At 39.1% G+C, this 127398-nt stretch overlaps 6 protein-coding genes and 4 non-coding genes across 10 annotated transcripts; 8 read left to right on the top strand and 2 right to left on the bottom strand.

The window, feature by feature from the left end:
* Window positions 1-14826: 14826 nt before the first annotated feature.
* Window positions 14827-27178, top strand: dhx33 (DEAH (Asp-Glu-Ala-His) box polypeptide 33). The gene is made up of 12 exons (XM_007255814.4): window positions 14827-15210; window positions 16471-16631; window positions 16807-17034; window positions 17124-17294; window positions 18118-18303; window positions 18684-18795; window positions 18902-19061; window positions 19738-19826; window positions 20139-20266; window positions 21126-21329; window positions 22362-22448; window positions 22571-27178. Exons 1-12 carry the CDS (start codon window positions 15003-15005, stop codon window positions 22877-22879), a joined length of 2043 nt encoding a protein of 680 aa, XP_007255876.2. The 5' UTR covers window positions 14827-15002; the 3' UTR covers window positions 22880-27178.
* A 2010-nt stretch (window positions 27179-29188) lies between these two features.
* On the bottom strand, window positions 29189-31144 carry LOC103037428 (nuclear protein 1-like). Its single transcript, XM_049466469.1, has 2 exons — window positions 30793-31144; window positions 29189-29483 (listed from the first exon to the last, which is right to left on the bottom strand). Exon 1 carries the CDS (start codon window positions 31034-31036, stop codon window positions 30806-30808), a length of 231 nt encoding a protein of 76 aa, XP_049322426.1. The 5' UTR covers window positions 31037-31144; the 3' UTR covers window positions 29189-29483; window positions 30793-30805.
* Window positions 31145-40194: 9050 nt separating this feature from the next.
* Window positions 40195-62744, top strand: vkorc1l1 (vitamin K epoxide reductase complex, subunit 1-like 1). Its single transcript, XM_007255812.4, has 3 exons — window positions 40195-40590; window positions 51492-51601; window positions 59818-62744. Exons 1-3 carry the CDS (start codon window positions 40205-40207, stop codon window positions 60042-60044), a joined length of 723 nt encoding a protein of 240 aa, XP_007255874.2. The 5' UTR covers window positions 40195-40204; the 3' UTR covers window positions 60045-62744.
* A 3120-nt stretch (window positions 62745-65864) lies between these two features.
* On the bottom strand, window positions 65865-96786 carry gusb (glucuronidase, beta). Its single transcript, XM_007255810.4, has 12 exons — window positions 96358-96786; window positions 94423-94608; window positions 93531-93712; window positions 85544-85686; window positions 85229-85416; window positions 84512-84655; window positions 83295-83473; window positions 82358-82504; window positions 78391-78475; window positions 75837-76013; window positions 74998-75133; window positions 65865-72176 (listed from the first exon to the last, which is right to left on the bottom strand). The coding sequence occupies exons 1-12, from the start codon at window positions 96568-96570 to the stop codon at window positions 72028-72030; spliced, it is 1929 nt and encodes a 642-aa protein (XP_007255872.2). The 5' UTR covers window positions 96571-96786; the 3' UTR covers window positions 65865-72027.
* Window positions 96787-99093: 2307 nt separating this feature from the next.
* On the top strand, window positions 99094-105836 carry rplp0 (ribosomal protein, large, P0). Its single transcript, XM_022665830.2, has 8 exons — window positions 99094-99214; window positions 100434-100542; window positions 101354-101529; window positions 101807-101894; window positions 101978-102124; window positions 104127-104312; window positions 104803-104943; window positions 105617-105836. The coding sequence occupies exons 2-8, from the start codon at window positions 100489-100491 to the stop codon at window positions 105773-105775; spliced, it is 951 nt and encodes a 316-aa protein (XP_022521551.2). The 5' UTR covers window positions 99094-99214; window positions 100434-100488; the 3' UTR covers window positions 105776-105836.
* Window positions 99980-100109, top strand: LOC125785810 (small nucleolar RNA SNORA63). Its single transcript, XR_007428156.1, has one exon. It is a non-coding gene; the product is annotated as a small nucleolar RNA SNORA63 (small nucleolar RNA).
* On the top strand, window positions 101131-101260 carry LOC125785809 (small nucleolar RNA SNORA63). Its single transcript, XR_007428155.1, has one exon. It is a non-coding gene; the product is annotated as a small nucleolar RNA SNORA63 (small nucleolar RNA).
* On the top strand, window positions 101597-101725 carry LOC125785814 (small nucleolar RNA SNORA63). The gene has a single exon (XR_007428158.1). It is a non-coding gene; the product is annotated as a small nucleolar RNA SNORA63 (small nucleolar RNA).
* LOC125785811 (small nucleolar RNA SNORA63) lies at window positions 102358-102487 on the top strand. Its single transcript, XR_007428157.1, has one exon. It is a non-coding gene; the product is annotated as a small nucleolar RNA SNORA63 (small nucleolar RNA).
* Window positions 105837-107139: 1303 nt separating the features above from the next.
* Window positions 107140-121111, top strand: rab35a (RAB35, member RAS oncogene family a). Its single transcript, XM_007255809.4, has 6 exons — window positions 107140-107439; window positions 109471-109521; window positions 109816-109939; window positions 113952-114076; window positions 114177-114301; window positions 116480-121111. The coding sequence occupies exons 1-6, from the start codon at window positions 107388-107390 to the stop codon at window positions 116606-116608; spliced, it is 606 nt and encodes a 201-aa protein (XP_007255871.1). The 5' UTR covers window positions 107140-107387; the 3' UTR covers window positions 116609-121111.
* Window positions 121112-127398: the final 6287 nt, after the last annotated feature.

Raw genomic sequence — 127398 nt, forward strand, 5'->3', positions numbered from 1 at the left:
CATGATTTTTAATCACAGCTTTCATGCATCTTGGCATGCACTCCACAAGTCTTTCACACTGCTTTTGGGTGAGCTTATTCCACTCCTGGCACAAAACGTCAAGCAGTTCAGCTTTGTTTAGTGACTTGTTTTCAATGGGGTTCAGGTCTGGAAATTGCCCGTCAACTTATTTTAATGTCAGTCAGCAACCAATGATAGAAGGTAATGCATATTAACTAGAGTAAACTGATGCCAGACATGCACTGGTCAGCACTAATCAGAACTGATTAAAACCTCATCAGACCCAGACAGGACTGCAGAGCTAGAATAAAGGGATGCCAGGATGGCAGCTCAAGCTGGCATACCATCCTGGAAGAGCCGCTGTGCACTGGCACTATGGCCTGGCATGCTGGTACAACACACCTCCGCAATCTCGCTTCCCACTCGGTCACGTCTGCACCCACACAAACAATCTGGTACCAGCTGGAGTCTCAGCAGGCAGCCTGGCACGAGCTCGCTCGGACAGTTTCGGCCCCTGGCTGCAGATGCGGCTGAATGTTAGTTTTTTAAGAGCTGTTGACTTGACAGCACTGTGGTGGTTTGTCTTTTTGTGCTAAAAAAACACTTACAGGTGCATCTCAAACCTTTAGCAGAGGGAAGCATGAAGTGCTGTAAGACTTTCCGGGAAAACAAACTGCACTGACTTTAGACTTGATAATAAAACACAGTGGATCAACACCAGCAGATGACATGTCTCTCCAAACCATCACTAATCATCAGTAAATTTTACATTTCATTTGTAAATCAAGGGAGCAGAGTCTGGAGGAAGAGTGGAGAGACACACAGTCCAAGCTGCTTGAGGTCTAGTGTGAAGTTTCCACCAATCGGTGATGGTTTGGAGAGACATGTCATCTGCTGGTGTTGATCCACTGTGTTTTATTATCAAGTCTAAAGTCAGTGCAGTTTTGTTTTCCCATAATATCTTACAGAACTTCATGCTTCCCTCTGCTGACAACTTTTATGGAGATGCGGATTTCATTTACCAGCAGGATTTGGCACACTGCCCACACCGCCAAAAGTACCAATTGGATTTATTTAATATTAAAATTTTCTGAGACACTGACTTTTGGGTTTTCATATGGCTGTAAGCCATAATCATCAACAATAAAAAAAAAAACAGCTCTGGAAAAAAATGAAAGACTATTTAAAAATCATGAGTTGCTGAACTGCTCGAATTTTTGCACCTGGAGTGGTATAAAATTATCCAAAAGCAGTGTGTAAGACTGGTGGAGGAGAACATGCCAAGATGCATGAAAACTGTGATTAAAATGATTGATTTTTTGAACTCCTAAAACGTTATGAATATGAACTTGTTTTCTTTGCATTATTTGAGGTCCAAAAAGCTCTGTATCTTTTTTGTTATTTCAGCCATTTCTCATTTTTTGCAAATAAATTCTCTAAGTGACAATATTTTTATCTGGAATTTGGGGGAAATGTTGTCTGTAGTTTATAGAATAAAACAGCAATGTTGGTTTTTCTCAAACATATATCTATAAATAGCAAAATCAGAGAAACTGACTCAGAAATTGAAGTGGTCTCTTAATTTTTTTTCCAGAGCTATAAACACTTAAATAGATCACTCTGTGTGTAATAAATCTATAGAATATATGAGTTCTCACATTTTGAACTGAGTTACTGAAATAAATTATCACAATGATATTGCAATTTTTTGTAAGATGCACCTGTAAAGCTCTATATATAAGTGGTTTTGCCTCTATGTCTTAAACTCATTATTGTTTCTCTCTCTCTCTCTTCCTCTCTCACACACTCACACACACTTATGATGACCAATCGAGTGGACACTCATGCCAGCATGCGAGGCTCTGGCTGGATAAATGGCATAGATGGCATGGGGGAGTTGTTGAATGCCCTCTCTGCCCCTGCAGCACATGTTCATTGGCCACACTTCTAAAAGAAGAGTAAAGAACTGATATTTAGATGCATAAGTTGCGCAAAAACATTGTAGTTAGAATAGTATATATCTATTGCCTATGATTTGTCCTAGGGTTAGGACAATAAAAGCTATATACAAACTTTGCCAGCTATAATCTAGATATCACTGTTGTTCCGGTAACTTTTCAGCTTCTATTTACACTTAAGCCTCACACTAATTTCCTGGTCACTGTATCGGATCTCGAGCAGATAAAATTCCACATCAAATCAACCAGAATATCCCCTTCAGCTCACAATTACACTTAACCCCTTCCTGTTTAATTACTATTAAAAGCCCTGATAAAAGTACAGGAGTGAAACAGGCTTTTTGATTCAACTAGTGAGCCTAAAACGTAACTTAAACACTGACATCACAAAAGTTATGGGACAGGAGCTACACTGCCTGGCCAAGATTTATTTATTTCAATCCAGTGTTACATTAATTTTTCACCAAGATCTTGCAGCAGCATTGATGAAGGTAGAGTCTGACCACTGCACAAAGTCTTCTCCCAAAGCACATCCCAAAGATCCTCAATGAGGTTAAGATCTGGACTCTTTCAATCCATGTGTGAAAATGATGATCTCGTGCTCCCTGAATCACTCTTTCACAATTCCAGCCCCATGAATCCTGACATTATCATCTTGGATTATGCCCGTGATCATTAGGGAAGAAAAAATCCATTGATGGAATAACCTGGTCTATATTCAGTATATTCAGGTAGTCAGCTGACCTCATTCTTTCAGCACATACTGTTGCTGAAACCTAAACCTGCAGACCAACTGCAGCATCAACCCCACATCATTTACTTAGTTAAATCAAGGTGGAGACTTTTTTTGGCAGGACAGTGTCGTACTGTTTCCCTTGACTTTTGCTATTGCCATGTGTCATGGAAGCTACAGAATACTGCACTGACCTGTGGGATAGGTGTATGTGGTTTCTGTGTGGTCTTTCGAGTTTCTTGTCTGTTTGTACAGACATTTTCTGCCAGATGCCACCGATCACAATCATTACCACTCACTGCATTGTGTCCACTGTCGGTGGTAATGTTAGCCTTCTATGATGTCTATCCGGCACATGCTATTAGAACTTATTCAAACTCCAAAAATGCACATCGGCTTGCCATGGGCACTCTGGCCAGCATTCAACCTCAGTCACAAGATAAAACCTCACAGCATAAACAGGTCTGTCCAAGCCATTCCCTGAAGTAACAATCTATGATCAATGTACACACTGTTTTAAGTTGAGTTAAGTTTCTTGGACAAAGAAAGATACATGGCTTTATAGCTCAAAGCCCATTAACTCAGACCAATCAGTATTTTTGAGGTCGACACCAATCGTTGGTCTTCTTTTAGTACCATGAGTCGATTGCAGATACTGAGTATGAGACTGAAAGCCATATTTATCTTTCCAGGTAAACTTTGTAATGCACCATCGTGCAGGGCTTTTGTAATGCATTCTCTCCGAGATGAAATGTACTTTACTCTCTGAGCGATGGACTCTCGAGAGGGAAATCCTGTTAATAGTGTTAACAGTTGGCGCCAGTGGTCCAGCAGTCTAAAGTGCTGCCACTATAAGCGGGAGGTCGCAGGTTCGAACTCTGCTCATGCAGCTTTGCCATCAAGCTGCCGGCACTCAGAGGGAGCACAATTGGCCTCGCCCCCTCCAGGTGGGTAGATGGCGCTCTCTCCCCACATCACTCCTTGGGTGATGTCCGCAGCACAGGGCGTCTGTGAGCTGATGTAACGGAACCTAGTCGCTGCGCTTTCCTCCGAGTGCGCTGTGATTCTACCCAGCAATGTTGCATCAGCAGCAGCTTGAAAACAAGTAGTGGCTGACTTCACATGTATCGGAGGAAGCATGTGTTAGTCTTCACCATTACTAGTGAAAGGGAGAGTCCTAATGAGTGGGTTGGGTAATTGGCTGTGCAGAATTGGGGAGAAAATGGAAAAAATTATAAATACAATTATTTAAAAAAAGTGTTAACAGTATTTACACTGCCTCCTCTATGAAATGTGTTAGTCTTACACATTCTACAAATATGCAAGTTTGTGTCAGATCTGGTAACAACATCCTGATTGTCAACATTCAGCACTCAGAGTTGATTTCTACACTGGCTTTATTGCTTTTCTGCAGTCATTATTGAGGTGCATATTGCCATCTAACTGTGAAATGAGGAACTGTAGTGTCCACCAGCTTTTAAGATCGACTAAAATATAGTTTGAGTGCTGTTTGCATATTTGGGCTGAAAATCGGCCAATACCAATACATAGATGACTGATCCTTCGCATCTAATTAACACTACAGCCCTCTATTATCAGAGCCGAAATATAAAAAAATATTGTGATATCACAATATATCAATATTTTCTTACACCCTAATGTACAGAAGAAAGTCTTTTGACATACAGAGCATCCTGTTTGGTCTCTCCTTATGTTCATTAGACCAGTACTCCGAATTTGCTTGTACTGTGGATGAATTAAAAGCATAGGTGAGTTTAAAGGTGGGATTATTATACTAGCTGTTATGTAGTTGTATTTAACACAACATAACACAAATAACACAATACAAGTCAAGCAGTGTAATTACATCTCTAATACTAGATGAAATGCCAGGCAAGGGTCACTACATGGACCTTGACCAGTGAATGAGGAATGCTGTTTTTTATTTCTAAGATTTAGTTCAAAATGTTCCTTATTTTCCCTCCCCAATTTAGCTAGACCATTGTTTTCACCCATTCAGCTGCTACTCAGCTGTATATCCCTCCATCACTAGTGATGCTACAACACAAGGAGGGTGAAGACTAGTAAATGCTTCCTCCAACTAAGTAGAATCACAGCGCGCTCGGAGGAAAGCACAGCGACTCGGTTCTGATACATTAGGTCACAGATGCCTTATGCTGATTGACATCACCCTCTGGAATGATGAGAAAAAAGAGTGCCATCTACCCACACAGAGAAAGCAAGGCAAATCTTTCTCCAGCAGCTGATGGCAAGCTGCATGACCAGGATTCAAACCAGTGATCTCCGAATCATTGTGTCAGCTCTAGGGATGCTGTTTTACATACAATAATGCCCCCACTCTCACACAGAATCCTGAAAAAGGAAGTGAAACCTACCATCAGAGATACATAATACATAATAAAAAAAAAAAACATTTTTATTTACACACAACCTGCTTTAACAATGAGGAGAAACAGGACACAAGAGAGTAAACATCAGAAGTTCTTGTCCCTTATTGACAGCCCGCACTGATTGAGTTTGTAGTTTTCGCCACTGGACTAAAAGCTGAGAATTTTTTTCCAGTGGGTAAGGTCAGAGGTCAGCACCATTTCAATAAGGGCCAAAACAAATACAAGAAAAAAAGATCAGGACAGGATGAGTAGGATGAAAAGATTAACCTTTAGTATTAATAAAACTACATATCCCTGCAGCACACTCTCTACATTTAATAATAACCATCAATCAAATCCAAAAATAGCTGCATCCAGAAGGAAGTGTCAGATTGCAGGGTTATTTAATAGGAACAATAAAAGTTACCAGGAACAGTAAATGATTAAACATTTAGACTGATAAGGGCAATGTTTATTAAAAATACACGTACAGAAGTAGTGTGTTAGGACGTTTTCACACCAGCACCATTTGGTCTGGGTAAAACGGACTCTGGTTCGTTTGCACTCTCTGAGCGGTTCATTTGAGCAGGTGTGAAATATCAGCTAAATAAATATTTAATTAACCCTTTAACAGACCAGCATTGTTGTCCTTATTCTTATATCCTTATATCCTTATTGATATTACACACCTATATCTTTAATATTTCTATTAAGGCATTACATAAAAAGGTTTCATTTTTGATTAGAAAGTTACTGAAAATCCTGAGAATACCTGTTTCCTGTATTGTAATTGTAACAGAAAATATTTGAAATTATTAAAGTAAATCCACAACTATCAAAATATAATTAATAAAAATCATACACTTGGTGCTTTCCTAATCCTTCACCATTTTTATATCAATATTTTACTGAACACAATCAAACAGTTTATGTTTTTCAAACCTTTGATTTGGTTTTGGTTCGCTAGTTTTTGTGTTTGTTTTCAAACATGAAACATAGAATTTGAGTTGATTCCAGTTGAAATTATTAAGTGTATTAGGAGTAGAGTAGAGAACAGCTTCTCTCAGTGTCCTGTAGGAGAATCTCTTAAACTCTCAGAGTTTTCAGAATGTAAATAACTTGTTTTACTGCAGAGAAAAAGAGTTTTGTATCTCCTTCACCGGAAGCACATGTATAGATTAAAGTCTGTTAACGGGTTAATTAAAAAAGTAATACTCAAGCCATTTAAAGCTCCACTAGGTAGGATTGAGATTTTGTGCTCGTGGGCTCCCCCTACAGTTGTAGAGTGTAATAAATGTTTCAGGCGGATTACTTTCTCTTTCTGGTTTTCTGGCTTTCACAGACATATTCGTTCTCTTTCCAGCTTCTGCCAGAGTGTCTGTATGTTAGTTTGTAAAGAATGAAACCAGTAGTCTTTGTAGAACTGTTGGAACAAAAGGTCGGAAAGCAGGTCGCAGTTCTCGCGAGCGTTGGTCGCGGCCGCCTCGGAAAACTTACAGAGTCTGGTTTGAGCTCAGAGGAACACTGCCATTCCTCTTATTACACCTCAATGCAGCGCTACAGTGAGTTTCAAGCTGTTATTTTACTTCTTTAAAAAGATAAAACATCAAGGAAATCCTACATAGTGCTGCTTTCAGGTTCTAATAGACTGGTGAGCAGGGCTCTGTATTAGTGTGCACCGGTAACTCTAATAATGCATTGTCCATATCATTTACTCTTTCTCCTGGTCTGTTGACGACAACAACACACTTATTGGCCAGAGTTCAAGGGCAGTGAGGCAGGCGGTGCTGATGATCACTCGGATGTGGAAAGACTCAGTGCGTCTATAAATCCACGCTGGAGAATCAGGACACCTTGGCGTTCTGAGGACGTGCTGAGGCTGGAGAAGTGAAGCTCGGATTGGTCAGGTCATGTTTTGATGGTGAAGAAATCTGACATTTGTGACTTCATTCTCTGAGTTGTCGCATGCTGTGCACATCTGTCGAGGGGAAGATATCTGGCCAAAGACGCTCCTTCTCCTTTTCTCTTTAATAATGCAGGACGAGAGATTTACGCAAGGATCTCCCAGGCCTACTGCTCTTTAACTTTTTTACTTCATGTAACTTTTCCACTGAAACATGCTGCCAATAAAGTTTTCAGAACAGGTCAGCAAGCAGGGGAAGATCAGTTAACTTTAAATATTCAGAACCTCCCCTTTAACCCTTTAAATATATCTGATTACCTAATGCATGCTAATCAAAGGGGACATATTGTACCTCCTTTTTACACAAGCCTGGTGCTAAAAGGCAAGACATGAACAAGCTAGTTCATGCTTAATTGCAAAAAATAAACACCAAACCTCATCATTTGAAAGTATTTACATCTTCCAATGGGAAGTAGGTACAGATCCCCCGTCAAACAAAGTCTGCTAGCTAAACCAATTGCGTAATGTCACAAACGGATCATAGAATCATATGATTCCTGACACTAAACTCTTTCAGCTGACTAAAAGAAAATGGATAGATTTTGGAGTGATAGAGTTTGGATTGTTTATAGGTGGAGTCGAGACCCAAGTGGAAATACACATGGAAAGCACACAAAAAGTGAGTTTTGCATAATATGTCCCTTTTTTAATTTTTGCACTGGAGCTTCAAAGCTAGTTTGTCTAACAAGTAAGCAAGCAAAAAAAATGAATTTCTAAGTGCTAAAACAAAAGATAATATCATCCTGCATTGAATATAGGTATAATTTCTGCCATTCATTTGTCTGAATACATTAACAATTCTAGCCAGACACCAACACTGAGGGTGGTAATGCCTTCTATTACATATAAAAAAAATAATTTATCCCAATACTTTTGTTTATTAAAGTGTATACTAAGCCCTTTTTTGACCATTAGAGAAAGGCATTACCACCCACAGTGGACAGCGCAATGGGTCGATCATGACTGTCAGACAAGCAACTCCAACATCCTCATTAAAGGCACTTCGTCCTGGGTAAAAAGCTGTAGTGCCCGATGTAGTCCTCCAGGTGGACTGTTTTTGTCGGTTGAGAGTATGCTGTGTGCTATTGGCTGCTGTTGATAAGTGCTGAGTATAAATAGCTGTGCATAAAAATGTGATTGTAAAGCATCCTTGGGTTTCATTTATCGATTGTTTCCCATAATAACACATCCAAATGGCTTTGTCTATATCCCAGCTTAACTGAATTATTCAGAAATGTGGAGAATTGGTGAAATTTCCCTTTTAAAAGAAGGCGATTTGAAAATGCAAGTTGCAAAGCACGGGTAAAGCCAGGTCATAACTGAACTGAACAACAAAAACACTCAATTTTCCCCCACACAGAAACTCAAACTGGGTCAGAAAGTGAGTTTGTGTTTGGAAGTGTTGCACTTTAGCCGCTTTTTTGTATTTTTTAATAAAAAATGGGGATGGGGGAGGGGTGGAAGTGGAGGAATATGATGGCAACCTTTTTTTTCTTGCCATACTTTCTAGCCCAGTCATCACATACGGGTTCCCCTCTGTGTTCCCCCACCCCCCATACATATTTAATTGCATGCCCTTAGTTTTTTTGTGTTTTTTATACAGTAAAAACAGAAATACACACAGCGACTGCTGCTAGAAAACCAGTCAACAAAAAGTAGGAAAACAAAATGCCTCTAATCCCTTACTTTTCCCCAAAGATATATAATCCCTACTAAAAAAGCTAGCAAGCAAACAGAGCAAGTATTGAATGGGTCAAGTAGGCCTGAACAGGATGTTTTTTCCAGGTCGTCAAAGGGGAGGAGCCCAAAACATCTCTCTAGATCAGTTTTTCCTTAGTCCTTTTATAGAGCTCCCCTAGTGACTACTTGTGGGACTGCACACTGCAAAACAAAAACACAGACAAGACAGCAGATGCTATCTAGTTTAGGGAGTCTTAGGGAGTGTTAGGGAGAATGTATGTTATATTATAGAGTAAGCACATATTACAAAAATATTTTTTTCTACTTTAGCCGAAAAAAACAGTCAAAAATTGAATATATATATTGATTATATATATTTATATTTATATGTTAATAAAGCTTTAAAATTAGTTTTTGAAAGTGGGATGTGTGCCAATAACGTAAAAAATACTGAGTTCTTCATATGTCTAAAATGTTGTATTTGGGTGTGTCCAGAGCCTACCCAGAATCCTTAGCAGGAATGCCCCCTTCACAAGGTGACAGTCCATCCCCGGCCGATTCACATACCAAATAACTTTGTCGGAAGCTGGGAGAGACCTGCTCATATACAGGAAGAACAAAAAACTCCTATATATAAAATATATATAAACTATGTTATATAAACTAAATATGTTTGCTGATAAGCTGACAAATGTTTAAAAAAACAATAATGTACATTGATGAACACAATATTTGAATAAATAAAACACAGCAGCATTTAAAATGAGAGTTTAAAATGAATTCTCAGGTTGTCAGATATGCAAAACAGATTATTAGAATGAGTTTGTGGGATTTCAGTCAGAATTATACTGTCCTTTTCACTACATTCCAAAATTAAATAAAAATCTATGTATACTGTTTTAAAAACAGGTCTCGTTGGGTGTTAAGAATCCCACAAAATATCTGATCCTATTATCGCCCCTACCTATACTGACAAAGCAGGCTTCATACTGTATCTCTATATATTGTATATCTATATACTGTATATCTATATACTGTATATCTATATACTATACATCTATATACTGTATATCTATATACTGTATCTCTATATACTGTATATCTATATACTATACATCTATATACTGTATATCTATATACTGTATATCTATATACTGTATATCTATATACTATACATCTATATACTGTATATCTATATACTGTATCTCTATATACTGTATATCTATATACTATACATCTATATACTGTATATCTATATACTGTATATCTATATACTGTACATCTATATACTGTATATCTAGGCTATCATACTGAGTATCCTGATCTTTGCTATATGATGGGCCATTCAGAAGAGCAGCCCCTCAGAGACGTGGGAAACTGGGAATCTGAACCAGAACTAGAGACCAGAACCAGAAACAAGATCTCCGCTGAAGGTGAACGTCATGTGTAGCCTATATACATTTAATTAACCTTTACTCCTACGTAACCATGTAACCCAAACCTTGTCTTCCCAACCTTTCTGCCACCCTGACCCTCACTGAGGTTTAATGTTTAGACTTGAATGTTGTTCTTGGACAGGAAAGTGAAACTGAAGGGTTTCACCGTGAGGCCCACTTCAGTTTATTGTTTTATAATAGTTTATTGAATGTAGTCGAGCTCATCAAGGACAACAATGAACACACACAAAAACACATTCCCTCATTTTTTTTGCAAACATTGCTCAAAACATTCCATTCCTTTCCACATTTAATATGGCCCACATATTAAAACCAGGTTTTGTTGGGACCGTGTAGAAAATGCTACATACTGTATCACTGTATCACTCTGTGTGTTCTGTGTGAGTGTGCTCACTAGTGTGTGTGTGTGTGTTTACTGCACGGATGGGTTACAGGCGGAGGCCAAATTCCACCTGGGCCCAGCACATGTATGATGTCTATGGTTATCTTGTCTTGTCTTGTCTTGTCTTTTCGTTTATTTTCTTGTCTTGCTTTGACTTTTCATTTTGAACCCATGATATTTTGTGTTTTGTCTGCTCAACTTGACAGCAGACATCCCAAGTTGCAAAAGTTGATTCCTCCCCTCCAAAAAAACTTGCACACACACCAAATGATAACAAAATTTTGCTTTTATATTAACTAATTTTATTCAGAGGTGAAATTAGTTTTATCTTTTTTCTTTTTGCTTTCCTTTTTTTGGAAAAAAAAGCCTTCATTTGACAAAAATTGACAGTTACAATATCACAAAAAATTGCACAACATCAAAAACATTTCATATCATATTACAATAATTATTAATATTGCCTCCGCCATGATCTGCTTTCTCTCACTCACTGAACAAATCCCGTCCGGGAGGGGCGAAAAACACTGCCCGCCCACACTAAAAACTGATTGGCTGTCTCACAGACTCTTTGCAGAGAACAGGCCAGTCAGAACCCTCTCTGTTTTCTCTCTCTCCTTCCCACACGCGATTAGAGAAAAAAAAAGTATGTTGCCTGTGTGCACGTTTGTGTGCAGTGCACTCTTGGGGCACTCATTCTGAATTTCGGGAGATTATATGTGACTCGCGGGCATCAGGGAGCCACTACCGAAATGCGTGAGACTCCCGCACCTTCAGGGAGACTTGGTTTGTCTGTGACAGCATGAACTTTACCTGAAAACTGTAACATGTGAATAGTTTTAATGCAAATTAAAGACATTATAAAGTTTGGTCCCACCCTCCATCTGTACTTCTCTGTTTCTCTAATTCTGCTGACTTAATAGCTGGTTTATTAATCAACATTAACACAGTGACCCTACTGTGGAGTAGGTCATTATTGATTTTAATTTATTCTGATGTTAAAGAGCCACTAAACCCTAAACCATATTTTTTCCATTAATAACTGAAATGTGTTTCTTTGAAGTAATGAAACATACTAGTAATGCTTAAATTGTTATAAACATTTCCTAACCTTTAATAAACACTTTTATTGTGGTCATTTCTGCCTCTGCAGCGTCCTCTCAGGCTCAACTGTGCTACAGGCGAGGATGATGTGTCCGTGTGCTTTGATACGCAGAAACATCACAATACGCAAATCATGCAATCGATAATACCGCCTCCCCCCCCCACCGCTGATGTCCAACCATCTGCGTCTCACTGCTATCAGAGCTCCACTGCTGCAGCTGCAGCTCAGCCAATCAGCTCTCTCTGCTGCCCCACCTCTAAACCCATACATCACTCAGTGCCCATCCCAAACTACCCCTCTCATATTTTTTTGGCCTTTTTAAAATTGAGTTGGAGTGGAGTCACCAAAAATCAAGTTTAGTGCCTCCTTTAAATCTCTCTTTTTTTCTCTCTCTCTTTCTTTCTTACACACATGTACACACACACACACACACACCCCTGCTGATGCTGACACATCCCCACTTTCCAAGTTATTAAAGGTGGAACATACAGTTTCACTAATGTTTATTTCCTCCATTAAAGCATCCTCTTGTTTGATGGCAAAGCTCCTTTTCTAAGCATATTAAAAGATCCTCATTTAATCGAAACTACACTGAGATATTATAAATAAAGGGCATCTATAGTCTGCCAGACACACAACACTATACAATATTGTTTTGCTCTCCCTAAAATACAAGTAATGCATATCCATTAAAACAATTCAAAATATATAGGTTTGTGATTAATATAGTTATTTTTTATCTACTGAAACTACAAATCTAAATAGTATTCTATTTCGCAAAAGATTTTTTCTGTCGCATTACTCATGTATTTGTGTTTAAATACCCATTATTAAAAGCTTATTCTGAAAAGAAATATATGATTAAGTTCTGTTGTAAATATACCCCCATTCCCTCATCATATCAGGTCAGGCAACACATTTCAAGTGGGAATGCTGTAAATCTGTTACCTATAGGGATAATAACACAGTGTATGTCTCCGCCTTGTGGTCAAATTGTTTCTTTACACTCACACACACCCAAACACATCTCACCTGGATCTCATCTCATGTTATCTACTGGAAAAGACACCCTTTGGCCTTTGGGACACTGTCTAGTATGGCTGGCCCAGAAGACAATTCATTATGGCACTAGTTACCTCTTGAAGAGCAAAAGGGCAACAATAGATTGCACTAATTAGGGTACATTATCAATGTTTATTGATCTAGAGGAAACATTTTCATCATTTACTGGGAAAAGGGGCACACTAGCAGGCACTCAGACCATTTTCCCCACAATAAGGGCAGAAAATAGGGGACTTGGTCTCTTTTTGTCATTCTGGAGGACGAGGACATCAGGGCAACTCCATACCCCAAACAAACAATACTTTGGGGTGTTTGATACACGTATATACAGTTTAATGTATAATGATATATCTATATCTGGCTGGAAAAATCTTGTAAGGCAAATTCAAAGACCATGACATTCCTTTACACGTCTGTTCTGCCTGTCTCCTCAATATACTGGTAATGTTGCTTGCTTCATTAAGGTAGCACGCACACAAGCCTACGATGTGTAAGGAGCTGCTATCTGACTTTCTTACAGAGCCACTAATCCCTAAACCTTATTTTTTAATATACTGTGCTAATATCTACCTCTGCATTGTAGGCCAGATGGATGGATGGATGGATGGATGGATGGATGGGTGTATGGACAGATGGATGGATGGATGGATGGATGGATAGATGCAGATAGACAGTGCAAACACACAGTTATATAATAATTTAAATTTAGCAGCGCAAACTTGTAGAGCTATAAACCAACTCCTGGTACAAGCTGTGGTCATCTCACGCCTCGACTACTGCAATGCCCTGTTAACTGGCCTACCGGCCTGTATAGTAAAACCACTCCAGATGATCCAGAACGCAGCAGCACGTCTGGTATTCAACCAGCCAAAACGGGCACATATCACCCCACTGCTCATTGAGCTCCATTGGCTACCAGTTGCTGCTCGCATCAAAATTTAAAACTCCTACAATCACCTACAAGGTGATGATAGAACAGCTCCTTCCTACCTGCACTGATCACTCCTGAAGGCGTACGCTACCTCCCGGCCGCTGCGCTCCTCCAGTGAACATCTCCTCTCTTTACCAAACACATTCACAAAAAGCACAAATCCAGACTGTTCTCATACAGAGTTCCCCAATGGTGGAACAAACTACCTTCCACTACCAGATCAGGAGAATCTCTCACTATCTTTAATAAACTCCTGAAGACAGAGCTCTTCAAAGAGCACTTACTCTCCTAACACCTCTAACTAACTACCTTCTACTACCAGATCAGGAGAATCTCTCACTATCTTTAATAAACTCCTGAAGACAGAGCTCTTCAAAGAGCACTTACTCTCCTAACACCTCTAACACACTAACTACTTCTAACCCCATTTCTTCTTCACCTCCTTCACTCCTCTATCCTATTATTCCCCTTCAACCTCCTTTAGGCCCTATCTAAAGATGTTTTACCTTTAAACTTCTATTACTTTTGTACTTGACTATTGTAAGTCGCTTTGGACAAAAGCGTCTGCCAAATGTAATGTAATGTAATGTCTGTAGAGATGGGGGTGTGTCCATGGAGTGACCAGAGTGGCCGGAATGAAAAAGTTTCTATTGTAAAATAGATAAATATATAGATTAAATAAAATAAAATAGAATAAAAATAAAATGATATTAAAATAGATATCAAGATAAATACACACAATATAAAGTAGAGTAGGAGAACAGCAGCAGCAACATGAACTCAAGAGTGCAAGTTTTGCAATAGCAGCATGTATGATGAGTATGAATGAACAATGCAGTAAAATGATAAAATATCTCAGTGAGTGTCAAAATATGTAATTGTTGGTTAGAGTTTCTGTAATTCTTGCAGTTTCTGTATTTCGCACCCTGTCTACAATGCAGTAAATAATACAAATAAAATAAAATTATAAAAAAAAGAATATTAATGATAATGTGTGTTCAAACTTTTGACTGGTACTGTACATTATGTAAAAACAAAAAAAAGTGTAGATAAATGATTTTTTTTCTAACAGTGACGGTCTGTAACGCGAAATGCATGCTTTCTTTCTTTCATTCATTCATTAAACTGGACACGCGCACGCACGCACACGCACGCAGCTCTTACGTCAATTCCGCGCGACGTCAAAGCGTGAGCCACGTGGGAGGCGCCTCCTGCTCGGCGGAGGTAAACATCTGCAGTCAGTTTTCTACCTCAATTACCGCCCCGTTCCTCACCCCACAAGCCCCGGACCGAGCCCCGCCGCACCGAGGACCCGTTCCCCTGCCCCGGCGTTTCCTCCAGATCATGCCCCACGACCCCGACCCTCCTCCGGCCAAGAAGTTTAAGCCGGGCTCGCCGTTCTCCCGCCTCGAGAAGAAGCCTGGCATGCTGCTGCCCAGGAAAGGAGCCGCTCCGCTCCTCCTGGACTCCCAGAGGAAACAGCTGCCCATCTACCAGGCCCGCTCCCAGCTCCTCAGCCAGCTGAGACAGCTCCACAACGCCGTGCTCATCGGTAACCCCGCACTACACACTGCTCCAGCTCTCTGGAGCTCAGCAACTTCTGTAGGGTTTATAGCTAGAGAAGAACTCAGGGGCAGGACAGGCTCAGTCTTCTTAAACCTTAAAACACTAATTTTCAGGGTAATTAGCTCTTCAGACACGTGTGCTAGTGTGTTTATGTATATTCAGCAGTGTTTTTATAAACACAAGGATGAAATTAATGCTCCTCGTTTAAGGTTTTATATTGGATCTGTCCGTTCCACCTTAAAAAAAACCTACTGCAGGGACGATGTTCCGCCTGTAGGTGGCGCTGCATGATTGCTTTTATTATTAATGTGAATGAAAGCCGTGGACATACAAGTACTATTACTACTGCTGCTACTACTTCTAAAGGCGATTATAATAAGAAGGAAAAAATAAGAATTTCTATAATTTAACTTTCTTTTAATTACAAAGTACTTGTACTTAGATTATTGAGATTATATAATATAGTACTTAATAGGATAAACCATATGACTTTTATATCCATATATACAGCAGGATCTTTATTATCTGTGTTTATTAGTACAAAGGTATAAAAAGTCACAAAGTGACATTTATTACCCTGCAGGTAGAAGTATAGATACTTTTTTTTAACTCAAGTAAAAGTGTAAAAATATTGGTTTTAAATCTGCTTAAAGTATAAAAGTAAAAGTAATGTAAGGGCGGAAGAAATGCCATTAGGGACAAAAGCTTAGCACCCACCTTTCCCCCAAATATAAATTTTTCTAAAAGCTATATTGACTAATGTTATATTAAAATGTTCCTGTTGATACATTTGGGATGTACTCGACTCCCTGTTTCTGATGCATATATACCCATTGAAAATGAATGCATTTTAGTACATAGTGTAAATATATTTTAAAAAAGCTTCGTATGGACATTTCATAGTTTGGAGTTCTCTTGACAGGGTTTGTATATTCAGTGAAAACCTGGAAATTAAAAACAGCAAGTTCCAGGCCTGGATAAGTTTTGAAAAAATAAAAGAAGTACTGATAGTAGAAATACTAATTCTATACTCACTTAAAGCTGGTTTAAATAATAGGCTGACCTAAGCATAGTACATTCAAATCAGGTGTCTTAAGAGTAAGACGTTCTTTGAGTTTATTTTTATTACTATTATTAATGATTGTTATTGTATTATTATTATTATTAATATTATTATTATTATTATTATTATTATTATTATTATTATACGTGTTAATTAATTAATTAATTACTGCTCTACTCCTAGGAGAGACTGGTTCAGGTAAAACCACACAGATTCCTCAGTACCTGTATGAAGCTGGAATTGGGCGGCAGGGCCTTATCGGGGTCACTCAGCCCCGGCGTGTGGCCGCCATCTCTCTGGCAGGAAGAGTGGCTCAGGAGAAGAACTGTTCTTTGGGAAAGCTGGTAAGTTTTACCTATTTTCACGTTTTTAAGAGTATATATGAATTTTCACTACTAAAAATGCGATTAGCCACATGGAGATTAATAGATCAGATTATTTAATTATTTAATTCACTAGAAGGTAGACATTGCTGCTGTTAACTTTGATTACTGTTAATAAGATCTCTCTGTTTTCCAGGTGGGCTACACTGTACGATTTGAGGACGTGACGTCGTCTGAGACCAAGATAAAGTTTATGACTGACGGTATGTTGCTCAGAGAAGCGATAGGAGACCCTCTGCTCCTGCGCTATACTGTGGTGATCCTGGACGAGGCTCACGAACGTACCATCCACACCGACGTCCTCTTCGGCGTGGTGAAGAGTGCCCAGCGCAAACGCAAAGAGCACAATAAGATACCTCTAAAGGTAAAGAACTAACACAGGGTGACTAATAACCTTGTTCTCATCCACTACTGTTTCGGTTTATCAGATAAACTCAACTGTTTGATCTTTAGGTCCTTGTGATGTCAGCCACCATGGATGTGGACCTGTTCTCTCAGTACTTTAATAAGTCCCCTGTACTGTACCTGGAGGGCAGGCAGCACCCCATACAGATATACTACACCAAGCAGCCCCAGTCTGATTACCTGCAGGCAGCTCTGGTCTCCATTTTTCAGATCCATCAGGTTTGTACCAGATTTTAAAAAGGTCTCTTAGGGCATTTTTTTACACCAGCACTATTTGGTGCATACTCTGGTTTGTTTGGCCAGGTGTGTACTAAACAACTTTTGTTGTATGAACGTGATCTGACCTCTACCTGAACCGACTATCAAATGTACTTCTTTTATTTGAGCTAAACTTTTGTCGTTCAGGTGCAGTTTAACCTGATTTACTACCCAGATATTTACCATGGCTATGATCCAGTGCTGTCTCTGCTGCTGCATCAGATTTGTGTGCTTGTCTCTCGTACCCACACATATCTTGGTGCAGCTGTGCAGCTATAGCTGCAAAAACAGCAAAAGCAAACCGCCTGTCCTATATTTTTACCTCCTCGACTAGAGCATGTACTTCAGACCAGCTGTTTGCTCTCCACTTGAGCAAAAGATGCTCCACATATGAGCTGCTAACACATCAATGTGGCGTGTGAGGCGTTTCAACAGGGACAGATTCATTCACATTACACACAGATACAGCTCACTTATATTTGTGAATGTGAACCGTCAAGATCTGATTAGAGCAATGTGGCTTGTAATATGAACGTAGGGCCATTTTTCAGGGGAAAACATGCTTGTGTGGTTTGTTAGGACGCATTTTGGTGTGTTTGGGTTTGTGGCTGTGGGAAACCAAACAGAGGGAGAAAACGCTTCAACTAAAAGAACTCATCAACTGATTAAGACCAGAGAAACAAAATACAGGTGTGAAAACACCCAAATTAAAAAGGGACCAGAGGTGAAAAGTACAGGAGACCCATGACATGCTGGTGGTTAAATTTTCTTTTTGGCCCCTTAGGAAGCCCCATCATCTCATGACATCCTGGTGTTCATGACTGGTCAGGAGGAGATCGAGGCGCTGGCTCGTACCTGTCGGGACATCGCCAAGCACCTGCCGGACACCTGTGGGCCAATGACTGTCATCCCCCTGTACGCCTCACTACCCCCCACCCAACAACTCAGGGTTTTCCAGCCTGCACCAAAGGTAACCACAGATACACAATCCTGCTGATGGACCATAATGACTTATAGAAAAAGACAATACAATTTTATAAGCTGTGCTGTTCTACATATTCTATTGGTGTAAATATACAAAAACTTAAATTATGCTCACAGTGTCCATACAGCTCAAATAATTGTCTCAATAACGTTGTACAAAATAAAATAACAATGGTAGTACAATTTAACAGTCTAATTTCTTACTTCCCCAGGATGTACGCTTTCTTTTTCATACCTGCTTTACTGAGACCTGTTAAGTTTGAAAGGGAAACGTTAAATTAATTACATTTTTTTGGATGGCATTGCACAGTCAGTTGAAATAGCTTATTACATCATGTTTATTTATGTTCTTTATCTCTCCGTCAGGGTTGTAGGAAAGTCATTCTATCAACCAACATCGCAGAGACGTCTATAACCATCTCTGGTATCAAATACGTCATCGACACAGGAATGGTGAAAGCAAAGCGCTATAATCCAGGTAAGTGTACGGTGTGTAAACTTATTATTTAAATTCAAGCAAGCAATCATATAAGAACCATAATTTTCTGTTGTAATATTTTGTTTTTGCTGTGTGTGTCTGTCAGACAGTGGTTTGGAGGTGTTGGCAGTGCAGCGGGTATCTAAAGCGCAGGCGTGGCAGCGAGCCGGCAGGGCGGGCAGAGAGGACTCGGGCTCCTGCTACCGCCTTTACACTGAGGAGGAGTTCGACAACCTGATCAGCATGACTGTACCTGAAATACAGAGGTGATGTATACAGACATTACGTATATTATAAAGAAATGTATTTATTGTAAACTTTATTATTCATTGTGCAAAATGTATACAGCTCTGAAAAATTAAGAGACCACATCAGTTTCTCTGATTTTGCTATTTATAAGTTGAGTTGAGTATTTTAGAAAATACATCATTTCTCCCAAATTCCAAATAAATATATTGTCATATAGAGCATTTATTTTCAAAAAATGAGAAATGGCTGAAATAACAAAAAAGATGCAGAGCTTTCAGACCTCAAATAATGCAAAGAAACAAGTTCAAGATTTTTAAGATTTCAGAAATCAGTATTTGCTGAAATAACCCTGGTTTTTAATCACAGTTTTCATGCATCTTGGCATCATGTTCTCCTCCACCAGTCTTACACACTGCTTTTGGATCATTTTATGCCACTCCTATTGCAAAAATGCAAGCAGTTCAGTTTGGTTTGATGGCTTGGGATCATCCATCTTCCTCTTGATTATATTCCAGAACTTTTCAATTTGGTAAAATCAAAGAAACTCATAATTGTTAAGTGGTCTCTTATTTGTTTCCAGAGCTTTATTTTGCTAAATTGTATGAAAACATTTATAGGGACTTAGAAGGCAGAAGATCTTTTTCCTTGTGGTGGTTTCTCATTTGGCTCATTTGTTTTTTTAATGGTTTTTAGGTGTAACTTAGCAGGAGTTGTTCTGCAGCTGCTGGCTCTGGGAGTTCCAGATGTGCTAAACTTTGACTTCATGTCCAAGCCTTCACCTGGTAAGAGCCTGATATTTTAATAATACTCATGTTAGGATGTCTTCTGCTGTTCTCATGATGATGTTGACTGTTGGAATGGTTGTCCTGGCACCCAGCACAGTTTGTTTTACCATACTAATTAACCAGATAGTTAATTAGTGATTTAAATCTGATGCATACACGCAAGCTGTGCTGGAGCAGCGTTGGACATTTGTATTATGGCTTCGACACAGTTTAGATGTTCGCCGTTTCTGGAACTGCATGTAATACAGAAATGTATAGGAGTGAAATGTATAAGCTGAAATACTGAGGCTTCTACCTGTGATTGGACAGAGTCGATGCGTATGGCAGTGGAGCAGCTGGATCTGCTTGGTGCAGTGGAGAGGAAGGATGATCAGGTGATTCTTACTCCTCTGGGTAAGAAAATGGCCTACTTCCCGCTGGAGCCCCGCTATGCCAAAGTAAGTTGGGATCATGTTCTGTATTTATGATTGAAACACATTACGACCTACAAGTTTCCACTTTTAGAAGCCAGTTTGAGTTCCAACTTGTGGCACCAGGTGGCGAACCTCACCAGGTGGTGAAGAGTGTGTTTGAAAGTCCAGTGCTTAAAATATTGCACACAGATTAGGAAGAACTTGGATGGTGGGAACATAGATCTTACTGCAGATGTAGGGGAAAACTTTTTAGAATGTAATAGATACATATTGGAGCAGAGGACTGCCAATTTCTTGCAGTTTGGGCATTTTTTTAAAAACCCGATACACATAAATCAACCCAAGAACATGTAAGAGATTGGTATGCTCCCTCATCTGCTGACTTTCTACAGAGAGTAGGAACAGATTCCTCTCTCAGACGAAGTCTGCTTGCAAATTGCTGTGTACTGTCCTCAACCAAAATGACAGAAATGGTGGATCATCATCTAATCTAGTGGGTGGGGCTTTGGTTCGGGTTGCACATTTTCTTACTGTGATGTCACAATAAGGGGTTTGTCCAAATGGTGGGAGTACGAAAGTATGCCAAAAGTGAGTTTTGCATATTGCGTCCCCTTTAACTACTGTATAAGCATATAAGCAAAACCAAAGTATACATACTTGTTAACGGGTTTGTCTCACTAACTAAACACAATGATTAATATTTAGATGAAATAATGATTAATGTTATTCCTATATGTAGTACGGTATGTTAAATATAATTATGGTGAGAGGTCTTGCAGTGTTTCAGACTGTTTTTTATGTCAACGCTTTAATGGATGTAATACGGATTGGCATTTTTGTTTAAATTTTTTTTAAATGACAGTAAAAACCTTTTGTCTTGTAGACCATCCTGATCTCTCCAGAGTTCTCCTGCACAGAGGAGGTTCTGACTATCCTTTCTCTGCTCTCTGTGGACTCTGTGCTCTATAACCCCCCTGCCCGCCGGGACGAGGTGCTTGCCGTGCGCAAAAAGTTCATCTCTAGTGAGGGAGACCACATGACGCTGCTCAACATCTACAGAGCCTTCAAGAAAGTCAGCGGCAATAAGGTAGGTGGTTTGCAGCAGTACATGAACTTTGTATTACTTGCCATAGCACATCAGTAAATGCAAATCTATGCAAACGCAGTATTACGACTAGTGTTCTGTAATTGAGTCATTGAGCACAGTAAGCTTTTACTGCAGTGAGCAAGAACATGACCATTTATAGCTTATAGTGTCTTCTATTAAGGATATAGTGTTTTACTTAGATTTTAACATTGTTTTTTCGCACTATAAGGCGCACTGTATTATAAGGCGCACTGTTAATAAACGTCAATTTGCAGGTCTATTTTCATGCATAAGGTGAACCGGGTTATAAGGTGCTTTATGCGACACTAGTAAGGAACAGGGGTGTCGCCATGTTTTCCTTCTAATTCAGCAGATCTTGCCGCTGGGTGGCGAGACCTGTAAAGTTAAACTTAGTTAAGTAAACCAAACTGTAATTATTAAAAAAAAAAACATTTTCTTAGTTAGACGAGTGCTGGATGTTAATGTACACATTTTTCTCTAACATTAACGGCTAGCTGCTAGCACTATTGCTACACTAAGGATCCCTGAGTGTTCTGGTAAGCCAGGGCAATATTAGCGAGAGGTTCGTCCCATGTAGTTTGTTTTAACATGATAAACGCGCAGACTACAGTCAGACATACTCACCTCTGAACGGTGAAAGAGCTAGCGCAGTTAGCGGGTAATGCTAATGCTGCTCCAGCAGTGCTAGCCAGGCTTATTCAAAGGCTACAGGCTGATACTCACCTCTGAACGGCAGTTAGCGGCTAATGCTAATACTGTTCCAGTCTCAGTGCTGGAGAACTAAACTGAAACTCCTGTATAACTCTGTACTTCTGCAGAGTGGCTTTACTGCTCCTTAATACCTGACTGGTAAAATTCATATATAAAGTGCACCGAGTTATAAGGCCCACTGACAATTTTTGAAAAAATGAAAGTATTTTGAGTGCTTCTAATAGTGTGAAAAATATGGTAAGTTAAATAATGTATCCTTATGTTTAACAGTGATGTGTATGGGTTTAATCTTTTCTACAGGAGTGGTGTAGAGAGAACTTTGTGAACAGCAGGAACATGGGCCTAGTGGCTGAGGTCCGATCTCAGCTGAGAGACATCTGCATTAAGGTTTGTGGGTTATGGGTTTACAGCTTTTTGTAATGTAATGAAGGACATTTGGTTTCTGTTTAGCACCCAGCTTGATGGGGCATTCTAATCTTAATCTTCATCACCTGTCTATTGTTCTGCAGCTGGGGCTGAAGCTGGAGTCTTCACAATCAGAGCTGGTGAACGTGCGACGCTGCCTGGCCCGCGGAATGTTCACCAACGCAGCCGAGCTACAGCCAGACGGCAGCTACGTGGCCCTGGACACCCACCAGCCCGTGTCCATCCACCCGTCCTCCGTCCTGTTCCAGGCCAAACCAGCCTACGTGGTCTTCAATGAGCTCCTGCACACGTCTCGCTGCTACATGAGGGACCTGTGCCTGGTGGATTCCGACTGGCTGCAGGAAGCCGCGCCCGAGTACTTCCGGCGGAAGCTCCGCACGACCAGGAGCTAGTGCTTTCAGGGGCCACCAAGGGGACCAGGGGCCAGAACACAATAATGCTGCTTTGATCAGCCTTCAAAGGAATGTTCTTCACAGGAATGTTCTTCACAGGGATGTTCTTCACAGGAATGTTCTTCAGTTATTAGATGTCACGATAACTGCATACCTTTGCTCCACCTTTTTCTTTTCTTCACAAGCTTGTGGACACTGAAGGCCAATGATTTAGGAGCGTTTAAGGACACTTGTTGAGTGGAGCATCAAAACAGTTCGACAGTTGGCCGATTCACACATTTGGAGTGAATTGGAGTTTTTGTACAAACTTCTTTGCAGGTCCACTAAAGGGTGCGTTTGACTATTTGTGGAGTTAAGCTGTTTTTGAACCAGGAGCCCTTTCTACTTGATGATGATGATGATGATGATGATGAGGACCTTGAGATGCCATACCTGTTCCAAATATTACTCTACTGAACGTAGTGTAGGGTTAGTTGGATGCACATTAGGTAAGTCTTTGCCAGAGAGTACGTTTAAATGCATGTTCATAATCTGATTACTGCAGATAATCTGATTTATAATATTTATTTCACAACTACTTGAATAAAGAGAGCTGAATTTTAGCTCAGTAACTGTAATTCTTGGTCCATGTTAGGGCTGGGCAATATGATAAAAGAAAAGTCACATCTCAATATAGCATAGAGAAATGGTAATAGTACAGTAAGATATGATAAACTTAATTTAACAAAGGTAACAGATATAATGTTATATTTATTTGTAACATAAAAGCTAGCGTTTTGTGTGGTTAGCGGCTAATGCTAATAGTGCTGGAAAATTAACCTGAAACCCCGGTTTAACACTGTACTTCAGCGGAGTGGCTTTACTGCTGCTTACAACCGGACTGGTAAAATTCATACAACACAAGGCACACCGGATTGTGAGATGCACTGATGATTTTTACAAAAAATTAAGGATTTTAATTGCACCTTATAGAAAATTGTGTAAAAAGTACGGTACCCAATTTCATATAAATGCATTGATTGGATTTAATTACTGACAAACTCAGATTATTGATATGTTCTGCAGTAATCGGATTATGAAGTGCATGTAGACACTCTCAGTTTTCATCCACAGCTCAGTTGGATCCACAAAACTGATCTGTCTTCTTTATCTTTTTGGATACAATTCGCCTGTAAGCCAATACAGTACCTGGACCAGCTTTGGCGGGATAGAGTCTGATCTTAATCAGTTTTCAACAGCCCATGTGAAAACTGACTTCGGGTTTTTTTGGCTCATAACTTGAAAGACTGAGTTTATGCTTTGGTTGTAGCAGATGCCTTACTGCTAGAACTCTAACTCTTAACAGCCTATTGCCATACATCAACACCGATGGAAAGACACACAGTTATTGTACATTGTGTTTCAGGCCATGCTGTTTTTATACCAAGACTGTAACATACTGACATTGAAATATTTTCTGCCACAGCTGTCCAACAGCTGTTAATTATACAGCTCTATAATTATAGAATAAATCGGTTTTAAACACAGTGCTTAAATGCCAACAAGAGACGTGCATATAGTTTAGTAATATATATATATGGAGTATTTATTTCATAGAGGGAAGAGGATATTGCAAGTGCTTTCTATTCCTAACAATAGAGTCCTATTGTGTAGGGTGTGGTGGTAGTGTTATGCAATTTCTGGTTTGATAGGTTGATATAATTGTCTAAAGCTGAAGCCAAGCCTGAAGCTCCACAACAATTACATACAGTTATAAAGAAGGTAAAGTAGTGATAGATTAAAAAAACAAAAAAAAAATTAAATGCTATTAGCCAGGATTCACCCTGCATGTACCCTCCCACCCATGTGCATGTTTAAAAAAAAAAGCAATACTTTAGTCTATTTTGTTAAAATATTTGATATGATAAAACCATGTCTCAGGCTTCAGGCAGCATATTTATAACTAGGGCTGCACAATATGTTGTTTGTTTTAGAACCATTTTAGCAATGTGAGCATGACATGCCTTCTGACATGCTCTGTTACCACAGATCACATTTGAACCCAGTGATTTCCTTGGTGTTTGAGTTATAAACACTGACCTTAGCTTGGGTTTAGTGTCTCTCTAGGGCTTGACACTGTCTTAATGAATTCTTACACCCCCCAAACAAAGCATTCCGAAACCATAATGCTACCGCCACCAAGCTTCACGGTTGGTTCGTATTTTTAAGGAGCAGTGTTTGGGTTTTGCCTATGCATGAATTGGTCCAGGTCAACCAAAAAGCTTTACACTAAATACTTTTTCCAGACTTTTAGACCCATTCGGACCATTTGGCTCTGATTGTAGTTTGGTGAAGCCGTAAAGCCTTAGGCTACGTTTTAATGGTGCGCAATAGACACATTGCAGTACATGCAGTGTTACATGAAATTAAATCTGACAAGAATTGAAGCTTGAATACACAGTGTGTATTACTAATATCATCACATTGAATTATGTTGAATTGTTAGTAGTAAAATTCTAGATTGTATTTTTTTTTACTCTCAATATGTCAAATTCAACTTGCTACATTCTGCTTTATAGAAAAAGAACATTTCTACTGTTCTTATTTTCAGTGGGTGATATAGCCCTAAAATAATATCACGATATTTCAGTGTATTTTTGTGATATTTTTGTATACACTGCTGCATTAGTATGAATATTACATTTTATTTGGTGATATTATTGCATACGATATGATATGGCACACCCCTAACTGAGATTTTCACCGGATTCTAACAGACGTCAATGATCCAGAATGTCATGATACTAATAATGCCCTCCAAATATCTCCATATATCCAGAATTAATGTATAATAAATGATACTGGACAGATATAATCTATCTGTAGTAGATAACTATTGGGGAAAAAGAACAGTGTGAATTTTTCTTTTGTTCCAAACAGCAAAACATTTATGATATATGGCACACCCATATTACCACAGGCAAATATCTGGCCATTATCATTTATTTTACTCTAATTTTTAATATACAGCATGTCTCATTTAAGATCACTACATGTTGGACAATTGACTTTTTACTGAAAATTTGTATGTTTTTTAACATTTCAACATCCACCACAGACAAAAGTTTAAATTGGTCCAATATTGTTAACATCTAACCATCGAACCATGAGAAAAAAAATATTTTTAATTATCACAATACATATATTGCAATAGCAAATTTCACAAATTCATTTTTACCCAATATTGTGCAGCCCTACTTTCTATAATGCAGTGCTTCCCATTCTGAGAATGGGTTTCTCTACAACAGAGCATATAACATTTAAACCATGCTGATCATCTCTTAACCATTTAATTTAAATACATTTGAATAAACTTCTGTGTCATTCCGCTTTGATAAATCTCCAGAACTCTAGTCTTAGTCTTATACTGGGGGCTGCATTACCTGCTAAATTCTTAAAGAATCTAGTGCTGCTTTTGGCTTAGATAATAAGAATGTGGCAGATTCAGCAGCAGTGGTTTTAGACGTCGGCCTCGATTAGCTATGCATGCCTTTCTTTAGTACTGTAGTATTTGTATACTACTGATGTCCAGACACACGTTCTGCTTGTTCTGATACCTTTTACGTTCCCACAGCTTGTGACAGATCATTGCACATCACATTGAAGTATTTCTGTATCGATATGCTATGCATGATGAACAAAATATGACCACTCAGGTTTCTAAAGGTACACTGAATGTACCTCAGATATATTTAATATAGATGTAGGGATTCTTTTTTTCTTTTAAAACAACAGAGTTTTGGTTATGAATTATTGCATGTGGGTTAGTGATGCACATTCTTACCTTAAGAGTAGGTTCTGAATACTCACAGTATCCACAGTATGATTAACCTTTTTACATTTCAAATATGCTTGGATTTTTTTGAGGTATTGTTTTTTTTCTGTGTTCTTTCTTTTAAATGGATCAAATGATTCCTCTCACAATTTGGTTCTGCTTTTATTTTATTTATTTTTTTATTTACTTATTTGAGTGTTTTAGGTTAAAATCAGCTACCAAAAAAACATGTATTCAGGCAAAACTAACCAGCTACATTATTGCTGCAGTTTGAAGGAGGGAACAGTTCCTTTTTTTCTTTCCTGTTAAAAAAAAAAAAGATATTCCACATGCTTTTTTTTTCTATGAGGAAGGGTTTATTTTTTTTTCTTTTTTTTTTCTTTTGGAGAAGTGAGAAGAGTCATTTTGGTGAGGCAAGAACACTGAAGAGTTGCTTTGCTACAAGATGCTTGAACTTTTCTTAATTAAAAATTATTTCAAGCGAATTCTTTGACTGATTCTGTATTTTTGCACATTAAACATTAAACAACATTACAATTTCAATTACAATTACATCTCAATTAAAACAAGGATGAGGAAAAGTGGCCAAAAGAGCACAAATAACAGTGCGAGACATTGTGTGTTCGAATCCCCATTAAAGCTGCCTCTCTATCAGCAGCCAGAGTCTGAGAGAGCACAATTGGCCTAGCTTTCTCTGGGTCGGTGGACAGACTTTTCTCCTCACATCACCCTAGTTGCACTAGCAGCAACTGCAAAAAAGGCAGTAGCTGCAAATTTGTGGGGGATTTGAGAGACAGAAACAAAACAAAGAAACAGAGACTAAGAACAAGCAGACGAACCATACAGCACAATAGCAGCTAGACTCATTCACAAAACGATAGGCTTTTGTTGGAAGCTAGCCAAAATGGTGGGTTGCTTTGGTTGCTTAGCAACCATGCTAGCTAACTTAGTAGGGCTAAAGGATGACGTGTAGCTGCTTATGTGTTAAAATGTGCTAAAATGATGATTGAATTAAGTCACGTTTGTAGGTAAAATTCAACATTTAAAGTATTATTTGTATCACCTATACACAACATGGGCTGATACTATTATATGTAGAGAACCGAAAATGTAGGAATCAAACTTTAAGGCTAAGTAACTACTGATGCCTATGTTAATGTCAGAACAAGATACTCGAAAACTGATCTGATAACCTTGACTGATCCTGGATCAGCATTTCTACTCTGAGACGTTTGATAAATATGGGCCCTTTTGCATCAACAACTCTGTCCTCAGAAATGCTATATAGATCTACTGGTGCTCAGAAATGCTATATCGATCTAAATATATATAAAAGTTGGCATTGGCTGAACAACACCTGTTGTGGCTGTGCACGTATCACTATTACAGCTTATGACTGTTCAGCAATACGGGATCGTGCACTTCCCTGAATACTGTACTCAGCATTTCCTGTGCCAAGTGACACAGTTGCCGTAGTACGAGGATGTTTGAGACAGCGATATTTTTATTTGTCGGTCATGTCAGCTTCTTGCTTCTTACGTAGCCCAGTTCTTTACAGTGGAAAAAAACTGCGTCCAGATTATGTGGATTTATAATATGAAGGTAAACAAGAGAATAACTACTTATTTAATGACAAATCAGTAAACTGGAGTGCTGTTGTTTTGTTTAATCTTTAAGCCACCATAATTAACCCAACAGTTCATTAGGAGCTACATTATATGTATAAAAAAGTATTGGGACACCTACATTCTAAACTCATAGTCATTAGTGTGGAGTTAGTACCCCTTTTCAGTTCCAACAGCAGGTATGGAGCTCTGCAGTTATAATATCAGCAGAAAATTGAATATTAGACCATTTAGACTATTTCTATTGATGAAAGAAAACACAGTCCTTACTGACACTGTATCTTCTATAATAAGGTACCAACTTTGTGTGTGGATACAGTACGAGATCACTGGCACACAGGTCCATTACAGAAAACCAGCCAATTTATTTCCTATAGATAATGAGAGGTTTGAAAATGGTAAAAAAGGTAGTCTTTTTTAATGTCTTTTATGATTATGTGATGTGGTGTGGTGTGCTAGCATACATAGGAAATTAAACCTAGTCCACCACAGATAAAGTGGTGTTACTTATTGCAATATACCCATTATTGATTGATTTACAAATCCAAACCAATGTCCTAAGTGCAACAAAGCATCTGATACAAAATAGTTAATAGTAATACTGCAATATAGGGAGAAAACAGTGTGCATATCAAATTTCATCCACTTTTATGTTAAGAGCAGAAAAAAAGAAATACAAGCATGAAATTGGCTTTTTATTCTCCAGTTCCACCTTAAAAATAGGGAACTACAGACTCAACTGAGGCCAGAAGATCACAGAGCATAACATGCAGAGCAGGTTAAACAATAGACTGTGAGCTTGTGAGTCATTAATATATAATATGTAATGTAACACTCTTTACTGAGGTACAACAAGACACCACACAACTGTTAAACTCTTTCAAACCTTTATTTCTTTAAAGTGACTCAGAACTTGTAAAATCCACAAACACCACTTACAGTACACATTTATGGGGCCTAAGCCCCGAACATAATGCGATATTCATGTGCGCAGCTGCAACCCGACACTGTGCAGAATCCAGTTCCAGTGACCGCTTAAGGAAAAAGGGGTTTGCAAGGGTCACTGGCACCACTGGTATCCCGTGTTTGGTAGGTCAGCAAAGGCGAACAAACATTTGGACCACAATCCGTTTCTCGTTTCAACTCCAGTCTGTGCAGGTCGGCTCTGTAGGGGGGAGGGAGGACAGAAAAAAAAAATCAATATTTAAATGTCTTGGACATGGAAATGAGAGTATGTGGGCCCGAGACAGTAACTCTTTTTAAATGAACGACATATTGTCCAAGAAACTAGTGCCATAAACAATATATCAGTCATTTTAAAACATGGAGAGTGGAATCAGAATCTAAAAGCGTATATATGCCAAATAACAAAACAACCTTCTATTTCTAAACCTAAAAAAAAAAAAAAACTTAACAATGCTCTTCTAATCAAGAGGAGAATCAGGAGAATATGGGATATATTTTGTACCAGTTAAAGAAAGAGGTTAGGCCTAGGCATAGGTGGCAAGCATAATAATAATAATAATAATAATAATAATAATAATAATAATAATAATAATAATAATAAAACGTATTAAGTATTATTATTGCAGTTGATTTGTTTCCTTTTATTGTAGGTGAATCTACAGTAAAAAAAAAATAAAAAAAATAATTATTAATATGTGTGTATGTTGTTTCATGTTGACACACACACACACACACACACACACAAACACACACACACACAAACACACACACACACACACACACCTACCTACCTTAGTTGACCTTTCCTGTTAACCAGCTCGTCTAAGCAGTGTTATTAAACTAACAGTAGGGTAGGAATACATGCATTTAAATTCATGCTGGATACAGTTGTAGCTAGATGTTTTCATACTGTATTCTAAAACCAAATAAACAAGGTTTTTCCCCCAATGGTGGAAAAAAAAAAGTCATGTTAACAGGGCTCTTTATGCTTCAACTAAAACAATTGGAAACACTGAGGTCAGGCCTACCTTTTAGTGTACTGTGAGTAATTTAGCTATAAAACACGAACATGAATACTGAATATTGTGAATAAGCATAAATAATTGCAAAAATCTTATTAAACCAGATTTCAAGTGCTATAAAACCAGCAAATCAAACTGTTATCAAATGACACCGTTAAATTCTTAAAGCTGAAATATCCATTTTGTTTTGCAAAACCATAATTTGACATGCTCATTTATGTCATCCATGTATCTGTGTATCTATATTTTAGTGTTTAAATTAATAAATCAAGTAAAAAGCAGGAATAAGGTCTAATAATGGGGATTAAAGGGACGTAAAAACATTTTCCTGGTGTTTTTGTTAAGATGGCTGCTGTTACACAACAGGGTGTGAGGAAGAAGAGGCGGAGAGGAAGATGAACATGCCCTGACATGTTTCTGCAGCCTGGAAAACAGAGAAAATGAGACAAAACACGATAAAAACCCGGTTTAAAGAGTGAATCTCACCGTAACGCGGCTCTCAGGAGGAGCAGCTCTTGGTCCTCCTGCGCTTCAGCTCGCTGTTGTGGAATTTCTCCAGGATTTTGCGCTCGTGTCCGGCGGGGCAGTGGCGGTTAGTGTGGAGCCCGATCTCCCGCTTGGTGCGGCCTTTCCCCCCGGCGTGGCAGGAGTACTCCTGCAGGTTATAATAGTCATACTGGTCGTAGTGCGCCTCCTCAAACAGAGCCAGTCTCTCGATATCTGTGGCCATTTCTACTGCAGAGCGCTGCTTATCCCTCTATATAATCCCTATATCTCTCCCTCAGACTCCCTAACTCTCTTCCTGCTGCTCTTTCTGTGAGTAAACAACGGCTGATGTCACGCAGTTTTCAATAACACCAAAGTCACGTGGGCTCGACGTGCTCGGGCGCTGATTGGACACGGCCTGACATAGCTAGTATAAACACGCCCACTTCCAGAAGTCACGTGCTTTCCCAACAGAAAAATAATAACACTGCATTCTGGCAGATAATATTAATAATAATAATAATTAGCTTTATTTATATAGCACCTTTCATACAGTTAACAGCTGCTCAAAGTACTGACAGGTAAACAGAACAGTACAATTAAGAAAAAAAAGTAAATTAAAACAATTAGGATTATTATAACTAAAATGAACTAACTGTCAATCAAGATAAGAAACAATAATAATTATTATTAATATTGTTATTACAATACATATTATAATATTAATAATAATGTAAACAATACTACTACTACTACTACTACTACTACTAATAATAATAATAATAATAATAATAATAATAATAATAATAATAATGCAGCTCAAAGTGTTGCACATACGGACAGAGGAACAGAAAAGTAAAATTTAAATAAAAGAAACAAGTCAATTTAAACAATTTAGATTATTAAAGGTAAAATGATGTAATTGCCATATCAAGATAAGAGACAATAATAATTATTATTAATACTGTTATTACAATCATATTATAATAATACATATTATAATATTAATAATAATGACAAAAATACTACTACTACCACTAATAATAATAATAATAATAATAATAATAATAATAAAGCTCATTAATAATAATAATAATAATAATAATAATAATAATAATAATAATAATAATAATAAAGTGTTGCACATACGGACCGAGGAACAGAAAAGTAAAATTTAAATAAAAGAAACAAGTAAATTAAAACAATTAAGATTATTAAAAGTAAAATGAAGTAATTGCCATGACAAAACAAGACACAATACTACTACTACTATACCCCTAGTATTTAAATTCAATTCAATCTTTATTGTCATTCAGCACTACATCAAGATGCATTGCAGAACGAAATTACGTTGCATCAAGTCACGGACAAAAAACACAATACAAGGATACTGATATAAGGATACACTCGAGAAAAAAAAACACACACATCATATTGCACCATCTTATATTGCACTAATATATTGCACCTTAGGTAGTGCTTAAAATTGTGTGGTGTTCAGCAGCCTAATGGCCTACTACTACTACTACTACTACTAATAATAATAATAATAATAATAAGAAGAAGAAGAAGAAGAAGAAGAAGAAGAAGAAAAAGAAAAAATATATTTCATTTATATACTATTCATTTACTAAAATGCAGCTCAAAGTGCTGCACATGCGCACAGTGAACAGAACAGAAAAATTTTGAAACTAATGTTATGCTATATGTTGGATCATTGACTTTGTCTGTAATCTGGTTAAAAAAACACTTATATATGTATGTTTTACCATATACAGCCCTGGAAAAAAAATAAGAGATCACTTCAGTTTCTGAATCAGTTTTTCTGAATTTGCTATTTTTAGGTATATGTTTGAGTAAAATTAACATTGTTGTTTTATACTATAAACTACGAATACAATTTCTCCCAAATGGAATATTCTCCACACAGAAATATTGTCATTTATAGCATGTATTTGCAGAAAATGAGAAATGGCTGAAATAACAAAAAAAGATTTCAGACCTCAAATAATGCAACGAAAACAAGTTCATATTCATAAAGTTCATAAATTAATATTTGATAGGATAACTTTGGTTTTTAATCACAGTTTTCATGCATCTTGGCATGTTCATTACATTACGTTACATTACATTTGGCAGACGCTTTTGTCCAAAGCGACTTACAATAGTCAAGTACAATGTAAAATAAGTTTAAAGGTAAAACATCTTTGGATAGGGATAAAAGGAGGACAAAGGGGAATAATAGGATAGAGGAGTGAAGGAGAGGAAGAAGGAAATGAGGTTAGAAGTAGTTAGTGTGTTAGAGGTGTTAAGAGAGTAAGTGCTCTTTGAAGAGCTCTGTCTTCAGGAGTTTCTTAAAGATAGCGAGAGATTCTCCTGATCTGGTAGTGGAGGGTAGTTTGTTCCACCATTGGGGAACTCTGTATGAGAACAGTCTGGATTGCTTTGTGTGAATGTTTGGCAAAGCGAGGCGACGTTCACTGGAGGAGCGCAGCGGCCGGGAGGTAGCGTAAGCCTTCAGGAGCGAGTGCAGGTAGGAAGGAGCCTGTTCTGACATCACCTTGTAGGCGATTGTAAGAGTTTTGAATTTGATGCGAGCATCAACTGGTAGCCAATGGAGCTCAATGAGCAGCGGGGTGACATGTGCCCATTTTGGCTGGTTGAAGACCAGACGTGCTGCTGCGTTCTGGATCATCTGGAGTGGTTTTACTACACAGGCCGGGAGGCCAGTTAGCAGGGCATTGCAGTAGTCGAGGCGTGAGATGACGACCGCTTGCACCAGGAGTTGGGTGGCCTGTTGCGTCAGGAACGGTCTAATTTTTCGGATGTTATAGAGCGCAAAGCGGCAGGACCGAGCAACTGAGGCCACATGGTGCGTGAAGGAGAGTTGGTCATCAACCATGACACCCAGGTTCCTAGCAACCTTTGTCGGTGAGAGAGAGAGAGAGTCGATACTTATAGAGAATTTGTGTTGAAAAGATGGTTTTGCTGGTATAACCAGAAGTTCAGTCTTTGAGAGATTTAATTGAAGGTGATGCTCCCTCATCCATGAGGATATGTCAGAGAGACACTGCGAAATCCGTGCAGAGATTGAGTGATCTTCAGGTGAGAACGACAGGTATAGCTGGGTGTCATCAGCAAAGCAATGGTAGGTAAATCCGTGTGAGCGGATAACCTGACCAAGAGAGGTGGTGTATATGGAGAAGAGAAGGGGTCCCAGTACCGAACCTTGGGGAACCCCAGTGGATAAGGAGCGGGCTGAGGACAGCTGTCCTTGCCACGACACCTTGAACGAGCGCCCAGTGAGGTATGATCTGAACCATGACAGCACATTATCTGCGATCCCCATGTTTGAGAGTATAGTTAGGAGGAAGTCATGGTTGACTGTGTCAAATGCGGCTGAGAGGTCCAGCAGAATGAGCACTGAGGGCTGACCTGCAGCTCTGGCAGTTTTCAACGCTTCAGTCACAGACAACAGAGCCGTCTCGGTAGAATGTCCTTTTTTGAACCCAGATTGGTTCTGGTCCAGAAGGTCATTCTGGGAGAGGAAGCCAGAGACCTGATTTAAAACTGCTCTTTCTAGTGTTTTAGAGAGAAAGGGTAGCAGTGAGACCGGTCTGTAGTTGTCAACCTGGGCGGGGTTGAGAGAAGGCTTTTTAAGCAGTGGTGTCACATGTGCTTGTTTGAAAGCAGTGGGGAATACACCAGAAGTTAAAGAGGCATTGATCGTGTGAGTGATAGCCGGAATGATTGCAGGTGCGATAGTTTGCAGTAGGTTTGAAGGAATTGGGTCAAGCGGACACGTAGTAGGACGGCTACGTGTTAGGAGAGCCAGTGTCTCGTTCTCAGTGAGAGGAGTGAACGAGGAGAAAGCAACGCCTTCGGTGGAGGGACACCGGGCAGTAGAGGATGCAGTAGGACTGCTACATTGTGCATCAGTAAACTGGTTGCTGATGGCCGCCACTTTGCCAGTAAAGAATGAGGCAAGTGTTTCAGCCGTAAGGCATGTAGCCGGAGGAGGAGGCGGAGGGTTGAGTAGTGATTTAAATGTAGCAAATAGTTTCCGGGAGTCTTTGAGAGAGCAGAATTTATTGTGATAAAATTCAGCTTTAGCAGTAGTGAGGTTGGCTGAGAAAGAAGCCAGGAGCAGTTGGTAATTTTTTAGGTCTGCTTGTTTTTGGGTTTTTTGCCATTTTCTTTCGGCAGCTCGGAGTTTGGAGCGTAGTTCCCTGAGTGTGTCATTTTTAAGCCATGGCTGCGGTTTGTTTGAGCTAATGGCTCGAGATGTAAGAGGACAGAAGTTGTCCAAACAGGAGCTTAGTGTGGAGCAGAGAGTGTCAGTGGCATCATTTACATTGAGTGATGAAAATGAGCCTGGTGGAGGCATATTGTCAGTCACCAGCGAGGAGTACTGGTCTGCTGAGAGATCTCGAAGATTTCGGCGGAACGAGACCATAGTAGGAGTAGCTGTGGGTTTATTTGAAATATGAACATTGAGTTTCATAAAGTAGTGATCTGAGACGTGCAAAGGAGTGACAGTTAGAGAGTCGGTGTCACAGTTACGAGTGAAGATCAGGTCTAGTTGTTTGCCAGCTTTATGTGTTGGAGGGCTGGGGACCTGCTCCAGTTCGAAAGACTGCATGAGGGATAGGAAGTCTGTGAAGCTGGTACTGTCATGGTGGATGTTCATATCCCCTAGAATGAGCATGGGACAATCTTGCTCCTCCACCATTCTTACACGCTGCTTTTGGATAAGTCTTGGTGCAAAGGAATTTAGTAGTCCAGCTTGGTTTGATGGCTTGTGATCATCCATCTTCCATCATTGTAATACAATGGTGTAATACACTTGTAGCTCTAAACAATAAGAACAATTCGAAAACATTTACAAATACCCTTGTATTATCTTTGAATAAATATGTTATCTCAAAACAGTAGTGCATTTTTACACAATGCACTTGAAGGCTGTTTATAATTATGACCACTGATTTGTCTCCTAGGTCTATTTATGCACTTACTAATTAAGATTTATTTTCAGTGTAATCTAAGCCTATTACTGCATCTGACAGGCTGAAACATTGTACCACTGGAAATATTACACAAATCCATTAAAGAGTTCTGTGGGTGTGCTGTGGTGTTGTAATAGTGCAGCTAGATGTATTTAATGGGAACGTAAGGTTTTTACAGTTGTGGTCAGATGTTTACATACTGTACATTCTGCATGGTGCTTAATGTCAGTGCAATATTGGGCACTAAGTGGGTTAAACTATTGGTGCCACCAGAGTGCAGCCTTTCATGGTTATCTGAGCTAAATAATAAGATGTTTTGTAATTAGACCCTGCTAATGTAGTCATACTGATAAATGCTATAATACTCTCTTCAAGTGTTGATATACACTTAATTGGGACCCATACAGCATCTCCTCAGTATAGAGGATAATGCAGAAGTTTGGTTGGTGGACCTCAGGTTGGCTTTTAGCACCACTGTGCCAGACTTCCTGCAGGTCAGAATCTCCCGGCTGGTTGTGCCAGATTCCATCTGTCAGGTGATATGTTATGTTATGTTTCTGGCTATTTTTTAGGCTACCTTTCCTGGAATGTTTCTAGACATTTCTAAACATTTGTATAACATTTTTGTACAATAAATGTAAAATACTGTAATATGTTTGTCGTTTTTCATATGACAAGGTAAACAATAGACAATTATTTGATACCCAAATCACCTTCTTTTTTGTAGACCTAACCTTACACTTTATAACGTATCAAGGTTAACACTACATTTTATTCGGAAATTCGGAGTCTAGACGAAGAGCGGAGAGACACACAGTCCAAGCTGCTTGAGGTCTAGTGTGAAGTTTCCACAATCAGTGAAGGTTTGGAGAGTAATGTCATCTGCTGGTGTTGATCCACTGTGTTTTATCAAGTTGAAAGTCAGTGCAGTGTTTCCCAGAAAATCTTACAGCACTTCATGTTTCCCTCTGCTGACAACTTTTATGGAGATGTGAGACACTGATTTCTGGGTTTTCATTGGCTGTAAACCAAAATCATCAACAATAAAATAAATAAACACTTAAAGTAGATCACTCTGTGTAATACATCTATATGATATACGTGTTTTATATTATTGAATTACTGCACTAAACTGATGCACTACTATATTTTATTATACATTTAGGAGACTGGGACTTGAACAGAATGTGGTTCATAGGTTGGTGATTTCCACCAGGTGGCAGTGTGGTATACTGATGAATTTCTACTGGAGCTTTGTGATACAAGAAGTGGGTACCAAGGCCTAGACCCACAAGCCAAAGGTATTAGTTAAATAATGATTACTGTAAACATACAAATACCCAACCAAAAGTACAGAGACTGATAAAAAGCACTGGATCCCTAACCCATTCCAACATACTGCACATCAGTGCTTTCACTAATAAGAGTGTCCACAAACATTTGGACATAATGTATCAGTCTTAAAGACAAATATATTTTTAATTTCTTATTATTATTTATCTCATTGTTATTTTTTTTTTGCAATTGTTCAGCTTTCAATACTGTTCCAATTTCATATTGTCCAGTCTGATTGTGTTATATGGAGTTGTATTCATCTCTTGGACACATGCATTTATTCACCCATTACACTTTTTTACATCTCATGCCCCTCTATATGATCCCATTATTTTTTATAAGTGCCCATCTACTGTACTTGTGTTCGACTGATGAAAACAGTTTTAAAAAGAACAAATCAATGCACTTTTCCGACCTGCACTCTTTTATTTATTTTTTAATTTTCATCCCCATTTACTCCCTTTCATTCCCAGAGGATCAGTGTCCAACAGCCACGGAACTTTATGTACATCCTCAGGACAGGCCACCAATTAATATCTAGAGTTTTGTTTGCTCTGCGGGTCTTCAAGTTCTAATTCATAGCCATACAGACAGCACTCATCTATTTGTAATTCTTTCATCCCTCATTACTACAATTTACTTTCATTCATTTTTGCACATGCTCAAGCTATAGAGTTTCTGTGTCCTGACAGCCACCAAAGTTCAAATCATTGCTGCCCAAAGACAATGACGTATCTCCCTCCAAAACAGCAACTTTGCAGGAGAGAGATGAAACCTTTTTAACTTTCAATGGAAGTCAATGTAAAAAGTGTCTATCTGTCATTTTGGTCATTTCTACAAGTCCACTCATCAAGCCATTTTGAAAAAGTTTAGGTGACAGTGCAAAAATCAACAAAAAGTATTGAGATGCCTGTTTATTATTGGACAGCGATAAGTCCCCCAGGGCTGGTAACTAAATTCTAGTTCACAGTCTTACTGATCTACACTCATCAATTAGTTGTTTTTTCATCCCTTGTTCCTCCCACTTATTTTTGCACATGCCCAAAGCCAAAGAGTTTCTTTCTGTGTTTCAACAGCCATCAAAGTTCATGTTCTTCCCCAGGGAACATAACTGAACTATAATACACATATATACTGACCTGCACTCATCTGCTCGTTACTCATCCCTTGTAACTCTCCCCTTTGTCCGACAGCCACCAAATTGCACAATTTTACTGACCTGCACTCATCTATATGTTGTTTTTTTATCCCTTGTTCTTCCCAATCATTTTTCAAACTATTCAACCATAGAGCTTATGTGTTGTAATGGGTGAAAGTGTGTGGTGGAGAAGCTAGGAGGAAAAATACACAGGTTCCTGGCCTCTCTGGAGGCACGCACTCAGGAAACACTCTGTGAGGAATAGGAGATGTGTTTAATGAGGCAAAGTCACCCATGTATCTCACCATTACTGTCTGGATAACTAGGATAGGCACATCAGACCAGAAGCCATGCTACAGCTAGCTCCAGCATGCATGCGCAGTAGTACAATACATGTAAAACCACCGTTACAGTGTCCTGATCCTAATATTATGTGTTCTTAAGCCAAATTAATCCATAAAGACGGGTCACAGGCCCTTTAAAGAAGAAATCTGATGTGAAATGGACTTGGGGTGTAGTGAAACATGATAACGAGCATTCTGAATAAGAGGGCTTTTAGCCGTTGCTCTCAACAAGCTTACAATGCAAGCAATCATGACTTATGTTCAATAAAATAGCTATTTGTACACTGTCACTCACCGTAATTACACTTTGGGCGTACATTTCCATGGAGATCCATGTAAACACAACATTGATTGGAAATGGAGGAGCTACTGAATGTGATGTCATGTGACAGGGAAAGCCAAAAAACTCACTGGTCCTCCTGTTTTTTTAAAATTGCAGTCGAAATGCAGGATTTTTATCACTGAGTTGGAGTGTTAAATATTTTTTACAGACTTTTGACTTTTGAGGGCTTTTGAGACATATTTCACCATTGTTTCTTTTGGGTTTAGAATGCAGAAGAGAATACCTGGGGTAATTTTCTCTTTTATAGGGGGGTCCTCTGTGATTTTATTCCCGTCTGGAACGACCATGTAAGTATTTTTCGCATGCGTCCTGAATTACCTACTGTTTTTCACTGAAATCTGTGGTCCTCCGGTAATTTTAGTCTCGTCCATACTGACATCTGAGTTTCGTCACCTCGTGTTAAATAAAATAACTATTTGTCCACTGTCACGCACCGTAATTACACTTTGTGGCGTACATTTCCACGGAGATCCATGTAAACACAACATTGATTGGAAATGGAGGAGCTACTGAATGCGATGTCATGTGACAGGGAAAGCCAAAAAACTCACTGGTCCTCCTGTTTTTTTTTAAATTGCAGTCGAAATGCAGGATTTTTATCACTGAGTTGGAGTGTTAAATATTTTTTACAGACTTTTGACTTTTGAGGGCTTTTTACACATATTTCACCATTGTTTCTTTTGGGTTTAGAATGCAGAAGAGAATACCTGGGGTAATTCTCTCTTTTATAGGGGGGTCCTCTGTGATTTTATTCCCGTCTGGAACGACCATGTAAGTATTTTTCGCATGCGTCCTGAATTACCTACTGTTTTTCACTGAAATCTGTGGTCCTCCGGTAATTTTAGTCTCGTCCATACTGACATCTGAGTTTCGTCACCTCGTGTTAAATAAAATAGCTATTTGTCCACTGTCACGCACCGTAATTACATTATGTGGCGTACACAATATTGATTGGAAATGGAGGAGCTACTGAATGCGATGTCATGTGACAGACAAAGCCAAAAACTCACTGATCCTCCTGTTTTTTTTTTTATTGCAGTCGGAATGCAGGATTTTTATCACTGAGTTGGAGTGTTAAATATTTTTTACAGACTTTTGACTTTTGAGGGCTTTTGACACATATTTCACCATTGTTTCTTTTGGGTTAAGAATGCAGAAGAGAATATCGACCTAGGGTGTGTTCCCTTTAAAACAGCACCTATAATCCCATATATCTGACTCATTCATACTTTTGCAGAAAGTGCACATGAACTCTTGTGAACCTCTTGTGAGTCTGAACTGCTCCACAGCCCCCACCGGGCGGCAGGGTGGTCAGACGCGGGGGGGACACGCCCCAGCACGGCGTGGCGCGGCTCTTCCACGTCGCAGCTCGCCGCGGCCCCCGTACGGGTGGAGGAGGGAGGCAGGCAGCGTGCGTGTGCGAGCAAAGGCCGGGGAAAACATGGCGGCGCCCGTCTTGAGAGTGTCCACCCCGCGGTGGGAGAGAATAGCCCGGCTTCTCGTCTGCCTCTTAGGGATCCTGCTGTCCTTGTACGCGTTTCACGTGGAGAGCGAGAAGTCCAGGGATGCGAATTACCGGGCCATGTGCGACCTGAGCAACTCCATAAGCTGCTCCAAAGTGTTCACCTCCAGGTATGGAGACCGAGACCGCGGCGGTGGCGGGGCAGCGGCAGCGGCTGCAGTAGTGGCAGTGGCGGGGCTGCAGCTGCGGCTGACAGCGCTGTGTTTATTTCATATTTAGGGCGGCACAGGTTGGGTTGCAGTTAGAGTGATGTGTTGGGTGGGCTTGTTTTGTGAATAATCAGCATTATGAAGACTAATGAACAAAAGCCTAAAGAGAGAGAGAATAGAGAGAGCTCAAGAAAATACAACAGTAATACAACAGTTGGTTAGATAGATAGCTGGTTAAAACTGGATGGAGGGAGCTAAACTGACTCACACTGAGTTTTATAGCTAGGTTAGATAGTTATAGTTAAGCAGCATGTAAAACAAATGAATTAAATGCTTATGTTTCTAGGAATTTAGAAATCAGAAACACAACTGCATAGCTAGCTAACCTAGCTAGCTTTCATACAAACCAACCTACCCATACAGCCAACTTGTATGACTGTAGCTAGAGCTATAATAGCTAACTACAATGGCTAACTCAGCTACATTTTGAACATTTTAAAGCAGATAGCTCAGTTATTGTATTGTTTTGATAGTGCTTGATCGCTGTAAATCATATTATATTATGTATTATTACTGCTTAAACAATGAAACAATGAATTTATAATTACATTATTATTGGTAGCTACATAACGTTAGCAAGCTAACCTAGCTTAGCTAGTCAGCTAAAGCTGGGTGGAGGGAGCTAAGCTGACTCACGAGGAGTTATATAGTTAGCTAGATTAATAGTTAATATTTAACTTGTATTGATAATTTAGCTAACTAGCCTCATGTAACGTTATAACAAACTGAATATGTGTTTAAGCATTTAGAAACCCATACAACTGCATAGCTAGCTTGCTATTTAGCCAACCTAGCTAGCTAGTTAGCTTAGCTAAACATTTAGCATTTAATGCAGATTGCTTAGTTATTTTGCTTTTTATAATGATTAATCGCTTTTAGCGCTGTGTTACTTTGTATTATTACTGTCGGTTATATTAATATATATATAAAAAATCTATTATTAGTAGTACATAACGTTAGCCGGCTAAACTATGTAGCCAGCTAAAGCTGAATGAAGGGAGCTAAACTGACTCACAAGGAGTTCTATAACTTAGGTTAGTTAGTTAACCTATCTGACCTAGGTTCGATAGATATATAGCTAATATAATTTAGATATAAATGTTATCTCAGTTTCAAACCATTTAAAATCCACACAACTGCCTTACCAGCTTGCTAACTAACCTAGCTAACATACACATACCTGTGTGACTGTACCTAGCTTGCTGTATTATGACTAGCTAGAGCTAACTAGCTTAGCTAAAAATATTCAGCATTTACGTTTTAAAGCAACTGGCTGTCTTCGTTATGTTGTTTCGCTTGTTTTAATAGTAGTTTTTGCTGGTAATGTTAATTATTGCTAGTGATTTAACTGTGTTTTCATAAAGAGAGAAAAGCCCTTTGATTTAAAAATGTAATACCGTTATTATTGGTACAGTACGCTAGCTTGCTAGTTAGCTTAGCTATTTTAGCTAGCTAGCCGTTAGCTAGGCTGTCAACACCGGCGGGCAAATGTAAAACAGGCGCCCTTTTCGTTTAAAGTTATTTTTTAAGAGTTAATGTTATTTGGTCGGTGTTATTTTCTTTAGACTTTTTGTTACATTAAGTTTAATACACTAATACAGTTTTAGTTAGCTACAAAACGTTAGCGAACCTAGCTAGCTAACTAGGTTAAAGCTCAGAAGAAATATAAGAGACTAAGTTACTTTCCAGTTTCTCTGGTTTTGCTATTTACAGGTATATGTTTGAGTAAAATCAACATTGTTTTTTATTCTATAAAGTATGGACAAAATTTCTCCCAAATCCCAAATAAAAATATTTAGAGCATTTGTTTGCAGAAAATGAAAAACAGCTGAAATTACAAATATGATGCTAAGCTTTCAGACCTCAATAATGCAAAGAAAAGAAGTTCATATTCATAAAGGTTTAAGAGTTCAGAAATCAATATTTGGTGGAATAACCCTGTTTTTTTAAACCCTGGTCTTTAGTTTTCATGCATCTTGGCATGTTCTCCTCCAACAGTCTTACACACTGCTTTTGGATAACTTTATGGCACTTTTGGTGCAACAATTTAAGCAGTTCGGCTTGGTTTGATGGCTTGGGATCATCCATCTTCCTCTTAATTATATTGTAAAGGTTTTCAATTTGGTAAAATCAAAGAAACTAATAATTTTTAAGTGGTCTCTTTTTTTTTCCAAAGCTCTAGGTGAGTTTGCTATTGCTGAATAGATGTACTGTTTTGAGGTTGCTTTATTTAAACCCAAGGAAAATATTAGCTAAATTATCTAACTCTATCTAAATCTACCCACACATTCATTCATCTCAGAAAAACCCTTAAATAGTTCCAACCTTTGAAACGGATGGGTTCAGATATGAGTAACTCACTGATGTGGAACTATGAGGGAGGGTTGTTGGTGGTTAGCCATAAGTGAGGTTAATCGGGGGGATCTATCTGATCTGTCCATTTTTAGGTCATGTTTACACACTCAGTTTGAGGTTTTAACCCCAATCTTTTGGTTGAGGTTAATGCAAACACACAAAGCAAATATATAGTTGCCTAAAAACTGATTGAAATCAAACTATCATATTTAGATTGATTCAAGCTTTCAGCTGTAGTGCAATTGCTAAATATTCATACACTGTATTGCTGTTGAATACAGGTTCCAATCTCTTCCATTGTCACAGGTGTATAAACCCAAACAAATCTTTTACAAACGTAAGTGAAAGAATTGGTCACACTCAGGAGTTCAGTGAATTCCAGCATGGTACCGTGATAGGATGCAGCACCTGTGCAACAAGTCCAGTCGTGAAATTTCCTAACTGTTTAATATTACACAGTTAACTGTCACAGTGGAAGCCATTTGTCTTACATTGACTGGAGATGCTTGATGACATTGGAATTATTTGGCCAGCATTTAAATCTGTACTTGCAGACATATTTATTGAATGCTAGAAAAGGACAACTCAACACTGACCATGCTACCATGCTACCAAGACTGTCCATGCTACATTAAAATGAAAAAAATCTACAGCTCATTTATTTATTTATCATTAGTTATAAAGTTAAGCTGGGGTGTTTAATCTATCTTTAAATTATATATGTGTATATCTGCATCATATACATGCATGTCTAATGTTGGATTTGGGCATTGGCCCAGAATTCCCACATCGGTAGGACGTTTATCATCAATGTCACTAATAATTACATCAGTGTGGTTAATCGGGGGATCTGTCCGTCTTTAGGTCATGTTTACACTCCCAGTTTGAGGATTTAGGCTAAATGTGTGGTTGATTAATCTCGGCCTGAAATCAAAACTAATCATATTAAGCATGATCTGAGCAGATTTTCTTTTCCCTCTAATCTTCCAGCTAGTGCGTAAAATGCTAAACTTTCTTTTGCATATGTATACGATGATGTGAGTATCCCTGACACTGAATTTTAAATATTTCAGGGTGTTCTAATAGTAGATAAAAGCCCAAATAGTCCTGAAAATGGGTGCAACAGATTTTCCGCTGACTACACAAAGAATGTATTCAAGATTAAAGCATTCAAATGATTTTCAGACTTTGGAGAACGGTTGTCTTTACTAAATAAGAAACGTTGTACACCACTTTACAGTAGTTCAAATGTGGATTTAGTCAAGGTGCAATACACTTGAGTGACATTTAAGTCACACATGCATACCCCAGGCAGTGCTCAGTTCTGAATAGCTGTTTTTGTTTTATGCTCCAGCCTAACTTGTTTTCAGTTATTTTAAAAGCCCTTGGGAAATCAAAGAAAGAAGTTCAGACGAGAGGAGAGTCATGAGAATAGACCTGCTTTAGCAGACTGTTTTATAGATCACACATGCAAAGATCCTGCTTATACCCTGTTCAAAAGGACACATCATGTTTAATGAAATATTACATGTGCTACTATATTGAAAAGCAAATTCATTATTAATCAATTTTTCTGTTAATATTAGATGCCAGTTTCTAGACTTGGAGCTATCAAGCCTATGCTTTTGGCCTTGGTCAGAACCTGCTTAAGTCAAGGCCAAAAGTACTTGTACGTGGCAACATGATGTGTGGTGGTAGGTGATGACCTGCATTGGCAAGTGCCCCATGTGACTCTCTGACTTGGTATTAATAGTGTTTCTTTTACTGGCACACATTGTATGGAGGGTCTGTCCTTCATAGCAGTAGATGTGTTCGAATTAATTGTCCCAGTCTGCTTTTAGAGGGCATGTTTACAGCGCTGTCATGTAACTAAGGCCTGGGCAAAGTGGCTTAAGTTCATGGTAATATTTTCCAATATAGCCCTGTATTACCTAGGACTGAATATTCGTTTATGTTGGCAATCATTTTTCTAGTTTAGTATGTCAATACTTGTTTAATATATTTAAGCCACATAAATTATGGACAAAACTAGAAAGTTTGTTCATTCATGGGAAATGTTCAGTTATTACTGGTCTAATTCACATAGTAAGTAGTGAATGGTCACATGCGGGCAGTGTGTGTGAAACTGGCATCAACTGCAAAGTACTTACACTTGTTGTTTGTTTTTTTGCTTATAAACTTCTAACTTGTAATGCACTCCACCTTTCTCCATCACTCTACACACAGTGTTTTCTCTCTGCTCTTCCACTTGTTTACAGCATTTGCTTAGCCATTAGCCCTAGCTCATCCATAGCTTAGGTAAGCTTTGCTTGGCTTTGCTGTAGTTAAGTCATATTAGTGTCCTTTTTAGTTTCTTTTTGGGTTAGCTGCTTAAAGCTTTGAGGATGCATGCATTTGGTTTTAGCTAAAGATGTAGCCTTTAGCATTTTGTGTTCTTCTATTAGTCTTGCTTAAATCTGTGGTGGTGTTTTTTAGTATTGCCAGTAAACCAGGCAGTAATGTAACACAAATATTGCAGTTGATAAAAATAGGAAAGTGTGTACTCTGGAATGGTGGTGCTTTATCCCATACTTGTTGATTGAGTTGGAGAGGAGGTGGGGTGGTGATCATTCAACGTCCTTACACCCTCACAACACTGTATTTCACAAGAAACACTTAAACGTGCACGTGTCTCAATACTTTCCTCAATATAGTTTAGCTATTTGCGTTTTATTGGTTTTATTTTATACAGTTGTGAATAGTGTTTTGAATTTGTTACTGTCTATGCAAAGGAGAGGTAAAGTTCATGGATTACTTTATATTATACAGCTTTATCAGATTTTATGTCTGCACGAGAAAACTGTGGGCTATAGAGTCTGGTTCTGTTGGAGTTTGGAGCTTAAAAGTTTGGAGCTTAAATCTTGTCAAAACTTACTAAGTCTACAGTGAAAACTTCATGCCATTGAGCATAAATGCATCCCCACATATCTTAATTTAATTGGCATTGTGTTTTTTGTCTCAGGCTCATGAAGAGCGAAGGTGTGATTCAGGAAGAAACAGCATCTGCGTTGTGTTTGCTACAGCTAACCAGGCCTCTGTCATGCTTTTAGATCCTTGTGGCTAACACTGACAAAAAAACTGTGAGGGTTGTGGTAGGAAACAACCACACAAACAGCAAGACCAGCAACCGTTATGTGAGAATTTGCTTGACCAGCAATAAATTTGCATGCTAGACATCATGGGATAGCAGAATGTAAACTGATAGTAAAGGCCAAATCCCATTTCTCTTTTTACTCCTACCCCTTGTTTCTGAGTGTAATCTCTCCTCTTTGAACAGAGTTACGAAGGGAAGGGGTAAAATCTATCCCCTAAGAATGGGGACAACCCTTTAAGAACCTGATATAGCTATAGCAATGGAGCACTAAAGTTTAGAAAACTATCTGCTGGTTAAATAGTTAGCTTTTTGGCATTGTATGTCTTCAGAAAGGGGCTGGTGGAGCAGCAATGAATTATTTGGTCAATTCCTTGATTTATCTGTGATAGGGAGCTAAAATGAACCTTTATTAGCATTTAGTTTATTTTTCTGCTCCAACTTAAATTCTGTAGCCCATAGCCTTTGCAGTCTGTTGTACTATTTAAGGTGCAATGGGAAAGTTATCTAGATAGCTAGCAACTGAGATGAAATACTAGTGATTTTTTATGCTTGTTATAAAGAAATGTAAATAAAACATTGAAACTGCTCATATGTAGTTTAAAGTAGTGTAATTTACTGATTACTGTACTTTATAACTGGGCAAAAATACGAAAATGTGTGCCAGTAACATTGATAGCCCTCTGTTTTGTATGTGGGGGGGTTAAGGGGTGAAATGGAATTAGGCCGAAGTGTTACCTCAGGGTACGGCTTGGGAATGGTCACATCTGTATAAGTTGTGAGGTATTACCTTGTGAGTGTAGTTGGACCAGAGACTGTAAAAAAAAAAAGATGGACGCCGTGTCGCCGTTCCCATTCATTCAATGAAAATGAAGCCAAAATCTTCCGCCATGTTGCCGATCCTGAAACCCGAGTCTGCGCAGTAGAGACCAGAGGAGGGAGAAAGACTGTGGAGAGATGTCCTACTCATTTAAATAACCCCGCCCCTGAGGGGTACCTCGCGGTCACAGGCTGCAGAGCTGAGCGGAGCTGGCGGTCTGTTATTGGTCCCGCCCATAACCAGCCCTTTTTACAATAACCACACCTTTTTTGAATAGAGCTGAATAACGTTTTTAAAAATGAATTCTGTGTGGATATAAAAATTTGACAATATAAGCAGAGGTTACACTAGCTGCTGCATTTAAATAATGGAGGTAGAATTACAGTATATTAGAAAAAAACTTGATTGACAGTTGTCTGTTTTGCCACTGAAACTTATGGGGATGGGTTGGCTTACACAGCTTTCTGCAACCGAACAGCAGGGGGCGCCCGACCTGTGGTAGCTTCACTTTTGAGAGACGATTGTCCAGCTATACACAGTCTATGAGTTGGACCAAGGCCTGATGGTGGGTGCGAGATGGATGGAAGGTGCAGTTTCTGAAGTTGGTTAGGCAATTAACATTCCTCATTTCATAGTGTCGTGTGTACTGTGAATACATCATAGAAGGCATTACCAACCACAATAGACAGTGCAGTTGGTGGCAATAATTATGATGGTGCATGCCCTACAGGTCAGTGCATGTTTCTTTAGCTTTCATCGGTTGTTGCAAAAGTCCTGGGACACAATACTAGTTCCTGTCTCTTGACGTGGTCTTGTACCCAACCATTTCTTACCTGTTTATGCTGCAGATATGATTCATATGTCGGATGAGTGGATCTGAATGGAAGTGGAAAGCTGGAACAGCTTCTGTTAGGTGTGATATGGGTTGTTGAACATCATTTTAGTGCTGACCAGAAACCAGCTTGTGTTTTCTCTTGCTGCTGAGTTTAAGCTGGTACTTAGTCATCACAAAAGGCCACCCTCTGTCTGGAGTGGGCCACGTAGGGTTAAAAGGGCAAATGTGTCGCAAGTGTTTGCCTTATTTACTAGCTTCCTTCCTTTGGAACCATTGAGCAAACCTTGTGTAAACTGTGTTTAGCGGCAGCCCCCTGGAAACTTTGGACAGCATGGCTCATTTTCTGCAGCGTGGGTCATTTTCCACTGTAAAACAGTGGACAATTTCTTCTGGGTTTTATGATGGAATGACCCAAGAGTTCTGGAAACCTACTCTGCAGATGTATGTCATGTAGGTTGTGGAGTAATTATTGCGGTAAATGATATTATTGTCATTCTCGGGCTATTTTATAACACAATTTAATGATATAGGACTGGCTGGTCATTGGAAATCATATTTAATATGTCAGTGTCACTCAAAACCCACCCAAGGACCACACTAAAATAAGAGTAACATATAGATAGACATAGCTAATATACAGTTCATATCAAACAGCAGAACTTAACCAACATAATGACAAAGTTGCTTAAAATTATTAACAACAAGCTATTAATTTAGCTAAGAAAAACAGTTAATCTCACAGCTAACCTCTTTCAAGCCTGCTAACGCTATTCTATACTTCATAAGACAGGTTTAGAACCAACTACAGACCTATTATCCAGCTCAGAAAAACAGTTAGAATAGAGGTAAATCTGCACCAAGTCTGCTGAGCCAGGCTGTTAGCATTGTGGCCAACCACTCCAACACCATAGAGCAGGGGTGTCCAAACTATGGCCCGCAGGCCATTTGCGGCCCGTTTCCTTTTTTTGGAGCGACCCGCGAGGTATTTAAGAAATAGAATGAAAGTTGGCCCGCTTTTAAGCAGGTTTTTATAATGTGAGATTCAAAGTTTGAATGCTAGGTGTCAGAAACGGGTCAAGGAGTGTAAAAGCGGCGAGAGTGTTCAGTTGTAGCGCAGAAAAACGGGCCAAAGAGTCTAAAAGCGGAGAGTGTGTGCAGTTGTAGAGCAGAAAAACGGGCACACTCTGATTACTTGTTATTGTGCCAAGTAACCTGATGTGTCCCTTTTTATTACTCTTTATTAATCTGTGATCAGTAGCTGATGTGAAAGGAAATGCTGAACAGTTATCAGACAACACAATGAAAAAGACAGACGATTGGCAGGAATACAGTCAGGCAAGATGGGCGGCCATTGGCACTTGAAATATTGGCGGTGATTGAAATGGGAATTCATTTTCCCCTTCAAATAGGGAGGGACATGTGGGAGTTGTGAAATCCGTAGCTGTCATTAATGTGACAAGCTTCTTCATGTGGACCATATCAGTTCTTCGCTTGCTTGATTGCTCGTGAAGGCAGAGGGACCAGTGGGACTTAACAACCTGCTGATGCTGAAAATGTAGGTGGCATAAATTTGCCTGCTTCTCACTGCGAGCTGTCAGTATTCATGTTTTGTTTGTGTCATGAATGTAATGAGATGATTTATTAGTTCCCACTCTCTGTTCCCGGAAACTCCCACTCAGGTGATCCTGAAGCTGAAATGCAGGAGACTGATTCGGCCTGTTGTAATCTGCTCTCTGACAGAGATAGCGATGCATTACAGTGGCATCATGTGCCATATAGATTCAATTCAGTATCTTAAGAGTGTAAAGTCCACCTTAACATGGCAGTGGTGTGATCGTCTTGCACCAGGGAACCCTGCAGTACTGGTTTACGTTCAGATCCAAATAGAGATTAGACTACTCTCAGGCTACAGGCTTTGGCAGTGCTGGTTGAATTTAGTTATATTTACTGTAGCTAAAGAGTTGGGCAGCAGATTTATCTTTAGTGTGCATGTAAAGTCTATAGAAATCTATAGATTTTTTTTTTATAGGTATAGCACCACTCAAAATTTGGACACACCCACTTCTTCCAATGTTTTTTACTTTTTACCTACATGTAAATGAATACTGAAGTCATCCATACTATAAAGAAACACATACGGAATCATGTACTAACTACTAAAGGGGTTAAACAAACCAAAATACTCTGGAGTGCTGTTAACTAGTGTTTTCTAAGGCTGTAAACTCTGATGAACTTATCCTTTGCAACAGAGGAAACTCTTCGTCTTCCTTTCCTAGGGGGTCCTGATTAATGCCAATTTCATCATAATGTTTTTGATGGTCTTTGCGACTGAACTTGAGCATACTTTCAGAACAAGTTTTTGAAATGTTTGACTGAGAATACTGACAAGATGTGCTGAACTATCATCTAAGCAAGAGGTGATACTTTAAGATATCTAAAATATAAAACATATTCTGGTTAAACACTTTTCCATACAATGTTTTTCATAGTTTGGTTGAGTTTAGTTTTAATCTATAATGCAGAACACATAAAAATAAAGAAAAAAACACTAAATTCAAGGTGTGTCCAGGCTTTTACTGGTACTGAATCCCAAATTACTCACCCTCCCTAAGTAGTGACTTATGCCTTTTTGCATTTATTCATATGTGGAAATCTGAAATTTGGTGCTATCTGCGTTTTGACATTGTAGTTTTGTGCTTTTTGTAGTTCACCATATAACATGCGTGCATTGGGATGTCCGCATTTTTATTAAAGCAGCAGTCCCTGAGATTTCATATTTTAAATTGTAAGTAGTACTGTTCCTGAGTGGCAGAGGGTGAAATATTATAATAAATGGCATCAGTAAGCTTAGTCTATTCATTCTAAAACATGCTGTCTGGTAGGTCCTGGGACCTTTCTCTGGCCGTAACAGCTTTTCTTGGTTACTTGAGCAACCGTGATGCTTCTAATGGTGCTGATACAAGAATTACTGTGAACATGGCGATACCAGAACAGTAAACTCCATCTTCATCTGCTTGTTTATGCATTGTTTAACCAAAGAAATGCAGAATTAGAGCTGAAGGGAGCTGTCAAGCTAAATGATTCATAGCTAAATTCACCAGATTCATTCATTCTGAAAAGAGACTGCACAACATTGCATGTATTAAAAGTCATTTTTGATTTTTAGCATACTCTGTGCAATTAAGTGTTCTTACCAAAAGCTTACTTACAGACTGTCACTTGATGCTCTGCTTTCCCAAAAAGGTATTTTTATAAAGCTTATTTTTCTCTGACTAAATGCAGATAAAAATATCCTGATATGTGTGGACTTGGCTGAAATGCTTATGCAATTAAATGAGCGCTATTTGTATGAGAGGCTCTATTGTCTTTTCATTATAAATGTAATCTCATCCAGATATTGGGGTTAAAGGTAGCCTCTGAATTGCTAGAGGGAAGACACTGTTCTATTTCCATGATTAAACTCAACTGTTTTCATCATTATTTCTACCTCACAGTCTCTCTTTATTTAGGGCAAAGCCTCTTTACTTCCTGTTCCCCAGAGACGTGCTTCTGCAGACAGTTGTTGATAAACTTTTACATTACGGTATTTCACTTGTGGTGTTCAGGTCATTACTCGTCACTAAATCCAATTTTCTGTCTCTTTTTTTCTCCTCTTTCTGTAGATGGGGTCGAGGATTTGGAGTGTTGGGATCCATCTTTGGTAACAACAGTGCAATAAACCAGCCAAACAGTGTCTACGGACTTTTCTTTTATGTCTTTCAACTGTTATTGGGTAAGAACCTGACCTCACGGACAGTCACTGATAAACGTTGCCAAATAACTGACTTTTCAGGGATGCGCTGTGGCCCAGTAGGAATGGCCAACAGTTCTGGCTTCATCCAGGATCAGCTGTTTCTGCGCCAACCCAGACATAGACCCTTATAATAACTGGCCTCAGGCTGACATATGAAATGGAACCAGTTCAAAGGGGAACACTACTGATCTTTCTAAATGTCTGTGTGACTCAGTTGCTGAGATAGTGGAAATATTCCATTGTGTTCAGGTTGTTCTAATATGAAAAATGTATGCTGTAGAGGCAGAGGAAACAGAAATTCCTATGTTTGCAATGTTTAAAAAAAAAATTCTTTGCAAAACATAATATTTGAAGCTGAGCATGCTAAAAAGCTGGTCTCTGAACCTGGTAAAATAGGTTTTCTTTGAAGGCTGTTATTACTCACTGCATGAATTATACCTCCGTCATTGTATTTCAAATTATATTTAGGCAGTAGCCCAAAAACAGATGGCAAGGTATATTCATAACCATTAGCTTTAGGTGATGAAGCTTTTAAAGCCATTAAACAAGTCTCTGAACATATCTGGTTACAACAACCATTGTGGAGAATTCTGTGTTGTTTTCTAGAACAGAGCGTTTCATTCCTGTCCGCTTGTTCACATACAAAATAAATAATTAATAAATTTTAAAGGATTCTTTTAACAATGTTTAAAAGCCTAGATGCATTGTTTTAATTATTAATTGTTAATAGCAATTGCACAACAATAAATCAATGCAGTGGGATTATATGGCTACCTGATGATTTTATGATACGGTGCCCACAATAATAAGATTCTGCTGTACTCGATATATGGCAAAACAATTCTCTACGATACTTCACAGCATCTGTGTTACTGTATAGGGTACAAAATACTCCTAAATAAGCAAATATCAGGAATTATGTATTTATTGGTGTCAGTTTCACAGAATTTAATAACCAACCACAGACGCCACCACGTGAAGTAATGAAGCATTGACTTTAGTAAGTTAATTTGAGGGTGAGTCTTAGGGAGATTAAAGTGCCAATGTTTTAATAAAATATCGATGTTTGACCCAGCTTATCGTTAATGCAGGGGTGTCCAAACTTTTTTTGTTGGGGGCCAGAAAGAGAAATATATTTGAAGTCACAGGCCACAGACTCTGTAATAAAACAAATAATGAAATATACTAATTTAAATAATACTTTTTTTCCTCATTATTTCATGTACACACCATTTTACTTGACTTACTATCTTTATCTTTGACATTGTGTTGTGTAAACTAAGATTTTTCAAATTGATGTTTAATTTCATGATGTCTCTTAATATAAAACTCCTTAATTACGGCAACTTTTAGACTCTGTTTTTCTGCGCTAGAAATGTGCACCCTCTTCGCTTTTAGACGCTTCGGCCCGTTTTTCTGCGCTAGAAATGTGCACCCTCTCCGCTTTTAGACTCTTTGGCCCGATTTTCTGCGCTAAAAATGTGCACCTTCTCTGCTTTTAGACTCTTTTGCCCCGTTTATCTGCGCTAAAATTGCGCACCCTCTCCGCTTTTAGACTCTTTGGCTCATTTCTGACACCTCGCGTTCAAACTTTGAATCTGCTTAACAGCGGGCCAACATTCATTTTATTTCTAAAATACCTCGCGGGCCGCTCCAAAAAAGGAAACGGGCTGCAAATGGCCCGCAGGCCATAGTTTGGACACCCCTGCGTTAATGTATTACAAACGTGAATCATACAATTTATCGCAATATTGATCTTTTGTCTCACCTCTAGTCAGAGGTGAAGAGGACTGCAGAACACAATAACAGCCCAAGTGATGGTTAAAACTTTAGCTGCATATGGTAGTTTGTCTTTATGAGCCTTTATGATGAGGATTTCACAGTTTTAAAAAACACAACTTTAAGTATCATAAACAGTCATATTTCAGCTTTCATGCAGTAATGATAGATAAGCAGCTAAAGCTTGAGATGCCTTCTCAAAAAATTCTTGGCCTTGTTTAAACTATAATCATAACTTTTATTGAACTGTATGTTTATTTATTTGACAGATTAAACTTTAAATCTGTTTCCTTTATCAAAAGAAATAATTTTCCTGTTGCTGTTAGTAATAGTGTTTGAGATAATCATCATAAAACATTCTTCTCTGGTAATTTTTAAACGGTCCCTTACTCTAAAGCTATGAATCCTTATTGCTGGTCAGATGTCTTCTACACAGAGCAAAACATGCCTCTTTTAACAAGAGCTGCTCCTAAGAGTCTTTAAAAAGGATAATATATAATAAAGCAGGAGTAATAAAAACGTTAAAAAGATTTATTTAATTTGCTTTGAGGAATTTTTTTAGATTGTCTAACTTCTAGTCATAATTTTTCCATGTCTGTAAGTATGGATTACTCATCCCAGCATTTTTCACCAGACTTGATTTCCTGCTATGCAGAATGTGAGTCCTGTGACACATAAAGGGTTCATGTTTTATTAGGACTGCAGTGAACCCTCAGTTTCCTCAAGGCCTAGTGATATTGGCCTGAGGGGAAAATACATGGCAGCGGCGTCTTTAATATCCTGGCACAGGAAAGATGACCACAGATTGTGTGTGTGGTGTGTTGGGGGGCAGCCAGGGGATAGGTGGGGTGTCATCCAAAGCCTTTGTTCTTGAAATTATTAGGATATACTTAAAATCTGTCCATGTTACCACATTTTACCCTTTAACCTGCGAGGAGCAGCATGTGGCCCACATTTCAGTTTCACTGTTGTAGCTAACCTTTTACCTCAGAGTAGGGTCAGATTTGTTACTGAATAATAGGCATGCAGTTTTAGGGGTATTCAAAAAAAACAATTGTGTAATTATTTTAGAAGCAAAAGAGCTTCTAAAAATCAGTCGTTAGACTGTCCTCTAAATAATGTAAAGATGGAGTAATTGCTAACATTGCCAGGCCAGTAATAATTAATAATTTAGTTTAAGACATTGAATAGTTTATGGATGTTATGGATATTACAATAATTATTGCTGACCTTAGTATTTTATTGACCATTGTGTTTACTTAGCTAAGAGAGTCATTTAATGTGAAATTAGCTGGTATTTCACTGTTTTAAAAAAATGATTTAATTTATTTGGGTTTTATTATGGGTTTTATGCGTATTTTTGTATGTGTAATTTTCTCTATATATAATTTCTATCTATATTATTTTTTATATTTATAATCGTACTAATTAAAAGTTCATTGCTCTTCAAAAGAGTGTAATTGACTTGCAAAAGAGTGTAATTGACCTGTATTATTTTATAATTATAATTATTAAATATTTCAATTATGTGGCATAAAATGTTCTTTAATATATTGCCCAAAAATACTTATGGTGACAGGCCTACAGTTAATAACTGTGAAATGTAAGGGTTAATCCTGAAACTACTTTTAACCGTTTTGTACGTTGTTTGCTGTTTATGGGAGGGTCTGTGAGGTTCACAATTATCTAACTGTCATTTTAATTGTGCAGCTTTGTTCCTCTGCAGTAATGGTGTCAACCCCCCTTCTGTGCTCCCATTCCTGCTGTATGCATCATCTTCTGTTACACACTTTCTCTCGCGCTCTCTCTCTCTCCATCTCACACACACAAACACTCTCTCTGTGACACTCTCTCTCTCACACACAAACTCAGTGACACTCTCTTTCTCTCTCACATACTCTCTCTCTCTCTCTCTCTCTGGTGTTTGCTGACTCAGCCTCTCCCTGCTTGCAGCCTTGGCTGGTTGATCAGCCTCCAAGTTGCCAAGACCTTGTGTCTCTAATACACCACACAACCGTCTCTTTCTCTCCGCTGTCCTACACGGCCTGATGCAACCAACACAACAGCAGCTACATTCAGCAGTAAAACTAGACCGGTCATGATAACAGATCCAGTTACTCCCTTTTTACCCAGCCATCTACTTTACCCAGCCCGCTGCTTTACCCAATCCCCTGCTTTACCCATCCCATCGCTTTACCCAATCCGCTGCTTTACCCAGCCCTCTACTTTACCCAGCCCTCTACTTTAACCAATCCCCTGCTTTACCCATCCCATCGCTTTACCCAGCCATCTACTTTACCCAGCCCGCTGCTTTACCCAATCCCCTGCTTTACCCAATCCCCTGCTTTACCCAATCCCCTGCTTTACCCAATCCCCTGCTTTACCCAATCCCCTGCTTTACCCAGCCCTCTGCTTTACCCAGCCCTCTGCTTTACCCAGCCCTCTGCTTTACCCAGCCCTCTGCTTTACCCAGCCCTCTGCTTTACCCAACCCTCTGCTTTACCCAACCTGCTACTTTACCCATCCCATCGTTTTACCCATCCCATCGTTTTACCCAATCTCCTGCTTTACCTAGCCCTCTACTTTACCCAACCTGTTACTTTTCCCAGCCTGTCACTTTACCCAGCATGTCGCTTTACCCAGCATGTCGCTTTACCCAGCCCTCTGCTTTACCCAGCCCTCTGCTTTACCCAGCCCTCTGCTTTACCCAGCCCTCTGCTTTACCCAGCCCTCTGCTTTACCCAGCCTGCTTCTTTACCCAGCCCTCTGCTTTACCCAGCCCTCTGCTTTACCCAGCCCTCTGCTTTACCCAGCCCTCTGCTTTACCCAGCCCTCTGCTTTACCCAGCCCTCTGCTTTACCCAGCCTGCTTCTTTACCCAGCCCTCTGCTTTACCCAGCCCTCTGCTTTACCCAGCCTGCTTCTTTACCCAGCCTGCTTCTTTACCCAGCCTGCTTCTTTACCCAGCCCTCTGCTTTACCCAGCCCTCTGCTTTACCCAGCCCTCTGCTTTACCCAGCCCTCTGCTTTACCCAGCCCTCTGCTTTACCTAGCCCTCTGCTGCTTTACCCAGCCCTCTGCTGCTTTACCCAGCCCTCTGGTGCTTTACCCAGCCCTCTGGTGCTTTACCCAGCCCTCTGGTGCTTTACCCAGCCCTCTGGTGCTTTACCCAGCCCTCTGGTGCTTTACCCAGCCCTCTGGTGCTTTACCCAGCCCTCTGGTGCTTTACCCAGCCTGTCACTTTACCCAGCCCGTCACTTTACCCAGCCCTCTGCTTTACCCAGCCCTCTGCTTTACCCAGCCCTCTGCTTTACCCAGCCCTCTGCTTTACCCAGCCTGTTAATTTACCCAGCCATGTAGTGTGTATTTATTGGTTCAGATTCTACAAAAATCTGCAAAAATGTAGTTATCATGACAGTTTAAGTATAACCGTACATTGTTTCATAGTTATTGCCCCATATATCCACAGCATACAGGCGTTCCATAAGGCTAGGGGATGTACTGGGATGTGTTATCGTGTAAATGGGTCGTAATGTTAACACACTGTGGCTGTAAAGTCAGGGTGTGGAGTGGGTTGTCTGAGCTGTCCTCCTCTCCCCACTCCGCCTCATCACGGTCGACACACTGTAGTGGATTGCTCATTTCCGTTGTCAAACACAAGAGGCCTATTTGCGCACTCGCTGAACTGATTGGCTCTTATCTCGTCACACAGAAGAAGGCCATTCAAGGTCTGTTATCATAAATTATGCAAACCATTTCAAGGACCTAACTGCAGCATGTACCATAAAAAAACCTGCATTAGAGAAATACCATTAGAAATGTTTGGATAATTCAGGTGTTAAGGTGACATGCCAAAAGGCATGGGATAGCAGTACAGGGGTTGATCTTGAAGAGTTACCACTGGAGTGAGTTTTGACAGTGGGATGGGGCATCCCTTGATCCACTGTGTCACTTGTACCAAGAACGCTTCCGAAAAACAAGAAAATGGGTAGAAGATAAGTGCAAGTGGACTCATACTGTTATAGTACTAGTGTGAAGTACACAGTTGCAGGTTCTTGGATCTTTTGGTCGGCTGTATGTTTTATATCTGTCTCTTGTCACCCTTGTTTTGTCCTTTGTCTGTCCTTGATTGTGTGTGTGTGTGTGTGTGTGTCCCTCTTGCCCATAATGAAATTTCACAACTATGAATAGCACGGCTCTGCCAGAACATGTGGCAAATGTCCTCCATCCTAAAGCACATTGCTCCTTAAAGGAGGACAGAGTTGTTAGGGGGCTGTGTGGGCCTAACTCAGGGCACCAGCAAGTAGGTTAAAGGTCAAGGCGCAGCCCCTTTATCCTCCACAGGTGCATTATTTTTGTTATTCAGAAACATAAAGTTGCTACAAATAGTTATTGAGCCATGCCATGGAATAACAACTTTACAACCATTTCCTTAGAACTTTTACACACCATACATACACACCCACCCACAGGTGCATCTCAAAAAATAGAATATCATTGAAAAGTAACTTTATTTCAGTAATTCAGTTCAAAATGTGAAACTCATATATTATATAGATGTATTAAACAAAGAGTGATCTATTTTAGATGTTTATTTTTTTATTGTTGATGATCATGGCTTACAGACAATGAAAACCCAAAAATCAGTATCTCAAAAAATTAGAATATTAAAAAAAAGACCTCTCCACTTTTTTCTTTCAGACACCTTATGTATGAATTGTACCAGTTAGGTTGTAAGGAGTAGTAAAGCCACTCCGCTGAATTGCAGCTACCACCACCACCACCACCACCCAGCAGCAAGACCTGCTTAATTAGAAGAAAATATGGCAGTGGATGGAAAATCTGGTCCGTCTTATGTACAAAAATAGTGCAGAAAATAGATTTTCATTGATATTGGGCCTTATAGTGCGGGAAATATGTAGTTTATGTTTATCAAAAGCAGCATAAACTATTTTATATTCCCTTAATTTAGGAAGAAATTGGATCTGCTTTTCAACACTTTCATCTAATCACTGCAGCTCAACAGCAGAGAGTCGTCTGAATCCACAGGCTGCTTGTTGGGGGCGTCTTGCTCTTGAAAGGCTCCTTTGCTGCAGAAGTGTTTAATTAGGTACTAGACGTGAGTCTGGGCAGTGTAAGCCATCATGTTTGACATTTAGTACAAGCAGGTGGCTATAAATATTTCTGCCCCTGGAACAGGGTGGTATCACCTTGCGTCTGCCTTAAAGCAGCATCATGTAGCAATTATACATTAAAACAACAGCTTCAGAATGTGCAGTGCTGCTTAATATAAATCCTGCTAGTAACTAGAATCATAACTATTAAAAAAAAGCTAATGTAAAGATGTAGCGCCAGGAGCTACATTTATATCCAATTCAAGTGGACTGCTGTGACTTAAAGGACCAGTGGTGGGTTTCCTAAAACGTTCTTAGCACTAAGATGATTTTTAGATAGCTGAGTGAGCATCACACTGAGCACCCTCTCTCCATGTTAGATGCTTTTGGGAAACTGGGCTCGTGTTTTTTTCCCTTACTGCAAATTCCTGCACCTTTTAATGCTTCAGTTAGGCCTGTCACAATAACAGTTCTTGATTGGACAATATACTGTCCCAGAAATGAATGCCATAAATCTTATGATGATGATATAATGACATAATAATGCAGTTACACCTTTTTAAAATTTAATTCATTTTTTTTTTATTAATATTACTTAGACTTTGAAATTAGAATACAAACATGTTCAAATTTTCTTAACAAATAAAACAGGGATTGAAAACATTTAATAAGAAATTAGAAATAATAAGGAACAGATTAGTAAAAAAAATATTAAATAACAGAAATACTCATTTTAAATCAACACTTAATATATATGAATGAAATATATATGTAAAATAGAAATTTCTAAAAGACCATAAAAATGAATTAACACATAAAAAGTAAAGAAAATATAAAATAAATAAATAAAGATAATAGTGAAAGTAAATAAAATGATAAGAAATTATACAATTAATAAGAATGAACTTAGAACATGAGAATGAAATATACAACATAAGAATAATAAAAACAATTAAAACAATAAGAAAAAATTAATAAATATAATAAAAATATAATACATTATAATAATAAATATAGAGGTCACTAAAATATATTGTATGAAACTTAAAAAGCTACTAAAATTCAGACATCCCACTTCTGCTGGAGATTGCAGGAGTCTCCCACACATTGGTGGCAGTAGAGCCCTAATGCTACAAATAATGTACAGTATGCCATAAATCCTATTATAATATGTTTTTTTTGGCCATATATTAAGCACAGGGAAGGTATTTCAAAGTTTCTTTCATGTATTATTTATATATATTATTTGTAATGTTTGCGGTGTCTGTTGTTTCTGCTATAACAGCTCTGTTTGTGTGTGGCAGGTTTGACTGTGAGCGCAATGGCTGCCCTCATCCTCATGACCACGTCCATCGTGTCGGTGATGGGCTCGCTGTACCTGGCCTACATCCTGTACTTCGTCCTGAAAGACTTCTGCATCATCTGCATCACAACATATGCACTGAACTTCATTCTGCTCGTCCTCAACTACAAGCGACTGGTGTACTTGAACGAGGCCTGGAAGCAGCAGCTCACGGCCAAGCAGGACTAAAAAAAAAAGAAAAGGATTTAAAAAAAGAAAAAGAAACGAGAAAAGAAATGTGACCTCTGAACGTTTTTGACTTGCCACCAGGAGACCTTGTTTCCAAACAAATGTTTATTCTGCCGTTTATGTCTCAATCAATTACAGAGATAGGAAAAAAAAAAACAAGAAAACACACAAACCGACGAGAGTTTAAAGTCCTAGGGGCCACCGATCACAAGTTCACGTGTTCATGCTGACGAAGGAAGGATTTGAAAGGGGGAGAGAATAAAGTTTTGTCCTTTTTTTTCCTTTTTTTTTTTTTAATTTCTCGTTCTGTGGTTTCTTCCCCTCACCCTGCAAAACAAATACAATCGAGGGATGGGGCCTGACGGAAAAAGCGGAAGAAAGAAGAACACTTGCAGGAAAAATCGACTAAGAAAACGGGCAGAGGAGGAGGAGGATATCCTGAGAAGAAAAGAAGAAACAAGGGGGGGAAGGAGGAGGAGGAAGCGTTAGAAAAGGAGTAGGACTTTTCAAATGGTGCTTACTTGAATCCAGCGGGACCGTTCCTGTAGACCTGAGCTGTACACTGAACTGAATTATGGGCTTTCTAAGAATAAAGTGCATGATCATGAGGTTTATGTACGGTTAACAGAAATAATCCCATTGTGAAAGTAAAAAAAAACAACAAAAAAAGGCATAAAAAGGGGTAAACGACGTAAAAACACAAGACAATAAATTGTATGTTTTTTTATGTTTACAGTACTTTTTTTTTCTTTTCTTTTTCGAAAGAGGACCACTAATTTTAAAACGTATGGGAGAAAGTGAGACGTTTGTACACACGTGGATCAGATTCACTATTTTCATGTTTTTATGTTTTGCAGTTCTGTAGCTAGCGGCGTATTCACGTTTCAAGTCCAGTCTAGTTTGAGCGATTAAAAAAATGAAAGAAAAGAAAGAGTACAAAGTGCAGCAGCGTGATGATTGGCGAGGACGAACAAAAGCTAACTTTTTTTAAGGTTTACTTAACTAAGTTGAGTCGCGGCTTCTTCATCTCGATTTGTGTTGTAAATCTACGAATTTACACCGAACACTTTACGTTCCAGTTTTTTTTTCTTGTTTATTGCTGTTAGATTTCATAGTCACCAACCAAGACCTATTCCAACACTGTCATTATTATTATTTAATTTTTTTATTTTTAGGATTTACCTTTTTGCCTATTAGGAGTTTTTCTTAGTCCTAGGTCAGGAGGCTCAGTGTTTTCTTTGGCGGCGGGGGTGAAGAAACTGTCCACCCCACACAGTAAGGACAAGGCAAAACGAACACTTCTCTGTCTGTGATGCCGAGCGTCCGCTCTCTCTCTCTCCACCCTGCTCCGGACGGCACGTTAGGACGAGCGTTCTCTTCTGTACTCTTTTGTAAATAACTCTCTCTGTATGTAAGCATTCCTGATCACACGGTAACATTAATTATGTGCCTAAAAATATGAATTACCTTCTTTTCTCTTTGTTTTTTTGTCTTTTACTTTTACTGTTGAACTGTTGTACTTCACTCTGTCCCTCCTTTCTTGAGCGATGTTTTTCTATTCTCGATTTGTTTTTTCTTTCCACTTTTAGCCTCGAAACATTGTCAACTGTCTGTCTTTTTCAAGCCCTATCAGTCCCATTCAAGGCTCTTGTATAAAAGAACCCACATGCTTACAACTAGACCCTGAGCAGTGCGTTTGTGAAGCGGACGAGAATGAAAGAATTGTTTGTTATTTATTGTCTCTAAAACGATTGATTTTCCCACATTTTCTTTTTTTTTTTAAATGATGGCTGCTGTATTACTCCTACAGTATGTTGGGGGAGGGGGCGGGGCCAGCACAGTCCATTGTAACCCCTACACACTACCTGCTGTATGTACACAGTCTTGTCTTCTTGGATGTGGAAACTGCATTCCCCGTAATCTACTCTCTAATCTACACTCAGCCACTACCTCTCAGTATTTCCCCACACCGGGTCTCCTGTACACAGACCCTGAAGTACAGCAAGTGCAGTGCGATCAGGCAGGTCACATGAGCCAGTTAAACCACCCTGTTCCACTGACCCCTTCTCCCTGACTGGTGAATACAGTGTGTCCCTGAATGTCGGCGGTGTGGGCGCATTCTGTTTGGGAGCAAAGTGCAGCGTGTGGTGTTTTTTTTGTGTCTGTGCGTATGGTACTGTTTAAAGAATGCTTGTTGTTAAAAGTCTGTGTTGTTCTGATTTCTTACAAGATGTGAGTTTTTCTGATTATTTTTTTCCCCTCAGCCAAGTCTTCTCTGTATACAAGCAGGAGGTATAGCATACAGAAAAATCTATACAGCTGTTTCTCATCCTAATTGATGACTAGAGATGTGTATATTCAGAACAGTGACTGTTGAAACATGGACGCTGTGTTTCCGTTCCGTTCACTTCTAAAAAATTTAAAGCCAAAAATGACTGCTATGTTGTAAAATTTGCAACCAGAGTCTGAGCCAGACTTGCCTAAATTAATGTTTAAATAGAACCGCGCCATTTCTCCAGACCAAGCGTCTCAAATTGCCTTCACTGAGTTTACAGGGCAGCCTAAAGGACCAGAAGGAAAGCAGGGGCAAACCCAGTTTGTCCAGAGAGTGTCTAGTAATGTCTCAACAGTAAAAGTGCAGTTCATGTATTTTATTATCACTCACTGGTGACGATTAAAAGAAGGAAAATAATGTTTTAATATGTATCTGGACTGATTTCTAAAGGGAGAAGAAAAATGTGACAATATAATTGCTAACTATTGGAATTAGACAATTGGATGAAAACGGCTAGTTCAAATTTTGCGCCGGAGCTAAACATCTTATTGTAACCAGCAATGAGATTAGCTAGACCTGTGGTGGCTTCACTTTTAAGAGACTTTGTGTTGTCCATGTTTTATACTGTCTTTGAACAAATACAGAACAAAACACTTAAATATGTTGGGTTTATTTTTTACATTTCGTTGAACATAGGTCTTTAAGCCCTTCTCCTAGAGAGCTATCCACTGGCAAGTTTAAATTTCAGCCATATTTTAACACATTTTATCTGTATGATCAAGCATTTATAAATTCAGTAATTAGAAAAAATCCTTTTTTTTATCCACCCTAAGTTCCAGGTCGTGAGAAAATTCAGAAGTGTGCATGTACACTTATAATTTCTGGGGTTCCTAATACATACGTACATTTACACCAGTGGTTCTCCAATCGGTCCTTAGGGATCCTCAATGATAAACCAGATAAACCAGTAATAATTATTAGCAGAGACCAACGTAAATACATGTAGCTAAAATCTTATCTGCCTACAATCTACATATAAAACACATTATAGGACCAGGTGTAAACTTGGTCTTCATTAGTAATCTCAGGAGCCATCGGAGTGACCTGTATTTGTGCTTAAGATCAAGTGTTCTTTCTAATACAGTACCAGTCACAAGTTTGGACACACCTCTTCTCATTCAATGCGTTTTCTTTTTTTGAGGATTTTCTCAATTGTAAATTTAATACTGAAATATATATTAAAGCTATACAGGAATACATGCAGAATTATTCAGGGTACCACTTTAAAATAAGACTACCGTAATAATGGGTTTATAAATGGTTTACAATTAGTTTATTAATGGTTAATAATCAGTTATAACATACATAGAAAGGGCAGCAATATAGATGGCTGTGGGTTCACTATTTGGCAAACAACAGGTCATTGTTGCCCTTTCTACGTATGTGTTATAACTGATTATTAATGATTTATAAGGCATTTACAACCTAATTAGTTACCATTAATAAACGAATTGTAAACCATTTATAAACCCTTAATAAAGGTAGTCTTATTTAAAGTGGTACCTTATTCAGTAAACAAAACATGTTAAACAAACCAGAATATGTTGAGGACAGATCTGCACACTCTTGGTATTTTAATCTCAGTGTCTTCATGAGGGAGAGTCACCTGGAATAGTTTTCTCAGCGTCTTGAAGGAAGGAGTTCCTGGAGGTGCTGAACAATAGTTGCTGCTTTTCCTTCACGCTGTGAAGCTCCAGCTCATCCCAATTAAATCACCTCAAATCACCATCTCAGATCATCAGGTTTAGATCAGGTGATTGTGGAGGATAAATAGTTTCATCTGTGTCCCTTAATTGTTTCATGTCTTTAATATTAATCTACAATGTAGAAAATTAATACAATAAAGAAAAACATTGAATGAGAAGGTGTCCAAACCTTTGACTGGTAATGTATGAAGAACAATAATGTTTTGATAACTTAATAGGAAAAAATGTCAAAGAAGGTTGCATTATCTGATTCACATTCCACTTACACTGTTGGTCCGCTTGGCCTCCAGCCGTTTAGGCTCACCAATATGACCTCTGCTTATGCAATGAGGGGCTGCATTCTTGAGAACCAGTTAAGAAAGAGCTTGGTGGTCTCTTGACTTCTGCAATGTTATTCTCTATGGATCCTGTGGGTCACAGGGGTCACCTGATCATTTAAAACTCTGGACAATGCACCCATGCTCTCAGTTCACCTACCCAACCCTACTTTAATAACCCTATGTAACCCTTGTGCATAGCTGTGTTCAGTATTGCTTCTTATCCAGCACTACATGTGGTGTCAGCCAATGTGTAGTGTTGTTTAAAATCTCAACATTTTATTCCCAATATAGTTTAATATTAAACACCCATAATGCATAGGAAAATGTATTGTACATACGATATACACTATCATTTCCAATGTTTACCATGATCAAAGCAGCACAAATAAAGAGGGTTTGTTGTTTGGTTGTTCTCTAGTCGGTGTAAAAAGAAAAATTGTGGGGGGAGCAAAGAGTGGTCCAGCAGTCTAAAGCACTGCCACTGTGATCGTGAGATTGCTGGTTCGAATCCTGGGCATGCAGCTTGCCATCAGCTGCCAGAGCCCCGAGTTGGCCTTGCTCTCTCTGGGTGGGTAGATGGTGCTCTTTCCCCTCATCACTCCAAAAGGTGATGTCAATAAGCACAAGACTGCGTCTGTGAGCTGATGTATTAGAACCGAGTTGCTGCGCTTTCCTCCGAGTGCGCTGTGATGCTACTCAGCAATGCTGCATCAACAGCCGTTTAAAAAGAGGTGGTGGCTGACTTCACATGTATTGGAGGAGGCATGCGCTAGTCTTCACCCTCCTGGTGTTATGGCATCACTAGTGATAGGGGATATGCAGCTGAATTGGTAGGACAAATTCCTCTACTTTAAGTTGGACCCACTGCAACTAAACAGCTCAAGTGGTTCCGGTAGAGTTGAAAAAATAGCTAATCGAACAGGACTCTCTGGAGCTTATTAACGTAGAATTAATGTATCTATTGGCACCATGCCCTATGCCAGCCCCCAGCATTTTGCTATAGAGCAGTGAAACTGTGTTCTCTAGAATAATGGAGCTCCATCTAGTACGTTTGGGATTAGTTGAGTAATTTTGAGTTTTCAAACGCTCTAGCAGCCGAATGCAATCAAATTCTCTTACTATTGCTTCATGCAAAGTCTTGCCCTGAGAATGTGTGTTTTAGTTTACTTGATTCCAGAAGAAGAAGTGAATGACAATCGAATTTACAACATTCTATAAAACTTCTTACACAATTAGTGTCCCAATTTATACGTTCAGCCTCTTCCTGTGCTGAACTTAATAACTGCCTCAAAATGTGCAATTGTACATGCCCTTGTGTATTTCTTTAAACTCGACGCAAGTGAAAAGCTTCAGCAGTCCTTCATTTCTGTCCAAGGCTGAATGCTGCATCCAGGAGAGATAGATTTGGAACCGTCTGCAAAGCATTTCCAATAACAACAAATAAAAAGACAATACTATATTTATTTTACATATGAATCTAATATTTATTAAAAGCAAACAAGAGATGCAATCATAAAAAAAATAAAAAACAGATTGTGTTTCAGACAATAACATACAAAAACAAGCATTCTACACTCATTCTACACTGTCCATTTAATCAGCTAAAGCTTCAGACAGTGTATTACAACCTGTATTAAACAGGTAAAAACTACAACATATTATCTACTGGCAGTGGAAAGAGTTCAAATTGAAAGTTTCTGTTTCTACAAAGATTTTAAAAAGTTGGAAAATCTACTGTCAGTCTAATATGAAGACTGAAAAGCTCCCAGTAGGTCCTCTTCCATCTTTAAATACATTATATGGACACAAGTATTGGGACTCACCTCTTAAATTCAGGTATTTCAGGTATTAAATTCAGGGGCTGACTCCCCTTCAGCTCAAATATAAAAAGGCAAAAAAAGTGTGATGTATGGGTTTAGGGGTGGGGAAGGAGGGATAGCTGATTGGCTGAGCTGCAGCAGCAGCAGTGTGCCTCTATTAGCAGTGAGAGCAGATGATTGGACATCATAAGGGGGCAGTATTATTGATTATACTGTAATACTATAGTACAGTTGAACCAGAGAGGGTGCAGCAGAGGTGGAAATTTCCACAATAAAAGCGATTTTTAAAGGTTAGGAAATGTTTATACACATTTTAAGCAGGACTGTTATGTTTCATTAATTCAAAAGGAACACGTTTCAGCTATTAATGGGAAAAAAATATGGTTTAGTGGCTCTTTAAGTTCCATTGCCACAGGAGTAGAGTGCTATGTTCAGACTGCAAGCCTAAACCAGTTTTTTGGCATACCTACACCGCATCCAGATAGATTTATGATATGGCCTGTCTTTACAGCCAGACACCATATTAGATGTGGTTTGAAATGAGATAACAATCAGTTTTGTAAAGACGCGCCTCTGGCTAGATGCTCTAATCAGATTTCAATGTGTCTTTTGCATCACTTTTAACACAACAGTGACCTCATCAGATCTAGAGTGACGGAAGTTTGGGAATCCGAGAATAGCAGCAAAGGTTACCACAGCAACACATGCAGATACACACCTGGATTTAAGTAAGTAAATGATGTGGGGTTGATGCTGCAGTTGGTCTGCAGGTTAAGGTTCAGCAGCAGTATGTGCTGAAAGAATGAGGTCAGCTGACTACCTGAATATACTGAATATAGACCAGGTTATTCCATCAATGGATTTTTTCTTCCCCGTTGACACGGCCATATACCCATAAGATGACAATACCAGGATTAATCATGGGTCTGGAATTGTGAAAGAGTGATTCAGGGAGAATGAGATCCTCATTTTCACACATGGATTGAGAGAGAGTTCACCACAGAGTCCAGATCTTAACCTCATTGAGAATCTTTGGGATGTGCTGGAGAAGACTTTGAGCAGTGGTCAGACTCTACCATCATCAATGCTGCTGCAAGATCTTGGTAAAAAATTAATTAATTAATGCAACACTGGATTGAAGTAAATCTTGTGACATTGCAGAAGCTTGTTAAAACAATGCCACAGTGAATGTGAGCTGCAATCAAAGCTGAAGGCGGCCCAACAAAATATTAGAGTGTGTGTCCTTTCTTTAGGCCAGGAAGTGTATGTTTGTGATGTCAAGACAGGCAAATCCGATCTTTTGTTAGATCTGATTTGGGGAAACAAATCATATTTGGCGGCAGTCTGAACATAGCCTGTGAAATCAAGACCACTAGCCATGCAGTCTGGCTTTTTAAACATTAGAGAAAGAATGGATAGTTGTAAAGAGCTCACAGAACTCCAGTGTGGTACTGTAAGAAGATGGCACCACTCCAAAAAGTCATCAACTGATAAAATTTCCTCCCTCCTAGATATTCCATCATCAGGTAAAGTTACAAAGTGTTCAACCCTCACGCTGATCAATAACTGCAGAGCTCTACACCTGCTGTTAGAACTGCAAAGGGGGACCGACTCCACACTAACGACTGCAGGTTTAGAATGGGAGGTCTTTAAAAATCTGGTGCAGGTGTAATACATAGATTTCCCAATACTTTTGTTCGCATAGAGTATCTGACATTAATCTGTAACACCTCTTACATCAATCCAGCTCTTTTTTCAATTATGTCCTGGAATGAAAAAGGAACTAACAGAGATCAACACAATCAATAATCTATAAACAATCTATGAACAGACCCAGGTCTAGATACAAAAGGCAGTGGTGAAATAGGAGGAAGCTCCAATCCAAGAAAAACGCCATTGTGATATGATCTTAAATAACCCCCTCCCCACCCCATCATTTGATCACGTTTCAGCAGTAAAAAAGGAAGAAGGTATCCAACGAAACTTCTTTATGCTCTTCACACCAAGCAAAAGAGCTTATTATATAATTATGAGTTTAGTGGAAGACGCCTCGAGGGGTGAGCCGAACTGGTTAGGCTGGCGTAAGCAACAGCTGGGAATGAATGTATGAATGCGTGAGAACATAGGACCATACATACCAGCCAATGGATGTCATTCTCCATTATCATTACCCTACATTATTACCATGTGAACAGAAAAATTAATTATTTACAACACTGGAGGTAATAAGCTAATGGTGTGTTTTATTAGCTAAAAAAAAGAAATATATATATTGCCTTGCTTACAGTATCAAAATATAATCACAATACATTGTTTCGTAAACCCTGTATTGTGATACATATTGACATATTGTCCAGCATTGTAAGCATCCAGACATCCACCCCAATTAGAGTATTCATCTACTAACGAAATGGGCAAAACATATCCACAAAGTAGCTGCTAGAGTATCAAATAAATAGTTTTTAAAAAGCCCTAAAAATCTGGCCATGGCTGAATAACATGCCTTTTTTACAGAGAGCTTTAGTAAATTCTCAGTGATGAGCCCAGCAGCTGTTTTAGACTGTTTAAAGTATCACTCTGTATTATTTTGTTTCTAAACTGAAAGCAGAAGCATTTCTGAGTTTAGAAGGGACAAAAGATTGTGTTTAATGGTACCAGTGTGCTAAAACGATTATCCCTGACAAGCCTGATATATTCATTCTGAAAACTGGGGTGTCTGGTCACTTTTCGCGGGAGTTCTTCTGTCCACGTCACGCGTCTTTACGTACTTACGTCACACGTACAGCCTCTAAAAGAGGATCTGGCTCAGTTTTACTGAACACGAGCAGCTGGTGGAGCAATGGAGACTTCAGAAGGGGAAACTCAGAGCTCAGCAGCTCATTTACTCATAGTAAAACCAAAGTATGTAGTTGAAGTGAAATTTCTGACTGAGCGCGCTCTCTCTCTCCAACTGAACATAACCTGGAATCAGATTCATCCACTCTGAAAGGAGACCACATCAAACCCGCCCAGTTTAAAATGATTCTTCCGCATGCCCGGTGCAATTACCCATTCTCACCAGAGAGGGCTCTAAATCCCCAAACTATATTATTCACATTAAAAAGATTGTTAGATCAGCCAATAATAAACATTAGATTTAGTCAGAAAAATCAGATTTGGGCTACTTCTCACCTGCTGTGTGATAATAGCCATAGTGAATTTGTTTTTGGTGGTATTTCTTGGTGTTTAAATTGCTCAGCAATCTGGTTCCAGGGTCAGAATATGCCTTAACTCATCATTCATCAACTCATGAACTCATGAGCTGATCCGTGATTCTGGGAAGGATGGACACGATTCTTCATGTTACTGTGCTCTTTTGTGCATGAATGTCAATTACACACTGCAGACTGTTTAAACAAATATCAGATATGATTCACAATAAAAAGATTGTATGAACAGCCAAAATTAAACGTCAGATTTGGGCCACTTTTTTAATTGCTTAATGAAAGTAGCCATAATGAATCTGGTGGCATTTTAGGTGCTTAAACTGCTCAACAATCTGGTTCCAGGGTCAGAATACCTACAGACAGATAGAGGGTGGAATGCTTAAGATGTTTGGAATGTGGAGAAAACAGAGGCTGACCTGAACTGCCTGCTTATTATAGACGAGGTCACGAAAGACAAGCTTCATCACGCTCCAGAAAACCAAAACAAGACAACAGCACGGCTAAACTACGATCGTTTGGAGGCTAACCTCAGAACATGTTTTCTACCAGAACCAATGTGCAAGATATGAAACCTCTGAACTGTGACCTAAATGGATCACTGCTTTTTAATTAGTATTGTGCTATACTATGTATCGTTCAAGCATAACATTATGACCACTTCCTTGTTTATAAATTCATTGTCCATTTATTTCAGTTGCACTGAGAATATAGGAGCACTTTGTAGTTCTATAATTACAAACTGTGTTTCTGTATCTGTTTCTGTGTACACTTTATTATCCTTCTTTTAACCAGTTTTTTCTTCAATAGTCAGGACACTACACCGAACAGCTATTATTATTTGGATGGTGGGTCATTCTCAGCACTGCAGTGATTAGCACTGATTAGCATGGTGGTGGTGTACGAGGTGTTAGAGTGTGTTGTGCTGGCATGAATGTATCAGACACAGCAGTGCTGCTGTAGGTTTTATTTCTAATTTTTCCCATTTTCTCCCCAATTTACATGGCCAATTACCCAACCCCACTCATTACGACTCCACCTATCACTAGTGATGCCCCAACACACCAGGAGGGCGAAGACTAGCACATGCTTCCTCCGATACATGTGAAGTCAGCCACCGCTTCTTTTCAAGCTGCTGCTGATGCAGCACTGCCAAGCAGCATCACAGTGCACTCGGAGGAAAGCGCAGCGGCTCAGCTCTGATTCATCAGCTCACAGACGCCCTGTGCTGTGTACATCACCCTAGAAGTGATGTGGGGGAGAGAGCGCCATCTACCCACCCGGAGGAAGCAGTTCCAATTGTGCTCCCTCTGAGCGCCGGCAGCTTGATGGCAAAGCTGCATGAGCTGGGGTTCAAACCTGTGACCTCCCACTGCCCTTTGGACCACTCAGCACCACTTGTGGGAGGTTTTAAACACCTCAGTCTTTGGGTGTAGAAACAAGGAGGTAGTCATAATGTTATGCTTTATCTGTCAATAGTGACCTCTCTGGTGAGAATGTGTAACTGCACAGAGCATACTGAAGAGTACTTTTAATGCAGGTTAAAGTAAATAAATTATTGTGTGAATGTGTTTAAGCATATCCTTTTGTTCATTTAGTTTAATAATGAAAAACTACTGTAAAAAGCAATTCTGCATTCTGGTTCATGGTTCATGTGAGAGTTGTGGGACAGTGTTAACAGTCCTCTTAAGATCACATTCTAATCCCACTATACAATTTGCAAACCTGAAGAAGATTGACAATGTAATAAAAAGCATAAACATACATAGGGATCCATTTGTGTCACAGCCCTGCTCTCAGATCACCCACTAACTTTCCATGTAAATCACACACTCACGCTTTACTAGTAAAATGCATTGCAGTTTAAAGAATTACAAGCTGATTTTAATAAAAGAGGGCTGATTAAAATAATTGTTCAACAGTAATTACAAAAATAAAAGCAGTGAAACAAAAGACAGAAGGTGGGCTCCACTCTCAACAACACACCTGGATAATGCACTTTCATAGACAATGAGCTCTAATAGCTGCTACACACTACACCCGCCCACACACAGCATTCTAGCAGCAACGTACTGTATGTAATCGTACGTAATCGTATGCAATTGTGCATAATAGATGCTCCCTGAATTAAAAACACAGCAGCCAGATTTTACAGGCTGCCAACAGTGGCATCTGAAAATCTGGCATTAATTGATTGACATAAGGCACGATTTTGACTTTATAAAGGTGGTTGGTTCATTTCCACTGTTCCCATTTGTAGTCCACTAGTCGTACGAAGACACACACAAACACAAACACACACACAAACACTCTCTTTCTTTCTTTCTTTCTTTCTTTCTTTCTTTCTCTCTTTCTCTCTTTCTCTCTCTCTTTCTCTCTCTCTTTCTCTCTTTCTCTGTCTCTCTCTCTCTCTGTCTCTCTCTGTCTCTCTCTGTCTCTCTCTGTCTCTCTCTCTCTCTGTCTCTCTCTCTGTCTCTCTCTCTGTCTCTCTCTCTCTCTCTCTCTCTCTCTCTCTCTCTCTGTCTCTTTCACTCTCTTTCACTCTCTTTCACTCTCACACAACCTCCCAGAGGTAATGAAGTGGCAGGACCGGTGGGGCTCACACGCAGGGGTACTTGGCCCATGTGGGCAGGACACCTGTCTCATTGGCGATGGCCCAGTAGCGCTCTCTCAGGATAAAGGCTCCTGCTTTGGGCTGCCTCTGACGCGTGAACATGCCCTTTTTGTTCCCCACCACACGAGTGATGGCTGGAGAAAAAGAGAGAAAGAGAGAGTGAGAGAATTACAGATTAGATTCATCCTAATTGTTTAGAAGCAATGACTAAACAAATAAGCTTTTATTTCACAGTCTAAGATCATTTAGTGGGGTCTTTTAGACCCAATCACAACTCACACTTACAACCTAGAACCTGTTTTTACATTAGCTATAGCTCCACATTATCTCTCTGAGTCTGTGCACATGTTTTTGTTCTGTTTTTTTGGTTGTACAGTCTGGGTCGACCAGAGGTGGATGGGTTCCTCTTACTGAGTCTTGGTTCCTTTTAGTATGAGAGATTCTGTCAACAACAAATTGTACTTTTATTAAGTTTTCAACATTGAGAGACTATCAATAACAAACTGTGCTTTCCTAAGGTTTTCAACTGACTCACTCTCTAACCCCCTATTCCCCATTACACTCCTAATCTCCCACATACCTCTCCTTTGTTAAACATAAGTTGACAGAGACATCCCCTAAGGTCACCATCTCTATTGTTCTTGATCACACCCCTGCTGTGTTCAAAGCAGTGTCTACTAGGGGTGTCACGATTCTCTAAATCATTGATTCGATTTTATTTCCAATTTTAGGGTCACGTTTCGATTCGATTCTCAATTTTCTTTTTTCTTTTTGCAGCAGAGAGGCCTATGCCAGTTTTAGATTAGTCTATGGTCAGTCATTGGTTTGATTTACAACATTGGTCAAATTTACAACATCTTATTGTGCACTATAAAAACACAATGTGAAACATAACAAAATAAATAATAAAAAATACAGGAACAGTCATGTACAAAATAATAGAACAATTAGAGCTTTAACAAACTGAACTCTATCCTACTATAACAGTTAAACATGAAAAATAAGACTCTGAGAATGACAAGTTTTTTTTCTTTAACAAAGATGTATTATTAACTTTATCTGAGAGAAAGATGCTCCTTAAGGTACCAAAACTATTAACATATTTGAGGCTAGACAAAACACTGTAATTTTTATATTTTTAAGTTTTTCTTTAAGAAGATGAGAATGTCCACATTCTCTGGAGAAAAGACTGCTCTTTGACTCCTCTTTTTGACTTTGAGGCTCGAGACCATGACACAATTTCAATCGATTTTGATGAAATATCAAAATTGTGACACCCCTAGTGTCTACTGTATGTAAAGTCCTACTGAAACGTCAGACAGACCAGTCAGACAGGGAATTCAGATTGACTAGTGAGACGGACAGAGAGAAACAACCAACTAAGCTGTGCCCGTGTAGATTTTCTGTCTGCACGAGAATAAACTCAAGTTAACTCTCAAGCTCTCAAGTCTCCTGACTCCTGAGGCTGACTTCTAATTCCTGAAGGCCGAATTTCTAACAAAGCTGCATTTCTATTTTGGCACTATCACTGTGGTGTTTACACAAAAAAGGTTTGGAACTGTATATCTGTTAAGCGCCTTTTTTTTTAACAACGTTCATTGTAAAGCACAATATAATATATAAATAAAACTACATTTAAATTAATTGACTTTTAGACAGTAGCCCTTTTCATTCTGTGGTGTCCTGACCATTAAGGAAAGAACAGGTTGAAAGGAAGACAATAATAAAAGTATGCAGAGAAACAAATACAGTACTACAGTCTGTAAATATAACTACAGATTGTTCTTACTGTATTCTACAGTGCACCGTTAATATAAGGTGCACTATCAACTAACATATATTTTCTGGTCTATTTTATAGGCGCATTTTAAGCGACAATAGTAAGAAACAAGGGTGTCGCCATGTTTTCCTTCCCTATTAGGGAAGCACCTAAGTAAACAAAATTGTAATTCTTGAAAAAAAAGACATTTTCTTTGGTACCACTTTAAAATAAGACTACCTTTATAAAGGGTTTATAAATGGTTTACAATTAGTTTATTAATGGTTACTAATTAGGTTGTAAATGCCTTAAAAATCATTAATAATCAGTTATAACACATACGTAGAAAGGGCAACAATATAGATGGCTGTGGGTTCACTATTTGGCAAACAGCAGGTCTTTGTTGCCCTTTCTATGTATGTGTTATAACTGATTATTAATGATTTTTAAGGCATTTACAACCTAATCAGTAACTATTAATAAACTAATTGTAAACCATTTATAAACCCTTTATAAAGGTAGTCTTATTTTAAAGTGGTACCTTTTCTTTTATCGTCAAACGAGCGCTGGATGTTAATCTACACAGATTTCTCTCCTATAAACTGTTTATTTGTGTGAGTAAAGCATTTCCGTTTATTTACAGTGAGCTTAGCTTGCCAATATTTTCAACAGTGTAGTTAGCAGCAGCACTAGTCGTAGCTAGTAGCGCTTAATGCTAGTAAATGCCGCATGACAGCGCTACACGGAGGAACCCTGAGTTTTCCGGTAACCCAGCTAGCGGTTAATCCCACGTAGCTTGTTTTAACACTGTAAACACACAGACTACAGTCTGATATACTCACCTCTGAACGGCGAAAGAGCTAGCACTGCGGTTAGCGGCTAATACTAATACTGTTTCAGCTTCGGTGCTGGACAAACTTCACTGAAACTCCTGTATAAAGCTGTACTTCAGCGGAGGGCTTTACTGCTCCTTAATACCTGACTGGTAGAATTCATACATAAAGCGCACCAGATTATAAGGCGCACTGTCGATTTTGGGGAAAATTAAAGGATTTTAATTGTGCATAATAGTGCGAAAAATACATATGCTCAGTAGAGCTAAATAATAATAATAATAATAATAATAATAATAATGATGATGGGTATAAAAACAAGGAGTCATAATGCTGTTATGCTTAATCTGTGTTAATACTGACCCTGAGCGGTCATGAAGTCAGCAAAGTTCCAGATCAGCTCTCCCACCACAAACTCCCTCCTCTTCTGGTCAAACACTTTGTGATAATTCAGCAGGACTCTCTTCTGATACTCCTCAGTGAACATCATTGGTGGATCCTGTGTGAAAGCAAAGAGCTGTGTGTTATTTATCATGCCAACAAAGTTTTATATTATTACAGACAATAGTCTTAAACTTGAGGGACATCACTGTATGCTCTGCACTGGGATGGCATGCATGGTTCTGAATCATGGTATTGGTGTGGATGGAGCTTCATCAAGACAGATTAAGCAGTTCTGCTGCTCAACAAACTTTAAAGACAAAAAGTGATGTAAAGTTGAGATGTAAATTATGTTGCAGTATTATATTCTTGGAATTAATAAGAAAAAATGTTTCATCGTATCATCAAGAAAATCGTTATTTCAAAAATATGTATTAAACACTTCCTCTTCTTCATCAACATGTGTCATCACCAGTTGCATAAACACACGAGTGGTTGAGCCATGCTAAAATCTCTGTATGCACAAAAAGGGAGTTAAAAAAGTGATTTTAATAATGATTTAATTAGGAATAACCACAGAATATTGTTGTAATTAATACAATTATTTTTGTATAATTCCTGCATGCTAATTACATTTATTTTTTTTATTTGCATTTGAATATTATTATTAAACACTTAAGTTTTAAGAAAAACAAGTATGACTAATCGTGATTAATCACAGATTATTGTTGCGATTAATCCAATACATTTTCGTAATCGATTGACACCACTAATAAAACATATTAAATCAATAAGTCATTCTAAAAGTGTAATCTACTTACATAATGCAGTCCGGGCACAGCATCAGCTCCGTACTCGCTCTGTATTATAGGTTTTTGGTACTTTCCGTACCAGTTATCAAACTGTGTGTTGAGCTGGATGGGGATGACCTCCAGGTGGCCGGGGTCATGGTACCAGGAGAAGTAGCTGTTCACACAGATCACGTCTACATACGGAGCCTGTGAAAGAAAAAGTTAGGAAAGAGAATGTTAAACCATTTTTCAATATCTCTTTGTGCCCTTAATATTAAAGGGGCTGTTTTTGTCACTGTGCCTTTAAGGAAACTACAAATTCAATTATCTCTGTTTGGACTGGTTTTCCCGTATTGTGTCATGTAGCTTGCCATCAGCTGCCAGAGCCCTGAGAGTGCACAATTAGCCTTGCTCTCTCTGGGTGGGTAGATGACAGTCTCTCCCCTCATCACACCTAGGGTGATGTTGATCAGCACAAGGCATCTGTGAGCTCATGTATCAGAACTGAGTTGCTGCGCGAGTTGTTGCTGCTCCGAGCGTGCTTTGTTGCTACTCAGCAATGCTGCATCAGCAGCAGTTCAAAAAGAGCCGTTGGTTGGCATGTATCACAGAAGGCATGTGCTAGTCTTCACCCTCCTGATGTTGTGGCATCACTAGTACAGCTGCAACTAATGATTGTTTTGGTAGTCAACTAATCTGATGATTATTTTTCCGATTACTCGATTAGTCAAGGATTGTTTCTGCCATGTCCTAGATAGATAGATAGATAGATAGATAGATAGATAGATAGATAGATAGATAGATAGATAGATAGATAGATAGATAGATAGATAGATAGATAGATAGATAGATAGATAGATAGATAGATAGATAGATAGATAGATAGACAGACAGACAGACAGACAGACAGACAGACAGACAGACAGACAGACAGACAGACAGACAGACAGACAGAGACAGATAGATAGATAGATAGATAGATAGATAGATAGATAGATAGATAGATAGATAGATAAAGAAAAAGAAAAAAAACAGACAAAGAGGATAGATAGATAGATAGATAGATAGATAGATAGATAGATAGATAGATAGATAGATAGATAGATAGATAGATAGATAGATAGATAGATAGATAGATAGAAAAAGAAAGAAAAAAACAGACATAAAGAAAGAAAAAAACAGACATAAAGAAAGAAAAAAACAGACATAAAGAAAGAAAAAAACAGACATAAAGAAAGAAAAAAACAGACATAAAGAAAGAAAAAAACAGACATAAAGAAAGAAAAAAACAGACATAAAGAGGATAGATAGATAGATAGATAGATAGATAGATAGATAGATAGATAGATAGATAGATAGAAAAAGAAAGAAAAAAACAGACATAAAGAAAGAAAAAAACAGACATAAAGAAAGAAAAAAACAGACATAAAGAAAGAAAAAAACAGACATAAAGAAAGAAAAAAACAGACATAAAGAAAGAAAAAAACAGACATAAAGAAAGAAAAAAACAGACATAAAGAAAGAAAAAAACAGACATAAAGAGGATAGATAGATAGATAGATAGATAGATAGATAGATAGATAGATAGATAGATAGATAGATAGATAGATAGATAGATAGATAGATAGATAAAGAAAAAGAAAAAAAACAGACAAAGAGGATAGATAGATAGATAGATAGATAGATAGATAGATAGATAGATAGATAGATAGATAGATAGATAGATAGATAGATAGATAGATAGATAGATAGAAAAAGAAAGAAAAAAACAGACATAAAGAAAGAAAAAAACAGACATAAAGAAAGAAAAAAACAGACATAAAGAAAGAAAAAAACAGACATAAAGAAAGAAAAAAACAGACATAAAGAAAGAAAAAAACAGACATAAAGAAAGAAAAAAACAGACATAAAGAAAGAAAAAAACAGACATAAAGAGGATAGATAGATAGATAGATAGATAGATAGATAGATAGATAGATAGATAGATAGATAGATAGATAGATATAGATAGATATAGATAGATATAGATAGATAGATAGAGACCATTGTTGTTCAGCTGTATAGAGGTCCTATACAAAAATGGTTCTTCCTCTACCAGGATGTGAACTAAACCCTAAAACCGGCTTTATAAAAAGCAGTTTAAACATAGTTATCTGCCGACTGAATAAAATGCACTCTGATTAAATATTTATTTTCAGATATAGTATAACCCAAACAAGGCTAAAGCCCTTCATTTCAGCACAGCCAAATCAATATGCTTATCGCTCTCTGTGAGTTCCACAGTGAATTCCTGGCATAGCCTGTGAGGGTACTCATAGTTAAGTTCTGGCATTTGATTCAAAAAGCCACCTAGTGGAAGTGGATGTGGTTAATTATTTTATACAAGTTTAATGTCTGTAGTTTACTTTTTTTTAGTTTTGCATTTTGGCTATGTAGTTAATGCAGGTGGGCAATGGCAATTGCTAAAGTCTAAATTGATTTTAAACAGATCTTGGACATGCAGCTCTATAGGTTTGGAGGTAACACAGAAATGTGGCTTAATCATTATAATATATATCATAATAGAGAATGATGAAAGACTCACCCCTAGATCCCTGGCGTAGTTACTGGCTGTAATGTAGGTCACAGGCCGAGTTGAATCCAGAGACTTTGTGTGAGCCACGAGTTGCCTGGAAATTAAAATCACGAGTCAGGTTCACCGTGGGGCAATACAAAGACACTCGGCTAAGCCTAGACTAGCTCAGAGCTAAGAATGATTTAAAAAAAAAAAAAAGAACAAAACCTTGAGAAAGATATAGTTTATTTTCTAAAGCAAATTTTTAACTAATCAGATAGAAAAGTTATGTAAATACAAACACTGATTAAAATGAAGGGAACTGGTGCCGCATGTGCCAACATCCCAGCTGCTTAGTATAATACGGAAATCAGCCTGAGCAACATGTTGTTGGCACATGTTGGGACATAATATGGGAATTGGCCTGAGCTGCATGACACAGTGTCATGCTGAGCAGCATCACACTAAACGTGATGGAAGACGTGGGGAAGAAATACCAACAAGCAACCCATGATAGAGCCCAAGACAACTTGGGATCTGAACCAGGGATCCTTGGGTCATAGTAACAGTGCCTTAGTCATCTAGTAATGAACTGTGCTCCTCTGGTATACTCTTTAAAAAAGTAGAGCATCCACCTGGTATTAGATCACTTATTAAGCTGTTCCTCATGCTTGGACCGGGTCACGAACTGACACCTAAAACTGGTCATTCCAAATAATACACATGTTTGCAGTGATCACGCTAAATCTGAGCCCTAATTGAGCCTTAGTCGTTATGCTAATGAGGTCTGAAGGGCTGCTCACGTGTGCTGTATCCATGTAAGACAAGATTCCGGTGCTGGTGGCCTGAGACTGTGCTGGCATTTGAGCCCCACCTGTTTAGTGTCGTGTGTGAATGAAGAGGCTAGAGGTGTGTCACTCTTACCTGAATGCATTCCTACAGTCACTCATGCTGAACAGGTTTAGGCCACACACACACACACACACACACACACACACCTACAGCTGACATTTAACAGTCCCAAAACAATATCTTTACATTTAAGATGACAAGCCATAGGTCAAGGGATATTTAAAAAAAAAAAAAAAATACAGTAGCCTACCAGGAAAAGTCACAGGAGTAAAGTCGTAATGTTACAAGTAAAAAAAAGTAGATTAATTACTTGGGCTGCAAGTTTAGGAAGCTCGGAGGGAAAGGAGCATTTTCCGCTCATGATCTGTTACAGGACTGCTGTGATAATCATCAGTTATCTACATTTATAACCTTTTTAAGATTTTGCAAGGCGTCGTTTCTGGTAGCCTAGCTTATATTGTGTTTCAGCTTTAGAACCCCCACCGCAAGATGCTGAGGCAGAAGAGCACACGTTGCTTCGCAGAGGCAGAGTAAATAATTAAAATAAATAAATAAATATGTAAATAAATAAATAAATAAATAAATAAGTACAACTTTTTTAGCAGGAGCTCACAATTGCTTGGTTTTGGGTATTAATTTATTGATATGAAACGTGTTATCTAGTCTTTAATCTAGCGTGTACGACCAGAAAAAGTAATTAAATACAGCTTATTCACATCCAACTGCAGATGAACTGTTAAGAGCTCATAATGGTCTATTGCAATCATTCGTCTCTAATGCAGAAAATTTTAGATTAACCCAAAAGAGCCCACTGTTATGTATGAGTCACACCTTAAAAGTGTGTAAAAGCTGTGTAAAAGTTCCTTTCAGCACTCTCTCCTTTACTTTAATTCATGAAATTGCTAAGAGGCATATACCTGCTGAACATCCTGAAAGCAGGATAGTGTGTAAATCTGTTTTTGATCATTTTTACCTTATTTACAGAATGTAGTGCTGGGTCACTGCTGGAGATAAAACAAGCTCCTTTAAAAAGCATTTCAACCATTTAGCACTTAAATCCTGTAATTAAATATTTGATTTAAATTGATTTTGACTTGATTTCTAGAACAAAAGGTTATATTTGTGTTATACTATATTTATAATATTATACAAGTTATGAAATTGTTGTATTATTTGTGTTACATCAAAATTTGTACCTTAAAATATTATACATAATATAATACAGTCACGTGCCCATGATTTCAAAATGCAACTGAAAAATGAATTGAAAAAATAAATAAATAAATAAATAAATAAATGTATCTGATTGAATTTTGAGCTTCAGAAATGGATCTGGGCTAAGCAATGGTTTAATAAACAGAGCCATGACACTAAGATCTGGCTAAATATTGACACAAAGCATCAGCACAAGCAAGCAGTGTCCAAGATCTGACATTGTACTGCCCTCTGCAGTCCACATCCTGGATTAGCATTGGTACATAACATATTAAAAATCATTTGTGCTCAAAATAAAGATTAATTCTGGGTTTAATAATTCAGACACTAACTTATGAAACCTAAATTTCCTCTAAGCATGCGTATCAAGTAATTTGAAGGTGTTTTGTACGTTCAATCTACCACAGTGCTTATCAACCCTAATTCTAAAGTACCACTGCATTTTGTAATGTTCTCCCTGATCTAGGACACCAACCTAAACAAATTAAATTGGTGTGTGGTTAAAAAAAAGTATTGGGTTGAAATACAAAAGGATCAGCAGCTGTGCTAAATTGATAAAAATTTTGTAGAATTTATCGATAGCATATCCCCTTCCTGACACAATCAGTCGTAACATTTCTCTATACATATGCATGAGCCATGTATGTGCGGGGATGTACAAGTTAGAGGGGTTATAGAGTATTATAGAGTATTATTATATTAGTATAATCCCTGGTCCAGAAAGATATAGGTTAGATACACACCTGTAGGATTTTTTCCCTAATATTTGTATGATTGGATATGTCTATAAAAATCTATAAATAAAGTGCTTAAAAATGATTAAGGGCTTTAAGGGGTCTAGGGAAGTATTATCACTATGATTTAAGGATCCTCAGGTCGAAACCCTGATCATGCTGCTTCAACATCAGCAGTCGGACTCAGAGAGAGCAAGAGAGAGCGAGAGAGAGAGAAAGGGAGAGAGAGAGAGGGAGAGGGATAGTGAATGGTGAGGGATGGTGAGGGATGAGGGAGAGGGGGAGGGGGAGAAAAAGAGGGAGAGAGAGAGAGAGATATTTAATATTTTTCATATCAATATTATTTAATCTCTTCTTGTTTAAGTTGTTTTATTAGATTTTCTTTTTTCATTGTGTTTATATTTGTGTATTGTTTGTCTGCTTTGGCAACAGTGTACCTTGTGACAGTCATGCCAATAAAGCTTTATTGAACTTGAACTTGAACTTGAGAGAGAGAGAAAGGGAGAGGGAGAGAGAGGGAGATGGTGAGGGATGAGGGAGAGAGATAAAGAGAGAGAGAGAGAGAGAGAGAGAGAGAGAGAAAGGGAGAGGGAGAGAGAGAGGGAGAGGGAGAGAGATGGTGAATGGTGAGGGATGAGGGAGAGAGGGTGAGAGAGAGAGAGAAAGAGAGGGAGAGAGAGAGAGAGAGAGAGAGAGAAGGGGAGAGGGAGAGAGAGAGGGAGATGGTGAATGGTGAGGGATAAGGAAGAGGGGGAGAGAGAGAGAGAGAAAGAGAGGGAGAGAGAGAGAGAGAGAGAGAGAGAGAGAAAGAAGGGGAGAGGGAGATGGTGAATGGTGAGGGATGAGGGAGAAGGAGAGAGATAGAGAGAGAGAGAGAGAGAGAGAGAGAGAGAGAGAGAGAGAGAGAGAAAGGGAGAGGGAGAGGAGAGGGAGGGAGAGAGAGAGCACAGTTGGCATTGCTCTCCCTCTTCATTACACGCATTGTGATATTGGCTGGCACAGCCATCTGTTAGCTGATGCATCAGAGCTGGGTCACTGCACTTTCCTGTGAGTGCACTGTCTACCTGATGATGAGTCTTTAAATGTGCTAGTTTTCACCATACTAGTGTTGGGGCCAGTCCTCAAAGAGTGTATGAGGTAATTGGTCTTCCAAATGGGATAAAATTAGAAATAATATTTAAAAAAGATGATCATACTTGAAATAAAAGGCTGCTGGAGGCATCTCAGACGCTGGCTCATTGGCCACAGACCACATGACGACAGAGGGGTGGTTCTTATCCCGCCTCACCAGCTCCTCCATTACAATCAGATGATGAGCCAGAGAGGCATTCTCAAAGCTGCGTCTAAAGAGAGACAAACCAGACAAATCAACAGACGTGTGATTTATGATCAATTAAACAAAGAGAGCCAACAATTAGATGCTAATCTTTAAGAGATTTAACATTAGATGAATATCTTAACCACTATGTACTGGAGCAATAGATATATCTACACTACATGTCCAAATATTCCTGGACACTAGGGGTGGGCGATATGGCCCTAAAATAATATCACAATATATCACAATATTTTTGTATTTTTGTGATAACGATACGTTTGGTGGTATGACAAAACACTGAATTTAAAAAAATATCAAGAATGCACTACTGCAACAAAATGAAAATTAGGTTTTATTATTGCATATGACATGATAGGGCACACCCCTAACAATTATAACTTTATCAGATTTGTAACAGAAGTCAATGATCCAGAATGTCATGATACTAATAATAATGCACTCCATAATATCTCCATATATCCTGGATTAAGTAAAATAAATTATACTGGATAAATATAATCTGCTTCTAGTAGATATAAAATAGGAAATGAGAACAGTGTGATTTTTTTCTTTTGCTAAAAACAGTACAAAAGTATTACCCTAGTGTAATAATTAGGGGTGGGTGATATAGGGGTGATATTAAAAAATGTTGGCGATATTATTGCATATGATACAATATGGCACACCCCTAATGGACATAATACAATAATCAAACTTGGGATTATAAATAAAAGTACCAAAATGCAAGCCATGCACTAGATTTAAACATGCTAAATTAAAGTATAATCTACCTAAAGACAGTGTGTAAATCTTACATGTCTTTGATGCCAACTCCTGGACTCTCATCTATGACCACAATGCCATGACGGTCGGCCATCTGCAGGATCTCCTCAGCGTATGGGTAATGACTGGTGCGGAATGAATTGGCGCCCATCCATTTCATCAGGTTAAAGTCTTTCACGATAAGAGGCCAGTCGAAACCCTTACCTCGAATCTACGGATATTACAAAACACAATGTGCTAAAATAAACCTCAAGTGTATTTACCGTATGAGGTGCTATTAGGGCTTTGGGAGATGGGTTTTAAAGATCTTTCAAGGCAAATTAAGACCTTTTTTTGTTAAGTAAAACAATTTTAAGAATTTCCAAAAGTGTACACACAGTTTGGACACACCTCATCAATCCATGTTTTTATTTATTCATTTTTTTCTACATTGTAAATGAATACTGAAGTAATCCAGACTATGAAGGAACACATAAGGAATCATGTAGTAATTTAAAAGTGTTAAACTAACCAAAATACTCTGTGAAGAAGCTTTAAGGTGCTCTTATCTGTTGTGCTGTTAACTTGTGGTTTCTGAGGCTGTTAACTCTTGACAAACTTATCCTGTGCAACAGAGATAATTCTTGCTCTTCCTTTCCTGGGGATTTCCTGATGAGAGCCAGTTTCATCATAGCATTTTTGTACTTGAGAATACTTTTAAAATTCTTGATATTTTTCGGACTGACTGATGTTCATTCCTAAAGTATTTTTACTTTACTTAGTTGAGTAGTTCTTGCCATAATATTTATTATAACATTACTCAAATAGAGCTATTCACTGTATACCTGTAACTCTACCCCTTTACAACTTTACAACTGATGCTCTCAAACAGATTAACAGGCAAGAAACTTAAGTAATTGACTCTTGATGGGTTCAGCACAGCTGTTAACTGAAAGCCTGAATTCCAGGTGACTCTACCTCATAAAGCTGACTGAGAAAATCCAGCCAAGATGTGCAAAGCTGTCTCCATCTACGCAAGAGGTACTTTAAATAATCTAGAATATAAAACATATGCTGGTTTGCTTAACACTTTTTTGAGTATTAAATAATTTCATATGTTTTCCTTCATATATTGAATAATCTTAGTATTAATCTGCATAAAACAATACAGATTTTTTTTTATTTATATACTAAAAGTATATGCATTTGTAATGTTGAGACCCATTACACCCACATACGAGCTGCTTTGCTGCCCTCTAGTGGTACTCACGTCTGCATCCTCATGCTTGTTGACCCCGTGGAAGTAGAAAGGCTTATTGTTGATGAGGAACTTGTTGGTGGTGACCTTTGCAGTGCGAATGCCCACCGGCAGTATGTACACATCAGTCTCCCCACTCTCTGCAGTGAGCTGAACCTAAAATAAAATCAGAGTACATGTGGAAATGAAGAATACAGAATTGAACAGTATTTGAACCACAGAGCCCTTATTATATTGGAACTTCACTTTTTTTTATTTCAAATTTTTCCCATTTTCTCCCCAATTTACACAGCCAATTACCCAACCCACTTATTAGGACCCCGCTATCACTAGTAATGCCCCAACACACCAGGAGGGCGAAGACTAGCACATGCCTCTTCCGATACATGTGAAGTCTGCCACCGCTTCTTTTCCAGCTGCTGTGATGCTGCTCGGAGGAAAGCGCAGCGACTTGGTTCCGATACATCAGCTCACAGACGTCCTGTGCTGTAGACATCACTTAGGAGTGATGTGGGGAGAGAGCGCCATCTACCCACCCAGAGGGAGCAGGGCCAATTTTGCTCCCTCTGAGCGCCGGCAGCTTGATGGTAAAGCTGCATGAGCGGGGGTTCCAACCTGCGACCTCCCGCTCATAGTGGCAGCACTTTAGACAGTGTCTTAGATACAGACTTTTAAACCCCTTACAACCCAAAGCACACCTCCACTCAGCCCTGATTTATTCTCTATTACCTCCATCGAGTACAGGTAGCCCGCATTTTCATGCATCAGGTAGGGCCACCACAGGTTCACGTCCGGCACCTTTAGAACCCCAGAGATTCCATTAGCTGTGGCGACACATCGTCCATCCTTACTCGAGAGAGAGACCTTCACCGCGGGCTTAGAAGTGCTCACCACTGATACATTGTAAAATACAAAACCTACAAAAAACAGTAAAACACACACTTCAGTCCATGATTGCTCAATGTTTTCATTAAATCACATTTAATTAACCATGTCCCACGTTCCCCTAATATAACAATGATTAAAAAAAGCATCATCACTAACCAGTACTGTCAGAGAAGTTAGTGTTGACAGTGATGTCATCAATGTAAGCTTTTGGCGTTGTGTAGAGCAGGACAGATCGGTGTATTCCCGCATAGTTGAAGAAATCAAAGTTGTAGTTTTGAATGAAGTAGCCTGAAGGGTACCTGTTTACCATGAGAAAAAAAAGATTAAAAGAAAGCAGGTTATTAACGTGGGTATTCACCATTAACATTCCTTCCTTTTATTGTACATTATCAAATATTTATAAATAAAAATCACACCTCACACACTATTATTCCATTTCATTACATTACATTACAATATAACATTACATTACATTTGGCAGACGCTTTTGTCCAAAGCGACTTACAGTAATGATGTACATTTAGTAATAGAAGTAGTAACAGGGTCTAAAGGAGGTCAAATGGGAATAGTGGGATAGAGGAGGACAGGAAATGAGGTTAGAAGTAGTTTGTTAGAGGTGTTAGAAGAGTACTAGAAGAGCACTATCTTCAGGAGTTTCTTAAAAATAGCATGGCATGCTCCTGATCTGGTCATGGAAGGCACCAGGCACTATTGGTATTTTCCTCATGAGTATGATTAATGCATTTCTGAACACAAATGAACTAGTAGCAGCAGCAGACATTTCACCTGTTTAATATACTTTATCTTCTAAACTATTAAGGATTTGCTATTAAAGAAAATCATAACATGAAGCAGATGCATTAAGATGGATGTCTTCTTATGTAAAGGACCAGCAAAACGTTTGGACACACCTCTTCTCATTTAAAGACTATATTAAAGCTATACAGAAACACACGCTTAATAACAAAAAAGTTTTAAGCAAACCAGAACATGTTTTATACTTTAGATTTTTCTCCACATTTAGCTTTGAGCACACATTTGCACACTATTGATATTTTCATGAGTATGATTAATCAGGGAAGTTCTCATTGTCTGGAAAGTGAAAGTCTGCAGTGATTTCCTGCATTAGCTGAGAGTAACGCTGAGTATGATTAATGAGCTACTCATAAGAATTAGGCAGAAATGCTTTCTCTGCCCTGGCCGTCCACTGGGTCAGACCAGAGATTTCTCATGTAGCTAAAACGGCCCTAAACCACCAATTTTGATACAGAACTGAGCAAGATTTTTTTCTCATGTGTTCTTGAATTCAGGCTTGTTTGTCAGACTCTCTCTCTTTCTCCCTTGCTTCTTCTCTCTAACCTATGTACTGTATGCACATTCATGGTATGGTAGGTGTCTTCATGAGGTAGACATTCCATATTTCATGTGTTTCCAATAATGGTTTGGATGTCTTTAATTTTAAAATATAAATGTTTTAAATAAATAAAAGAAAAATAAATAAAAAATAATACACACAGAGAAAATGTGTTGTTGACAAGACAAAATATAATTATGCATGTACAGATGACCCACACAATGTAAGTGTATTGTTTATTGTTCATATATTGTTTAGCATTTATAACAATAGTATACATGTTGGAAAGACCGTTCCTATAGGTCTACCTACTCTGGGAGGGGCCTCAAGTGCTGAGTCACAGTTCAATGGAGTTTTTTTGGCCAGGGAGAGAGAAGTACAAGCTGTGTGTGTCTGTTCCTCCATGTTTTACCCCCTTTGTGTGCGAAGTATGCGTCCTTGACTTGAAACCATACTTTTCATACTTTACAAGCTCTGTATTCCACTCAGCCTGTGTGCAAGTAAAGTGCTGCTGTGTAACACACCTGAGGTGTCAGTACAATTAATCCTTAATCACCACTAACACCAGTGTTCTGACCGACACTCCGAAGGAGGACAAATCATATAGAGCCAGCCTTATTATACAGTCCATTTAACTTACCTCTATCGAACAATACATTAGGGGTGTTCCGGTACATTAGTCCACAGTATGGAACGGATATTATTCACTTTTATTTTGAACAAGATTTAAATGAATATGATTATTCATGTTGTTGCATAATCTATTATGACACCAGAACTCAAAACTTGTTGGGGGGAAAGACAAGCCAGGGCAGAATTAGGCTGCAGGATGTGCTGGTTGTTTGCAGACTTCAGTGTTCAAACAATGGAACTGTATTCACTTAGATCCAGTGTTGGGCACGTTACTTTGAAAAAGTAATTAGTTATAGTTACTAGTTACTTCTCCAAAAAAGTAACTGAGTTACTAACGGAGTTACTTTACTATAAAAGTAACTAGTTACCAGTAAAAGTAACTATTGCGTCACTTGCCCCTTAAAAAAATGAACAAAAGAAAATAAATTATGTAATTACTATTATTATTAGAAAAATAACAAACGAAAATAAACCCAAAATGTTAACAAAAATATAATCTAACGAATTTTAAAAAATAAGAAACGAAAAACTCCACATGACCAAAGAAAATTACTAAGACTTGTAATACTGAAAAAAAACCCGGAAAAAACAAATACGCGTCTGGGGATAAAAATTAAACAAACCAAAACACACTCAAAGGAAAAACGTATAAATAAACAAAAAAGAATGGACAAAAACAACAATCCATTAAAAAAACTCATTTAAAACAATCACAGGCTTTCTGACAGAATAATGAAAGTTTTGGTTAGTTTCAGTTTCAAATCATGAAAACAGCTCACCAAAACCTCAACCTATCCTTTATATTTGACAATATTTGATTAACTTACAGGTCCTTATTTATTTTTATTGAACTGAACTGAGTTTATTTTTTATAGCCTCGCGCTGAATTCAGCTCCGCGCTGCTAAAGAGAGAGAGAAAGAGAGAGAGAGGCGCAGCGCATTTTGTCTGATGTCTCTTGATTAATTATCAGTACATTTGTTGGCTTTAGTGAATTTAATAACATATTTAACTACACTTGTCCGACCTTATTTATTAAAACGCTTTTTTTTTTAGAAGAGAGATGTTATTTCAGAGTGCTGGACGAGATTTTAATTAATGAATTAATATATTAAATATTTTAATAAATTTGCCCTGGTGATAAGAAACGAATGCTAACATATAGCTTTATATTTCTGTGTATTTCAAATGTTTTAAGTTTTATATAATTGATGGACAGCACCAGACGCCGACAATGTGCTTTATGTTTCAGATATAAAAGTGAAATTCAGTTAAATAATAGCAAAGTTAAATAAACTAAATTTATGTTTAGTCAAAGTTCTTTTCTCTTTTAATTTTCCATTTCAAAACTCCAGGATTTGAGTGAGAATAAGCATCTGTTGAAATTCTTAAACAGCAGAATGCCTGTCTGCTATATTAAGTTGGAGTGATTTAGTCTGTGTACTAAACATAAATATAAAACCTTATAATTGACAGAAATAAATATAACTAATAATATTTTTTAGTTACTGTGCAGATTTTTAAGTATATTTTATTTTTTATAGTTGATTGCTGAAGGCTGTGGGTGAGGTTTATTTTTATGTGGTAAAGAATGATTATATGGGATATTTTGGGTCGCAGGGTGATCAATCGCGCAAAGCTTTTTTTCCGCCGCCAAGATAGAAACACCCCAGAAATGTACCTGAACACACATCATTTCCAGACCACCACGTCCATCGGCGTTAATATATTGCAAAAGTCCAACGCTATTTTAAGGACGCGTGCGCAAGGTGTAAAAATAGTCTGTTTACTTGTGGCAACGCGCCACGCTACACGCCTTGCGCGGGGTGTACCTGCATGGTGACAGTGCAGTATTTGATACATTGTTACACCCAAATATTAATGTCTTATTACTTAAATACCTATTAAACAATAATAATATGTTTAAATGTTGTCTTCGTTTTGTTGTTACTAGTAAAGATTAATTAAAACCATGGTAGTGGTATGATTTTACCATCATCCAAACAGTAGAAAACAAACACTGATGTTAATCTCTAACCCTTACTTGGTATCCACACATCAAGGGCATTTTCACACCTGAAAATCCCGACTAGAGTTTGTATTTGTTACAATGTATTTACAGTATTTGTTCCGTTAGTTTCGGTTTCACACTGCAGGTTTGTGAGCAGACTTAAGAGCTTTACTACATCCTGTCATCATCAGCTAAGTGGGCAGAGTCTCTCTATACTTCAGACTAATTGGTTTGCAGAATGTTAGTTATGTTCTGTAGAGTTCTGCTTTGAGTTGCTTTGCTTTCAGGTGTTGTGCTGAATTCTAGCTCAGATATCTTTATTTATTAGTGTGATTGCAGTAATGCAATCACAGTATTGTTCTTCTTAAGTCTTATTCTTCTTCTTCTTCTTATTATTATTATTCCACCTGTTTTTTGTCCGGTTAACTAGTGCCGCAGTTTTCGAAATATCGACTTCGTTCAAAAGAGAAAACGTGCGTCCATATCGGGAATGGTGGGCTTGTATACAGCTTTCCGATCGGACTTACGTTTTTCGTAAAAACTTCGTAAGTACGCGTTTTTTTGCCCATTGAAAATGAATGGGCAGAACTTTGCACGCCCGTGGACGTCGCAATTTTTGAAATACGAAGATGAAACCAATTGAGGACCTGTAGAACTTATTGAGCTCTTTCCGAAAATATGCGTTACGAAAAGTTACGACGTACGGATTTCGTACGAATGTCGTACGAAGTGGCCCCATTGGAATGAATGGGGCCAATCGGAGGACGGCAGCTAGATCGAAGGACAGGTAGCTAGAACTCCAGTACTGTGAGTATATGGAGCAGCTATGGGATAAATCAGCGTTAGGTCAAAAGTTTGGACACCCCGGCCCCCCCCAGTACTGTGTGTAATGGAGCCATGGGTCAAAAGTTTGGACACCCCGGCCCCCCAGTACTGTGTGTAATGGAGCCACGGGTCAAAAGTTTGGACACCCCCGAACGGCCAGAGCAACCTAGCGTGCATAGCTGATTGATGTATTTGCACGTTGCGTAGCAACGTGCAAACACCATTTAATCTAATTTATGCATATAAATCACCTAGCAACCACCTAGCAACACCTTAGCAACCACCCCGGATACCATAGCAACACCTTAGCAACCGCCTAGCAACACCTTAGCAACCACCTAGCAACCACCTAGCAACACCTTAGCAACCACCCCGGATACCATAGCAACACCTTAGCAACCGCCTAGCAACACCTTAGCAACCACCTAGCAACCACCTAGCAACACCTTAGCAACCACCCCGGATACCATAGCAACACCTTAGCAACCGCCTAGCAACCACCTAGCAACACCTTAGCAACCACCCCGGATACCATAGCAACACCTTAGCAACCGCCTAGCAACACCTTAGCAACCACCTAGCAACACCTTAGCAACCACCCCGGATACCATAGCAACACCTTAGCAACCGCCTAGCAACACCCTAGCAACACCCTAGCAACCACCTAGCAACCACCTAGCAACACCTTAGCAACCACCCCGGATACCATAGCAACACCTTAGCAACCACCTAGCAACACCTTAGCAACCGCCTAGCAACACCCTAGCAACCACCTAGCAACCACCTAGCAACACCTTAGCAAACACCCCGGATACCATAGCAACACCTTAGCAACCGCCTAGCAACACCCTAGCAACCACCTAGCAACCACCTAGCAACACCTTAGCAACCATCCCGGATACCATAGCAACACCTTAGCAACCGCCTAGCAACACCCTAGCAACCACCTAGCAACCACCTAGCAACACCTTAGCAACCACCCCGGATACCATAGCAACACCTTAGCAACCGCCTGGCAACACCTTAGCAACCACCTAGCAACCACCTAGCAACACCTTAGCAACCACCCCGGATACCATAGCAACACCTTAGCAACCGCCTAGCAACACCTTAGCAACCGCATAGCAACCACTTAGCAACACCTTAGCAACCACCCCGGATACCATAGCAACACCTTAGCAACCGCCTAGCAACACCTTAGCAACCACCTAGCAACACCTTAGCAACCACCCCGGATACCATAGCAACACCTTAGCAACCACCTAGCAACACCCTAGCAACCACCTAGCAACACCTTAGCAACCACCCCGGATACCATAGCAACACCTTAGCAACCGCCTAGCAACACCTTAGCAACCACCTAGCAACACCTTAGCAACCACCCCGGATACCATAGCAACACCTTAGCAACCGCCTAGCAACACCTTAGCAACCACCTAGCAACCACCTAGCAACACCTTAGCAACCACCCCATATACCATAGCAACACCTTAGCAACCACCTAGCAACACCCTAGCAACCACCTAGCAACACCTTAGCAACCACCCCGGATACCATAGCAACACCTTAGCAACCGCCTAGCAACAACTTAGCAACCACCTAGCAACCACCTAGCAACACCTTAGCAACCAACCCAGATACCATAGCAACACCTTAGCAACCACCTAGCAACATCTTAGCAACCACCAAAGATACCATAGCAACACCTTAGCAACCGCCTAGCAACACCTTAGCAACCACCTAGCAACCACCTAGCAACACCTTAGCAACCACCCCGGATACCATAGCAACACCTTAGCAACCGCCTAGCAACACCTTAGCAACCACCTAGCAACCACCTAGCAACACCTTAGCAACCACCCCGGATACCATAGCAACACCTTAGCAACCGCCTAGCAACACCTTAGCAACCACGTAGCAACCACTTAGCAACACCTTAGCAACCAACCCGGATACCATAGCAACACCTTAGCAACCGCCTAGCAACACCCTAGCAACCACCTAGCAACACCTTAGCAACCACCCCGGATACCATAGCAACACCTTAGCAACCGCCTAGCAACACCCTAGCAACCACCTAGCAACACCTTAGCAACCACCCCGGATACCATAGCAACACCTTAGCAACCACCTAGCAACACCTTAGCAACCACCCCGGATACCATAGCAACACCTTAGCAACCGCCTAGCAACCATCTAGCAACACCTTAGCAACCACCCCGGATACCATTGCAACACCTTAGCAACCACCTAGCAACACCTTAGCAACCACTTAGCAACCACTTAGCAACACCTTAGCAACCACCCTGGATACGATAGCAACACCTTAGCAACCACTTAGCAACACCTTAGCAACACCATAGCAGATACCAGCCAGCTCTGCAATCACACTCGCAGTTTCTGTAGGAACTGCAATCTAGTTTGTTAATGTTTGTTTATAAATGTATGAATAAGGGTTACAGTAAGTACATTTTGTTACAGTAACTAAATTAATTCCCAGTCTAAGTGTTTTTTTTGTTCATACTGCTGCGTGACACGCTGCACACCAGGGGGAATCAGAAGTCACACAACTCCGGTTCTTTTTTTCTCCGATTTATTTAAGGACTGACTTTACTTCCTGTAATTGGTCAGAAAATCTGAACCATCTAGGAAAGTGTTTACACACTGCAGACGAACTGGACCACGCTTCAGTAGTTCCAGACAGAGTACACCTCTTTAAATCTGACCAAACTCTGGTCCCGGATTAACGCACAGGCTATCCTAAGCTGCAGCCTTGGAGCCCATGCAATGATTGGCCACGCTCTGCCACGCCTCGCCTAGCTTTGCGCTTTAGTCAGAGATCTTATTAATGATGCAAATGAGGAGTTTGTGTGAGTGTGCTCTTGGCTGCTCGCGCTATCTATCACGTGTCCGGTTAACAATAATGCTAATCCAGCAAGCAACCTATGAATACACACACAAACACATAGACAATGGCACATTTCTAGGTTGTTGAAGGTTGAATCATCCAAACCACCCAAGGATATGCCTAAAACAAATCCTTTTATTTTAGGATTAATCACAAAATATTGTTGTGATTAATACAATTATGAACAAATATTTCAAGTGATCGATGCCATTAATATAAATAGCATTTTTGTGTGAGTGTATAGAAGTGTTCGGGCTGGGGGGCCCCTTTCAAAGTGTAGCCTAGGGGCCCCGATCACCTTAATCCACCACTTGCTACTTCGGTTCAGACCCGAACTAAGAAGTCTGAAAGTCCAGACTAAATAAAGCAGGTGTGAAAGCACCATGAGGCATTAAAGCCATAAAGAGAACTCACTTGCTGCGATCGTTCATGTACTGGATGGTCCCTGGTGGGAGCGTGTGCAGGTCCAGAGTGTTATTAACAGCGATGGTGATGCGACACGGCAGTCCCGCTCCTTTACGGATCACGTCGTCAACATCAGCCTCAAAGGGAAGATGACCACCTTCATGCTGCGTCACCTTTTCTCCATTCACCCACTGTCAATCCAAAACATCAGGAGAGAAAAACAAGACTGTTATGAAAAACAGATCTGACTCAGATCACATGACTTTTATGATACAAGGTCAGATGATTCAACTATAAATCTGATTATAAACCAGATAAAAAAAAACTTTTCATAGCTTTATGGACTTGACAGAAAACCTGTAGACTCATTAAAAACCATTGCAATAACCGTTTTGTTCTCTAGAATTTTAAGTTCCTTAATGGTGGTTTCAACTTTTCAACATGATAATGCCACTGCTATATCATGTAATATTCACCTAACACTGTATACAGCTGCAGATCATAGAGTTTGCTAAAAAAAATACGTAATTGTGTAAATATTGTTCAAAAATTTTAAAACATACAACTTACTCCTCCCATTCATACAGTCCTTGTAAGAACAGCCTGGTTTGAATTTACTATTTCTCTGATGTCACAAGAACCAAATAATTTACATATATCCACATATTCAGTTAAACTCTGGCCATTAATACTGCACTTATATTCAAGAGTCTTTTAACTTTAACTTTGAATGATTCATATTACAGTTATGCATAGGGAACTAGCAGAGGGACCTGGCACATGTATCTTAGTACTGAGATTTGCTTGTTTTTAAAGGAAAAAGTACAATAATCATGTATTAATATTGGTATAAGTTACTTTTATCTGTCCTCAAACTTTGTATCAGTGCATCTGTACTTACAACTACTGAATAATAGTGAGCGCTTTCGACTCTGAGCACAATCCTCGTGCCCTTGTCCTGAAGCCAGCGATTGGGGACCCACACTTCCTTCTCGTACCACACCCAGCCAACATAGTCCCTCAGCTCAGCATCCTGAGTGATGTCATTAAAGCTGGAGGGAACTGCCATGTCAATCACAGGGCCTGTCTGGAGGTTAAAGCATACACACACACAGTGTAACGACAGCAACGGGCACACACACACACAGCAGATTACAAAACACATTACCACATTTTAACACTTTGTTGCGACACATTTCACACTGCACTCAGAGGTGAAAGATGCATTCTTTAGCCCTAAGTCCCTTTCTTGTCTGCCTTAGCAAAAAGAGCCTTTAAATGTACATTATTTGAAAAATAAGAGACCACTTTAAAATTATTTGGTTTTTTTATTTTACCAAATTGAAGATGAAGATGGATGATCACAAGCCATCAAACCAAGCTGAACTGCTTGAATTTTTGCACCAGGAGTGGCATAAAGTTATCCAAAAGCAGTGTGTAAGACTGGTGGAGGAGAGCATGCCAAGATGCATGAAAACTGTGATTAAAACCAGGGTTATTCCACCAAATATTGATTTCTGAACTCATAAAACTTTATGAATATGAACTTGTTTTCTCTGCATTATTTGAGGTCTGAAAGCTCTGCATCTTTGCTCTCCTAGTATTATAAAACAGTTCCTAAAATGGAAAACGGTACATACATATTTATTTATTTATTTATCAGTAAATGTGTCAGAATCATCAGTTTAAAAGGTTCTTTAGTCATCGATTAAAATAACAAGTCAGTCTAAATGATTAGTCATGTGATCTTTCAGTTTACTCTATAAGGACTTTCTCAGTGCTAATGTTTTGGTGCACTGAGAATTATTTAAAATATTTTGCACTTTTTTTCCTGTGAATCAAAATAAGTTTAATAAGTACAAAATTACACAGAGTGGTCCAGCAGACTAAGCACTGCCACCATGATCAGAAGAACACGGGTTCGAATCCTGGTCATGCAGCTTGCCATCAGCTGCCGGAGCTCTGAGAGAGCACAATTGGCCTTGCTTTCTCTGAGTGGGTGGATGGTGCTCTTTCCCCACATCACTCCAAAGGGTGATGTCACTCAGCACAAGGTGTCTGTGAGCTGATGTATCGGAACCAAATCACTGCGCTTTCCTCCGAGCGTGCTGCAATGCTATTCAGCAATGCTGCATCAGCAGTAGTTAGAAAAGAGGCGGTGGCTGACTTCACATGTATGGGAGGAGGCATGTGCTAATCTTCATCCTCCTGGTATTGGGGCATCCCTAGTGATAGTGGGAGTCCTAATTATGGGGTTGGGTAATTGGCTGTGTAAATTGGGAAGAAAAAAAACGCAGAAAAAAATAAACATGTAAAATCTGCTTTACATGCTCTGACAATTAGTTAAACTAATTTAAATGTAAGGGCAATATGCAGTGAACTAAAGGCTACTAGTTGGTCTGATAGGTAGGACAATTCAGCAGAGTAAGAGTATAATATATTGTGTTCTGCATTACTACAGCAATTGATAATTTGGGAAACAGCAGACAGTTGTATAAAATAATTTGCTGTTTGAATAAAATAAATGAGAAAGGGCTTCTATGTTGTGCACAAGGGACTAGATGGTTTGCAGACTGAACAACTGTGTTTTTTTTTTTTAGAAATCCAACAAAGTGACCGAAAGAAACTGTATTGCTCAGAGAAATGGTTTTAAATCATATCTTTATGTGTCTAAAACCTGTAAAACTTCTGCACAGTGCTGTAAGTGTATCTAAGGTCTTCTAAAGTTATTGGGGCTGTAATACTGTATGTAGGTAATAGGTGTCTGTTTACAGTCAGAGTAAAGGTCAGTATAGAGCTGTAAACGGGAGTAAATAGGAGTACCGGGGTTCTGTACCTCTGCTAAAGGCTGGCTGAACCAGGCCTGGCTGAACCCCGCGCTCCGGTCCGGGGAGTAGTCCGCCCTGAAGCTCCACAGCCCGTCCAGCTGCTTCCTCTCCCGGCTCGGGGACTCCCGCGGGTACAGCATCCCGCCGCTCACGCTCACGCAGCGGCCGCACAGCGCCGCCAGACACGCCGCCTTCAGCAGCCACATCTCCGGCAGACCCATCTCCAGCAGACCCGCTCCTGAGCGCTGCAGGTACCGCTGACACAGCCCCGACTCCGACTCCCACTGACACAGACCCAACTCACCAGCTCCGCTTCCGCAGGTTACTCACGTGAGCCGCGCGAGGCTTTTCAAACCATCCACAAACCAATCCACTCCAACTCCACCAATTTACTGCAGAGAGACTCCACTACAGAGTCCTTTCCGGGTTTATCACACCACCACCACCAGGGGGCGCTCTCTACAGACATAGATAGATAGATAGATAGATAGATAGATAGATAGATAGATAGATAGATAGATAGATAGATAGATAGATAGATAGATAGATAGATAGATAGATGAAAGGTGGGTCAACACTCACCTCTTGTCCGTGGTACAACTCCCCTGCGTGTTCGTTTGATAGAGAGAGTCAGACAGGTGGAGTGAAGTTGAAAGCAAACCAAGTATTTATTACAAAGTACTGGATCCAGGAGAACATACAAAACCAATTATTAGCTGTCCCAGTATAAGTTCTGACCCCCCTCTGATCTGACTCCATGTTTATACCCCAAATGACGTGAAGCCTGCTGATGAGGCGTTGCTAAAATCATCTCATGTTAGTATGCATAATTTCACGTGTTAGTACTCAAGTTTCACAGGTCTGACCGGACCACTAGTGTTTGGCCTTGATTGTGTCCAGCCGTACAGTGTGGTATTGTTTTAAGAATTGACTGGGTCCAGTCAGACAGTGTGATATTGTTTCAGTCATTAGACAGTGCCGCCCCCCCTATGTGCGAGCGTCCTCCCGCTTTGGTAGGTGAAGGACTTTGCACGCACAGAGAGAAAGGCCGCACTGTTCGTCCCGAAGCCTCCTTTGTATCAATTTAGTTCATCCAGAGTGCACTAGCTGATGATTGATGGTCGTTAGTCAGAGACATGCAGTAAACGAAATGCTTCAAGCATGAGCTACACAAGTCTCACAATAGATCTCATATGTTATATGTTAATGTGTTAGTGGCGCGTGGTTAGACCGCCATACAATAGACCCTATGTGTTAGTAAACGCCTTATGTATCGTGTGGGTTAATTTGTCATAATAAAATCTGTGTTAGTCACATGCCTGATCAAACAATGTTTTACTATATATGTAAAGAATATATTGTGATTATTGGTTAATCTTCTATATAAATGCGTGTAAAATACACTGTGAGTGAAAATGATCAAATGTAAGGTGAGTATTGGTTAATGCATATAAAATACAAGGTTTCACACAATGATTATGTAATTATAGATACTAAGATAAGTAATCATAACTGAAAGATATTTGTCAATACACTCAAGGTAAAATAAACAGTAACTCTTCAATAGATAGATAGATAGATAGATAGATAGATAGATAGATAGATAGATAGATAGATAGATAGATAGATAGATAGATAGATAGATAGAGAAAGAAAAAGAAAAAAACAGACAAAGAGGATAGATAGATAGATAGATAGATAGATAGATAGATAGATAGATAGATAGATAGATAGATAGATAGATAGTGTGAAAAAGGGTACTGGTGCTTATGCTAACAATGGCTAAATTATTACTATATCAATGACAATTTCTAATATTTCAATAGCAATTTGCTAAATAATGACTTAATCAATATTCAGTTAACTCTTAATTGCTAAATAACGTTGAATTGCTATAATAAAATGTGTGCTCAATGTTTTCTAATAACTGTCAGAGATATGCTGTGACTTAAAGGAGCAGTACAAGAAGTTGTATAACTTTCCAGTAAAACGGCTCATTGTGTTTGTGTAAGGGGTACTGAGTGTTCTACAAATGTAACAGGTAAGAAGGCAGCTATCCGGAGACACCAAGCTGATAACTCAATTTCAATTGTCAAAGTAACTTTTAGGTCGCAACTGGGTGAGTAGATAACCATGTTGTCATATGGCAACGACACAAATTTGGGTTAAGCAATGCTAGCAAAAGAACATATACTTGATACATTATTACATAAAAAGTATTGGTAACGAATCAGTTAAAACCAGTTCTTGGGGCCTCAGGCTGGGTGTCTTCGCACTTGTGAGGGAGGGATTTCTTGTCTTTAAATGCTTGTGTCTGTGAAATATACTTTGAACTCTTTTCTTGATTTTGGAAGATGTTTCCAGGGTTCCCTGTTTTAATAAATTTTGCTGATGATCAAGTATCCTGTCTCTCTATACTTTATCTCTACTTCGGGCTTCCATCAAAATAATCCAGGGGGAACGCACTGAAAACGGCTTATTAAGGGGTAGTGCGATTTTCCCAACGACAGAGAGACAGACAGACAGACCGATAGATAGATAGATAGATAGATAGAAAAAGAAAGATCTATCCGAGTTTTACTGTCTTATGCAATGAGTCTAATTAAACATGTAAAAAGAAATCTGTTCCAAAATCGTGTCTTATGTCAGATAATGTCTGAGTCTGTATCCTGATGTATTCCATTTATACAGACCCTAAACCTTGTGGTATATATAATATAGCCTACAGTGTATGTTCTGAACCGGGGCAAACGCGCACATTTTGATTGACACGGCGACTGACCAATCCGCGTGTCCCGCTGTGTTCTATAATACCGCCCCGTTTCCTGCGTCTCTCTCTTTTCTTTCACGCGGCCCTACCGTGAGGTAAGCTCTGCCTATTCAGCGCTATATTTCAGTTATTTTCTCTGGATTTAGCTCGAATTCTTCACACATTTCTGCTGAATATGAATTGTAAGAGTCTTATACAGTGTTTGGGATCACGTGTATTAGTGTAAGGCCGGTTTTAGGCTGGTATTATTAGTAAGAACCGCTCCGGTAGCTCCTGTAGCTAACAGTGAGCTGAAGGCCTGGCGGCGCCATGTTTCTTCACACACGCGGTTTAAGCCATGTGGACTAAAGCGGCCTCTGTAATACTGATATATAATCTACTTCTGTCTGTAAAGCACAAAAAAGGCTAATGTTCTACTCAAAAATCTAACTTACAGAGCAAATTAAATTCATTAAAATTATTTTTTTTGCATTGCCTTGGAAGCTTGTGTGTGATATTTCATACTGACCTTTTTATTTTGTAAAACATCCATAAACAGTAAAAATAATGGCACTAGTACTATTTTACAATAGTAAAGCTACTATACAAATTACTGTTTAATTGGTTTATGAACTTGTACATTGGCTGCTTCCTGATCTATTCTGATGAACTACAGCTTTCAAGTAGTGTTGTATACAACACACAATTTATATTTAGTAATTTTATGCAAAATGAGACTGTTTAGATTCCATAACAGTCATAGCAATCAATCATCTGGGCTTCACACTAATATGCTTGTAGCTCCTTTTGCTGTGGTAGTACTGGTACTTGGGACATTAGAATAAGATCTTGGGTAGATTATTTTCTACAGAAAGGTATCTGTGCAGGATAAGTTACGGATCAGCTGATTCAGTGCTGGTTTGTCGTTCCCCCTGCAGAAATTAAAATGTTTCTTTACTATCCCTGACTGTCCACATCCCAGAACTTTCAGGGACGCTTGGATTCAAACATTAAAATTCACACAGCTTTTGGGCTTGGTAGTAATTGAAAGTGTTTAAAAACAGTGTGTTCTTGGTGAAAACTGTTGCAATAATATAGCTATTTTATTCTACACAGTTTTTCTAATACAATGAAACATTTAAAAATAAAGAAAATGCATGATGTCCATTGTAAAGCGTGTAACAGGCTGAATGATCTATTGAATTGCCATATAACCAAATAATTAAGCACTGCTTAGTATTAGTATTTATTTTATTGTTAAACTATTAACTTAAAGTATTGTACTGTTTACAGTTTCAATGTAGTTTCTTATGCATCTCTTGTTTGTTTCTCCAGATAATCACCTTGTCTTTAAACCGGCTGTTACCCGATCCTTGGTAGCACTGCAAAGATGCCCAGGGAAGACAGGTCCACGTGGAAGTCCAACTACTTCTTAAAAATCATTGTAAGCATTATAAGTATGGTTTTGCAATATGCACTATAGTATAACTACAGTTCTCAAGCTTTCAACCTGGCTTTTTCAGAGCTGTGATGACCTGCTAAAAGTGTGTGCAATATGAGTAAATAAATACTGAATAGTAAAGTTAAGAGTTAAATTTTCCTACATAGGTGTGCTTTTTAAGATTAAATCTCTGCATATAACTTATTAATACTTTTTAAGTAACAAGTTAATGCACAGTCAACAATATATTTTGACCTGAATACTTGTAAAGCTGTTAAACTGAACTGCTTTCTAACAAGGTGTGTAGATGTGCTTGTCCTCCTCCTATGTACGCACATTACATTATGCAAATCATCACAATTAAAATTGTGAAGGTGAGATGTGAAATTGGAATTCAAGGTTTTTGCCTGATGTTAGTAGTTTTTCTTGGTGACTGTAGTTTGACGCGAAATGGCACAGTTTAAACCCATTGTTTTTGAAGTAAGTACAGTCAATTGTGGTTGTGCTTAAACTTCCTCTGCTATTACTGTACTGGATAGAAAAAGAAAAAGATCTTGGTTAGGTCAATGTCTACAAAAACGCAAGGTAGCTGTGCAGGATAAGTTACGGATCAGCTGATTCAGTGCTGGTTTGTCGTTCCCCCTGCAGAAATTAAATTGTTTCTTTACTATCCCTGACTGTCCACATCCCAGAACTTTCAGGGACGCTTGGATTCAAACATTATAATGAATAATAGTTTGATGTGAATGTTTCAGAGCAATTTTCATCTGTACTCAGTTTTCTTAATGCTTTTTGCTGTTTTCTTTATCTGCAGCAACTGCTGAATGACTACCCTAAGTGCTTCATTGTGGGCGCAGACAATGTCGGCTCCAAGCAGATGCAGACCATCCGTCTGTCCCTGCGGGGCAAGGCTGTCGTGCTTATGGGCAAGAACACAATGATGCGCAAGGCTATCCGTGGCCACCTGGAGAACAACCCATCTCTGGAGAAGTAAGTAAGGGATTTAAACACATTTTATAGACGTAACTGTTCAATTTGCCAGAAGTAGACCTTGCCTGTGCAGGATAGTTACGGATCAGCTGATGTGGTGCTGGTTTGTCGTTCCCCCTGCAAAAATTAAAATGTTTCTTTACTATCCCTGGCTGTCTACATCCCACGACTTTCAGGGACGCTTGGATTCAAACATTAAATTGCAGCAAAGTATTCTTGCCACAAGTTTCTATGCTTTTATGCTCGAAAATTAACATTAAATGGTTATTTTTTACAGGCTGCTCCCCCACATCCGTGGAAATGTCGGCTTTGTCTTCACCAAGGAGGACCTGACTGAGGTTCGGGACCTGCTGCTGGCCAACAAAGTAAGTCTGATCGGTGCTGCTGCCCTATCGAACAGGAATTTGAGTTGGTATTTATATTTTAACACAAGTCTTGGGTCCTTTAGGTGCCTGCAGCTGCCCGTGCTGGTGCCATCGCCCCCTGTGAGGTGACTGTGCCAGCTCAAAATACTGGTCTGGGTCCTGAGAAGACTTCCTTCTTCCAGGCTTTGGGTATCACCACCAAGATCTCCAGAGGAACCATTGAAATCTTGGTAAGGTGAAGGTAATTTTTTTTCCTTTAATATTGACATTCTGTTGGACTTGTCCTGCCTTGCAGTTTGATCACCAGAGCAATTCATTTTAAATACGTTTCTTAAAGCATTTTGGATGTTTAGTAGTTTGATTCAAAGTGGCACTCTCTAGATTCCTCCTCTGCAATTACTGTACTGGATTTGGTTAATGAGAGTAAGATCTTGGGTAGATTATTTTCTTCAGAAAGGTATCTGTGCAGGATAAGTTACGGATCAGCTGATTCAGTGCTGGTTTGTCGTTCCCCCTGCAGAAATTAAAATGTTTCTTTACTATCCCTGACTGTCCACATCCCAGAACTTTCAGGGACGCTTGGATTCAAACATTAAAATTCACACAGCTTTTGCGCTTCTGTGTTAGTACCGTATTTTTCGGGCTATAAGGCGCACTTAAAATACTTATTTTTTCCCAAAAATCGTCATTGCGCCTTATAATGCAGTGCGCCTTGTGTATGGATTTTGCTTGTGTTTACTGACCTCGATTTTATGTGGTACACGGCGCTCTGTTGTGCAGAATTCCTCACCCACGCCAGAAAAAGATCCCCCTCTTGGGCTAGCGCGCGGTTACCTTTGACTGCCGTACTGCCTCTCGGCTGTGGTTCAGGGTAGCTAGTTTCCACTGTAGCTCCGTGGCCAGAACAAGGTGCCGGTAAACTTTCCTTTCCACCCGTTCTGGGGTAATAGCACAAACTGTTTCTTTTTAGCGCCCACTTCTAAGTAAAGTTAACCTCTTAACACGCGCTGGCCCACCGGCGGGCCAGAAATATTTAATATTTCATAACTGGCTGTGTTTCTGAATAGTTATGAACAGTTACAGGTTCAATATAGACATCCAATATACCATTTTAAAGCTTAGAATCTCTGCTTTTGAGCTATTTAGCCTATTTAGCGGAATATCCTTTCAGAAAATAAACATTTAGGGCGAAATATGCCTTGGTTATGATTTTAATAATTCATAACTCTCATATTTGCGTTTATCGTTCGTCCATATTTCATCGAATGCGGTCATGTCCTACACCATTCGAACAGTCTGGCTCTCCGGATTCCAGAACTGTGCTTTTACTGTAGGATGTATGTTTCATGAATTAGAGCTGCGTCAGAGCGCATGTTTCCAGTAATAAAAGGCTCTCCTTTTGTCCTGGGGTAACCTCCGGTCACTGCCGCCACCCCCCGAACACACACCCGCGCTCAGCCACAGGTCCTACCTTCAAAACGCGTCCAGACTAAAGAGAATCCATCAATCCAGTCTCCTGTAATCCACAGTTATATCCAAACAGCGCTGGAAATCACTTCATCCAGAAATGAAACTTATCCAATCTTTATCTCTGTTTTAAAACCGTTTTATTCACCGAATTCGGCACAACACGCTATTATAGTCAGAAGCCTCGCGGAGTAATGCGGTACTTGCTGTGCTTCAACATAATATTATGGTCTGTCGGAGCGTTGCGGCTACCGTTGTCAGGAGCGTCGCGGAGTAATACGTACTTGCTGTGCTTGTTGATTTATTGCTCAGAGATGTTATTTTTCACAGATATTGTGAAGGATTTATTGCTCAGAGTTATTGTTACTGATATAAATAAAGTTTCATTTAGTGCGCCTTATAATCCAGTGCGCCTTGTGTATGGACTAACACTAAAAATAGACCGTTCACTCATCGTGCGCCTTATAATACGGTGCGCCTTATAGTCCGAAAAATACGGTAATTAGAAGTGTTTTTAAAAACGCATTTAAATGAGTTCTTGGCAAAAGCCGTGTTGCAATAATATAGCTTAATTTTATTCTACTTAGTTTCCTTAATGTACATTGCTGTTTTGTTTAACTGCAGCTACTGTATGACTGCCCAAAGTGCTTCATTGTAGTTGCAGACAATGTCTGCTCCAAGGTGTCCTCTTATATGGTATGTCTTTTGCATCTCAATTTGATAAAATTACAATGCGTTTATCGTCTTCATGTTTTTTCCTTTCAGAGCAATGTGCAGCTCATTAAACCTGGAGACAAGGTGGGCGCCAGCGAGGCCACGCTGCTCAACATGCTGAACATCTCGCCCTTCTCTTATGGGTTGATCATCCAGCAGGTCTATGACAACGGCAGCGTGTACAGCCCTGAAGTGCTGGACATCACTGAGGATGCCCTGCACAAGAGGTTCTTGGAGGTGTGTAGTAGTGTTGGATAAAACGTCTTGCCAGTTGCATTAGAACTTTATGGACCAGAGTACGTCTCTCAACCTTGTAGTAATGATGCAGGAATAGTTCCAGATCAGCTGATGCAGTGCTGGTTTGTCGGTCCCCTGCATAAATTAACTTGGGTTTTTCCTAACAACCCTGTCTGTTTGGACTCAAACAACTTACGGGGGTGTTGGGGTCTCACACATTCATACATTGTCTGTTAATACTACACTTAATGGAGTACTACTCATGGTTATATCTTGACTGCAATTTAAGTCATCAGTGGTCTACTGTCACAATACTGTAAAGGATCCCAAAACTTAGACATTGAATGTAGAGTAAATAAGAACAGTGCTTTTTCAATCTGTAGCAGATTTGTCTTTAGCACAGATTTCCAAAACGAGTGATCTCATCTCATGCGTATTTGTCACCAGTAACAATCAAACTAATGTCAAATCTCTGCTTTTCATATTTCAGGGTGTGAGGAACATTGCCAGTGTGTGTCTGCAGATCGGCTACCCCACTCTTGCCTCAATCCCCCATTCAGTCATCAACGGGTACAAGAGGGTGCTGGCTGTCGCTGTGGAGACAGACATCTCCTTCCCCTTGGCTGATAAGGTAAAATGCATGTTCACATCAGTTGAGATGTTTTATCCTCTGCAGGATGGGTTACACAACAGCTTCTGCAGTGCTGTTTTTTCTTTCCTCCTGCAAATAGAAATCTGTTCCTTGCTTTTCCTGTCTGCACGCCTTCTCAAGTGTTCAGACACTAAATCTAATGTGTTTGCCAGTAATGACTGGACTTCTGAATACATTAAATCTCAGACCTCTACTGCAGTTGCGTTATGTTCAAAGTATACACAAATATTAAAGAACTGTTTAGTGTTTTGGCCATGTATGTAATTAAGAGGATTCAGATTGGTTAGGTTTGCTGTACTGCAAACACCCACTATATTTATCTGGAAAGAACTGAATCTGTAATAGGTAAAACTGAAATGTTTGTAGAAAGGGTTTCACTGGAGTTAACTTTTGGTTGAAACCAAACAAGCAGTTTACTTTAATATTGAACATTTTCAATTTGCAGCTTTCCTTATGTTAGTGTTCTGTAAATAATTTGGCAGAACAAAGTGCTGACTTAATTATTTTGTTTGCCAAATTCTGTGTTCCCATCCCTGATCTTCAGAGACATCTAATTAGTGTTTGGGTAAAGTTCATTGTCCTCTTGATCAATATGGTGCAGAAAGACTATATATTGCTGAAATTTAACCCCTATATCCTTGCTCTCCTCCAGGTGAAGGCCTTCCTGGCTGACCCCTCTGCTTTTGCTGCAGTGGCAGCTCCAGCTGCTGCAGCTGAAGTGTCTGCTGCGGCCCCTGCTGCCGCCGCAGAGCCAGCCAAGGAGGAGTCTGAAGAGTCTGATGAGGACATGGGCTTCGGCCTGTTTGACTAAACGGCAGTGTGAACATGAGGCTATCCTGCTGATTTAACACAATAAAAACATCTGGAAACCAGTCATGCATTGAGTGTGTGTTATTGTAATGAGTATGTTTAGCTTTAATTAAAGTGTCAGTTTTGACCAGTTCTATTGACTCCTACATTTTCATATAATTCTAAAACTGTCATGAAATTGAGGAAGCTCATATGCAATTTCTTTTTAGGGTAAGGGTTTTAACTGTATGGTTAAATATTAGTTTGTATTCATTTAAAGTAACATAGAGCAACTTCATTACACTAGCACGGTTTTGCCAACAAAGGGGTGCCAAATTTTGCAGATTGCCTACACATTGGGTGAACTTAGTGTTTTTGTGAAGTTTTATTAATTGGATTTTTTTTTTTTTTTTTTTTTGCCTGAGATCCAGTTTATATACCCCTCCCCAAACAATACATTGCTTACTAAAATGGTCATGAGATTGAGGAACCTCAAGTGCTATTTCTTTCTAGAGCAGGTGTTTTGATCTATGCTGTGAAGGACTGGTATGGTGGCTGCGTATATTTTACACAAATTAATTGTTTAAAGCATTCAACTGACTAACCAACGAGTAAAATTTCAGTTTGTTTTAATAATTAAAAAAAAACAGACTAGAAAGTTGGACACCCCTGAACTAGGCTAGCTCTTCTACCGCATTTGATTAGACTTGTGACCCTTAAACTTTTGGGGCAGTTTCAGATGGATTTCACTATTGCAGCATTCATTCCTGTTTAAGTCTCATGTTTTGGCCAGGAAACTACTGTATTTTACCCTTTTCATTCATCCTCTTGTATTAGCATTTTCCTGTAACTTTCCAGTACGATATTAAAGAAAAAAAAACACGTGTGTGTCTCCAAACTGCAATGTCACTAACCTGGTGAGAACTGCCACCCAGGATTCTGCAAGTGGCTATTCTTGTAAGGTTGGTGCAAACAGTATCAACAACTGTGGAACAAAAAAACAGAGATGGATGCAAGGAGAGAGAGGGCATTCCTGCTAAAAAAAAAAAAAAAAGTGTGTATATATCAAATATACTCCTGACTGTAAAAAATATACCATTGATCACAACAAAACATTAAAATAGAAATGCAAAACTTGACGGCGTGCAGCACAGATGGAGTACATTTTTTTTAATGGATGGAAAATGTAGCCTCTACCTGCCTAGTATTATTAAGTTGACACTGTTTATTGCCTCAGGTTCTGTCCCAAATTGTTTGCTAACCTGCTAGATATCTTCTATATCTTCTGGAGTCTGCGCTGAGTGTGTGTTGTGGTTTTGGACAGAGCCAGCGGATGCTGCTGCTGGTGGTGGCAGGCAGTAACTGCGTCTGCGCAGTGGAGGCGGGATTAGAGCCACAGCGAGGCTGGCGGGAGACTCGCCCCGACGTCCTGACGGGCGTGAACCTCCTCCAGCGCAGGCAGTGTTCTTTAAAAACACCCGCCGGCTGAAGGAGAGGCGGTGGAAGGCGATTACTCACTTCGGGAGAGAGCCTGCCTGCTTCCTTTCGGCTGCGGGGGGCGGGCGCAGCGGTGGACGCCGGTGTTGAGCTTCTGAGCGCGGTTAGCTGGGAGCCAGCAGCCGCGGAGGGGCGGGATGGCGCGGGACTACGATTACCTCTTCAAGCTGCTCATCATCGGCGACAGCGGTAAGGAAAGGCCGGGGATGCGCTACGGGAAATGGGCCTTCATATTTTTGCTTTGAAAAAATATATATTTTTTAGTCTGGTTCTTTGTTGCATTTCGCTAACTTTGTGCTGGACGAGAAAGTTATAGTTCATATAATTTCATCAAGCAATGTTTGTTGATGTTGACCTGTTTTAAGCTGTTTTAACCTGTCTGGAAAGCTAACCGCTAACAGGGCGCTGCTGGGTCGTTCTAGCGGACGTTGAGTCGCCCTGACCCGGGGAGCAGCTGCAGCTATCAGCGGTCTTTGTTTATATAGTTATGGGAATAAAAATTACGGTCTTAAAGGGTAAAAAGGTTATATTGATATCACAGCATAATTGAGAAAACATTTTCGTGTTTTATATTCTATGTTATAGTACATAAAGCTAAAGAAACTAGAAATTATCCAGTTTCCAGTGAATGAACTTTATTTACAAAAAAGACAGAATGTCAGCTTATTTATAAATGATATTATTAAATATAATATGTCCTATTTAGCTTAGATGACCTTTCTTCTGATATGTCTTTAGTGGAAAATCTATTTAGCTAACATGTATGGGTGAATATTATCTCTTTTAAAGTTTAAGTGCATTTTTTGGCTTTAAAAATGATTTGAAATATATGTTAGAATTATAGGTACTTCCGTTCTTTGAGAATAAGAACAAAAAAATCATTTTCTAAAAAAAATGGGTGCAGATTCTTAAATATTTAGCCCGTCTATTAATGTTCTAATTTAGCTTTTTTAAAATGTATTTAATTTTAGGATTAATATTATTTACCATCTTATTATATTTAGTTTTTGGATATGTTGCATGTCCCAAAACGATGTTATTGTAGTTAATGGCAATATAAAAACAGGGTTTGGTCTTTGATGGTAAATTTAACTAACATTTATAGGTGAATAATATAGTTACAGTTCTTCACATCTGTAGGTTTATTGGCATTGTTCCTTATTTTGCTTTCTTTAAGAATTACATAAAATATGTTAGTATTATACTACGTGCTTTCAAATAAATTTGATTAAAAAAATCATTATGTAAACTGTTTCCAGATTCTTAGATATTTAGCCTGTGTAATAATACTCTAACTTCTTTATGGGATGACCTACTTTTATTAGATTCTAGATTCATGTGTTATCAGACAGGAAATGTCATCCATTACAGCAGCACACAATTGAGAAAATGGCAATGACCTGAGCATTTTAATACAGAGAAATAAAAATAAAATAGGAGACAAAAAATAACAAAACCTCATCTTTTGTACCCTATATTGGAAGAAGTATAGTAATCAATGTTTCTCGTGTCATGGGATTACGGTTGTATTTTGTCCAATGGAAGTTTAAGAATGGTGCACTGATGTTGGTTCTCCTGCATTAAATAGGAATGTGATTTTTGTGTCATCTGCACTGTCTACTGTGGGTAGTAATGTCTTCTATGACACTTTTCTAGTAAACCTGCAACACTGTGCACTGTGGAATGTTAAATACCCACACAACTTTGGAAATTGAATGTTAAATCTGTCTGACATTCACCATCATGCCTCTCTCTGACTCTTGATTGTTCACAATGATTTGCCATGAGCATGCTGGCCATTGAGTTAGAACAACCTGACTTATACACAGAATACACCTCACAACCTACACAGGTGATTGCATTCCCGAGTCAACCCATGCGTTCTCGAGTCTTCCCCTTTTTTTGGGAATAATAAACAGTATTATTGTAATTTAAAGATGGTTTTATATCACTGATATAGTGATAATACAATAGCATAAGAATGCATTTTCTCAAATTTTGTAGAGCAGTGTATTTTAGATTGTTAATAATATTTAGGCATCGAAATCCTAATTAAATAAAGCCAATGTTTTTTTTTATCAAGGTCAGCAAAACGTATAGAAGTTTTTGTCTATATCTGTCCATAACTTTTCATTTGATTTACATAGTGCATTAAGGATCCCATGTTTTTTGGCATGTCATACTGTTTTGTTCATAGTTCATCCTCTCTTATTTCCACAGGTGTAGGGAAAAGCAGTCTACTCCTGAGGTTTGCAGACAACACATTTTCAGGTAGGACATTCCCTTGTCTCTTTTGCTTTTCCAACTAAAAACTTAACAAATAGTAGAAATGAATAAAAGGGGAACTCACAGTGTAGCCACAGCCTAGTTTACAAACAGTTACTTGGAAGGGTGAATTAAGTGCATCCTGCTTCACTGCTCAAACAAGGACATGCATATTTGAGTCTTGAGATGATCCAGATTGCTTTCATGTGTAGTCATCATAGCTGGTCTGACAAGTGGCAAACCATATCTATGATCTCAAAGTTGTAACAGGATTTGCTCTGACAAGTGTGTGTATTTCAGGTAGCTATATCACCACCATCGGTGTGGACTTCAAGATCAGGACAGTGGAGATAAACGGAGAGAAGGTGAAGCTTCAGATTTGGGACACGGCGGGACAGGAAAGATTCCGTACCATCACTTCAACGTGAGTTCTTCACTTAGTTCCAAAACAAAACTAAGCAGGTTGTTTCTGAGCTGTCTTGTTTCCTTTTTGTTAAAATTAAGTATCAGTCAGTTTATTGCCCTTTGCACAGCTGTACAACAGAATGCAACTTCTGCATTTAACCCAGCTGTGACAGTGAAGACTCTGAAACACACAAATTAATGATTAAGGCAGTGGTAAAACCCAACCCAGAGCAAAAGGCTGCTGCCTCTGTGAGCCATTGAGCATTTGGGATTTGGGATGTTCTGTGGTTAAGGGCACCTTAGCTATGAATGAGGGTTCTTGGGATTGAACCAGTGACCTCTTATGACCTTCCCAAACTCACTTCTTTAACCTTTAGGCCACCAAAAACATTGGAGATGCATGTATGGTTTAGGAGCATTAGGCCACTGGTTTGATCCTCTAGACTGGCAGGAAGTTCAAGGCAAGGCGTAGGTTTGTGCAAAGCACCTATTCCAAGATGTTCTTAGGGTATGCTGAGGTGGCTGCCCACTACTCTGGGTATGTGTTCTCTAAACACAGAGGTTGAATTCTGTTGTGCTGGTTGGCAATGGCTATAAATTATCTTTTCTAATTCTTTCTAAAGACACTGTGCATTGCGCCACCCACTCTTGTTAATGCAGTCAGTCCAAAAGCGTACACTCTGGCACAGGTGTGAATGTCTGATGCCTTGATGAAGAGGATGTGTTTGAGGCAGTGCTACAGTGCAATTATATGGTGCTTTTTCATTGCTCTACTTGTTTTTGGGAACTGGGACTTGTGACCTGGTCTGTTTTCCCCATTACAACTTCTTGTAACACTGATCGCGTATGCCACGAAAACCTTACACTAGCATATGTGAATATGTGAATTGACCATGAAGTTTTACCTCAGGGGGTGACTTGGGGAGTGCCCACACTTGTATATGTTATGAGCTGTTATCTTGTGAGTGAGGTTGAACACTGGCCTGAATGCTCATGGCAAGGTGTGCTGGTATTTAGTAAGGAAATGTGTAATCTGTTGTGTTCCGGTACTTTTGTAGACTCAGGCCAAGGACATTGTAAACTGTGTGAGTAATCCAATTACCCCTCTCTCATTGTGCTTCTGTCCTTAGTACTTTATTTAGTGCTGTAAATTAACGATTAATCAAAAATGAACATTTGGAATCAAATATATATTAAATATTGACTAATCATTGCAGTCCTACCACAGTGTCACGTAGGTACTTGGAATATGTCATAGAAGGCATTACCTTTCACAGTAGACTGTGTATTGGGTGGTAATGATTCTGACTGATGATGTCTGGTTAGAATTTTCAATGCAAGTGAACAAACAGACGACTCACATCCACATTCAATGCAATAGGACCCACACGTATTCCACAGGACATGGCAAAAGGGACACTATACTAATTCCTGGTCTTTGCTTAGTTTTAAATAGATTATTTATCATTCAGCATATTAAAATAATATGCTGGGTTCTAGAGAAGTTTGAATTGAGCAAATATTTTTTTGCATGTTTGAGCACTTGAGCAGACTTATTTGCAGCCTGTATTTCACTTATTAATTTCAGTTCTTCTCTTAGCTCTTGCTCTGTTTTCACCTCTTACCATAATTTTGTGCATGAACACCAACTCATCAAGAAAATGGAGGGAACTGCAGTTCAAAGCTGTCTCACTTCCTTTTTCAGACAGCGTAAAACCGCTGCCTTCCTTTTAGTCTGCTCTATAAATGTAGTTTCAAAACACTAAGAGTGGTTTTAAGGCTTGAGCTGTAGTTCGCAAATAAGATTTTAATGGTTTAACTGATTGGATTACCTCCACACTATAAATTCTGATTTGTATGATTTTTTTGCATTCTTTTTTGTGCTTGAAACGTTACAAAGGAAATTGTCTAGACATGACGAAAGATCACTGATTTCACATGTTGATTTTATAGCACATTTTTGTTGCGCTACAGTGAAGTTTCAGTTTCATGTGAATGCCATCCAGTACTTTTGGGATGAGGGGGGTGGTAACCCGAAATTCTGACATCACTACCACTCTTTACTGAATGGAATCAAATTCTCAAAGCAATGAATCAAAATCTAGTGTAGATAGTGTAGCTTGTATTTTAGTGCAAGACAAACAGAAACTGCCTTCACCTCGTGATGCGTGTGTGGTGCATCCATTGTGAAACCAGCATTGTGGAAGGTTTCTGGGATGTCATGCCCACTGTGTTTAACCTCAAGCACAGCTGCAGAACCGCCAGGTCGGATTTTCACAGCGTTCCGATTGAAAGTGTCATCAGCCTGTCAGGCCTTTTTTCCATATCCGACAGATATACTTGTAGAGAATTTATACAATGAATTTTAATGTCTGTCTGTCTATCTATCTATGCAATGTTCTCTGTTTGCCTCTATCTAATTCTAAAAATTCTATAGAAAGCTATTGACAATGTATAGCTACCTTTTATTTCTCTCTGTTTGTCTGTGTGTCTGTCTGGCTATGTAAGTACATCTATCTATCTTTTTAACAAATGTATTTATCAACATTGTCTATCAACACACATTGTCTGTCTATCTATCAACTATCTTTGTCTGTCTATTGACAAGCTTTGTCTGTCCATCTTTTGACAAACTGTCTTTCAACAACATTTGTCTATCTATAAACAAACTTTGTCTCTATCTAGTGACAAACTGTCTATCTATCGACAAATTTCTTTCTATATATTGACAAACTGTCTATCTATCAGCAAACTGTCTATCGACAAACTTTGTCCGCCTCTCTGTTGACTACTTTCTGTCTGCCTTAGTGTCTGTATGCCTGTCTGTCTATGAACTTTGTCTGTCTACGAACTTTGTGTATCTAGCGACAAACGTTGTCTATCTGCCCATGTGCCTGTCTGTGTGTCGACTACTTTCTAGCTGCCTAAGTGTCTGTCTGTCTGTCTATCTGTCTATCTATGAACTTTGTGTATCTAGTCACGAACTTTGTCTCTTTCGACTACTTTCTATCTGGCTATGTGTCTGTCCCTATCTATCTGTCTGTCTCTTTGTCTGTCTGTCTAAACAACATTAATGGAAAATATAGAGATATTCAAGCAGCCTGTAAAGAACTCAATCAAATGCGACAATATATAATCTGTTTTATTTTCAGATTTAGTTTCAGTTTGAGTTTAAGAAGTTTATGGGAAATTGAGAACTGACAATCATATCTGTCATTAAAGAACTGTTTACTGAGTCAGATTTTAAACCTTTTAATATCAGTATCGGTGTTTACCACAACACTTCATATCTGTCGGCCCCTGTACTCACACTCCCACCCACACCCAGAGTTTTAGAGTGGCCTGACTGAGATGAACAGAAACCAGTTGTTGTTGCTGATGAAGAGCGCTGGTATGCCGGAGTGCAGTGGCGTGGTCTCTTATTAGAGTAAGTAGATTTTGGCTGTCCGGCACCGTTATACAGCCTTCTGTCTCAACAGCAGCAATAGAGAAATGCCAGCCTCGAGCAAGGCTGCTGACAGGGCCCAAAAATAATGGCGTTTGTGTGTGCGGTAACGTGTTCAATTCCCCGTCAGATTCCTCTCGTTGCTGCGTGACTGATCAGTTGTGTGAATGTAGTTTCAAATGCATTCTCTCTGGGTTTTCACAATGTAAACTGAGTGATTACTGTAGTGTCTGTGGAGCAGAAAATAGTTGCGTTCTACAGGCTTTAATACCTTTCGTTTAGGTGACCACATCCTGTGTGTGGTAGCTGATACAGGAAGTGATGCAGCCAAAGGTCACCACACCTGCTCTTCCACACCTCCTAGGCTGACTCGATATCTTGGTAAATTGCCCCTATATGTTTAGGTCCAGTATTCTTTTAGTCTACTGGGTCTTCCTATATTCTCTTTCCCGTTTGTCAGGTAAAGATGTTTGCCCCCAGCCAACGTTTGGCACATTAAGCAGCTCCAGAGCATCACATTCTATTGGCATTGCTTTTTTGTAAATTGCCTAAAGATAAATTGACATTTTGAACCGTTTCTCTGCAGGTACTACAGAGGCACACACGGGGTGATAGTGGTTTATGACGTCACGAGTGCAGAGTCATTTGTAAATGTCAAGCGGTGGCTTCATGAAATCAACCAGAACTGTGACGACGTTTGTCGAATATTAGGTAAGTCTTTTCATTTTATAAACGATTGATTTAATGAATCGTTCTTCTTGAGTGTAACGGCTGAAGACTAATACCCGCTTGTTCTTTTATAATGACACAGTGGGCAATAAGAATGACGACCCCGGCTCGAAGGTCGTGGAGACCAACGACGCGCAGAAGTTTGCTGAGCAGATGGACATCAGGCTGTTCGAAACTAGTGCCAAGGAAAACATTAATGTGGAGGATGTAAGTGAGCAGGGAAACTGCACAGCTTGAGTTTTAGCTAAAGCTGTGTGATGAATTTAGTCATTACAGTGCAGTGATAACAAGCTATATCTGTGGATAGATTGGACTGATGGTTGCGCTCACAAGTAAGACACAAAAACAAAAACAAAACAAAAACTGTTAATTTTGTAGGCTAGATCATGTGAAATTAATATTTCCATATTTGAGAGATATAAAATCAGTAGTGTCCTCCTCTCTCTTTACTAAGGAAGATGTTTATTTTCATGCCAGTTAAAAACTACAAAAGACATACGTAGAGTTGTCTTTTTGTTTTTAAACCAGGTGAGCAAAAAGTGACAATGAAAAGTGGAAGATGTTGTGGGTGTGAAACACCCACATGATTTTGGTTTCATGGCTAAAGCAGCAAACAAATACTCCAGCTACCAATTAACATTCACATCTACACCCCATTGTCAGAAGGCAACACAGTTCAAACCGCTGCAATGTTCCACTGTAAAAAAAGTTCTACATTTAACCTGTTCACTGACATGCAAAACACTTGTGCTGGGTCTCAGAAATTCTCAGAAAAAACTTACTGAAATTCATTTTAATAGTAAAAAAAATAAATTGATCTTGTAGCATTTCTGTTGAGAGAGACTGTACATTAAGACATTCTGATACAATGTTAAAAACAGCTGCCAGATTAAAATTTTACGTTTTACGAAATGCATGTGATGACAGTGGTGATATACAGGCAAACATAACTGCTGCATGCTGTGAATAATATTTATGCCTTTTAAGCCATCTCTAGTGCTGTGGAGTAGTTCCACAAATAATAGCTATTTTATTAGGCAGCTAATCTGCAAGTTGCTATTTTCGATTAGATGATGAGTCACAATTATTTTTGTGCTTCCTTTTCGTGTGACTTCTGATCTAATGCGAGTTTTACTGCATCTTGACAGCTAAACATAAAAAACTGGCCCCAGGCTGATATCGCAGGACATTTTGATAGTTTGACCTACCTATATTAAACAAAAAATTACAAACTATATTATAGTGGACATTTACGAATGCAAATGTTATTTTTATGGGATTCTAAGAAACTTAAATATATCTTCCATTGTGATGTAAATATAGCCAGGATATTTATAGATTTATAAATATTTTGTATCTTAAGTCTGTATATCTATTGACATCTTTCTATCGATCTATCTGAACATTAATGGAAAATTAAAATATATTCTGATACTTAAATATATGTTCCAATGTGATGTAAATATTGCCAGGAAATATAGATTTATAAATATTAATATACATTTTTACAGGCAACGACTAGTTGTTGCAGCTCTTCTGTGTATTAGTGGTGAGAATAGAACAAAGGATCCTGAATCTGGACATCCCTACCAATAACACTAGTTCCTTAAAAATGAAATAGAATGATTGATATTGTGCTTGTAGGAGTGATTCGTGTAAATATGTTGTTTTTTGCTGCTAATTCTTTCAAAAATGAACGAGATGTTAAGTGGTTTACGTAAAGTAAATGGTTAAAGGTTTTGGGACTTCATTCATTGTTTGTTCTGAAGTCAAGGATATTAAAAAGGGTTTAAACTAGAACCTGACACATTGTTGTGTGGATTTGGTTGCATTCAGCAGCAAGAGTTGCTGATATTGGCTGCTGTACCTCTCTGAAGGAACTAGAGCTGTAACACAAGTAGTGTGTGCACTTGCACATCTGTATCAGCAATGGGTGCCACCTGAAGTAGATTAATTCATTCATTAGAAGGGTGCATTAGTTGCATTTTTGAGTCAACTACCTTCTTAAATGTGAGGGATTTGAGTCAGATTTTATAAGTTATGCAGAAACAGGGCAGGGGTTGCAGCCAGTCAGTAAGAAAGTTAAGGGTTGCAGTGGAGATAAATGGAGGTTAGAGGTTTAACAACATTTTCGCAGCCTCTTGACCAATGTGAGGACTTGAGAGAGAAAAGCTGATACAAGCAGTTGTGGAATTTCTGACATTTTACTTTACAAGTGTCAAGTGCTGATGGCATGTTTTGCTGAGCATCTTCAGATGTTTCACATTTTTCAGATTCCTTTTTAGGATGAGTGTTGATTTAAGTGTATTTTTAGTAAATGTCGATTGTAGTTTCCCTTTCTGTTTCTAATCTGGTCTACTGTGTGTTTCTTTTCTTTAATCCCAGATGTTCAACTGCATAACGGAGCTGGTCCTAAAGGCGAGGAAAGAGTCTGTGGCCAAGCAGCAGCAGCAACAACAGAGTGAAGTGGTGAAACTCAGCAAGAACAGCAAACGCAAGAAGAAATGCTGCTAACAGACTGAATGCACACACACACACACACACACACACACACTTTTACACTCTCCGGGAGCCAACTGAACTGACAAGAGCCAGAAAACATGAAAACACAGCCTCCCAGGAGGGACAAGCCAAATACAAGTTATAGATAAAAGATGTATCTATATATAAATTTACTGATGAAATTCACGACCAGTCATTTTGGACTTGGGAAATCTTAAAGGACTTGTACAGATTTTAGTAGGAATGGGTTCAAGTGGCACCCATGCCCCTTTCTTAAGGGGTGAAGAAAAGACCACTGCCATACAGAACTTTTAAAGAAATTGCTTGAATTATCTGTTTTGCTTGCTATAACTATTTTTTAACTCCATCGGCGTGTCTGGACTACACACGTGAAGCCAAATCTTCTCATGTGTTATTTTTATTTTCTGTCATATGCTTAATTCTAAAATCTGTGATGTCACAACTTGGTGCCAACTAACAGAAATGAGAACGTACAGTAAAGGAACATTTTTGCATTAATTAAAACAATTAAAGGTTAAAGGACTTACTGTGGCTAACCGATTCTCTTCCCCTGCCCAGTTTGTTTAATGGGACTTATGCACTCTCAGAAATATGAATGGCCAAGGGATGTGGATCACACCAACTGAGGGTTTACACTCTAGAAGGAGACTTTATTGAAGGAGCTATGATCACCTTCATGCACCGAGGAAGCCATAGTCACTGCTCGTACTCTGAACCGAGATCGACTGTGGGAGCCACACAGATTTGGAACAACAGAGTTTGCTCTTTTTTCTGAGGTCATTGGCCAAGAGAGATACTGTCAATGCTTGCCCTCTTCACCAAGGCCAACTGTAGGAACTGTGATCACTGCACATGCTCTACAAAAAGAGTGATCAATGGAGCCGTCGCCCCTCGCACTATGCACTGAGTCTGACCTAGGGAGCCACAATCACCACTTGAACTGTGGCCCAAGATCAACTGGTTCATCTAACTTGACCGTGGGAGACATAATCACCCAATGCTATCACTCTCTCATGCTCTCAAACCATTGCAGCTGTCACAGCTCTTTTGGTCAACCTTGGTTGATAAAGTATGAGCAGGTGATGGTGACTCCCTTGTACAGCAAAGGCACCAAGGGTGCTATGATCAACATATGTGGTTTGCACATATGAGTTTGACTGTGGTTGCTGTGGTTGACCCAAAGAAGCTCACTCTTCACAAAGGCTAAACAAGGGAGTTGCCATCACCTGCATGAGTTGTGAACCATAGCCACCCCCCCCCCCCCCCACCTCCTGCAAGGAAGTGCCCTGCACAGAGGCTAACCAAGGGAGTATCCATCACCTCCTTGCTCTCTGCAAGGAGGCTGACCATGGGAGCTATGATCACCACTTGCGTTCTTCAATGAGGCGGATCAAAGGAGCTGTAGTCATTCCTACAGTCACCTGAGGCTAACTAAGGGAGCTGCCATCATATGCTTGCTCTCATCAAGGATGCTCACCTAAAGAGCTGCAATCATCGCTCATACTCTACACAGAGGCTTACCAAGAGAGCCACGATCACAGCTTTCTCTCTCTTTCTCTCTCCACTGAGGCTAAGTTTGGGAACTGAGATCTACACTTGTGCTCTCCACTGAGGGTAAACCAGCTTGTGCCCTGCAAGAAGGCTGACAGAAAAAGCTGCAATCACAGCTCCTTCTCTGCTAAGAGGAAGATCCAAGAGAGCATTGATCACCACTTCCTGTCTCTACTGAGGCAGACTATGGTAGCTAAGATCCCCACTCGTTATCTCCATAGAGGCCAACCAAGGGAAGCTGCGACCAGTTGCTCATGCTCTGCATGGAGGCTGACCAAGAGAGACCATGATCATCCACTCTTACTCTGCATAAAGGCTGACCAAGGAAGCTTCGAACACTGCTTGCCCTCTCCATGAAGGCAGACAAGGGAGCTGCAGATCACTGTTCTTGCTAAAGGAGCCAACTGAAGGAGCTGAAATTGCCAAGTTCTCCACCAAGTCAGGCCAAGTGAGCCCCAACTGCACATGTTCGACACAAATTGGGCAGGCGGAACAAATCAGGTGTCAACGTTGACGTCAGGAATTCCCTCTAGAAACATCAAACTTTTTCTCTTGAGCATCTGGTAACATTCTCTTCTAACGGACAGCTGAATGACGTCACAGACAGAAGGCTTGGTCACTGATGGGACTGAGTGCTTGCTCTGTTGCCAACCTCTCAGAAACAAGTATTTTGCCCTTGTTCAGTTGTTCTTTTATTTGTTTGTTCTTCTGTTTATTTTTGTAAATTTGTATTTTTTACTAACAAAACTATACCACTGTAAACAATGCAACACCACAATGAGTAGCTTTTTTAGAATCTGGTGCCACAGATTGGACCTTTCAGCTCTTGCAGTGCTGGATGAATTTGCTGGACCTCAGTAACGCAGTGCCGTGACTGAGCTTGTGTTTGGGAAAAGGAAGCAGATATAAAGGTCTCAGTGCTAGGGTGGCTGTGTATCTGTGCCAATATTGGACTAATACTGGTTTTATTGGATGGAAAAAAGTGTCAGACATCCAAGAATGTGACCTTTTTTGACCTGTGTGTCTCACACTTATAACAAATCATCTCAGTAATACACACGCACACCCACATACACACACACAGACACAGATGGACAGAGTACAGGCAGTAAGAGTGAAGCAAATGATCATATAAGACGCATGTTGAAATGCAGTTCTGAGTAAAAGTCAGACACCGCTCTTCATTTATTTCATTTCCAGTCAAAGCAAATGTTACATAAGTTGCAAGTTATGTAAACCAGAAAATATTGTCCTAAAATTAGAATGGCATTTAATTGAATATTTTACTTATGATTAATGAACAATTAATTAATACAATTAGAATTACATTACACAACCACTAATATGTTTTTAAGGGGAACAAACAAGAACACACTTTGTGAAAAAGTACTGAGAGAATAAAAAAATATTAACAATAGTAATCAATATGAGGAAGATTGTATGTTCTGAATTTGATTGGATTGAATTTTAATCACTCTTAACAATTTAAGCTTTATTATAGCTTCTATTCTCCTCAAGATCTGCATGAGATTTTGATATTTTTGACATCTCCAAAATTCAGTTCTAAAAGTTTGTACATTTTTTGATTTTTGCTTTTTACCACCAGAATCCTCCCAAACACGTTAAATGATGTTGAGGTCTGGATTTTGGGGTTGTCAGTCTATTGATTTATGTATAGCAGCAGCAGCAGCATGTTTTTTGCATTTACTCTTTTTTCCCAGTACGATCTTCTTGTTCTTGTATCCACATCCTTTCAGTTTTTGGAGTGTAATTTGAATTTATTTTCAAGGATTTAAGGAGATATTATTGTCATTCACATCACATGTGTACATGAGGTTGAACGAAATTCTAATCTCACGGTTTAGATCCACCAAAAAGAGCAATTATTATCTAATATAAGTTAAATATTCTCTCTGAAAAGGGATGTTTATCTGATCAGGGCAGATTTGGTGCTTTGGTACCGGATCTTGCGTTACTGTTATGGCTCCCTTAGTTTATTAAATTACAGTTCAACTAACCTCCCATATTTTTTATGCAGTTGGATTATTATGTTGTGTCTAACCTTCTCAGAAACATCTGCTAAAAATGTTAAAAATGAACTTAATGGCTGGAAATGAAATAAATGTAGGAGGTGTGTTTCAGTTGCGTACTAATTACTAATAATTACTCGTTTTTCCTTTTTTTTAATATTTTATATAGTTGAGTATACTCAAATATCCTTGATACATTTTCCGAACTGGTCTGTTAATAATAGTGCAAGTGCCGTGACGTGACAAATATCAGCATAGCAACATTGCATCACTTCCTGTTGGTACATACTGGGTTAGTACATTAATATGCATGTACTAAGCTGCCAAATCCACACTATTAAGCCTAGTATATAATGTATCTTATAATGTACTTAATTAGTGTGTTGTATGCAATTGGGACACAGCCAGGGTCTCTGACTTTTGCACTCTACACACATGCAGGCTGTACACATTCCAATACACACTCCTTCAGCAGTCAAATCTAGTGGGCAGCTACTCATTTGCACATTACATCTGAGTGACTTAACCATGCTTAAAAGACAAAGGAAGCACAGATCTTTCAGTAGCTGGACCGATTTTGTGTTCATTAGTCGGTGGCACAGGACAGGTCCATTAAACGATCACAAACAAACAGCTTTTAAACCCAGGACATGAACACAAGCCTAGAACTAACCTGCCTGTGTGCATATCAGTATCCCAGTCTATGTGATGCACTTACATATAAGAATGAACACATATACAAACACGCATGTCTGTATGTAGACACTGATATATGTGTGTGTGTTTATATATGTGTAAATGTGTTGATCTGGTGTACACTGGAAAAAGAATGCAAGTTAAAATAATACCACTCATTGTTTGCCCCATCATAAATCTAATCGATGAAAATAAAACTTATCTTATTTTGACAAAATTGCATGTGTGAATTCTGTTTTTTCTCTAAATGACAAATGGCAAACACTGGGAGGCGCTGTTGACTTGACAGGCAATAATGTCTTTTTAGAAATTATTTAGATTTTTGTAAGAATATGATGAAATGTAGTTTAATAATGGGTAAATAGGTTAAACATAGAGGTTGATGATTATACTTGTTTTGAGAAAGTGCTTTTAATAATGTTGTGTAAAAAAAAAAAAGGTTTCATAAGCAAAAGTGTGGGTGTCCCTTTTCAAGTTACAGTTTTTGTTGAGTTTATGGGTGTTTTAAGTAAAAAGATTATTTCAGGCAACAGGCTTAAATATGAACATTTATCTGCACATTTTAGATTTTTTTTCTGAAATGAACACAATGAAAAAATATAATAATGTATTTAAGTTCAATTTATTTAGTTTAAATTATGTGTCAGATTAAACTTGATATTTAACTAGAGGTGCCCACCTTTTTAACTTTTGCATGTTCCACAAAAAATCAACATATGATTAAAGGTAATACCTACATAATATAAAACTACAGCTCTGAAAACCATTAAGAGACCACTAGTTTCTGAATCAGTTTCTCTGATTTTGCTTTTTATAGATAATGTTTGAATAAAATGAACATTGTTGTTTTATTCTGTAAACCATGGACAACATTTCTCCCAAATTCCAAATAAAAATATTGTCATTTAGAGCATTTATTTGTAGAAAATGAGAAATGGCTAAAATAACAAAATAGATTTAGAGCTTTCAAATAATGCAAAGAAAACAAGTTTATATTCATAAAGTTTTACGATTTCAGAAATCAATATTTGGTGGAATTACCATGGTTTTTAATCACAGTTTTCATGCATCTTGGTATATTGTTCTCAACCAGTCTTACACACTGCTTTTGGATAACTTTATTCCACTCCTGGGGCAGAAATTTAGGCAGCTCAGCTAGGTTTGATGGCTTCCTCTTGATTATATTCCAATAACAATAAGCAATAACACAATACTCTTGCAATATTGGGGACCATCTGAAAATTCACTCAAGGTCATACTCAGCTGCATATTAAGACCCTGGTTTAAATAGCCCCACTAAATTTCTCAATCCCCTAGTAATTGATGAGATGATGGCACTGTGTTTTTATTTCTATGATTATCTATTCTACTCTCCTTTCCTCCGTCCTGTTTAATAATCTATTCAGTGGACCTTCTTGCTCCAGCTGTCCTGGTTTGTCCCTCCTGCTGGCGCTCTGACCGGGACCCCTGTTAGCATGACAGCTCCATCTGCTGCCTCAGTGTAGCTGTTAGCGTCTTCAGTTGCCCTTTAGCTTTTACCTAATGTTTACTTAGGATCAATTAGTGCAAAGACTTAATAACTTCACTTCATTCTAGCTATAGTCTAGCTTTATTCTAGTTTTGTTGACAGAAAGTTCTGTATATGAATGAATTTGGTCTGCTTTGTAACATTACATTGCATAATACATGTTCAGGACTAAAATAACTCATCTTTCCATCCTGTTGAGGCCCATCATGCCTTTTTAGAAATGATGAAAAGTGTTTATAATATATGAATAAGATCAAGACATGTTTTTATTCATTTTAATTTGATACATTAAAGTGTGACTTGTCATGGGCTAAGCTCTGCCACTATGATCAGGAGATTGCCGGTTCGAGTCCTGTTCATGTGCCCTGAAAGAGCACAATTGGCCTTGCTCTCTCTGGGTGAGTAGATGGTGCTCTTTCTCCTCATCACTCCAAAGGGTGATGTCGATCAGCACAAGGCATCTGTGAGCTGATGTATTAGAACCAAGTAGCTGGGCTTTCCTACGAGGGAGCTGTGATGCTACTCGGCAATGCTTCATCAGCAGCAGTTCGAAAAGAGGCGGTGTATGACTTCACATGCGTCGGAGAAGGCATGTGCTACTCTTCACCCTCCTGGTGTGTTGGGGCATCACTAGTGATAGGGGGAGAACTAATGAGTAGGTTGGGTTATTGGCTGTGTAGATTGGGGAGAAAATAGGGAAAAAATCATTGAAAATAAAAGTGTGACTTCTCTCTTTCACTGGTGTTCACTGCCTTTAAACTACAGGGCCAAACGATTATGAACAACATTACATTCCAAAACCATGGGCATTAATACACAGAGCGCCCCAATCTCCCTTTGCTTCCCTAAACTCTTTAAATGACTGCAAATGTCTGATTACATTAGCATTTCTGGGTGTGAGGACTTAATGAAAGGACTAGAGCTTCAGCATGATGAATACAGAGGCTTTATTAAAATAATGTGTTAATGGTATAATCTGAGAAGTGTTAAATCTGTGCAGGGGTAATGATAGGACACCAAAATGGCTTTTAGAAACCAGTAAAATACTAATAAACCCCTGAACATTACACCTGCATGACCTTATTATTGGATATTCAATTCCAGTATAGTGTCCCAGTTGGGGTGCAGTTTAAACCACTACAATTGCAACAGTACACAATGTGACCTTAGGCTTAGGAAGGTAAAATTAATATTTGCAAATATAATATTCAAAATGGCTGAAATAAGCCAAACTAAGAAACGGCTAAAACAACAAAAAAGAAGTTTTAAGAGTTCAGAAATCAATATTTGGTGGAATAACCCTGGTTTTTAGTCACAGTTTTCATGCACCTTGGCATGTTCTCCTCCACCAGTCTTACACACTGCTTTTAGATAACCTTATGCCTTTACTCCTGGTGCAAAAAGTCAAGCAGTTCAGATTGGTTTGATGGCTTGTGATCATCCTGTTGAAGTTTCACATGTTTTATTCAGAACAAAACAATGGTAACATACAGGGAGACTGTAGGTGGCAGCACTTCACATTACTGACCTCTATTGTCAAATTACTGTATTACAACACTCCCACTTAATTTTACAATGAAATTAAACAATTTTTGTTACTAAATTGTATAACTTAGAAAAGTTGTTAAACTCAAACACTTTCGAGACACTAAGTCCTATTAACTCAAACAATCAAGATTCTTTTTTTCTTTTGTTTTAAACCTTGCTTAAAGTTGGCTATCCAATATTAACCAGTACACCTAAACAGAATTACACACTGCAAAGTCCAATCTCTCTCCTCAGGTACTCAAACCTTTTCTTTGCTAATGGCTTGGTCAAGATATCTGCCTTCATGTCATCTGTAGGACAGTATTGCAGTTGAATTTGTCCATTCTGCACACATTCACGAATGTAGTGGTAACGAATGTCAATGTGCTTTGTCCTTGAATTATCAAATGGATTCGTTGCAATGGCAATAGCTCCTTGGTTGTCTTCCAGAATCACGCTAGGTGTAGCATTCATTCCGAGATCACTCAGTAGTCGTGTAAGCCAGGTACATTCCTGTGCTGCTTGGCTGAGAGTGACATATTCAGCTTCAGCTGTTGACAATGCAACCGTTGACTGTTTCTTGCTGAGCCAACTCACTGCTCCTCCACCCAGTAGGAAGACATTACCAGTTGTAGAGCGACGGTCATCTTGATCTCCAGCCCAGTCAGCATCTGAGAACCCGACTAAAGTTCCAGACTCTGACTGCTCATACTTGAGAGCGATGTTCACAGTGCCCTTCAAGTAACGAATAATTCTTTTCACAGCAGTCAGATGTGCAGTATTTGGATCTGCATTGAACTTTGACACAGCACTTACTGCTTGTGCAATGTCTGGTCTTGTGGCCATTGCAGCATGTAGTAGACTACCTACAATGGACTGATAAGTACTTGAGTTCACTGGCTGACTGACGCCATCATTTCTTTGTAACTTCACGTTTGCGTCAGCTGGAGTTGTAACTGGATTGGCGTTATCCATTCCATATTTCTGAAGAATGGCTTCAATGTACTGCTTCTGGTGAAGAAACACACATTTCTTTGTCTTGTCTTGGACAACAGAGATGCCCAATATGTAGGACAGCTCACCCATGTCTTTCATCTTGTAGAGCTCCTTCAGAGCATCTTTCAACTCATCCATGCTTTCCATTGATTCTGTGATCAGAATCAGATCATCTACATACACAGCAAGTATCTCTAGTTCCTGTCGAGATCTCACAAACACACAGGGGTCTGATGTGCTCTGTTTAAATCCAATATCCTTCATGAACTCTGTGAATGTCTTACTACAGCAGCGAGGGGACTGCTTCAGTCCATATATCGACTTCTTCAGTTTACACACTAAGTGTTCCTGGCCTGGTTTGACATACCCCTCTGGTTGTTCCGTGTAGATTTCTTCCTCCAAATGTCCATTTAGGAATGCAGTTACGACATCCATCTGATGAACATGTAGGTTATTCTGAACAGCAAAGGACAGCAATGTACGAACTGAACTGAATCGTACTACGGGTGAAAATGTTTCTTTGTAGTCAGCGCCATACTTCTGTGAGAAGCCCTTAGCGACAAGCCTGCCCTTGTACCTCTCCACTGTTCCGTCACTATGATGCTTGACTTTGAACACCCATCTGGATCCTATGGCTTTTCGATCTCTTGGTAAATCCACTAAGTCCCAGGTTTCATTTTCAAGCAAGGACTCATATTCCAAGTCAGCTGCTTCCTTCCATTCCTTTGCATTAGGACTCTTCATTGCTTCCTTTAGTGTGCTTGGTTCTGTTACACAACAGACATTGGCATAATGATCAACAGTCACTATGTCAGCAAACTCATCATATCCATACCTCTTTGGAGGCTTTCTGATTCTGCTGCTTTCTCTTGGAGCTTTATTGACAGTGTCATCAACTGGTGCTCCCCTTTCTTCTGTGTTCATGGTACCCTGATTCTCTGAACAAGAAACTTCCACTTCCTGTTTCCAGTCAAAATCTAATTCATTGAAGACAACATCTCGACGAATTAGAATCTTCCTTTTCTCCTCATCAAACAGGCGGTAACCCTTGGCATTGTTTGCATATCCCACGAAACGAAGCTTCACAGCTTTCTTGTCTAGCTTTCTTCTCTCTATGTCTGGGACATGGGCATAGGCTACACAGCCAAATACTTTCATGTGACTCACGTTCGGTTTCTTGCCACACCATCTATGGTAGGGGGTCCCTTGCTTCAGAAGAGATGTGGGAAGCCTGTTCTGTATGTAAGCTGCTGTTGCGACAGCCTCTGCCCAATAAGTCTTTGGTAACTTTGCATGAGACAGCATACTCCTAGCTGCTTCCACTAAAGTCCTATTTTTTCTTACTGCTACACCATTTTGCTGAGGTGTATGAGGTACAGACATTTCATGGTGGATGCCTTGAGCTTTCAAGTATTCTTGAAATTCTTTGGATGTGTATTCCCCTCCATTGTCAGTCTTGTGACTTTTTGTCCACACTCATTAGAGAATGTTTGTTCAAAGTCTTTGAACTTGTTAAGAACTTCACTCTTCTGTTTCATGAAGTATACTTTACAGCATCTTGAGTAGTCATCAATAAATGTCACAAAGTACTTTGATCCACCTATGGATTCAGTCTGCATGGGACCACAGACATCACTATGAATTAGCTGCAACTTACGTTTGGAACGAATTTCTCCCACTGGCTTAAAAGGCTTTCTAGACAGCTTGCCCTCCACACACGCCTCACAAAAAGAAACTTCTTTCTCTGCAGAAAAGTCCATTCCGTGTACCAGAGGTTTAAGCTCCTTCAACTTGTTGGTGTGTCCCAGTCGTTGATGCCATAGACTGGCAGCTACTGAAGCACTTGTCGCACCATGACAGGTGGGAGAACTTCCCTTGACATCCAGCTGATACAATCCATCCGATCTTTGTGTTCCCATTCCTCGAAGATCTCCATCTTCACCACGAATGTAGCACCGTGACTTCTTGAACTGCACAGTATTTCCTTTTCTGGCAGCAGCTCCCACTGAGAAGAGATTTCCAGATAGCTTGGGAACATACAACACATCATATACATGGTGACATCTTTGACATCACTAACTTTGAAAGTCATTTTTAGTTTGACGTTACCAAGTCCTTGAGCATCAACCATTCTGCCATCACCCAGTTTCACTGACTGTGGTTTGGTGAATTCTTGGTAGTCTTGAAGAATTTCTTTATGACAGGTCATGTGCTTTGATGCTCCAGAGTCGATCAGCCAATCGGTCTGCTGTGACTTCTCATTCTGATTAGCCTCTTTAGTGACAAAGGCACTCTCAGATGAGTCGTCAGCATCCTCGCACATCATGCTTTTAGCCTTGTGGGTTTTATGTTTATTTTTCATGCTTGGACAATTCCGCTTTAAATGTCCTTCTTTCCCACACTTATAGCATTTCCATTTAGAACTGTCAGCTCCCACTGCCTTAGCATTAGCA

The sequence above is a fragment of the Astyanax mexicanus genome, chromosome 1 (assembly GCF_023375975.1).
Source record: "Astyanax mexicanus isolate ESR-SI-001 chromosome 1, AstMex3_surface, whole genome shotgun sequence".
NCBI lineage: Eukaryota > Metazoa > Chordata > Actinopteri > Characiformes > Acestrorhamphidae > Astyanax > Astyanax mexicanus.

Bases quoted from the DNA above. Each gene is read 5' to 3' on its own strand.
- dhx33 (XM_007255814.4), top strand. From the start codon at position 15,003: ATGCCCCACGACCCCGACCCTCCTCCGGCCAAGAAGTTTAAGCCGGGC. The intron at 18,304-18,683 runs GTAACCACAGAT...TCTCTCCGTCAG, and splicing joins TTTTCCAGCCTGCACCAAAG to GGTTGTAGGAAAGTCATTCT. The intron at 19,827-20,138 runs GTAAGAGCCTGA...GTGATTGGACAG, and splicing joins CATGTCCAAGCCTTCACCTG to AGTCGATGCGTATGGCAGTG.
- LOC103037428 (XM_049466469.1), bottom strand. From the start codon at position 31,036: ATGGCCACAGATATCGAGAGACTGGCTCTGTTTGAGGAGGCGCACTAC.
- vkorc1l1 (XM_007255812.4), top strand. From the start codon at position 40,205: ATGAACTCTTGTGAACCTCTTGTGAGTCTGAACTGCTCCACAGCCCCC. The intron at 40,591-51,491 runs GTATGGAGACCG...CTCTTTCTGTAG, and splicing joins TCCAAAGTGTTCACCTCCAG to ATGGGGTCGAGGATTTGGAG. The intron at 51,602-59,817 runs GTAAGAACCTGA...TGTGTGTGGCAG, and splicing joins TGTCTTTCAACTGTTATTGG to GTTTGACTGTGAGCGCAATG.
- gusb (XM_007255810.4), bottom strand. From the start codon at position 96,570: ATGGGTCTGCCGGAGATGTGGCTGCTGAAGGCGGCGTGTCTGGCGGCG. The intron at 85,417-85,543 runs GTTAGTGATGAT...TGTTTTTTGTAG, and splicing joins TAACTTCTCTGACAGTACTG to GTTTTGTATTTTACAATGTA. The intron at 78,476-82,357 runs GTATGATCATCT...TTTAATTTCCAG, and splicing joins CCAGCAGCCTTTTATTTCAA to GCAACTCGTGGCTCACACAA.
- rplp0 (XM_022665830.2), top strand. From the start codon at position 100,489: ATGCCCAGGGAAGACAGGTCCACGTGGAAGTCCAACTACTTCTTAAAA. The intron at 100,543-101,353 runs GTAAGCATTATA...CTTTATCTGCAG, and splicing joins ACTACTTCTTAAAAATCATT to CAACTGCTGAATGACTACCC. The intron at 101,530-101,806 runs GTAAGTAAGGGA...TATTTTTTACAG, and splicing joins AACAACCCATCTCTGGAGAA to GCTGCTCCCCCACATCCGTG.
- rab35a (XM_007255809.4), top strand. From the start codon at position 107,388: ATGGCGCGGGACTACGATTACCTCTTCAAGCTGCTCATCATCGGCGAC. The intron at 109,522-109,815 runs GTAGGACATTCC...TGTGTATTTCAG, and splicing joins TGCAGACAACACATTTTCAG to GTAGCTATATCACCACCATC. The intron at 109,940-113,951 runs GTGAGTTCTTCA...GTTTCTCTGCAG, and splicing joins TTCCGTACCATCACTTCAAC to GTACTACAGAGGCACACACG.